This window comes from Mastacembelus armatus, chromosome 5, assembly GCF_900324485.2.
Source record: "Mastacembelus armatus chromosome 5, fMasArm1.2, whole genome shotgun sequence".
NCBI lineage: Eukaryota > Metazoa > Chordata > Actinopteri > Synbranchiformes > Mastacembelidae > Mastacembelus > Mastacembelus armatus.
In genome coordinates this window covers 21,725,504-21,868,907 of record NC_046637.1, presented here as the reverse complement: position 1 = coordinate 21,868,907, position 143,404 = coordinate 21,725,504, and the positions used below count along the sequence as shown (strand labels likewise).

The 143,404-nt window shown below is 40.7% G+C and overlaps 5 protein-coding genes and 4 non-coding genes across 13 annotated transcripts; 6 read left to right on the top strand and 3 right to left on the bottom strand.

The window, feature by feature from the left end:
- The first annotated feature begins 8,877 nt into the window (after positions 1-8,877).
- fgd5a (FYVE, RhoGEF and PH domain containing 5a) lies at positions 8,878-38,858 on the top strand. Of its 2 annotated transcripts, none has more exons than XM_026306115.2 (21): positions 8,878-9,200; positions 11,064-13,848; positions 19,330-19,447; positions 20,429-20,487; positions 20,816-20,846; positions 23,555-23,706; positions 24,265-24,421; positions 28,814-28,904; positions 29,403-29,453; positions 29,624-29,682; positions 30,359-30,430; positions 30,616-30,684; positions 33,023-33,106; positions 33,219-33,298; positions 34,009-34,105; positions 34,343-34,480; positions 34,659-34,761; positions 34,884-35,020; positions 35,565-35,666; positions 36,032-36,186; positions 37,253-38,858. In XM_026306115.2, exons 1-21 carry the CDS (start codon positions 9,191-9,193, stop codon positions 37,287-37,289), a joined length of 4,587 nt encoding a protein of 1,528 aa, XP_026161900.1. In that variant the 5' UTR covers positions 8,878-9,190; the 3' UTR covers positions 37,290-38,858. The 2 variants fall into 2 exon arrangements, with proteins under 2 accessions (XP_026161900.1, XP_026161899.1); XM_026306114.2 differs by having other exon boundaries at positions 35,565-35,693.
- Positions 38,859-43,575: 4,717 nt separating this feature from the next.
- LOC113130399 (protein kinase C delta type-like) lies at positions 43,576-61,124 on the top strand. The gene is made up of 17 exons (XM_026306993.1): positions 43,576-43,737; positions 52,001-52,124; positions 52,327-52,599; positions 54,712-54,880; positions 55,905-55,936; positions 56,048-56,133; positions 56,503-56,632; positions 56,785-56,885; positions 57,024-57,108; positions 57,311-57,426; positions 58,404-58,577; positions 58,785-58,876; positions 59,006-59,068; positions 59,199-59,337; positions 59,568-59,756; positions 59,905-60,033; positions 60,188-61,124. The coding sequence occupies exons 2-17, from the start codon at positions 52,016-52,018 to the stop codon at positions 60,344-60,346; spliced, it is 2,046 nt and encodes a 681-aa protein (XP_026162778.1). The 5' UTR covers positions 43,576-43,737; positions 52,001-52,015; the 3' UTR covers positions 60,347-61,124.
- trnae-cuc (transfer RNA glutamic acid (anticodon CUC)) lies at positions 52,990-53,061 on the bottom strand. The gene has a single exon. It is a non-coding gene; the product is annotated as a tRNA-Glu (tRNA).
- A 2,132-nt stretch (positions 61,125-63,256) lies between the features above and the next one.
- Positions 63,257-78,755, top strand: sfmbt1 (Scm like with four mbt domains 1). Of its 3 annotated transcripts, XR_003295655.2 has the most exons (22): positions 63,258-63,447; positions 67,267-67,324; positions 67,421-67,515; positions 67,913-68,156; positions 68,836-68,924; positions 69,662-69,914; positions 70,823-70,920; positions 71,116-71,217; positions 71,473-71,632; positions 71,794-71,876; positions 72,408-72,534; positions 73,101-73,214; positions 73,352-73,394; positions 73,487-73,554; positions 73,671-73,810; positions 74,174-74,283; positions 74,715-74,890; positions 75,540-75,718; positions 75,853-76,077; positions 76,537-76,665; positions 76,847-77,259; positions 77,423-78,755. XR_003295655.2 is itself a non-coding variant. In XM_026306139.2 (21 exons), exons 2-21 carry the CDS (start codon positions 67,300-67,302, stop codon positions 76,985-76,987), a joined length of 2,598 nt encoding a protein of 865 aa, XP_026161924.1. In that variant the 5' UTR covers positions 63,257-63,447; positions 67,267-67,299; the 3' UTR covers positions 76,988-77,327. The 3 variants fall into 3 exon arrangements, 2 of the variants coding, with proteins under 2 accessions (XP_026161924.1, XP_026161923.1); XM_026306139.2 differs by lacking the exon at positions 77,423-78,755 and having other exon boundaries at positions 63,257-63,447; positions 73,490-73,554; positions 76,847-77,327; XM_026306138.2 differs by lacking the exon at positions 77,423-78,755 and having other exon boundaries at positions 76,847-77,327.
- Positions 78,756-78,816: 61 nt separating this feature from the next.
- Positions 78,817-91,833, top strand: LOC113129914 (store-operated calcium entry regulator STIMATE-like). Of its 2 annotated transcripts, XM_026306142.1 has the most exons (10): positions 78,817-79,752; positions 81,671-81,719; positions 81,812-81,907; positions 82,049-82,170; positions 82,457-82,569; positions 83,985-84,062; positions 84,287-84,430; positions 86,570-86,677; positions 89,744-89,867; positions 91,341-91,833. In XM_026306142.1, the coding sequence occupies exons 1-10, from the start codon at positions 79,527-79,529 to the stop codon at positions 91,457-91,459; spliced, it is 1,179 nt and encodes a 392-aa protein (XP_026161927.1). In that variant the 5' UTR covers positions 78,817-79,526; the 3' UTR covers positions 91,460-91,833. The 2 variants fall into 2 exon arrangements, with proteins under 2 accessions (XP_026161927.1, XP_026161925.1); XM_026306140.1 differs by lacking the exons at positions 78,817-79,752; positions 81,671-81,719; positions 81,812-81,907; ... (3 more) ...; positions 84,287-84,430; positions 86,570-86,677 and adding an exon at positions 89,449-89,609 and having other exon boundaries at positions 91,341-91,827.
- Positions 86,253-86,325, top strand: trnar-acg (transfer RNA arginine (anticodon ACG)). Its single transcript has one exon. It is a non-coding gene; the product is annotated as a tRNA-Arg (tRNA).
- trnae-cuc (transfer RNA glutamic acid (anticodon CUC)) lies at positions 88,268-88,339 on the bottom strand. Its single transcript has one exon. It is a non-coding gene; the product is annotated as a tRNA-Glu (tRNA).
- On the bottom strand, positions 90,560-90,631 carry trnae-cuc (transfer RNA glutamic acid (anticodon CUC)). The gene has a single exon. It is a non-coding gene; the product is annotated as a tRNA-Glu (tRNA).
- Positions 91,834-93,048: 1,215 nt separating the features above from the next.
- On the top strand, positions 93,049-102,767 carry itih3a.1 (inter-alpha-trypsin inhibitor heavy chain 3a, tandem duplicate 1). Its single transcript, XM_026308093.2, has 22 exons — positions 93,049-93,193; positions 93,696-93,725; positions 93,830-93,853; positions 94,437-94,591; positions 94,725-94,829; positions 94,959-95,121; positions 95,539-95,649; positions 95,773-95,901; positions 96,100-96,216; positions 96,307-96,475; positions 96,572-96,697; positions 96,808-96,989; positions 97,180-97,365; positions 97,447-97,586; positions 97,758-97,918; positions 98,141-98,167; positions 98,269-98,370; positions 99,703-99,816; positions 99,955-100,156; positions 100,290-100,462; positions 101,345-101,456; positions 101,568-102,767. Exons 1-22 carry the CDS (start codon positions 93,077-93,079, stop codon positions 101,704-101,706), a joined length of 2,784 nt encoding a protein of 927 aa, XP_026163878.1. The 5' UTR covers positions 93,049-93,076; the 3' UTR covers positions 101,707-102,767.
- Positions 102,768-143,404: the final 40,637 nt, after the last annotated feature.

Sequence of the window (143,404 nt, the reverse complement as noted above, 5' to 3'; positions counted from 1 at the left end):
CACTTTCATTTAAACACATGCTCAACTGATCACACATGCAGTGTATTAGATCACTAAGCATATGTGCTGAGATGGGATGTTTCTGTGAAAGGCTGGTGACTCACAGGGCGCACTGGGATTTACACCCTGAGTGGATGACTGCTGCTCGCCTCAGTAGTGGAGGCACAGAGAAAGTTGCTGTAATACACTTGAAGACTTGACTCTGACTCTGTTTAGCCTAAAAATTAACATAAAGTTGTTGTGTGTCACACGTAATTAAAGCAATTTCTTTCTGTTGTTTGGCCAGTCAGCCCATTGGAATATTCTGCTTAATGATATTGATATCAAATTGTGTTTAATGGTAATTAGTAAATGTTAAAATGTTGAGCCAAGACATTAGATCAACATTGTCAACATGATACATAAATATAAACCATAGTAGGTTTTGTTGGTGTTGCTACTGTAAGCATCCTAGTGCGCTGATATACATCTTTTCATGCTCAGTCCTCTCATCACTCCTCTACCGAATGACTCTATTTTCAGTAGTTCTGCCACATAATCCCAGAGGAAAAGTTGGGAAAGTTTTACTTCATGCAGTAATTACAATGAGAAGGTCCTGGGTCAATTTAATCTGAAATGCAAGAACCCTCTCTATAATTTTTTGCAGATGGATGCTGTATCTGCTACAAGTCTCTAACATGTAAAATTGCAATTCAGGCTAATTACATTTGCTGACAAAGTGTAAGCTAAATGTTGACATGATGTATTGTTGCCTGCCAAATTTCCCCACCTCCAACCCCATGCATCACAGTGATTGAATCGCTTAAAAGGTATCAACAACATTCACCAATGGCTTGTCTGCCAGGAGTGAAAGTCAATGACATTATATGTCGATTTATATGCTTTGATTAATTGTTAAGAATTGCCTTTTCAATGTGCATCTCTCCGGTGCTTAGAGGAATAGCTGTTGGCAGTCATTACCATAATCAGGTTAGTGTTTGGCTCTGCCCTTGTAGTGGCTCTGTCCTATTATAATTCCACACTGTAATAGATGCACATCAGAGATGAGATTGTGACAGCTTTGTCCTCTGCCAGTCGGGACACTGGCCACTGCTGCTACACAACAAAAAATCTCTTATATAAATGTGCTTTACTCTCATCAAAATTGATACCTCATATCTGAGAACATTTTACTAATGTTTTGTTTTTTTTGTTCAGGTGCTCCCCTTTAGGAAAAAGTTACAGAAGCATCAGCTATAGTCTTATAATTTATGTCTCGCTCCGCTGACAGTCTCTGCAGGGAGCTCAGGGGCTCTGCTGCTAGCTTGCTGCTACCTATCTGACTGAGACATCTCCTGTTCCATCTCAGCAGCTATCTAAAGCTTCATTTCCTTGGCTGTCACCATTTGCTCTGCTCACTGTCCGCCACAAGGATGAACAGTTTGATAAAAGACCCTCTGCCACATATTACATCTTATTTCTGTGATACCAGTTATGCACCTACACTAGAAGACCCAAAGACACCACACACCTTGACCTCATCTCATGATTGTAATGAAACATTGCAGCTGTGAATAAATATAGGCCTCCTTACTTTGCACTCAAACACACAATCACACCTCCCAAAGGTAGGAGGGGAAAATGCTGAAAGGTAGAATTGCTAAAGGGAGCAGGGGTTTGTTTCAAACAATAAGCATGTGTCCATCCTGAGAAGAACAGGAATTCAATAGTCAGGTGTGCCCCAAGGATGATATCACCAGTTTTATGACCTGTTTATGTCTGTGTTAGCACAAACTTTGTAATGGAGCTCATAAAATGTGCATACTGCTTCAAGGTACAGATTTTCTCACAGTGGGTACCTATGGCTAAAACAATAGAAAAAGCATTGATGCCTGTATGATCTGAATGTTGTTTTTATTTCCTTCATTTTCATACATTCTGCTGCACAGTTGAGAAAATTCGGTCATAGTTGATAGTGGTGCTTTAATTGTCATTCTAAAGCATGAGATAAGTGAGATGCAATGAAATTAAGTACTGTTGTGTATGTTAAACTTTGAAAAGGTGCCACAAAGATAAACATTCTGTCTTGTAGCAGGGCTGTCCTGCACAGCCTTTGCCAAAGTTGAATCAGTCTGATGCTCTCTCTGCGTCTGAGAGAGCTGGACAAATTATAATTATGATAATGATTATTTTGCTTCATGACAGTCTGCTGGTCAACTTAGTGACATCAGTACCATTTGAATACATCTCTTTAATCCAATCAGCCACATTTTATTAGCTTAGTCTGAATTGCTCTTTCTGTTTCTCTATGTTCTTTACTACAGGCGAGCCAAACTCAATTGAATAAAAATGAATGCTCCAAATGATTTTGTCTGATGATCCCACTATATGACCTCGCCTGCACTTCACCTCCAGGTGCCACTTAAACTAATTAGAAGAAAATAAAAAAAAAACACAAAATATATACTCGTCGTTTCGTGCTCACATAAAATCTAAACAAATATTTCAACCTTTGCACACTCAACACTTAAAAAGAACACTTTCTCCGCAGCAATATATCTTTATTACCTACTTAGGCCTAAAATGACTCTATCATCGGACATTTAAATCTTGGTTATTGCACTGGTGCCAGAGTGCTGAATTCATAAACCAATATGACACAGCAGAGGAAAGACCCGGCTAAAGAAAACGAGCGTGAGCATTAAAGACAATGGCTGCTGGGTCAGTGAGGGGTGAGGAGAGAAAGTGGGTCCCAAGAGAAGGAGCAAGAGAGATTTTCTCTGTACCAAATAATGACAACTCAGGCAATATCACTCTGCCAATGTGTTACGATGACAGTAACGATCGGCTGTGGCTCATTGTATCAAAGCTGACCCTTTTGACCTCCAAGTTGCTATGGAAACCCAATTGTCTCTATAGGAGTGATAGGTGCTGATAGACATCAAACGACACAGAGGTGACATGGCACCCATCACCTGGGGGAGATATTACTTATAGATAATGTTATTTTAAGTGTTCAGTTTCCCAGTGAGAGACCAACAAACACACATGAAGGTCCCTTATAGGTCATTTTTATTTCAACCTTTAACTACACCGCCAGACTGTAGCAATACCATGAAATATGTTATGATAAATAGCATGATCAGATATACATGCTGAAACATATTCCACACTTTGGTGGTTTTGCAGCTTCAATAAATGAAAATTGACCAGGCCGTTTGTGCTGATGATGGTAGAAAACCCTCCAGATTGTACATGAAGCCTCTTGCACCCACTACCCCCTTCTTCCCCTGAGGCCCACCGTGCACGAGAATACGAAAGCAGTGGCTGAAACCACCTCAGCACAATTTCTGGCCATAGACAGGATAGCTAAACTGTTCGTGTCCCTTGAGTGTGTGCCCAAAGAAAGGAAGAAAATGAAAACCAGGACATGAAAGGAGCTGGTATTGAGAATAAAAAGGAAAAAGGAAAAAAGATATTAGCAAAGTCAAATGTATTTAAATAAGCTTCTCCATCCAGCCACAACAACCTCCTGTAGGGTCACCTTGTGTTCATACAATGCAAATCAATGTTCTCTAGGGGAACAATTGTCCTGCTAGATGACCTGAAGTTGAGCATTGGCGACACGGTATACACAGGAGGGAAACAAAAACACACATGGGATAAACTGTAGAGAACAACAGTAGATGGGATTTTTAAAATATACAATAAGGATAGTCTTATCCTTTTAGAAACATGTCTGAATGGTTTTAAAGTACATGGATTGCATGCATTGATGAAAAACAGAGGAATAATCTGCAGCTTGTAGCAGAACTGATGAGATGCACAGTGCACAGTGTAACACAGGAAAAAATGAAAATGTGCTCAACGATCCAAGAGGATGCCTACAGTTTTAAAAAATGAAATTAAAAACTGATTCCTGATTTAAATTTTGTGAGATGCTCTAAGTAATAATTTCGTTATCAGCCTGACAGCACATGCTGCATGACATAAACAGTGTGTCTCATCTGAGTGAAGACTACTCATGACCAGTGTGTTAATAGAACCGTTAGAGTATTACAAAGCCTACTAAAAAGTTAATCTTATTTTAGTGCAGATCTCTCATTTCCTCTCTGTCAGGGCACTGTCTTGATTAGAAAAGACTTAATTATTCCAAAACAAAAGCCTGGTGGAGTCACAAAAGGGAGGTTGTGGCGCAGTCTGTTGATATTGTTCTATCAGACAGCTCGAAGGGAGGAAGTTGAGAGTTCTCTGCTGCCAGGCCTGGCTGTTTGGGGGGGGGGGGGGGGGGGGGGGGGGGGGGGGGGGCGGGAATAAGAGACCGCCCTGTTATCTTTGTGTAAAAGGTCACACAGGTCTGGCGGAAGAAGCAAAAGCAACAACCATCTGTGTTTTCCACCCGCTCTGGTGCAGCTACAGTATCTAGACCAATGAGAGTCAGGCTGAGTGAACACACACATGCACACAGATATCGCACTACTCACTCATATCTATGTACAGGCAGTATGATGAAAGATGCATTGTCAGAAGAAGTTGGAAAGCCCCCAGATATGTTTTCCTATTGTGATGCATGTGTATGAGTGTCTTTTGTTGACAACACACACAATTTACGCACATGCTATTGCTGAGAATGAATAGTACTCATTTATCAGATGTTTGACTTACGATTTGTGCTCGTATTGTATAGAAAGTTGTGTTTTTTTTAATGTGACAAACCTAAAGGACAATATTTCATTTCTGCAACTCTGACATATCACAAAGTAATAAATGGTTTAGTTATAAAATCAATGGACTCTAATGAGCGTTGTGCTGTATATGGGTTTAATGGCACCATTTCTACTGTTGCCTGTTATTACATAAGTCATACAATGTGCTTACAGTTTCAGCTAGACTTGCGTGAGACTATATAAAAGCTCCGCCAAAGACGTGTGTTTCACTAGCACAGGCTCAGTCTCCTTTGGCTGAGAAATGTGAAAACACTCACAGGAAGCGTAAATTCTGGCTTGGGGCTTTTTTTTTCATAATCCTATTGTTTTCCCTCTAGAGCCTTTAGCATCATGCACACGCAGAATGGCTGTGTTGTATAGCACATACGCACACACACATGCCTGTATCAAGCCAAGTACAGCACACGTCTGCATGAAATACATAAAACACATACACACCTGACACGCACAGAGCAGATCTCATGCAGGGAATTCATGTCATATTGCAACGTGGGACCTGAATGTTGAATGTTTATTAAGGTGATAAAAAAAATCATATTGCAGAGATTCAGTAAATACATAATGCAGTAAAAGACTACAGAGAAAGAGGCCGCACCAATGGTCTCTCAAAATGAAAGGTCTGTCTATTGCTCATTAATCAGTGAAGCCAAAAGCCATCATATATTGTTTTGACTGAGTTGATGTGCTTTATTTGGAAAGGACATAAATTATTTTTTTATAGGGCTCCTTGATAATGTTATGTTGGGCCAGTAAATCATTGTTTTTACAGTGCAGCTAGGAGGATTGTCTCTGCAGCAATAGAGAAAAAGAATAACAAATTCATCTGTTATCAGAGTCTGACCTACTCTCTGGACTTGAGGCTCATTAACGACAATGTGACAGCTATTGTGCTGTAGCCATGGCCTTTTACTATAGAGCAGTAATACTCTGTTTTTGTGGTAACAGAGCAGCACTGCCAATTTATCTCTAGTAGGCTAGACTTAAAACAAACAGAACTGCTAAAATTCCAAGTTAACACGACCTAATGAACCACTTAGTCATTATTTGGATAAGTTTTATGTAGTTTTTTTTAAGTGGGAGAAATCCACATTGTGATGACTATAGAACTAATAATAACAAACCTCCAGCATTGTTTACTGTGATATAATGTGTCTTTGTTATTCAAATGACAATAATGATGCAGGCCCCATTCATTGATTTGCTGTAGAGTTCTAAAGGTCCTGTGGGGAATCAAACCTGTATTTGCCTCTTTTTGATGATTTGCTGATTTTCCACAGTCCATATGTTTATTGCAAAAACTCTGCACTGTGTGCATGTGTGTGTTCACTCAAAAGCACACACGCATATAGTTTTATATTGTTGGGCGAGTGCTGCATAGGCTGCTGACAACATGTTTTCTTATTTCACTCAGGTTAAACAAAGCAATTTTTATGCATAAGGAGCTTCTTGGGTACTAGCAGTTGATGTAGTCGTGTTTAATAATGCATTACATATCTCATCACACTTCTTTGTCAAAAACAACCAAACTCCATTAATCCTAAAATAATCTCTGCACGCTTCAGTTTTCTGACATTTTAATAAAGTCCAGTGTTCTGTTATACACCCATCCTCTGCTCCAACATCTCTTAATCAGAAACTGAAGCTCAGGGCTAAAATACAAGTCCCAGAAGATGATGGTGGTCCTCGCTGGTTATGCACAGCTGGGAATCAATAAAACATGTCAATAATTATTACAGTAGCCAAATGCTTTGCCATCTAATTACAAAGGTGTTTGGGTCACTTTAAACAGTGAAAGACCTCTGTCTGATTGTTCTTGAGTATCACATAAATCAATAGCTGAACTTAATACACTACAGCTCGTTTGCATTACGGCATGATTAAGTGCCTTTATTTTTCCTTTGTTCCTCTAGTAAATCAGCCATTGAGATACGTTAATGTACCACACAGTGCAATTATGGGGCAAAAATCAAAACGTTTCTTTTTTATCAGCTGTTTTGAATTGTGATATCACATAGGGTTGGTCTCAGAGGGGAACAGAAACACTCGGTACAGCCATTCAGTTCGGTGGACAGGCACTATCAAAGCAGGTGTTATGGATTGTCTCAGCTCTGGGAAAGGGCTGCTGACCCCTGATCCCTTTCCTGTTTGGTGTTGTGCATGCAGCCGAACGGAGGGAGATAGAGTCAGTTTGTTCCCTGTTACTGCTGCATGTTTTTCCTAATATCTCCATTCCTCTTTTTCTGGTCCAGTCAAGTCATGTTCCAGGTGGAGTGACAGAGCGCAGCACACAGCTACAGGCGGTCCAGGAAATTTGTCTCCCCCGTCCAAAAACATGTTTTGACCGTCTGTGCCACATCTGGAGGCTTATTTACTACTAAAGCCATTCTTCTGCAACCACATGACACAATGCTTTTGACAGGTTCTATTTGCACACTCTCCAACAGCAAAACATATTTTGCACAAATGAAACAAAAAAAAAAAAGGTCATATGTAACAATTGTGAGTAGAATACACTTGAGAGCGCAACACTGGCACTGCCAAAAGAAAAGCTATCTTTAGCCACCCAGTTCCAAAACAAAAGGTTATTTTATGGCAGCCATAAATGTGCTACTACTGACACATTAAGAACTCCAGCCACTCCATTATGGTTATTACAGTATCACACTGTAACAAGTGGAAGCAAAACAACTGAGTCAAAGTGATTTACTGCTGTTTTTGTGGTGTTGAAGTATATTGCAAAATACATTACTCAGCATCCTATTTACGCAAATTAACAGCTCAATTACTGCATCTTCAACCCATTTCATAATTAATACCCTTTTTAGTGGCATTCTTAATAATTCAGAAATGGTATAATTACACACACCATAATATTTATTCTTTAATGAGGTAATGCAAGTGCAGAGATAACATTAGCTATGTCTTAAAGCTTGATAGAGCTTTGCACCTGCAGCAGAGCTTAATCCTTCCTGCACCAAACCATCTGGAATGGGAATTTTACTGTGTGTATAATGTATGGGTCTGTACTCCGATGCAGGAGCCAGGACCAGAGCCCCATGGTGATACAGCGTGGTGGATTCTTTTGCTCTGTTTCTCTACTCTATCATCATCAACTAGGACTCTCCTGTAAAAATCCCTGTGGTCTGCAGTGTCGTTTGACCTTCACGTATGTTAAAAAGAAAGAAAAAAGGTAAGATACTGTCATCCCAATGTGTGGGCATTTAACCAGCGCTGGGAGCTGTCAAATCAAAGACCTCAAGTGGGCTATGATCCCAGCCTCCCCCCTGTGATGCACAAGGTGTCTCTGTCCTTGAAAACCCACCATGAGTCCCTGACAGGAGTCGGTCAAAGTTAGTCTGTTCCTCGAATCATCAGGCTCTGCAGCACACCAGTCAATCAGCTCTGTTAGAGGTTACCCAAGGGGTTAACATTACCAACCTTTCCCATTTGTTGCTAAGGAAGTGTTGCCTGTTGTGCAGGAAATAGGGAGAGCAGTTTCCTGTTATGAGGAGAGGGTTTTAGAGGGTTGCATTCATTCAATCATGCAACAGATGCCGGGCCAGGAAACCTGGCCAAAAGCAAAAGCTTTACTGTCCTAGAGAAACTGTTTTTGGAAACTGATTTTAGGAACCTTTCTATGTACTGTTCTAAGTCAGGAAATAATCCATGTGCAAAACATGTTGGAGAAAACAGAAGAATCTATGCTTCATTTCTGCAGTTTATATTCCTCTCTACACATTAAGCTTCAGTCGCGCAAAGCTTAAAAAGTGTGTCACTACACATTTGAATTGCTGATGTAGTGTATTATTGGTGCCAAATATACACCTGCCAACAGACATGTCCCTTACACTAAAATACACCAAAACACGAGGCAGAAGTGTTTTTTTCTTTGTACAAACATGGTATAGATACAGATTTAAAACTGTCAGTCATCACAGAAAATTGAAAATAAGGACTGATCCTTATATTTGTAGCTCAAAGTAGATTTGGTTTGAATTACCTCGAGTTTATCCTCCTTTATCTAGCATATTTCATCACATCTGTGGCGCAGAATGGTGAAACAAAACATGACCAGATGCAAATGTGTTAGGTCATGAATCATCTTTGATGATATTATTCTGCGCACAGAAAAGCTGAAACATAAAGAGGAACGGTTTTGGTTCGCGCTCCGCGTCCGCGCTGTAGCCCTGCCTCAGGAAACGCCAAGCTGCACCTCCCGTTTTCAGAGGAGCGCACCAGTTTACTGTAGCATCAGCACTGGAGATGCACGCCGGCTGAAGGCTCTGCTGCACAGACGTCTTCCACAACTACACTTTACCTGGAGAAATCCGAGATGACATGTTCTGCAACTTCTCCTCTACAACTTGATCTTCCCGCAATGTGCACGAATTTGGATTAAGTTTTCCGCGTCTTTTGGGGGGACACGGTCCGTGTGGTCAAACATGAGGATAACGCGCTGTTTCCGTGGATGATGATGTTCCACAATGAACGCAGGTTGGTTGTTCATTTTCAATGTTCATATCAAGAAGCCACATACCAAACTTTAAATGTTTTACAGAAAACAGTGTGTCCTCGTGTGTGTTTTTATGAGAGTGGGCATTTATAAAATAGTTTTATTCTATTTCAAAACATATTTCACCTGTTTATTTTTCTAGTATATTTTCCATGGAAATTGCTATCCAATGCAACTTGATGCAGCCTGCGTGAAATTTGTTTGTTCCCAATGTTAACTGAATTATCAACAGAACTGTAAAAATGGCTGTTCAATTATCACAAGCACTTTTTTCCCCATAACAATTGTGGTGGGATGAATTATATATACAGAAATTTGAAGTAAAAATCCAGATCTATGGATTAGTGCAGCTCAGTAAAGTTGCTTTAGTGGAAGTCTCCACTGGGGAAATGCTGTGGTCTAGGATTAGTATTAGGGTTAGAATTATGATAATAATCCATGTGTGTGAACGTGGACAGAGCCACTGTTCTATAGAGAAGATCATCTCTCTTGCAAGTGCAGTGTCCTATATGTGAATTAATTCTGAAACAGAAAAAAAAGTTTTCTTGTTCATGTTTATATATAACATTCTCCAAAGCAAAGCTTTATTCTCACAATGGAACACATTTATTCTCAGCCTTATGAGCTTTGTTTGGATTTTTTTGAAAGGTTGTTAAGGCTTTCATGGTGAGAACACAGTCTGAAATCATATGCTGTGAATTTCACACAATCGAGGTCCCAGTGTCTGTCTCTTCCGTTGTTTTTCTAACATTTGTTTAATTGAATTCATGTTGCATAATTCATATCCTGTTGTTTGCAGTTGGGTGATTCGTCAGACTGGGACTCTTATTTTTTTGCCTAGTTTTATTGTTCTTTGACACACTCAAAGGAACCCCCCCCCCCTCAAACAAATGTATGGCTGTGAGGCAGTGTGAGTATGTTTCATGAGAATTGGGGAAGAATGACGAGAAGGAAGTGCATTTTTGTTGTGAAAATGTGTACTCCAGGATAGGTTCATGGAGGAATGGTGGGGGGCCATGATCTTCTTGTCCTTCCCCCAATGGACATCCTGTGTCGTTCAATGAGGCTCTGGCATTCATAGAGACATACGTGTTTGTGTGTACGTGACATGATATGTGGTAATACAGGACCAGTTTCTCACAAAAAACATCACAATCTGACTGATGTCTCCAGAGAGAGAACGAGACAAGCAGCCACTGGCCAAAGTGAGAGGAGGGAGAGAACACAGAGATAGTCAGTGCACACAGAGCTTAATAGGATGTGCGTCAGGGCAGGTACTAAATAACAGGAAGAGACACGGGGTGTACACTTTGTTAAGTACAGGCATGTTTCATGACAGTTCTAAATTTTCAATCTTTCACAACTTCTAACACTTAATTATATTTAAAGTTCAGATACAATGGCATGACATGGTGCACACAATAGGATGTTGTAGTTACAAATTAAAGGCTTAATCATCCTTGTAATTTCATTAAAGGTAACGAATTATCTTTAAAAATTTGATCAAGATTTGCCAATCACTTGTATAAGCAAAACAATCTATAAGCAACCAGCTTGCATGTGTCATTTCCCAGACAGGGAGATGTTATTGTTCCTGCTCTAAGTACCCTGTGGCTCTGTTGTTTTTCCTGCTGATAATTTCCCCTGCAGCATTTTGCATGTCACTACAATGCAGGACCATATTTTTTCTTTGTATTCTGTACAAAAACTATGCCCACATATACATGCCCCATTTGTCCTTCAGTTCTACAGTTAAAAATAAACACTTCACATGTTTGAGAAATGAACATTTTATTTACGTAGTTTTAAGAGCTCGTTCATTATTTTTTTCTTTCTTTGCACAGACTTTCAAAACCCACTGCAAGTCCCTCAGCCAAAGATCCGCAGTCATCTGACCATCAAAGTGCAGTCCAAGCTGATGTCCAGACCTTGTCCTACAGTGCGTGGTCCGAAACCTCCTGTTGCCCCAAAACCAAAGCCCCTGTTTGAGTCTCTCCCGCAGGGGGAGCCCTGCTGCCAACAGAGTCTCAGTAACGGAGACCTGTCTTACTCTGATGGGGAAACTGAGGATCTCCATGAAATGGCAGAGGAGAATCAGGACAAAGAAGAGAAAAGTGAGGGAGAGGATGGGGTTAATGACAGTGGCACAGGCGAAAGCAACAAAGAGGATATAGCAGAGGGAGGAGCTGAGAAGGAACAAGAAGCAGACATATTAGAAAATGATGGTGGCATATCCAGCATTGGCTCTGAGGACACAATAAAAGCTGATGATGCTGTTGACACTACTGAAGATGAAAACACTGACCAGCCTGAAGGTGGCAATCACACTGATGATGAGAATACATTAACACCTTCACTTCTTCTAACGGAAACTAAGGATGCAGCAGGAGAGGAGGAAGAGGAGGAGGAGGAAGAGAGGTTTAGTGAAAAGACTGAAATACTTGGTGATGCTTTAGAACACTCAGATGAACATGTAGATGAAGAAAATCTTGATCTAACACAGCCACTCATTCAGGGTGATAAGGACACTGATATAAGACTTAATGACGCAGAGAGTGAACAAAGTGAAAACTGTTTTAACAGTGACTTAGTCACTGATGAGGCGGAGCTAGAAGCTGGGGGATTTGCATTTGGGTTCAGTGTGCTTCCAACTCTAGCTGAAGAGTATCCCTACGATGTGATTGGCCATACAGATGATGCTAGTGATACATGTGAGTCATGCGACCCAGCTGAAACAGGAGATACAGAGGTATGGCAACCAGAACGGGCCACCAAGGACCTCTCTGGCTGTTTTCGATTTAAATCAAGCACTGAGGATGTGTTTGGGCCTTATTCAGTCATAGAAGCTGTTCCGGGAGATACGACCGGCATTGCTGACCCTGAATGGAGTCAGGATGATACTGATGACAAACCATCAAATGAGCCGCAAATTCCAGGTGCTTCTAACCAGGAACCTTACTATGTATCTTCAGATGATGTGGACAAACTAGAGGATAAGCAAGCCCTCTCAGAACACGGTGAGATTGAGGAGGGCATCAAGCAGCCAAATCAGTACAACACAACAGCAAAGGACACTGAGTCAGCAGATGAGTATGCAGACATTGATGAGTCACTCTGCCCTAAAGCAAATGAACTAGAGCAATTGGAGTGCATCTCATCAGAGGATTACGTCGAGATAGGCGATGAGGATGATGAGGCCGAAACAGAAAAAAAACATATCAAAGGCAAAAGTGTAAAAGAGAGAACAGCTAAACGAGAACAGGCTTTCCGCAGCCAACGAAAAAGCTGCCAGCCTCGCCTCAGGTTATGCAACATCACAGTGCCGGCAGACCTAGACCTGGGCCGCACCCCGGAGCTCACCAACAGGGTGGTTTTTGCCCACACTACTGAGGCCTTTGAAGAAGACATTGAGGAACTGGACTGCCATATTGTGCCTTACTATGAAGACACAGACTCAGACAGTGACGAGCATATATATGAGGAGGCAGGGTTTGACTCAGAAGGGGAGAACTTTGTAACACTGGATAGAAAGACAATTGTCACACGGTCTCGCTCTTATTCTGGGAAAATTCCAGGTTATGTCCCAGAGACTGTACCAGAGGAGACAGGGACAGAGTATCAGACTCATGACTACTGCACAGTGGCCTTGGATAAAAACAATGAACCTCTCAGCCATTCACAACAGCCTGAGATCAACTGCCCAATCCCATCGATTAAGTCTCGCAGCTTCTTGCTGTACTCCCGGTCTACGGACGGGCCAGATTTGTCGTTGACTACCCCAACAGAGACTGGCCCCTTTCTGAAGGATGAGATCAGAATAAGGAGGAAAGATGATAACCTGTCACTCCCGTGTGTCATAACCTCTTCTGGAAGCTTCTCCCAGCGTAGCCATCAATCATCTAGTGGTGTTTCCACACCAACCTCTCTAGTGGACATCCCACCACCCTTTGAGCTGGCATACATTACTAAGAGACCAGTCACCAAGAGTTCTCCATCCCTCCTAATCCAGCATGAGCCCAGTGACATTCCTAAGAAGAAGACATCTTCCTTCAAGCGCTTTCTGGCACTCAAGTTCAAGAGGAAGCCAGATTCAAAAGGTTTCAGCGACGGAAGTGTCCGCTCTTCACGTTCTTCCTCCGAGTCCAGCCATCACGGCCCAGTTAGAGTCATAGAGCTTGATCGAAGAAGCACCGGCAGCTCTCCTCAGCTCCCATCCCACATCGTGACCACCCAGCAGCATTCTTCAGACTCACCATCCACATTTGTTCTGTACAAAGACTACCAGAGAAGAAAAGGTGACCTCAAAACTTATGGCCGGAACGTCTCCAGAGTGGAATCCTTCGAGGAGCGTTCGCGTCGCTCTGCCATGCCACTGCCTTTGACCAAACCCCGCTCCATCTCCTTCCCTAGTGCAGACACATCAGACTATGAAAACATCCCAGCCATGAGCTCAGATTATGAGAACATCCAGATCCCTGGCAGACCCACTAGATCTCACACGGTTACTGAGTTTTTTGAGGATCCTAACCGCACGACAGTTGCCAGCAATGAGAATGATGGTTATGTGGACATGAACAGTTTCCCTGGGATCGAAACCAAACCCCAGCCATCAAAAGCAGACACTGAAAGGTATGGTGAATATTCATTTCAGTTAAAATGGCTTTGTGTTAGCTTAAGCAAACCTAAAAGGACTGATAAAAACTCTTTCAGTGTGTTTTACCTAATCTTCTTATTCATTCCATTTGTGGTCTAGAAAATAGGTGAGCTGTTAGAGTCACTTTTAACGAAATCATCTCTTGTTAGGCCTGGGCCTATCCATTCACAAGTGCAATCTTGACCCCTCAACAGCTGACAGATATTCTTACACTGTATCTCAGATGAGCAGAGAGGACCTGGCTAAGTAGATCTTGTAGCAAAGTAAGAGATGAGCAGCCTGCTGTGTCAGGCATCACTGGCTTTCAGAAGATGGACAATGCTTGTGGGAAAGCTTACTTCTGTTTTTTATTTGGTAGATTTAAAGGTCACATCTGGTGCCGCTGCTTCCTTTGCAAGTGTGATAGAACAGTTAACAGCAATTGTGTAGCTCATTGAACGCAAGTTATTCACCTTACAGAAAGTCATTATGGGTTGCAATTAAAAGTGAAAAAATGTGGGGGAGTTCTTTTCACACAGGGAGGCTGAGAAGGATGAGGAAAAAGGTGAGAGATCAAGTGAAGGGGATGTGTTAATAAAAGGAGCAGAAGAGCAGGAAGACAGAAAGTATAGCTGTAAAGTAAGGCAAAGGGGGGAGGGGATAGGAAGAACAAGAGAAAGTGAGCCAGAGCAGTTCTGCTGTAATTGCTCTCCTGTACCTGACACTTATGGTTAAGTTTAGGAGAGCTTTTATTAAAGTAGCTCTCCCCCGAATGTTTCTCTTTCATCGCACCCTTGAGGGGCTGCAGGATTTACTGCAGTGTGTGATAGAGTGAGGAATCACTGTGGTCAGACTGTACCACATAGTCTCGGTCTGTGCCACAGCTTCAGCCACTATGGGCCACAGTTTTCACCCAGACTTAATAAAATAGTTGTGCTTGATGACCTGTGGGTATTCAAAGAGATGGGCCCTTACCAACAGCTCCCTGAGAGGCTTTAGATAATCTATGGGCAAAATGCTTCTACTGCTGTTGCTTTTAATTTCTTGTGGTGTGCTTGGTTTATAATTTAGGTATGGCTTTTAATCACCATTTTATTTTATTTTTTATTTTTATTTTGCAGATTCTGTCTCTTGTATAACAAGTTTGTGAAGACAGGATCAATTTGCAGCCTATATAAACTGTACAGTGTCTTCCAGACATAAAACTCATGGTTACCTCACGTCTAGACATTCTGCAGCAGAACATAATACCATGATTTCCCCACACTTCATTTCCAGCCCACTTTAAACTAAACATACCTCAACTTTACAAACCCTTACCTTGTCCAGTAGTCCCTCACATAGGGCTTATTTTTCTCCCAATGTTATCGATGTGGCTCATTGTCTGCTGGCAATGATGCAAAGAACTTATTTATCCTGTTACCTTGCCTTGGCCACATTTCCTCTGGAGATGCTTCTGTTGCGAGGGCCACTCTTTGGAGTGTCTCTACAGGGCTGGTTTACATTTATTTTAGTGTGAGCGTACTTATGTGTGTATGCGTCTTCTCACATATGTCTTATGTAACCAGTGTAGCTTTTTTGTCCTTGACTTTGTGTATGCATCTTATATTAAACGTCACAGCTTGACAGTGCTGCTGTCCCAGCTGCTGATTATGACAATGATATATTAAGAATGACATGAAGTCAAAACCTGAAGTTTTGTGGTGACTAAATGGCCCAAAAGCACTACCCACCAAAGAACTGTGCCAAAGTAGCTGACATGCAATTTAAAGAGAACTAAAAAACAAACAAAAAAAAAGCTTTGCCACAGTCTTGGCTTGTTTTCACTTGTTTGATTAATGCTTTGCACTGTTCAGGCACTACTTCAGCACAAGCTTTTAGGCTAAGCAAAGAGACATGTTCATTGGAAAGCTACTACAGTGTACAATGCCTGAAGAAAAGGCACACTAATGATTCATCCTGAACCTAACCAAGGTGTTGCACACTAAGTTGCAACTCTGCTGCTTTTGGACAGATGAGGTGCCTGCTAAGCATGTTGTCAGCAAAATTTGCCAAGTAGCCATATAGCAACAAATGAGTGTTGAAAAAGGCATTTCAACAAAGAAAGCACAGGATTTGTGATTGTGGTCAACTTAGAGACCATTAAGTGTTCTTTATGTCAACTTTACAGCAGTAGTGTAGATGTGTTGTCTCTGTGCACATAGTAAACAGTTTATTTAGTGGTATGTTGAGTAAGATACTGCTAATGTATGCAAAAATTGTACATCTCTGGCTGATTCTTGGCATTGTTTTCATTTGAAACAAAATGAACCTCTCTAGAGTGATGGGAAAGCCCTGCCTTGGCCTCTAAAACAACTCCCTCACCCACTGTTACGTTGGTGTTAGTAGTGATGAGGGAGCCACCTTAAGTACATTGTTGTACTGGGTGGTGGTTGTGTGGTGAGGTGGTGGACAGGGTGTGTTGCTGGTTTGCCAGGCTTGGTGCCAGGCACTCTGCGGTCATTGCCAGGTCATCCCCAGGGAGGAAGCGTCCAGCCTAGGAGCTTCCCACCAGCTTGTTTACAGGAAATGCAGGACTAGGGCAGGGCTCTTGTGGGAGGCAGAGAGGTGGACACAGCGGAGGACAGACAGGATAATAAGGGGACGAATGGGTCACCGTGATGGGGTGGAACTTCCCAGACTCTCCCTTGAATAACAAGACGAGGTGTGGTCCTGTCAGGAATGCCAGGTCTGCTGTTATTGTTGCTCCAGTTTGCAAGGGATGCCTCCAGCTCTTCACTTCAAAGTGGTGTTCTGACTATCTTGGTGCAGTTGTACGGAGACTACACAAATCAACAGAAAACACGGGTACAGAAGTTCTAATTCCGTTGGCTCTGAGTCACACCTTTTTGCAATGAACCAAGGCCATTTTCTGTCACATCACAGGTGAGGCAGCAGCAGTCAGAGCACCATCATCTTCACAAATCACTTCATCACACACTGTCACAACAGCTATAAGCTGGAGTACACGTGATCGTCATCACTAAAAGTAGCAAGTAATTTAAAACAGCCCTCATTCTCTTAATTTCCCCATCAGTATCCCAATCTTGTGCAGTTAGCAGTCTAATGAACCTATTCAGCTGCTCCTATTTCCTATAATAGTGCCATTACAAGTGAAAAAGGCCTGTCTGATTGCACCTAATATATATTTTAATACTCAATGTTTAGCTCAATTGAATTACATATTACAAGCATCATCAAATTCTCAGGAGATTGGTGGGGTATAGGTTTTTTTCCCAGACAGTCATTTTGCCCTCCTGTGGATTTGACACAGGAGATTTAACTTTGTCATGTTATAAAAGACATTGCTTTTGGATGGCATAATAGCATTGCCTTAATGGTCTTGTAAAAGGCCTTTATGCATTACCATATTACAAAAACTCATATTCATAGCTTTAAAGCTACAAATGCATGTGCTCGAAAGCAAACCAATCCACTCCCACTTCTGCCTTATCCTGCTTCATTATGCTCCAACCAGGCCTTCACCTACATCCTCATGGTATTTGCTGGCTCAGCTAATGCAAGAATCAGGAGCTTGCCAGGCTGTGAGTCAGCCTTAGTGACATCTTCCAGCTGCTAATTCTAGTTTGAAGCCTCAGTACAAAAGGAGTAGTACAACAAGAACTGCATTCATGAATCGACTGAAAGGCATGAGCTCCCACACTCGACATAGGTCTTCTATGATGGTTTGAAGTACAAGGCTCATTCAAAAACTTTAGAAAGGAATATCTCTGTACTGCTGCCCAGCTGTTCAATCCATCTTTGACAGCTCCTCTACACATTCAAATGTGTAATATGTTTCAGGTTAAAAATAGAATAGCTCTACACATATTAATGTTGTATGAATCCGGGGCTACAAAATAAAAATCACTGAGATTTTACTGCGAGAAAAATGAAGTACATCATTATAGAAATAGAACATTGAGCACAAGCACATTTAAGCAACTGTCCAAGAAAAATGGGCTGTGTTTTAAATAGGATATTATTCCACTTTACCAATTTAAAGTAATTGTTTCAGCTCTCTTGTGTATTTCTTGAAGACATTATTGGTCACAGCCCTCCACTGCAACACAGAACATAGAAACATGTGTGGGCAGATGGTGAAGAGGAGACCATGGGAATCCACAGCACAGTTTTTCTTGGACATATAAAGGAATTAGCCTCCCTTGTACAATAAACCAGAGCTTCAGAATAAGTTCAAAGAAAACCCATCTCTCCAGTTTTCTGTCTTTCCCAACCCCATATTAGGTTGACCTGTCGACTCTGAGGTCAGCCATGAGTAATGGCTCATAGATGCTTTCTTCAGTCCATCCAATAGATCTGACACATGTGTGAACATAGTGAAGTATGAGTGAGTATGTCTGAATGAACATGAAACCCTGTTAACTCTGTTAACCTTTGGTTCTTCTAATAGCTGTCTACTCGCTGCACACACAGGGGGCTCTTTATGAGCTCAGGTCGCACATTCATTATGAAGCAGTGTGCATGTGAATGTGCAACTGAGTGAGAATCTGTCTAAATATATTTGCATTTTTCATTTGCACAATGCAGAAGGTTGGAATTAATGATAATTTTCATTTTCAATTCATCTTTCAATTATTTTCTGGAATATTTTTTATGTAAATTTGTTATTATTAGCATTGTACTTCTATTTAATTGTGGTACATACAGTGCTGTCAGTACTTCCTAATGGAGTCAAACTGTAAGTGCATTTCTACACATTTTGCTGCTCTGCTTCACTCTGCATCTTATTTGTGCCTATGTATCATGTTATGTTGCATACTGCACAAAGATTCAGTCTTTATGTTAAAGCTTTATTATTAGTATAGGGTGGAGCATTTCCATTAATGGTAATACCTGCCATCAGTGCTCTTCCTGTAGGTGTCTTATAGCTGCTTTCAATATGCTCATCCTGACAATGTGGAATTTGTCAGCCATACTGAATGGATCTTAATGGGCCAGAAGACATTAATAATTACCACAGGTAAGATTTAAAGGGATTATATGTGAAATGACATAAAGCGTGGCCCCCTGAGGTAGAGCAGCAGACAAAAGGATTATCGTTGCACGTACACAACTGTGCCATCTGCGAGAGGAATGAATCATGAAAGGGATTACAGTGTGCCTCTGGTGGACACCATGTGAAGAGTGGAAATGTTCAGAGACTCACACAGGAAAAGCAAAAACATATTCACAAGTGACTTGGAATACTGAGAAGATGCTGCTGAACAGATAGTATACAGTAGCTTTTCAGTGTAAATGTACCACATGGAATTTAAATCTTCTATGCTGCCTGCATTGCCCATTAAGAAAATTCAATGTCTTTATGTTTTAAACCAATGTTTTTGAAGACTTCAGGCTGATATACCAATAAACATTCATTTTACTACCAGTGCTTTGGTTTGCTGTATTCCTACTCTGTGTTTTTCTCTTGCCAGTGCCTACACTGAACCGTTCCCAATGAATCCTGTCTCTGCTGGGCTGTCAGCGGACGAGGACCATGGTCGTACCTCAGAGGAGGAAGAGGGTGTTGCGGACCAGAGTTATGATCGACAGGTGATGCATGTGAAGCAGACACAAGTGAAACAAGGGCAGAAAGTGGTTAATTCAGTCATCTGAGCAGCAAAATGTCCCAGCAAATCAACAAAATGGGCAAACATTTCTTGAAGATTTTATTGTATTAATAGGCCTCAGGTCAGGTTTGACATCATACATTAAACTATTAGGAGAAAATCAAATGTTCTGCAGCACATGCATTTATGCACACATTTAGACACATGTGACACTAATGTATCAATATAACTTTTGATTCACCATTGTGCCAGTCATAATGCATTACATCAATCTGCCCAGTTTTCTGTACAGTAAAAGGCATTTTACAGTAGCTCATAGGTGGACCCCATCCGTCCTGCTTCTACCACAATAATATCAGGCCCCACTCCCATCATGTGACATGTGTTTCCTTGTTTTCTTTATTTTCAGAGAAAAAATACAATAAATTAAAGAAACAAAGACAAAAGAAGGCCAGACAGACTGCATCTGGCCTCAGGCACACTTTCATTTAATGGAACTGATTTTATTTTGAGGAAATGAGTCTCAGTGTGCCTTTCATGAACTATTTGTGAAATTCCCCACTTCGGAAAAAATAACACTTACAAATCACTGGTGCCTTTGTGGGTAAATCTTCTAAATGGCTTCAATGTTATGTTTTGGCTTGGATGTTTTGAGACCCTGTGATTAGCCTCTAAATCAATGGGCAGGATTGTTGCCACCACACACACAGCCTCTCATACATAATGCATCTGAGTTTACAAGTCCCGAATTTGAGAAAGGTTTCATGTCTGTGCTGTGCTGTAATGAAATAATCAGTCTTATTTTGACAGCAAAAATCCCCCCCAAAAAAGTGAATTGGGTATTTCACCAGTGTGCTACGTAGCTATTCCTATTAATGTTTGAGAGGAGTAAGTGTCCACAGAGACCCTTTAAACATTAGTTACGCTCATTCATCTTCCACTCTGCTCCCTCCTTGTCACTCAGATTGATGGCCGATCCCGAGCGTTCTACATCGCAAAAGAGCTCGTCGACTCTGAGAGACTGTGAGTGTCCGCACTCATGGATTCCCCTGTTTTCACTCTTCTCTTGTTGTCACAGACAAGCATGGCACATCCAAATCTGGTGTTTTGCTTTTCTCTGGCAATTTTCAACTGTACTTCTGAGCTAATTCATCAATCTGCATGCAGAGTAAATGAGAAAATGATCAAATACACCAACCTTTTCTTTTTCCTGCTACACGTCACGTTTCTTCTGATGTACTTTTCTCATTTTGCAAAACGAAATATTTTAGTATCTTGCAGGAACATTAGCATAATTGTGTAGAAGGCTGTGAATTCCTTTTCTTATGATGTCTCTTGGCTTGTTTTGCAGACACGTCAGCGCCCTCAAGTACCTTCAAGAGGTAGGAAAACCTTTCCTGCCGTGCCATGAATGTGTCATATTACCTTTAAATGTCTCCTGCTTTGAGGCCTATTAAACGTTCTTGAAAAGGAACTGATAACATCGTGTGTCTGTTCCCCAGTCTTTGTCTCCTTCTTTGCTCCTCCCCCTGTTGTGAGACTCTGCTCAGGTTTATCAATGTTGTTGCAGCAAGATCTACTTCCTGGTCTTGACAAATTAGACATGTACTCTGGTGTGGTTGGTTTCGATACGGTGCAGCACGTGCTCACCAGGCGCACTTGCTGATGCTGTTCTTGTATCCTTACACAACAGATACTGTATGTGTAGACATGCAAGGCCGCTGGAGTCTTTTATATTGATACTACTGGTTGAATCGTATACATATTTCCCTATGACCAGGTTGTCCATAAAATAGAGATTCCTCTCAGTAAGGTAACAAATGTCGTGAATTCAGGGCAGAGGATTTAGAGGTGAGCTCTGGTAAGCCTCTGTAGGTCAGCCATGTATCATGACCAACTGTTTGGTTTCATGATTTCTCACACAACGCCTGTCAAAGACCACATTGCTACAGACTTAGGATCAAAGACTAATACTTACTGCAGAAAACAACTTTCAAACTGTGGACATTGAAATAGTTCGAACAATAATTTCCTTTTGATCTCAAAGGAAAATTTAAAGAAAAGTGAGACAGATGATGCCTTTTTGAGAAGCAGAGTTGCTATTATGTGATGGTTCTCAGTATATAAATTTGACAGGCAGAGTCACTGAACCCAGAGAAGCCCATCATTCAGCCTGTACCTAATAACCTTGAATAGGATCATAACGTAGCTGTCTTATGTGTGCCCCCTCAGTGATTTGTGAAGGCCTGCTGTGAATACAAACCCAGTTGCTTTGTGTAATGTGCAATTTGATGCCATTAAAGAGCAGCTAATGTAAATATTATACAATGGACCCCTCTAACGACCATAAATCTGCAAGCTCATCATGATGCTCAATTATACTAATTATTGTTGCCAAAGCACAGACAGGAACATATGCTCCAAGTCGATGTGGGCATCAGTGCATCAGAAGGGACATTTTGACAGCAATTTGCAAGTGTAGCCTGTAACTAGTTTCACTGTAAATGATCTGCTTTCACAAACTCTCACTTTAAAAAGGTACAGCAAAGCCTTGGCTTCTGCGCCTCTCCAGCGTAACCAACTAATTGAATCTTCTTGCCATCTTTCAAAGTCAACACACTGAGGGTTTCTTTTAAAAATCATACTGCATAGAGGTACAGTGTTAGAGTCTTATTACTGTATTTTTCAACCAGTGATCTGTGGAGATGTTAGTTACAGTTTGATTTCGACTAATGTCACGATTAGCATGAAACTGTGTAATTCTGGAAAGTCTCCAGCGGCACATGTAGAAACACAGTTTGGGGGGAAAAAGCTAGAAGAGCCTTAAGTAAGAGGCACACATGAGCTATTGTTCCATTGTTTGATAAGGAATAGCAAGAATACAAAGAATTTCCAAACCCTGTCCCCACATGGGAAGGGAGGCCATGCTCCTCTTCTAAACAACTTTCCCTATAACAGCCTCAACAAATGAGGCTCAGGCTTTTTATTTTTTCTCTTTTGTAACCCATGACCTCTGTACAGATTCTCAGTGCTGAGTTATGACCACACATTGCTGAGGAATTGCTCAGCCAACTGCTGTTGTTGTAATGTTGTTTTTTGACCCGCTTTAGGTGAGACAACTACAGATAAGGTGTTGAAAGGACCAGTACAATGGAGAGTAAATCACCTCTCAAGTCTTGGATCTGAGTGTGTGTGTGTGTGTGTGTGTGTGTGTGTGTGTGTGTGTGTGTGCTTGTGTGCTTGTGTGGTACAGTAGCTGTTCTTCTCTTTGGCAGACATGATGAATGTTAACTTGTATGTGTATGATGAACAGCATGTTGTGAAGTGCCCAGTGCCACTATATTATGTCAGGGTCAACTGGTGTATCTGTGTTTGTGCTTTCCCCAAAACTGGATTAGATGGGTTTCAGATACTTATCCCTTACAGGCATACAGAAGGTTTATATGCAACTCTAGTTTCTTAATCCACAGAGAAAAGTGATTTTTTAAAAGCCACTTCCTAACAGCTCTCCCAATTTAATCTATTTTTTCCTTCGTTTAGTGAGTAGATAAATAAACTCTCCTTTGCTTTTTCTCTCCCTTGTCTCATAACTTCTCATATTAGCCCTCTTAGTCAGTGACACTGCAGCTTTTAATGCCTGCTGCACATGTTTTATGTTTGGTGAATGGATTACAACTGACTTAAAATCGTTGCATATCAGTGGGTTTTTAGGTCCTTGTCTACAGAGAGATAAAAGGGAACAAAACAGCTCTGTGTCATTGAGTACCAAGGTCGTTATGCAACAGCACCTGCAGTGTAACTCCTGTACAAACAGTGCCGCCTTTCCTGAATGCCTGGACAGAACCCAGAGTACTGAGGTGATATGAAAGGAGGGTGACAGGAAGGATGTTTAGGAGGATCCAACCTTCCTTCCTTCCCTTTTTCACCCCTTCTTTATTCCTCATTCCTTTATGCCTTTCATTTCTCCTGTTCTCCCTCCCTTCCTCCTTCCAGCCCCACAACGACTGCCTTCGTTCCTGTCTTTTTTTCTTCTGCAGCACAGCTTTGTCTGTCACCTTACAGTAAATCCTGTTTTCCCTGTATTGTGCAGGACTTCAGGTCAGCAGTGGTTGAGGCGATGGGTGAGGAAGGGGATCGAGTGCTGGGGGAGCAGAGGCTGGGGGAGATACTGGGCGTGCTCCCACAGGTCTGCGCCCTCCACAGCAGCATCCTCACTGAGCTGGAGGAACGCATCAGTCAGTGGTAAGAAACACCACAAACAAAACTGATAGCAGTTCTGTGTCAAATTCTTCTACACCACTGTGGATGTTCAGTTTTCATATAATTGGAAATAGTGGTGTATTTTCACACATGTAGCCACAGTGCACTCACACATTGTACATATGATAGACAGGGACTGAGATAGTAAAGAGAGTTTTACAATGGCAGTAATTAATTCTCCACTCAAGTCACAGCAATTACACTGCTTCAGGAGGATTGTGCAAATTAGAAAGGTCTTTTTTCAGCACAGCTTATAACTGAAGGTGAGTGTTCCCTTCTGTTTTCTGGAGGATGTCAAAAACTATCCTGGAAAATATAGAAAATAATCAAACACGATTTTGTGCTCGAAGCAGACGAAAGAAAATAAAATGTTCCATGTAAAAAGTAAATTACACTTTCACATTCATTCCTGGAATACACTGCACGTGAAAAGCCTAGCTCATCTGTCTGTGCAAGAAGGAACTTTCCTTTTAATGATAACTGTTAACTGTAGCTAAAGTTTTTAAGGAGAATACAATTAATTTTGTGTTTCTTGTGAAGGGAGGAGAGCCAGAGGTTTGCAGACGTGATTCTGTCTCACCGAGAGGACTTCAGTGTGTTTGACACCTACGTCTCCGATTATGATCGCAGCATGTTCTTACTGGAGGAAAGCTGCAAGAACAAACCAGTCTTTGCCAGCATCGTCAAGAAATTTGAGGTAAAACACTGGGCCCGACGGACTAGACCCAGTTTATATATTTTGAAGCTCTGCCTGTTACCCAAAGATCCTCTTCAAAGGGGGGAATAGTGTATTTTGAGAGTCAAATTTAAATTTCAGGTGCACAGTTTCCAATGTTTCTGGAGAGAAGACTTGTGGGTATTTTCATGGAGCAGAGATCAAATTCCCCTGGCACTCACTCAGCAGCTCTCACCCTATATTTCTGTCACCTAGCTTCTAGAGGGAGATAATGGCTTTTCTAAGCCCTCTCTATCCTGCTTCTCTCTAAGGTACTGACCTTTCCACTGTCATGTTCGTATATTTTATACTCACTCAGAACCAAATCCTCACTCTTTGTCCAGCATGAATCTTTTCATTCTTTAAGATCCCTGGAGAGCTGGGAAGTGGGATATGTGTGAGGGGATTAAAATTTAGTGAAGACTCTTTTTAATAGTGCCAGTGGTCCAAAAATCATGTTCAATCAATGCCTTATCCTTCTGAATGTGTATAGCTGGTACCAAGACAGTTTTTTAAGTAAAAGACAGAATATTTAGAGAGCTAGTAAGATCACAGGGATAGTAACAATATGTTTCTCATTTCCATGCAGATATTTCCCAGTCTAAAGAATTGATTCACAGTTTAGAGAGTAGAAACTGCAGCATAGCGGCACCCAGGTTACCCTAGAAAGAAAGTCCACCCATTATCTATACCTGCTTACTCCTATTTAGGGTCACAGGGATCTGCTGGAGCCTATCCCAGCTCTCTTTGGGTGAAAGGCAGGGGTACACCCTGGACAGATCACCAGTCCATCACAGGGCCACATAGAGACAAACAACCTCACTCCTATGGGCAATTTAGAGTCACCAATCAACCTGACATACATGTTTCTGGACTGTGGGAGGAAACCAGAGTACCTGGAGAAAACCCACACAAGCACAGGGAGAACATGCAAACTCCACACAGAAAGGCCCCTGGGTTTCGAACCAGGAACCTTCTTACTATGAGGCAACAGTGCTACTCCAAGCACCAAGCCACCATGTTGCCTAGAAAGAAAGTCTTCTTCTTTTCCTTTTGGCAGCTCCCTTCAGGGGTCGCCACAGCGAATCATCTGACTCCATTTAACCCTATCCTCTGTCTCCTCCACACCCACACCAACTATCCTCATGTCCTCCTTCACTACATCCAAGAACCTCCTCTTTGGTCTTCCTCTAGGCCTCCTTCCTGGCAGTGCTAACCTCAGCATCCTTTTACCAATGAAAGTAAAAATTACAATTATTGATTAATTTAAATAATTTTATGTACTGATTTTTTTTGTTTAATGGGTGTAATGCAGATCAATTAAATAATTTCCCAGTATTTCCCTGTTGTTTATGATGAAGTGTAGGTTTCACCAAGCTACCTATTGATTTCAGTTCCTCTCTACCCAAATTTCCATGTTACTGGTTCCGTGTCGTGAGTGTCTGTCACAGTGGTTTCAAGCATTTCTAGTTTGATAAGAAAAGCGTATGGACAAGGCACCAACTGTCTCAACTCATGAATATTCAGGAGCAGCTGCCCCTTCCCAGAGATACTTTGGTTCTGCCAGACTTTAGTGGAACTAATGTAAAGAGAAAGGAGTAGAGGTAAAAGATGAAGAGATGTTGCCATGCTCAGTAAATAATAACCTGTGGGATCTCACAGCATGTTTTCATATTTGGTCTATGTCAGCTACGAATTTAAAGAACTGAGCACATATTTTTTCTTGCTCAGTGTTTTGATCCGTCATATATTCAGAGGTGGACTCAATAAGATTTTCTCAGTCCACAGGTAGATTCACCAGACTGTCTATGCATATACACTGTATATTGTATTTTCATTTCCTATGTTGATTATAAACTTGTATCCTGGGAGTTTCCCCTCACCCCTCTGCACCAGGACATAGAGGGTGTGTGTGTGTGTGTGTGTGTGTGTGTGTGTGTGTGTGTGTGTGATGGATGCTATGCTTTATCAGAGCATTGTCTTGGGAGTTGCAGGGTGTGTGTGACCCCTCTGTAATGAGGAAGAAGGAGGGCTAAGGGAGAGCAAAGACGATCATACGGGTCACTTGATACACTTTACCTCCCGCTGATAGAGACAACTGTCATTTGTCTGTTGGCTCTGTGAGACCTCATATGTCACTATACTGTGTAGGACTGCAAGGGCTAATGTTTTCACTGAATCTTTTCACAAGTGTTAATTTTTCAGCATTTTCTTTTTCAGACTTAAACTCCTCACTTCCTTCAACACCTTTCTTTCCCCTCCCCCCTCCTTCTCCTCCACCTTGATTGCTGCAGTCTGAAGTCTAGCAGTATAAGTGGTAGTAATTTCATTGTGGATGTGGTGATGACAGTGATGAAGTAGCCCACGGGTTCTGATCAGATCAAAGCTACACCGTTACAGGATTAAAGCCTCCTCTCTACAGACAGTTACAACACTATCTATAAACACTAAAAAATACAATGCAGTGTGTGTGTACATGTATGTATGTGTCATATGTGTGAGTGTGTTTGCAGTGTATGATGTTTTTCAGGGGCTTGTCCATACACAACTAGTTTTATGAAATCTTTTTCCAAAGGGCTCCATTTTGGATTTATATGCATGTCGTGGCCTGAGTTTCTGTAGAAACGAGTGTTTTCTCTTGTGCAAGAAGCCCAGGAGGAGAGGAGGAGGCTGTGTAGCAGGTGGACAGAGAGCGATAGGGAGAGAGAGCAATGGAGTGAATTCCTTGTAAAGGCAGCTGGGCAATGAGGCAGACAGAAGCTAATTAGAGAAGCAGCCTCCTTTACAACTCTCCAATTAGATCAGTAGTGTGTGTGTGTACATGCAGCAAATCAGCTGGCTGTGTCTGAATAGTGTGTTTGTTTTGTCCGTGCATTTGTGTGTGTGTGTGTGTGTGTGTGTGTGCATTTATCTCCCAGCACGAGGCTTCACATGCTCCCTTTTCCCTCCTTGGCTCAGTCACCCAAACAATCCACACTCTAATTATCATCTCTGGAAAACCACTTCCTCCGAACAAATGTCAATTGGATGACAATTTACTAGTAACACTTGAGGAGAGCGGATGTTCTGAAGCCAAGATGGTTTAATAATGGAGAGCTGCTTATTGTTGTACTTGATGCATCATGCAGTGATTAGGAGAGTGAAGGAAATAGAGTCGGAGAGGGAAGTAAGGAGGCAGAAAAGTGAGAAACACAGAAGTTAAGAACCAAAGTTAAGGAGAAAAGGATGCTGAGAGATCAGAGGAAGGAGGAACAGAAACAAACAGGGAAAGTGAGTGTTTGTGAAGGAGTGGCTATTAAAAGAGGCATCAGCTCTCTAGTTATTACTTCTGCACTTCTGCACTCCATGTTGTGATAATGAAGACAAAGAACGGTGTGTTTAACACATCCAATGCCTCCCCTTTCCAGGCCCTATCTGTATTATCTCATCACCAGCCCAAGGTCTGTGTGTGTGTGCTTGTATTTGTGTAGATCTTGAATGTGTGTTTGTCTGTAAGGACTTGAATGCATCTCTGCATGGATTTCTGTGTGTGTGCGCAGTGCAATATGATGAAGATGCTGTTTCCCGCAGGGTGCTATCTGTGCCTCTCTAATGAAGGATAGGACTTCATTGCATTAGAAGGCAATGTGTGTCTCTGTGCGTGCATGTGTGTTTGTGTTTGCGTCCGTGTGTGTGTGTATGTGCCCAGTGCCCCTGCTGCTCTTCTATCGCTCTGGGCATAAATACCTGTCAGAGACAATTAGACCTTGATTGATTTTCTAAAGCGCTCTTTGATTGTGCCAATTTCTGTCCCCTTTCACCTGCAAATGACTGCTCCGAGATGAAAAATGGGAGTTGCTCACGTTTTTTTTTTTTTTTTTTGTGCCTTACAAAAATGCATGAAGGTCAGCCTGTCCGACAGTGTCCCCTTGGTCACTTGTGACCTTGACTTGCAGCATTAAATTTTAGAGCTTACCCTCGGAAGGCACAGAGCTGTGGGTTTGTGGGTTTGGTTCAGGCACACAAAGGGGTTCCCTGTCAGGGCATAATAATGAGAAAGAATTTAATTTTGCTGCAGTTTTAGTCAGCTGAAAGTATCAGATGTCCACAGTGTACACAGTGAAACAATTAAATTACTGAACACTAATCAAATTTTTTTTTTTTCATATAGGATGCCTATGGGGTTGATCTGCCATTCTACTGTGTGCAATTGGGATCAGGATATTAAAATATTTAGAAAAGTTACTCTGAATTATATTAGGGAGCATTAAGTTCAAGTACCAACTCTGTGTGAATGTGACAATTAAAACCTTTACTATATCACTATAAATGACATCCTCTCTGTAAGTCTTCAAAGTCTAAATGTCTTGTTGGTGTGTGTGTTTGTGTCCACAGACACGGGGCCCGGCCGAAGCTGAAATCCCACTGAAACACCAGCTACTGCAGGTCATAGTGCGAGTACTGCAATACCGAATGCTACTGACAGGTACCACACAAACGCATACTCTCTAAAGCGTGTACTTTCTGACGAATAGTGGACACTGGGGCCGCTAGTTGTAATTAGAGGATCAATATAGTTGCTAAAACTTAATAGTAATAGTAGCACATGTAGAGAAGAGCCAGCAGACTGACTCACTTATGTCAGATATACAGCAGGATTTGATGATGCAAACTAACATTAGTCCTTATTAGCTATTGTTCATTTGCCATACACTTCACACACCAAGCCAAGTATGGCTTTAGAAGCAAAAACCTTGAGTGTACTGAAGTCAGCAAAGGTGTGTTTTATTGCTCAATATTTTATACATAATAAAAGAACGGTTCCTTCAAACATTATTTATTCTGGCTTATTATTTTCAAAGTATTAACATAATGTTGTGGATCAGCTGCAGGCACAAACTGCACTCTGACAACTTAGATTTAAAAAACCAGTTTGAAATATTTTCAGTTTTTGATGTTTTTTTTTCTTCTTCATCTTCTCCAGATTATCTGAACAACCTCTCTCCTGACTCAAAAGAATATGAGGACACACAAGGTAGCCTGCGTGCTGGAGCTCTGTGACATTCATACACACACACACACACACATGCATGCTGCAGCTGTTCGACATGTATCAGGGCCTAGTTGTTGAGTCACTGCCACCGAGTGTTGTTGTTGAATTCAGCTGAGCGTAAATCTCTCTTTCTGCCTTTGTTTGTGCTGCAGCTGCCTTGGTGATCGTGTCTGAGGTGGCAGACCAAGCCAATGACAATCTGAAGCAGGGGGTGAGTTTAATCTGGACGCACCCCATGTGTTTACGTGTTTAGCTCCTGTTGAGTTTGACATATTCACAGCCCAGCTCTGCCGTCACTGAGACCCGTCTTTATATTCTGCTTGGCAATGAAAGAGCAATTTTCAAATGGAGATCAAGCGTGAAGAAGTTAGACAGCTGAGGCATTCCTGTGTATCAATCCCTCTTCTAAATGATTATTCTGGAGTGAAGGAGAGGTCTGTGCATCTTTGGTGCTGGCTTCAGCAACTTGTTCATGAGGGGTGAAGAAAGGTGATGTCATCAGAAAGTCCCAGGTGTATTATTACAAAGAGAGCAGTGTAAGAGTGTACATGAATTTACAACCACCCCCCACACCTCCCACTGTCTCGCTCGCCTCTCATTGTCAGGCTCCCCTGTGCCTCCCTTTGGCTTGCTCCTGTTTTTACTCACACTCACATTTTCTTCTCTTTATGTACATGCACGCAGACACACACACACATGGTTGACAGACAGTGGAAACACAGGCCCTCTTTTATCTTTGTATTGCCCACCATTCAGTTTTCAGTATCAGATCTTTCCACCTCCCTCCCTTCCATTCAAGTACAACCAGGGACGATTTCATTCTCTCTCTGCTTCTGTCCATCACTGGATAATCTGCTTCCATCTCTCTTTTCTCTCTTCTCTCTCAGGAGAACTTGCTACGCTTGGTCCACATAGAGTACAGCATGAAAGGCAAGAGGGACCTCCTGAAGCCTGGAAGGGTGAGCACCATGAAGTCGTGTCTGGCCAGCATTACTGTGTCATTATCAAAACACAGCAACACATTGTTCTGTAATGCTTCAGCCTTTGTAGGCGTTTACCGGTTTTTACCAAAGCAGAGTTCATGCCAGCAGTAAATATCCTAACATGTTCTTATGCTCTTTGTCTGTGTTGTTTCTTTTGGCAGATGTTTGTCAAAGAGGGCACACTCATGAAGGTCTCGAGGAAAAGCAGGCAGCCACGGCACCTTTTTTTGGTAAAATTTATTTCCCATGTCACTCTAGCTTTATCACAATATAAGATAATGTAAAGCTAAATATGTAAGTTTGATGTTTTGAAAAATATGCTTATTATTCTTTTAGATTCTTTGCCAGACAGCTGTCTTATTTGTCTGTTAAAAATGAAAGTACAGCCAGCAGGTGATTACTGTAGCTTCCCATAAATACTGGCAGCAGGTGGACACAGCAGCTTTGCTTTCTCTACCTAACTAATTAACGAATAGTATTTTATTTATGTAAAACAAAATGTGGTTTTATGAAGCACTTGCCACAGTCTGCGACATATTCGAGCCTAAGTCTTCATTCGAGCATTAAGGGGATTTTTTATGGTTTTCATTCAAATCAAATTCAATTCTTTTGTCATTTTTCCTCACATATTTTGTGTCTTTGGAAACATTAAGAACTCTGGGTCTCAATGTCTATTCTATTCTTCTCTATTTGAAGGGATGTATGGACATGGTATGGATGGATGGACACTGTGTGTTTGTGATATCAGCTTGTTGATTTTTATGTGACATAAACACATTAGCAATTTGATGAGCCAGCACCACAGCAGATAACACCTGTCATATTATTGAAACAATAATGAAAATAAAGTTAAACGTGATCTGCAAAAATATGGGGGAATGTTGGGTGGAGGTTGGTCTGCAAGGCAGGCGAGGTTGGGCTGGGGGCATGAGGCCAAGGCTGTAAACCCTTAACTAAGCACCACACCCATCCACCTAAGGCCTCCCTCCCCACTCTTCTCCTCTCCACTCTCCTCCTCCCCTCTCAGGACTTGTTTTCCAGGACCCAACTTCCTTACAGGATGTTTGGTGTGGGTCACTGGATGCTGGCTTCCTGTGTATTGGGAGGGGACTGACAGCAAAGTGAAGGCCAGACACCCTGTAGAATGCAGGGGGGAGGAGGGGTGTTGGTGTTAGACAAACACACAGCATGAAATAGAGAAGCCCACTCTATTGTTCGGTGTGCAGTCAGTGCTGCCTCATGTTGTGGATTATCCTTGAGCTGCATGTCCACAGGAATAAGGTTGGCATTTTGGCCTGCACTGTACTATTTGATCAAAGTAGTCTATAAAGTGAAGATAGTCTTTTTTGTTTTGCTCTATTCCATCATTCCCAAGTCCTATCGCACAGGACTGCAGTTGAAATGGACTGGTGGCTGATACTTGCAGGCTATTAGGTTTATATAGCCATTCGCTCCCTTAAAGCAGATGGCTTCAGTGGGTCAGGTGTTATTTATGGGCTTTTAAGGAAAGAGAATCCAAACAACAATGAAGATGAAAGCCATTACTCACCTAAGCCACAGAGAGAACAACCATGTCATGGTCTGAAAGAAGAAAGAAAAGTGGCTTAAATGTGTAAGGGGAGCGATTAGAAGGAAGATGAAGATACAGAAAGCTGCCAGTGGAAAGAGAGAATGAGTGAAAGAATCAGGTGGAGGATTAGATGATGAGATGGAATGCCATTGTTTAAAAAAGTGAATGTTGGATCTGCCAAGGGGTCAATTAGGTACATGTTACGTCTCATCTGGGAAAGCCGTTTGCTCAGGCTGCTAACTTGGCACTTAGTTTGGTTTCAGTGGAAGGAATCTTTCAATAAATGAGCAGAGCAGGGTGGAGCAGACGAACTGCAGTGGCTTTAACCCAGAGGTCACAGGCAGGGCTTGGTCTTGGCTATCATGCACTGTTTTGTCTCCAGCCAGCCAGCCAATGAATCCATAACTGCAGCTGTTTGTGTTGTTGTTGTGGTGAAGGTGGCCGGTCCCACCCAGTCCTGGTTTGCAGTGTAGCCTGGCTGGGTGGGCAAGGGAAGGCCTGGAGCCTGTAGCAGGGTGGAGAATTCCTGGATGCTGCCTTTACAGCCCCAGCGGATGTTTAGAGCACACATTAGGTGTGACCAATGATGTAATTTCTTTTGTCTGGGAAGAAATGAAATACTTCTCATAACACAATAGACCCTCACTATGTTCAGGGGATTACAATACTACTAGACTGATGAGCAAATAAACATTCTTTCGAGTGATGCTTGATTTTGTGGTGTGCATACATGGGAATTTTGTGTTGAGTGCTGAGAAAGGAGACATGATCTAAGTAGCCCAGAAATGGCTTTAAAATAGGAAAAAAATAAACAATGAGACGTTTGCTGCAATTTTAGGCATTTTTGTTGAGGTAACACCCCCACCTTGTGGTGTTGGAGAAAGTTCCAGTTATATTCTCATTTATATTCTCATTTATTTTCTCATACATAATGAACAAATAAGTGACCATAATATACCTGTATACGTCTTATTTCCCTTTTGTGTCTTTTTCATTAGATGAACGATATAATGCTGTACACCTACCCGCAGCAGGATGGAAAATACAGGCTTAAAAACACACTCTCTCTGTCTGGGATGAAGGTTGGCTTTTCCCTTCTCTGATCTTGTCAGCTCATGTCCTACTGTACTTCTCTGTACGCAGTGGGTTTTTTTTTCTGAACTGTCATATGTTGTTGCCCCCTTGCACATACAGGTGGGCAAACCCATCCTGGACAATGTACTCAACTGTCTTAGGATTGAGGTGTCTGACATCACCATTACACTCTCTGCCAGGTGAGCAACTCCCAGACAAACCCCTAAAATGAACAATGTAGGTTTGTTTATGGACTGGCACATAATCAAGTTACCTGTTACTTGACAAAATAGTTTTTTTTTCATTTTTCTTTATTAAAAATAAAAGTTTTAAATAAGGAGAGTTGATTTTTTTTTTTTTATGTGCCAGTTTTCATTTAAAATTTTTTTTGTCTTTTCTTCACATGAAAAGCATCAAAAAAGACATTTGACATTTTCACAGTAAACACTCTGTTGTATCCACTCTGGCTTCACACCAGGAGTGTTAACCCTTACATAGTGCCTCGCATCACACTGGGGCCCAGGTGACCCATAGACTCTTAAACTGCAATACTGAGGAAATGAATATCTGTAAGCATCAGAAAAATGCCAAGCCAGTGCAAACACAATTTACTGTGAAAATACCAAGTAGTGTCAATTTTGATGATCCTCATTCAAAACTTTGATTCTAGTCAATATAATACAGATACATTAAAGCAAAAAGGCATTTTGCTTATTTGTTTTTTGTATTTGTAGTGATTATAGTGTATTTGCAGTTTAAAGTGAAAAGTATATTTTTATACAATTTTGCATTTCAAAATGAAAATAGTCTGAATGGAAGATACACAGAGACGGTTACACTGCTGTGCTCAAAATTACTAGTCTAAAGCCTTTAAAAGGCACTAGGTGTGATTGTCTGTTTATCTCTTTAGCTCAGTTGGAGAGAGGGAGGACTGGTTCCACACACTAAGTCGAGCCATAGCGGACCATGCTGCTGGACTCTGTACATTTGGGGGACCCTGCAGTGAGGTAAGGAAAAGAAATGTAATATTACACTTTATGACAACAACAAACGCTTGTTGATGAAGAAGAAAACAATCTTCTTCTTTGTACAGTAATAATGACTGTCTGTATCTGTAAACAATGAACACTGATTACTGGAAAAATCAATAATGTTATTCAAACCAAAGAGTTGTAAAAATACAGCTTTGTTCTCAATGTCTTCGAATATTAGATTTCAGTATTGTCTCAATCTTGTCTGAACAGGCCCGTGAGAAGTTGTGGATGGCCCTCGGTGAAGCTGCTCCAGTGCATGTGCCAGTTTCTCATGTGATGATGTGTATGAACTGTAGCTCTGACTTCAGCCTCACACTAAGAAGACACCACTGCAACGCCTGTGGCAAGGTCAGATCCATCGCAAGGCCAAAAACTATGGCACTGTGTGTTTGTGACCAGCTTTTACTACAGTTATGTTTTGGTGTCAACTTTTAGGAGATTCTATATTTGAATGTCAAAACAAAAACAATTGAAACTGTCCATCTGTAGTTTGTAAGGTTTCTTTCTATTCTGTCTCTGTGACCAGGTGGTGTGCCGTGCCTGCTCCAGGAACAGATATCCACTAAAGTACCTCAAAGACAGGGTGGCCAAAGTGTGTGACCACTGCTATGCGGAACTCCGGAAAAGAGGTGAATCTTAAATTTCTGTCTGTAAAAGTGTTTGACCAGTGCAGGAAGTGCAGTAGACAAAAACATTTCTTTGATTGTCACTGCTTCTTTAACATGCCATTAACTGTGCGTGTGGTCTACAGGAGGCAGCGTGTCCGGAGCATGTGGTAACACCAGCCCGAGGACTCACCGGGCTAGCCGTCCCCTTTCTGCTGTCTTCCAGAATCTGCAGCCCCCAAGTTTGTGGAAGAGCAGGAAGAGCACTGCCTCTCTCAACCAGGTGGACTACACTTCTCATCTGTTTGTTTCAGTTCTAACATGCATTTGGCCCAGTTTGGTCATTTTGGCCAGATAAGTGTTTTTGGTTAGTTTCACATTTTCTCACAAGTCTTCATTTTCAGCACATTGTGGCACCAAACCTCTTACTGTAAGACCACATAGTATTGTCTTGTGATCAAATGGTGTGACTTACCGTGTAAGCAAAGAAATGTCGAGCCCGGGCTGAGAGTGCCGAAGCCTAACCACTAGACCACCAGGGACTGCAGTATATGCCTGTGGCGTGGTTGTGTGCTGGAATGCCAGGCAATTATGAGCTACTTGTTTGTAGTGATTAACAACTGCCAATAGGGTTCATTTCCTACCCTTATACCCTTTGCTCAGGAACTGAACAAAATACAGGAACACAATGCAGTCATAGTTTTTAATAAATACCAGATTTGTGTAGGTTTTAAGATTCTTATCATATTGTCCAACTCCTGTATCTGCACACGTGTTTCTGTCTGTTTCTGTGCGTCTAATTGTGACTATATCATGACTTTCATCAGGTGTCGCTTGGCACAGAAGGCTCCACCATGAGTGGCAGCCTGCAACGCCGGAAGAAAAGCAAGAGGAAGTGGAAGCGACTGTGGTTTCTCCTCAAAGACAAGGTGCTCTACACCTTCACAGCCCGTGAGGTGAGGGGGCACAGAGTCTCCCACACCAGCCCCAAAACGCTCACACACTGTCAAGATCACTCAAATGCAGAAACAGTTTCTCACAAACTTTGTCTATTCTTCTTCTTCACTCCTAGCCAGTATAGTAAACCAATCTTTCCTCCTGGGCAAAACACTTCATGTGACTAATGAAGGGATTCTCTGTGCTCTCTCTGTTTCTTTCGACACATCCACTTCTGAATGTTGTACTGCTTTGTTCCTCTTCAAGTTGCAAATGCTTGCTATTCCCGCATTCCTGCTGATAGCAAGATCAGGTGTTTTTTAACTTTAGTTTGATGTCTGCACTCTGGTTTCCTCAGGATAAAGTGGCTTCAGAGAGTCTACCTCTGCAGGGCTTTACTGTTAAGCTGACTGAGAGACCAGAGGGAGAGGAAAGCAGCAATGTGTTCCATCTTTACCATAAAAAGACCCTCTACTATACCTTCAGGGCTGATGATCAACATACTGCACGCAGGTTAGCACTGAAGTTGTACTTCATATTTGTGATTTTTGTTCCTCTGCTGGAAATGAAGTGCATATTGCATAGATTCAATAAAAATAAAACATGTTACTTGACCAGGAATCAAACCCAAACAAAAGAGCCCAATCCTAACCAGCCAGGGAGCTGCTAGTGCTTGGCATGTGTGGTATGTGTGACAGCAGGCAGGTATTGACTGCTCTGTGTGCAGTGTTTTGCCTCCATAGGGCACTTTCCTCACCCTCCCACATGTCCTGTATATCTTGATGAAGACAGCTGTCCTAAGTTGCAGTGAGAATGCCTCCAGTAGCTTGGACCTAAAATACTGCTCTGTTTTTATTTCCAATTCAATTCTCTAGGTCTCATATCAACTTTTTTTTTTATAATTATTTTTACTTGTGTACTTTATCTGTGTTGCTGTTCTTTCATGTTCAGATCTCTTGTAGCTGAATCAGAGCTGTACAAAAGGCACCAATTATCATATAAATAAGTCATAAATAAATCAGTTTATTTGGATTGGCTTGTTACTAACGTTCAGCTTCATTATCTCACAGGTTTTTCTTGTGAAATTTAAAAGAGTACTGAGCGAATGTCTTTAAACATACAGTATGTATGGTAGCAAATAAGCAACTCTTATTATAGTGTAGCAAAGCAAATCTTTCTGTCCATTTGCTATGCTATAAAGAGAAATAAAGTATAGATTGGATTGGATGGAAACAATGCATTTGATTTGCTGATAAATACTCTTCTTAAGAGTATTAAGCATTGGGCAAAACCACTCCAAGCAAAGTGTGTTGTACGTTTTTAATGCTGTGTAGCAGTTTTAAAAGGGCACTCCAGTAATTAAGTATTTAATTTCTATAACGTTTGTGGACAACAGCAGAGAGTGAGATATTTTCACTATAGGTTAAGCTTTCTTTTTTTTTCGGGCCATGTAAAAGCCTACATCTTTCAAAGTCCTATGATTAGCTTTCCATTTAAAATGTGTAGACCCCAAAGTGCCTCTATCAGTGCATGTACCATTGTGTTAAAAGGTTTCACATTCCTTTTCCTTGTGTTTCAGATGGGTCAATGCGATGGAGGAGGCTACTGTTTTATAGCACCTGCTCAGTTAAATGAACACGCCCTACTGTCTGGAACTGCTAGAAATCCTTTATGGAGCACAACATGGCTACCTGCAACATCTAAACACAGACCACCAATAGGAATTCATCATGTCTGGCCTGTTGTGGAATAGTACGGGACAGTATAATCACCACTGGTATCTTAAACAAGGCTGCCACCCAGTGGTAGGGTGAGTGAAAGTTGGGAGAGACAGAAGGATGCCACTCTGTGGAAAGGAGACATGGAAACCTGTTTTTCACTGATCCAGCAGAGTTCATGGGAGTAGCTAATAAATTTCTTCAACAAGAAGCCTGAGAGAGAAAAAAAAAGTTGATTCTCTCTGTTTTACCTTTTTAGACGAACCACCCCACTAAATCTGCAGATGTTTCACCTGTATTGTGGTCGTTCTTACCAGAGGTTTCCACTGGAATATTAAAACACTGTTTTTGTTCTGCAGGAGTACCTCACATCACATGAGGCTATAATACATGAGACAGTTTGTGCATCACTTTACAAAAATATGAAAAACAGTGTTCGCTCCATAGTAATATTCACAGCTGATAAAGAGGGAAAATATTTGCCACTGTTTTAAAGAGATATTTGGTATTCTAAATATATATTGTGAAGTATGCACTGCAGATACTGAAGTGAATTATGTGGTCTATTTGTATAGAAATGGTGTTACATGATGTTCTGAGTAAGAGGTCATTTTAATCATCACAGTGTGTGTACATTATTCTTGTGGCATCTTGCATAATCAGACTCTACTATTGAATCTACAAAGCTATGGAATGATCCTCGGCATGACAAACACTCAACACGATTTCTATGATGATGAATACTTTGAAAGAAACTTTGAGGTTAGGTTTTTAAAATGTGTCACACAGTTCTGAAGTGCCATTTGATTTTTTCCAGTTGAATGCAACGCAGTTTGCAATACATGATGAATGTGCCTGAAATGAAATTGTACTCCTTGTTCGTTTTAATGTTATCACAGTACTGTACTACTGTCATTTCTCCAGAAGAGACCTTGATAAATATGCTTTTTATCTACTCTTATATACCTTCTAGTCCTTTGAAGAGTCACAATCCAGGAACATAAGAATATATTATTGTGCCATTTTTAATACCTTTTAAATATAATATACTACTAGATATAATTACATGTTAACTATTTGGACTAAATAAAAACTGCTGAAAAAAAAGCTACTGTCAAACTACCAATAACCTTTCAGTGTTAGAGACTCCTGAGCCGTTCTTGTTTTTGTCAGTAGAGATGACAGTTTGAGTTTCATTCTTCACTGCTGTTCTAACATAATCCATACTTTCTCTTGAATAATCTACCTAAAGGCATTATCTGTCCCATTCAGAAGCTGTACTACATTTGATTCTTCAAATCGCATTTTTTTTTCAAAGCACATTTGTTCATCAAGTACTGTTCAGCTTTTCTACCTGTTTCTTACGGGCCACAGCTATAGTGTTATTATGGATTGTACCTCTTGCAAATAGTGCATTGTAAATTTCTATGTATATAGATATAAAAATAAACTCCTTTAAAAAGTTTACTCAGAGTGCTTTTGCTGTTTTGTAGTGCTCTCTGCACAGAAATCTGTATCTTTATTATAAGTTATAAAGCATAGAATGAGTAGACACAATAACCTAACACCTGTATAAATGAACCAAATCCATCTATGGCTTATAAAAATTACCTTTGTGAAATGCAATGTTCCTGTTTTGTTCTTCTGTTTCTACCAGTATAAGGGCTGACAGAAAGGCATGAACACCTAAAAATATCTAGAATAACACCTTTCACACACCTTTTAATCAGGTCCTGTCTGACTGGACCTCAGTAACTATAATTAGGAACATCACAAAAGCAGTACTTACTGAAAGGCTGCACCCATCCACTGTATTTGTTTAGAGAGATGTTCATGTGCTGTGTATGTCCTGTTGGTGAGTAATTCTTGTTTGACAGTGAAATAAGTGCATGCCAGAGATGTGTGTTTCCATTGTTTGTGGTACAAGTAAACACAGTTTAGTTAAATGTCTCGTCTATCCAGGAGGGGGCAGCAGCAGTATATAAATCCCCAGTTCTGTTTTTTTTTTTTTATGTGCATCATACTTAATAGGTGTTAGGGAAGTTTGGGTGTACTGTTTTGGGTGTATGAAATATCATATCATACCAGTCATATCAAAAACATCTACTGGTTTACACAGAAAACAAAAACAAAAGCAATTGTATTACAGTGAACTAACTCTTCAATTTAAATATCGGAAGTTTGAATCTAACGTTTTATTTGACATAATTTTAATTTATTTTATTAGGGGTGATCTGCAAAGAGGTGACCTAAAGAAAAAGAATGTGACTTCACAACAGAGACATACAATCAGAAAGTCCCAGTTTACATCCTGGAACAATCAGAATTTGCTGCTGATAATTTTGATTCTACGTTTAGGTCAAGTTTAGGTGACAATTCTTTATAGTCAAGAAGAAATATGCATCATTACTCTTAACTGGTGATTTAATTTAGTCAGTGAAACAGACCATAATCAGCACTTCTTTCATCCAGGCTTTTCATTTCTAAGCCTCATTCGCACTGCGTGGTAATACAAGCTTCCTTAGATACGTTAATTAGTTATACCAGAGGATTCCATGGAGCCAAAATAGCCAAGCCTGACAGCAGTGGACCATGACCAGGAACACTGTGACTAGCATTAATATTTGAAGACAAAGAAACAGCACAAAACATTTTACCAACATCTGCAATATTAATGACCACAATTTAACCAGAGCAACGTGAGAGGTTAGTAAAAACAAGAATGTGGTTTTAAAACATAGCAAACGTATTAACCAGCAAAGGTCCTTTGAAACTTCAAAAGAAGCATCTGATTTGCTGTATAACTTTAATGGAGCTTTACACTGTGAATAAGGAAGTAAGGGAATTTTAAATGTTTGTTGAGGATGCAGATAAAGAACTCAAGACCAAAAGATTATTTCCAATTAGACACGTAAAGATCAAGTGATTGCACATCAGTCAGAAAGTAGGTAAAACAGAAAATAGGAAGATCAGGGCTGCTCTAGATACATGATCCCTGGAGTGTCCATGACCTAATACTTACTTAAAATAAGAAAAGACAGAGAGAAGCAAAAAAGGCACGAAAGCAGCAAAAGTTGTTCATTTCCTCCGAGCATCTGTAAGTTAAAGGTACCTAATTACATTTGTTGTCTTGATAGAAAGGTCAGTCGCACAATTTCTCAAACACATTCACAAAACCTTTCACTTAGCAGCCAAGTAGCAGGGGATGCAGAATGTGATTAAGTAACCACCTGCATCTTTGAATCAATAGTCAGTTTCTGTAGTCTGCAAAACATAAAAAAGGACCTCCAAAAATAGCAAAAGGATAGCCTCTCCTTGTACAGACTCAAAACATTTCAATTGCATCTCCAGGAAGCCAACAGGGAAACAGATAGATTGATTCTACTGCATTGTCAAAACACCTATAAAAAGGCTCAGAATCAAACAGAGAAAATATATATTCAGCAGTCAGAGTTTGAAGAAAAAGACTCAATTGGAAAACCTGACAGACACTGTCAGGTGGCTTCAAGATCAGGCAGTGACACCTGTTGTGAGCTGGAATGTCAAAAGGACTATTCTCAGAAGTCAGACGTCAAGGGCAGGATGAAAAACTTCCCAATGCTGTAATCTCAAAATCTTGCTCTAGTCCAATGTATTGCCAAAAGTGTTCTATCTAATATTTGTCTTGTCTAAAGTTCATACTCACAAGAGCACCAGTGAAAAATATCTCATGCACCTACAAGGATACCTATGAGTCAGTATAAAACAAGCTGCTGATTACACTGAATGTACACAACCAACACCCTTTTAATATTCAGACTATGTCTTTCATCAGGCTGGCACACAACATTTTAAACCTGAAACAATACAAACCCTTGTAGATGTGCTTGTGGTGCGTTTTTTATCATAGCTTGAGCTGAAAGTCACTTCAACACTGGCAAAACAGGAAAGCAAAGCTATGCTGCTTTTAGAGATAACCCTCCTTCTAACACAGTGTCTTACTCCATGTTCTATGTATGGGCTCAGGCAACCTTATATCTCTACAAAACTGGTCTGGTTTACCTCAAGGCCATTTGAATGAAGCAACAACTGAATTTCTCTGTCTACTTACACGCAGTTCTCAGCATAAGAAAAAGTCATAATGGGAAAAAAGAGGGGGGACGATATAAGGCAAAAAAAAAAAAAAGAAAAAAAAGCAGAGAGAAGGAGACAGAAATGAGGACAGACAGGCAGCTTTAGTCTGTGGCACGTCTCTTGATGAAAGGACCATTTCTCTCCTTTTTTAGGGATTGTTTTTTTCATCCATCCCTCCCTCCCTGTCTGCCTGTTTCTCTCATTACTCCAGTGTTTGCCCTGGCACTGCTGGGATGGCAGAAATGGCCATCCAAACAGGAACTGTCTGGGTCCCCTTCCCAGACACAAGTTTAATTCACACAGCAACAATAAACCAACTACTTTCATACAGTACACGCTGCATGCCATGCTATTGGTGTTCTTACAGTGATATTACATAGCCTTCAGAGACAACAAGAATCAGGTTGAAGCGTACTTACAACACCTAAAGCCAGAAATCAATTTTGGTACCTATGTGTCATCAAGCCTTATGACCTACATTTCTTCCTTCGGAGTGTGGTGATGATAAGTAAATATTTTGCCTACTCATGTCGAAAAGATAATCTTGCTTCCCCAAAGTGATGTAGTTCCTGTTGAACCAGAATGCTGGGCAGGATAAAACACCAAGGAGGAGTCACTCAAGTGCAGTTAAGAAAGACAGAGACAGGTATTTAATGGGAGTGGCGGACAGAGGTGACTAATCAAAAGCCTCAAATGGTTTTATCAGATGGAATTTTTGTTTATGGTGACTAGTAAAGCATTAGGTCATCTGTGAAGATAGGCAGTCATCCAGCCAGGAACTGGAAGGAATGGGAAAAGTTTTCTGTCATAGCACTTTAAGTTAAAGAAGATTTCAGTGATAATACTGAATGCATAGCTAACATGAGGAATCTTAGGAATTAGTGCAGACATAATGCTATTCTTTGTCATAGGCACAAATTAGGGTGATCTTAGAATTAGAAACAGCTTGTCTGCAAATTTGTCTTCTGTTGTTAAAGTTCTCTTTGTAGGATGCATACATTTGTTTGTTTATTGATTTTTAAGTGAAATGTTTTGTCCTTAAGTTGTCCAGTGCTACAAATATTTGTGGTTACTCAGTCTTACTCAGTGAGATCAGGATTCAACCCTGACCACCTATTATATACATCGTTACCCCCTTTTCATACCTATAAATAGCTCTTCAGGAGCTGAGACAGGCTAATTTTACCCCCATTCTCATACAGTTTTGGTGGGTGCGGGGTTTATGACTCAGCACCACGTGTATCTTGGTACTTTGTGCACGAAAGGAGGAGCGGGTGTGTGAGGTGTTCTGGGCAGGGCCGATATGCAAATGAGTGGCTCTTTGGATCAGCCCATAAACTGTATGCCATTCTCTCTAAACCTTTGTGCGTGTGAACCAGAGACGAAAGGGAAGTGAGATAGTCCAGAGCAGTTATGTACCCGAGCATGCACATTGCATTGATTTCCTCTGCTGCTCCTCCTGCCAGATTCACATTCTTCATGGAGGAGATATTTGTTAGAGAATATCAACACTCAATGTGAAACTGTTAAACTTTTCATTCACTTCCTTGTTTTGCTTCTCAGCACTGATATGTTGTCTGATGCACTGTCAGACTGCCAAATGTGTTGCAAAACAAACTGAACCCTGGAAAGAAGTGACATTGCTCATTATACAGTGGCAGAGAGAGTCAGCAGTATCAGGTTTGCAATGTTAGTGCAGTCTTGGGTAAAGTTTGGGTAAAGTCAATGTCCCCTGAAATAATGGAAACACGACTGTGTGCCTGTGTGTGTGTGCGTGTTTTTCCATACATTGTGGAGACCAATGCCGGGTCCACACAATGTAAATCGTTGAATTTACGACTTGATTAAAAGTTAGAGCTGGGTCAGGTTCGGGTGAGGTTACGGTAAGGGAGGGGTTACACAAGTAGTGGTTATGGTTAGAGCAAGTCTCCAAGAAATGAATTTAAATCAATGCAATGTCCCCACAAGCAATGGAAAAAAAAAGCGCGCGTGTGTGTGCGCGCGCATGTGGGGGGGAATTCACCTGGTTGACGTCACACAGTGAGTCCTCTGCATCGCGCGCTGCCTCTGAGCCGCAGTACAGTTCGAAGCCGGGCGCACACGGTGCAGAGCAGCACTTCACCACTTCCTTAAACACCACTGAAGCTTTTTAAGTCGCGCCTGCTGTCACACCTCGAGTCAAACACCAACCAAACAACAGACAAGCAGCACAGTCTCCAGCTCAGAGAAATAGGTAAGTCACCGTTTCTTCTGACACGGTTTTAACTTTTGTTCACTACAGGGACAACTTGAGCTCGGTGTGTGACAGCTGGGACAACAGCACTGGCCTACACATCAGCCTAATGGGTGACAAAATCTGCCTTGACTCGGCTTTGGCCGGTATCTTGCGACGCAAAGATCGACTGCAAATCCCGGGTGACATCAGTAGTTGCAGTAGTAGCAACAGCGCTGTCTGGTTTGGGGAGTGAGTAGTGGGGCAGAGTGACTCTCTCTCCCGCCGTCTTCTAGTTGTATTTACGTAAATGAAGAGAATCCATGCTCAGGAGCCTGCAGGGTCCCAACTGTACCGCTCTGCGCTGACACTGAGGAAACTCAATACAGCAGAAATCTTCCAGCGCAGTGTTGTGTCCTATGGCCACAGACGTGTAGATGAATTAGTAGACAATAAGAACAGAACATACTACAACTACCAATACGAATAAAAGCCGGAAACACATTAATTTCAGCCCTTGAAGCTTTTAAAATATAGGCCACCAATTATACCATTGTACTGAGGGGAAAACGTCCCTGTTAAAAGACTTTAGTTATCTCATTTTAATTGTGTGCTTCTCTACGTTCAATTTCTCTTAGACTTGGATACAAGCTCCTTAATAATTAATGTGACCTGAGTGACAAAAGCAGCATGTTTACATATTTTTGTCTGGTTTGGCAGAAAGCTGCCATCAATAACATTTGGCTGATTGCAGTCCAACTAGTACTGGAGCCGGTTTTTATTTTTCAGCTGAAACCAAAGGCCATGACCATGAAACCCCAAGGTGCTTCCTTCTTTAGAGTCAGGGTACTTGGAAATGAATTAAGCCACCATGCTACTTTAGTTTTATATGTGCCCCATTTCTCAATTGTTGACTTTGCCGCGGTAAGGTGAAGGAAGGTATTGGAGTTATGCCATGGTGGTGTTTAGTTTAAGGGAAGTGTCTGCATGAAGATTACCCCACATTCTTATGGCTGCCGACAACCTTCTGAATCTAAAGGAGCTGACATGACTTGTCAACTTCTCCGGCACACTAAACACATAGGTAGATTTTGAAATATTTCTTCTGTGGTCAAACTTCTTGTGTCATACACTATAATGCAATTCTGCATTTGTGGCAAAACTCTGTATCCTGTTGTTATTTTCTGGGAGCAGTGCAGCGTTGTGAGCCTAGGTAACATTATCTGCCTGCAGTTACTGGTGTGTCAATATTGGCTTGTGGCAACATGGGCTGCTCAGAGGACACAAATGGGACATCTGCTCAGTGAGGAGAAGGAGGAGGAGCACTGATCTTTTGATAGTACATATGTATAAACACATCGCAGACTTATAAGGTAGACTAAGTCAAAAACCATCATCTTTCATAACAGTTACTTTTTGTTTACTTTTTTTTTGCAGTTTTGCAAAGTAAGATATTGAAAAAATATTTTGGTATTGAATTCAAACCTTGGTATCATTGTACCTACAATATTTATTATCAGTATCACCAAAACTCTGTGTGAACTTTGTTTGTTTTATGTGCCATCAAGTATGAAACAGCCCCTAAATGCTTCTAGTATCTAAATGACAACACCTATTTAGTTATTAGGTCATTGTGGTTTGAAGAATACCTGCTGTTTTCCAACTTCACACATAGGCTTTTGGCATGAATTTGCTCAATCAGCACGGGGTGATGATAGTTCCGCTCATCGCTTGTCCTTGGTCTCCTGTCCCTACCGCTGACACTTACACACAAACTCCCTCCTCATCACGCTATCCTGCCGGGCTCTCCTTGCTCAGATGCTCTTTTGTTTGACTTAACCAAGGTTCTCTGAACTGTGAGCAGAGCGGAAATGGACACCACTCTGCATGTGGAGAGAAGACACATACACACTCACACAGACATTGCCAGGTTTTCATTCCCTGCTATTCTAGCAGGTTTGACGTCTTCCTCTCCCTTCTCCTCCAGGAAGAAAGGAGAGAAAATGGAAAGGAATGATGCAGCCATTTTACACTACAGTTTGTGTTCATATTTTTACATCCAATCAGCATTTAAACCAGCTTGTATTGATTTGGTCAGAGGTCAATTCAAGGCCAAAGTGAAACCATAACAGTCAGTATCAGTTGAAAAACACAACGCCCATTAGTCTGGCTCATTTCATCCGGAACATCAGCTTTAGTCTCATTCTTTACTCTTTTAACCTGTCCTGCCTTGACCTGATCAGATGTTCGTGTATGCAGGTGTGTGTATGAGAGAAAGAGAGAGGCAACCTTACAGAAAGACTGTATTTTTATACTTTCTTATCTGTAGGTGTTGGTTTCTCCCCAGACAGCTTCTGTAATATGCTGTCTGTTGACATAACCTTTGTGTGTGTGTGTGTGTGTGTGTTTGTGTGTGTGTAGTTGGTGAAGTGGTGCTAGACATTAACCTTGGTTAGTAAAAGAAAGGGAGGCTATGGTTCTTTCAGTCCAGTCTCCACCAGCAGTCATTAAAGGCTGCTTTGTTCAACGTTATTAGTGTGTGCGCAACTACACTTATGTGCTTTTGAGATGGTGTTAATGTGGCATTAATACATGACTCCATGCCTCAGTGAAAAGCTTGTGGATTAAGGAAAGTTTTGTGAGAATTGCATTGTTTTATTTAAATATGTTTTTCAAAACTGGAAGTAGAAAAGAAAATCAAATAAATACTCTTAGCTTAAGTCAGAGTCATTGTCTCCACTATCGTTCCCACAATCACAGGTTTTCAGGTATTTTACACATGTACATGAAGCCAGAAAAGCAATATGCCAGCAGATTCCTACTGTACAATCTCAGTGATACCATAGTTAGGAACTACCCTTTTCTATGATTTCCAGTGTGGAGGGATTGTTTTCCTTTGAACTATCATTAACAGCAGTTTCATGATGCAATAGATGTTTACACATTCAGCCAAACACCATGTTATTAGCTTTAGGTATGAGTGCGTCCTGGCTGACTCCGACCGTGTTCCCTCAGGTTCAATATAATCACATACAGCATGTTTGTTCAGCTCTAATTTGTCTGGCCACCGACTGAACCTGCACCATCCATTCAGACTGTTTGGGGTCTATTTTGGACCTGTAGGTCTTTCACTCAATCTTGTCCTTGCTCTCTTTCTGTTATAGTATGTTCTCAGCACAGTTTCTTGAAGGAGAAGGAACACAAAGTGAGAGGACAGGGGTATCCAAAGTTTTTTATTCATTTTCTTTCTTTACGTTATTCCTTAATTTTGCAGTATCTGGGAAAAAGGAGAGCAAGCTGACATATTCCTAGAGGAAACTTTGAGATTGCTCAGACATGTAGTTGATGATGTTTTGTAAGACTGAATATTTCAGAATAGTTTGATGTGTTACCTGTGTCCCATTCCTTACCTTCCAGCTTTATTTAGCATCCTGTCTGGCCAGTTTCGATTACTCAGCGTCTTCTTTTGTCACTGAGGCAGACAAAATTTCCAGCTACTAGAAACCCCATTTCATTCTTTTCCAGTAGACAAATATTGTACCAGTTAAAATACCTATACTGAAAACATCTGTCTAGCAGCCAGGCCCAAGATCTCAAAGTACAGAGTCAAAGGATACTGGATGTGATGCTGCTCTGTCTTTCAACAGTAGACAGAGATTTTTATTGTCAGGAAAGCACTGCTGTTATTAATAACATTCATTTCTTTTGTCTGACAGTGAGCCACCATTCCCAGTGGTAGGACCCTGAAGTCGAAGCACTTAAATGTATTTCGTCCATTGATATTTATTTTATGTACACCTGCAACATGTTCAGATGTCTTCCAGCTGATTTGAAACCTGATCGTTTAAATCTGGGTATTCAAATTGTAAAAGTTTAAATAGATCTTTTTCCACCGAAGGCAGTCTGACATGTCACAATACAAAAATCACAGTGGCTGCATTCTGTTTAGCTGAGACTGCTTCAGGGCTTCATGGTGCTTCTTGTCTCTGAGCCATCATTAAATGCTATTATTTACACCTATGCATTTCCTGCTATGACGAGTCAAAATGATTACTGTAAAAAAAGGCTGTCCTGACTATCTTGAGGTTTAAGTGCCATTTGTTTTTTATAGTAATGTTTAGGTTATACCAAATATTACATATGCAGTGCAGTCAGAGGTCATTTAGAGGTTATTTTCTGTTGTGTTGTCCTTGTACTCCAGCAAACAATAAACAGTGGCTGTGGGGCTAAACTGCACACTTGGCTGTAATTTGAGGGTGTTTATGTTCACATCACATGAACATTGTGTAGGAGCTGAAGTCATTTTAATGCATGAACTCAATTTAAAAAATATATATATATAACTGAACAAAACTGATTGAAATCACAATGTTTAATATCTTTGCAGTCAGTGATTTTCCAGTCTACATCCCATAGACATCAGTTGACATATGATGTTCTAACAAGCCTGTATTGCAGCTGTATTTACATTTGCTTGTTTGGGCAACTTTTTGTCTCCAGTCTGAAAATGAAGCACATTTTTAATCCTCTTAAGGTCAGATATCTGACTTCACCATCCGGACAAGAACACGACTCTGTTTGGTCATAAAAAAGCAATTTGGTTGTCTTGACTGCATGTGCTGTATTGTCCTAACATTAAGAGACTATATATAGTATAAGTACTTACAATACATAGTACTATAGCACATACTATACTTATACTGCTTTATACTGTACAACAAATATGGATATGAACAGCCGCAATGCATGTATCTTTTGACATAACAAACCTTGCTGTGTAAGAAAGGCTGACCTAGTAAATTGATTATATGTTAACCATCAATTCTGTTTATGTCAAACATTCACAGTGTCGAATTAATCTGTCTTTGAACAAGACCCTGAATCCTTCCCAGCTGCTCTGTAGGAAGCTCTATGTCAGACAAATGAGAAGAATTTCCCCACAGGGACTAATAAAATATCTGGCCCACTGATTTATGGATTTCCAAGCCAGTATCACTCGTAGGGAAAATATAAGTTGCTGTCAATAATAGCACAAAAGACATAACATATCACTATGTTTCTTGTGTATTATGTGAAGGAAACTCTGCTGTTATCATATGCATGTGTACCTGTTTTGTTCAGACCTGCCGATGAAAGGTTGACACACAAAGGCTCTCTAACCTGCTAGACCTGCTTGATAACTTCTTCACTTAAGGACATTTCCACTAATTCAGGGCATACCAAACCTTTGACTTGTTTGTAGTGTATTGCTGAGCATGGCTTTTGATAATACGTTTGTACACAGTCTTGTTATTGCATTACATGCAACAAGCCTGCAGCGTAATGGAATATTTCTTCTTATGTCATTACAACTGTTAATTTCCATTTTGTTATATTAATCTACTCTACTCTTTTCTAATTTTGAAAATTTGTGAGTGAAGTGAACTAGAGCCCGACGTTCTGATATAATTGGCCATTATGAGCTATTTGCATATAAATATCAGCATTTATACTGGCTGATAATTTATAATTAAAAAGAAAAGAAGAGATGGAAGATAAATCCTTCACTGTTCAAAACTGTTCAATATCAATAAAACAAGTTTAATTTTAAACTTCATTATGTCATGTTATCTTGATGAGGACTGCACTGGATAAACTGCACAAAAGAATTCAATGGAAAATCTTTGTTTATGCTCTTTGTTTCTAGGGGGAAAAGCATATCAGCCAATATAAGCATATCAGATTTTAAAATCATCAAATGCTGGAATGAATTTCAGTCTTAAAAATCCTGTATCATTCAGACTCTATTATGCACAATTGTGCATTTTGAATGGCATATACTACTTACTGTACACATTTTTTAATTTGAATACTGCAACTTCTTCCAGCTGGTGTATAATTCATGAATTCCTTTGTGTTAACATACACTCCAAAGGCAGGCAGTCTAGCTTTATACTTAACTGCTCGTAGCCATACACACACAGTGAACACTATCCATCTCACTGGAAGTCGGGTTCGTTGTGGCTGGATCTAGTGAAGGAAAATCTGGTTCTATCTGATTTGTCCTCATGTCCATTGGCTTTTTTCTTTCTCTCTCTCTCTTGCTCTTTTGCTCTACCCACCCTGTCCCTAATTGAATGTGCTCATTTTTTCCACACTCTCTGGGGAAACAAGGCTCTCTTTTCTATGTAGCAGTGTCTGTGTATGTGTACATAAGAGTGTCTGTGTAAAGCAGAAAGAAAACTTGAAATGAGCTCTAAAAATATATTTTGTGTGGGTTTGCATGTCTCAAACTCCATTAGAATATTTTTAATATAGTTTTGTGTAGTGTCTGTGTATGCGTGGGCGGTATTGTGAGAGCTCTACTTTCTCCGACCCTCCTGACCTCACTCAGAAACAATCAGTTGTTTTTGGAGTGTTTAGATCCAAAACAGTATTGCTGAGGTCACTCAAAGCCCCCAGTAACAGCAAGAGAAATATTTCAGTCTCAGCTCAGTGGAGACATCTTACAAAATGTTCATGCAGTGGAAGCAACACCTCTCTAAAAATGACTAGAAAATAAAATGAACATAATCACCTTCATGAAGGAGGATTTATTGCAAGACTCTTGTGTTAGACTGCTTTAGTTTTATCTTGGTGTACCAAATAAACCTTCACCTAAGTTTATATCACAACACATCCTGGTTCAGTCACTAAGAAGCTGTGTGAAAAGCAACATGAGCACAAACCAAACTTTTCTCCCTAGGAATGATTGTGCATTTACGCACAAACAGACTATTATTATTATTTAGTTTTATGTACATATTTAAGCTTAGAGAGAAGGCCATGTTACTGTGCATTTGGAATTTGCCCAAAAAGGTCATTTTATAGAGCAGCTGATCATCATTGTGTAGGTGTAATACGATGCTGTTTGCCTGAATTCATAGAGGTGCCATTCTTCTGAAATGGCTATTAAATCTAGATTATGTTAATGTAATAAGAGACTAAAACTACATGAGATCAAGTTAATGAATTTAAAAACTCATTTTCATTGCTGTATGGAAATCCTTTGAAGAATTCTGTAGTATTTTGTTGCTACTTTGGCAATTATGCTGTAGTCTAATGTGCTAGTCTGTCTTGGCATCTGAGTGATTTTTTTTTTTTTTTTTGGCGTGAAACTGTGTTGGCAACATGAAAGGCTCAGTAAGTTTGTTAATTGTGTTCCTTTATACAGCACCAGACTGGACTCATGGCTTACTATATTTTCATCCTGTGTAATTTTTTATTACAAGGCTCCTTGAAGTAACATGCCGCTGGGGTATAGTTCTTATAGGAAGACAGTTTACTTTTAAAGAGTAGCAATTTCCTGAACACTTTGCTGTATCTCATAACTGAAAACATAAGACAAGTGTTTGACACCTCTAGGTTGACCCTGTGGTGACTGCACATGCTGAAAACATGTTTTCTTTCCACTGACTGAAGCTAATATGATCCTTTGGGACCAGTGTATACAGTTTCTCTCTCTCTTTCTCCACGCACACACACACACACACACACACACACATGCATACACATGCATATATGTGTGAGCAAGAATAAGAATACATAAGAATACACACATATGTATGTGTGTGTGTATGTGTGTGTGTGTGTGTAAAAATAAGAATACGAATGTGGTTCAAACCTCACAAGTGTTACTTAAAGAGGAAGTAAGTGAAATTCGCAGAAAGGAGTGCTGACCAAATCTGCCAATGGAGCAATTCATTTCAAATTAAGTAAGAGGACGATTTTTGCAAGCTGCATTTTAATAGTTAAGAGTTAATGCATTTTAGCCCAACAAATGTATGAAATGAGAGTTTCTAGAGTAAAAAAATAATTCAAAATATGTTTCTTTTTAGCATGATATAGCTTTTGTAGATGCAGATGTGACCTGCAGAAAACTGAGAGTTTAAATTGCAATAAACAAGTACGTATAATTTGCACTGGGAAAAAATGATCTTGTAATTAATTTGAAAGTTGTATAGTAGCAAAGAGGCTTAATTGCTTAACCCCAGTCCTTTGTATTTCCGGTCTTACTCTATCATCCTATTTGTATGCGCTGAGTTAAGGATTACCACTCTGTTCCTTCTTCCCTCGTTGCTAGCCGGTAGTTTCCAAAGTTGTATCTTGAGTTGGAAACTTCTACTTCCTCTGAACTTCCCATCTGAGAACACTGTTAGCCACTGACTCTCTTCCTTCTTGTTTTAAGTGCAGAACTTGAGCAATTCAAGTGCAGCAGTTATGTGAGGTGTGTGTCATAGTCTAACTATGAGTGTCTTTGTTTTAGGAGGCTTAGGTCACCATGGCACCCTTCCTCCGTATCGCCTTCAATGATTATGACATGGGAGCTCTATCTCCTGGCTCTGACCCTCCCATCTGTGCTGTCAAGATGAAGGAGTCTGTCAATACAGGTATGTACAAATGCACACACACAAACACAGTCAGAATTTCTCTAACAAAGTGTCACAGTGAGCAGGGAGGTGAGATTTTCAAGTTTCATTGCCTTAACTGCCTTTCTACCAGCTCTCTATCCATTCCTGTACGGTGAATATTCTTGATGCAGGAAAAGCATTTACACTATGTGATTCTCCCTTCTTTCTTGTTCTTTCACAGAGAGAGGAAAGACTTTGGTCCAGAGGAAGCCCACCATGTATCCATCCTGGAAGTCTACTTTTGATGCTCACATCTATGAAGGGCGTGTTCTAGAAATCATCCTCATGCAGAACCCTGAGGAGCCATTGGCCAAGGCCACAGTAGGTGTGTCTGTACTGGCAGAACGCTGTAAGAAGTCCAAAACCAATGGACGTGCTGAATTCTGGGTGGACTTGCATCCTTCAGGAAGGGTCCAGATGGCTGTACAGTTCTTCCTGGAGGACAGTGACACAGGTAACATAGCTAGTTTTTAAACATCCTGAAAATTTGGTTTAAATCTATTATATTCATCTATAGTTATTTATTTAGTTTAATACTGAAAAAAATATCAGCTTGATCATAACTGTGTGGGTGTTCTTTGAGTTCACAGACAGTAGCTTTGAGGAAGCAATATCACAACTTTTGTCATGTTCCGTTTTAAATATGCATGAAAATATGTGATCCAGTTCAGTCTATCCAGTTCAACCACGGGTTGAACTAGATAGACAGAGCCATGAAAAGAGCACACAGAAATCCCTGACATGAAAAAATCAATGTGAAGTAGAGAAATTGATCAGGTTGAGTCCATCATTTAAAGTTAGTAAGTTCTTAAGAAAATATGTGTATGCGGTGTTTAAAACAATATTCCCTGACCGGGAATCGAACCCGGGCCGCGGCGGTGAGAGCGCCGAATCCTAACCACTAGACCACCAGGGAGTGGTGTTTAGCATGAATGAAGAGCCTACTGTGACATGATCTGCTCCCCCACGCTACAGTTTTCCTCCCAATCTGCTGCAGTGCTGATATATATTGCCCTCTACTGGCAAAAACAATCCCTTATCTCATTTTCCTGAACTTTGTACACACAACCACAGCTTAAAGTTTTTGTCGCTGTTAACCTCACTCAGGAGTGTAGTGTTCATCTTTTGGCCTTGCAATATACTGTCTACCTCAAACTGTCAAGGGTTAATCTACAACTTTGAGCTTGCCAGGTGACTACAGGTGTGGCTATGTAATCAAAGCACTTTAAGAGCTTTTCAAAGCTAGGGAGAATTTGACCTTTGGACTTGGTGTACTTTGAGTAAGTAGCCAACAATAAATAAACATATTTAACAAGAAGTATGAACATATTTCTCTTAATACAACATGCCAGTGTGGTCACTAGTGGCTTGTTTGTTTTTATGTTAAACTTTGAGTGGATCTCTGTGGTCTAAAGTCTCATTTTCTACCCAGTCAAGGGAATAATGGAACATTTTTCAATGCAAAAATTCCACATAAATGTAGCAGCTCAGATTATCCAGCATTTTGCAGCTTGAGTTCAAAACCATATCTCTGTTATTGCTAGTTTCTAGAAATGTCTTTAGTTTCACTTCAGCTGATAGAAGCAGAAGTGAAGCACAGCCAGTGCTGGACCAGTTACCAGGGAAGCCAGCAGTCACTGCTAACATGGGGGGGAGCGGGTGAGATTACAGATTGCTTCTGTGTAGGGGGAGTTTCTGTGTGAAAGTAGCATAGTCTGGGCTTTTTGTTCAGGGTTGGAGAGGGTCATGAGAGGGAGGTGTGCCTACTGTAATGAAAGAGCTCCCTACTCCATCAGCTCCATCCTACACACTCCACAGTTTTCCTGAAAAGCAGTCCAGAATATTTTTAGCCATGTGTGAACAGCCCTCAGTGCTGTCTGTCTTCTCTCTATTTTGCCCTCTCCCTTACTCCCACTTTCTTGGGTTGGCTCGGTGAGGCGCTGTCCAAACACAAACATCTGTTAGTAGAGTGGTGGAGAGGAAATTAATTTATCTCCCTCACCTCATCACTCTTCCCACATTTCCCTGTCTATCAGTTGTCTGTTTAAAGCTGCCCCTTTTTAAATTGTCCCAATTTCTCACCCTCCCTCCCTTCCACCCACCTACTCTCTCTGTCTCTTCCACAGTTTCTGCCTTCTTTGTTTACCTCTCTCACGCCTCTTTTGCTTTCTCCTGTGGGTGACTTTTGACCCCTCCCTGTTGTTTTGTGTTGGCCAGAGTCACTTATCCAACAAGGCATTTTTCTGTGTGTACCCTTGATTTATCAGTAGCTAAATATTAGTGCTTTTTTAATAAATACCACTTACTTATTATGGCTGATTTATAATAATGTTTGCTGTAATGTGGTTTAAAGATCTAATTATAATCATCTAATTTTAAAAACAAAGGAGAGCTAACTATATAATTTATCTTTTAGAAACACGCCCACAAATGATTGCATTCCTGATATCTTTTTGTTTGCCTTTGAAAAGGTCCTATAAAGATGCTTAACAAACCAGATTGTCCTGTAGTCTACATTTAAATAAAAATGCAGAAGTTTGATTTGTAAATTGATCTCTTTTCCCAGCGCCATCTAAGCCAACAGTAAAGGTTTCCCCTGAGGATGGAGTCATGACCCTCAACAGGAGGAGAGGAGCATTTAAGCAACCCAAGGTTCACAACATCAAAAACCATGAGTTCACTGCCACCTTCTTTGGGCAGCCCACTTTCTGCTCTGTTTGCAGAGATTTCCTCTGGTGAGATGCCACTTTCTGCTTTTTTATGTGAAAGCAGTCACCACCATATCATTAATATGTTTGTGTACTTTTGCTAGCTAGCATATTAAATACTTCCTTCATTTTGGAAATTGAATATGGCAGTAATTTCCAATGCTACTGTCTGGGCAGCAGCTAATTAGCTGATCTGCTTGTTTTTTTTTTACGTTATTTTTGCAGCCAGTGTTGTGTTTTATTAAGATGCCACTGGCACAGCCTTAATAATGCCTGACCAGTAGTGCTGTCATCTACTGTATATTCTATAGGTGTCCAGTGGAACAAAAACATTAGTTGTCCAACAAGAAAAGTCCATGCCTGAAAGGTGTTTCTCAAAAGACCAATTAGTAGTGGTTCTAGTTTTCTAAATGTGGGAGTCTTGTGGGGTTAGTAATGGTAGAAACAACAGCCGGGCTGCTGACAGTGAGTCACTGTTGAGGGAAATCCCACAAGGATGTAATGTTGTATTCCAACAGCAGGAATAACTTGTGAGCCAAGCTCCACCCCTGTTTTTAAAAGTACAGTATTATCTATCACTCTAGAGACAGACAGGAGGAAATCTAATGTTTTATGTGGCTATTTGACATTTGAGATTTTTCCACATTCATATTTCAATCTTGTAATCCCACATCTGAGATATTATCTTCCAAATGTAAAACCTCCAAGTCATTGTTATGCAAGCTCAAAGAGCACGTCTCTCATGTTTTTTTATTCATGCACATTTTTCAGCTTATATAATACTTCGGAGAAAGTAAGCAGACAGTGAAGATGTAGTTTGGTAGCTGTTGCATCAGGGAGATGGGAAACTGTTTTTTACTTTTATTCAGCTAATAATGTACATGCCAGTTTCAGTACATCACTATCATAACTCATTACTATACTCCTACTAAAGGAAACCATCTACAATATAAATATAATAAATGTCTTAGCAATGGAACAGGAAAAAAAAGTTTTTCTATTTGCCAACAGTCAATCAATTCAAGCATGTAATTCCTTTTTTTCCATTTAGGGGGCTTAACAAGCAAGGTTACAAGTGCAGACGTGAGTGTTTGCCACATGTTTAACTGCAATTTAGTTTTATACTTTTTATACAGTTTTATACTTTAGTATTCACCACCATTCACACAATATTTGATCATTTATTTCACCTAGAATGCAATGCGGCAATCCACAAGAAATGCATCGAAAAAATCATTGGCAGATGCACCGGAACAGCAGCCAACAGTCGAGACACTATGGTGAGCAAAGTTAATATTCTCCAAAATGAATTCAAATTGTCACCTCAGATGCAGTGAGCTACATGTTGTCTTTTATTGCAGTGATGGTTCAATAATCACTTAATATTCTCTCCTGCTTTATCTGATGACTTGTGCACTGTTACAAAACATTCCATTTCAACATTTTATGAATTAAACTGTAATTCATTGATACAACTGAGTACAAGCTTAATCAAACAGGGCCAGGTCAATGTGTACAAACAGCATCAACAATAAATTCAATATTAATGGCAACAAGCTATGTGTTTAAATTGAAAATGTACTGTATATATATATTTTGCTTGCTTTTATCAGCTACTGGTGAATTTAATGGAATTTTTTTTTTTGTAGTTCCAGAAGGAGCGCTTTAAGATTGATATGCCGCATCGCTTTAAATACTATAACTACAAGAGCCCTACATTCTGTGACCACTGTGGGAGTCTGCTGTGGGGTCTCTACAGACAGGGCCTGAAATGTGAAGGTTAGTCCCATGTGTTCATTGTTTTTGTACTTTGATTGCCTCAAATATTGTATCTGCCCTTCTGCTGCCTTCTTCCATACCTCTGAAATTTTTCTCTGCTGTTGTATTCCCTTTCTCCACTTTGGCTATTCCATTTTCACACCTCTGACCAGATTGTGGCATGAACGTCCATAGTTACTGCCAGGCGAAAGTGGCAAATCTTTGTGGAATCAACCAGAAACTACTGGCCGAGGCGCTGTCTCAAGTCTCTCAGGTTTGCACAATAACAAACTGTTCGTTTTATTTTGTTTGAGCATGTTGTCGGTCAGTGTTCAAAAAAATAAAAATAAATTATTGTTTGTGAATGTACAATGTCACAGATATTTTAGCAATCTTTTTTTTTTCTCCCTAGAAATCTGTGAAGAAGTCTGATAACTCCAATACAGTAGATATTGGAATCTACCAAGACATCCCAGGTGCAACAATAGACTCTAATGGTAAGATGCATTCATTGTAGCACACACTGTAGTACAAAATTGTTTAACTCAAGTTTTATGTTTACCGGTGTTGCTGTTGCTGAATCTGTTTAACCTATATTACATTTTCAAATGTTTATTTGTTCTTGTACTTTTTGCATGAATCTTTGCATTCAGGTTTGCATGTGTGTTAACTATGTGTGTGCAAATGTGCATTTTGCAGATGGTAATGGTAAAGCACATGATGGCTTGTTGCCAACCCCAGCCACTCCCCAAGTACGTCTAACCATGAACCAGCTGACTTTCCACAAAGTGCTGGGAAAAGGCAGCTTTGGCAAGGTATGCCCCATGGTGCCTAACTTTAAATGCAGTCTTAAATTTTACAGGAAATCATGCATAGCACAAAACAGGGAAGACACTGAAAGCGTAAAACATTACACAAACTCGTAAAAAGTGCAGAAACCTGATTTTTTTAAGTTAGGGAGTGTGGACCCATAAAGGTGACATTACTAAGAAAAATAAATATGTGATGATATTTGAAATGATAAAAGTTGAATTTTAATATGCTCAATTGCTGAAGGGCACAGATCTTTAAAAGGCAGATTTTTTATTTTTATTAAAATCATTTCTTAGTGTAAATCAATCTGATACTCTCCTTCCTTGTCTTATTTTTTCCTAACCTCGACTGTAGCGCCATTTTTGTTAAACTCAGCTACAAATACCTTATAGATCAATACATCACTCCACTACCTGCTGAATTTCTTTGCCCAATCATCGCCCAGGTTGGAGTGAGACCTGGTGAGAAAAGACCTTTGTTATTCATCAGTCGCAATCAAGGCCAGGCCACTTTTAAGAAAAACATACTGCCTGTGAAGGTTGATGAGATAAACAGAGAAGCAGAGTGTAGCAGATTCATTTATTTCCATGGCTATTGTATCCTGGCAGCAGTACCATATCTATCCAGTGTTTTCCCTGGGATCATGCATGTAATACCAGCAAAAAAAAGAGGCAACATAAATAACCTCCCCTTTTTGATTTGAGTTTTGCTGGTTGCACTCAATACATGTAATTAAATTGGAGTTAAAATTTTTGTATATTTTTTTTTTATAACATTTTGATTTTTTTTGTTTTGAGTGTGACTGGTTAACGTAAGATTTTCTTTGTCCAGTTCCTTTTTGAACATGGAATATGGTTGATGGGGGATTTTGGATATTCATGCTCAAAATAAATGAAATCAATGAAAAAATGTAATGAAATGAAAATGAATAACAGCTCTGATGAGAAGTATCCATTCAAAAGTGGCTCTGACACCCCAGGTGCTGCTGGCAGAGCTGAAAGGCAAAGGTCAGTTCTTCGCTGTGAAGGTTTTGAAGAAAGATGTGGTTCTTATGGATGATGATGTGGAGTGTACCATGGTGGAGAAGAGGGTCCTGGCCCTTGCTTGGGAAAATCCCTTCCTCACACACCTCTACTCCACATTCCAGACAAAAGTAAGCATGCACACATTAAACATCTAGTAAAATCTTGAAAAGCAAAAAAAAGGGACTTTTCCTGGGCTGCAGAAGTACTAGTAGCAATTCTTGGTTGTTGATAAAGACAGAGACTCCCATCCTATCTGAATCCATTCTCACTCTCACACACAATCTTCATGTCTCCTTTGTCTGTGAAAATGAGCTGACAATGTGTTGCTTACACAGGAGCATCTCTTCTTTGTAATGGAGTACCTGAATGGAGGTGACTTAATGTTCCACATCCAAGACAAAGGCCGCTTTGACCTCAGCAGAGCTGTGTGAGTACACTAGATCACCATGAAAACACCTACAGTATGAGTGATACAGCAGTTGCCATATTTCACAACAGAACTGTTAATGACAGGAAAACTGTATTTAACGGCTATTTTGCACAATTAAAACTTCAGATTCTATGCTGCTGAGATCGTAGTGGGACTGCAGTTTCTCCACTCAAAAGGGATTATATACAGGTAAGTCCCAAGATCCACTATGTACTGCTGTTGTCAATCTAATAATAGACAGATTTTGGACTATATTACTACATACTACACTGTTGCAAAATAGTTTCTATATTATATTTCTTTTGGTGTCTGTCTGCAGAGATCTGAAGCTAGACAATGTGATGCTGGACAAGGATGGACACATAAAAATAGCAGACTTTGGCATGTGCAAAGAGAAGGTGTTTGGAGACACCAGGGCTACAACGTTTTGCGGGACACCAGACTACATTGCACCCGAGGTTAGCTTCAGGGCCTGGCTGATTGCACATACATTTCGCTTCAATTAAATCTTTAAAATGCAATCTTCCATTGTTTCACAATATATCTGCCCCCTAGTGCCTACTGGGAGTCATGGCAGTATCCAGATTTCCCTCTAAACCAGGGTCCTTCACTTGTTTCCTAACACAACTGTATGTCTTTTTTCCTTGCTTACTTCTAATGTATTTTGTTAAATCATCTCTCATCTCAGATCCTGCTAGGACAGAAGTACACCTTCTCTGTGGACTGGTGGTCTTTTGGTGTGCTGGTGTACGAGATGCTAATTGGTCAGTCCCCTTTTCAAGGCGACGATGAGGATGAGCTGTTTGAATCCATCAGATCGGACACTCCCCACTACCCTCGGTGGATCACCAAAGAGGCCAAGAACCTGCTTGAACTGGTGAATAATTAATGTTGATAGGCACACATTGGTCAACATCATACATGTGAACTAAGCATGCATTTCTCTTTATCATAATACAGTTTTACAGCAAGTTAATTTGTGTTGTTTCTGTAATGAAATCGGTTGACGCTGGTTGTTTTTTCAGCTGTTTGAGCGAGATCCCAGTCGCAGGTTGGGCGTAGTTGGAGACATCCGTACACACCCATTTTTCAAAACCATCAATTGGCCAGCGCTGGAAAGAAAAGAAGTGGATCCTCCCTTCAAGCCCAAAGTGGTATGAGCCTGTGATTGTATTGTTTGTTTGTTTTCTAACCAAACTATGCAGCACCAGTAATCTATATGAATAGATGCATATATCTAGGATCAAATTTTCTTTGCTATGCTTTGTTACATTAACCTAACTGACATCACCAACCTGTCTGACACAGAAATCCCCCAGTGACTGCAGCAACTTTGACCGGGAGTTCCTAAACGAGAAGCCACGGCTTTCACATGCCGACAAAAACCTCATCGACTCCATGGACCAGGCAGCTTTTGCTGGATTTTCCTTCATCAACCCAGCACTGGAACAAATGATAAGGAAATGAAAAGACAAAATGGCTCCCATGGTCTTAGCTCAGCACTTTAAAATAGGTTCTTATCTTTATTCTCATATGGTCTAAGTTCAACTAGATGGATAACAAAAACAAAAAGAAAATCTGAGCTTGACTGTGACTTTTTTAGTTCCTCTATCGGAGGATGAGGTACATGATACCAAGATGCTTGCTGGTGTTTAAAGCAACAAGCCTTTTATCATCTGTCACACTGTATAAGTCTGTAAAAGAATGTAAAGCCCCAGGAAGTCAAGGGAGAGTCTTAAGATACCAGTGTTACATGAATCAACATCAGTGATGCAGTGACTTTTCTTTGTCTGACATTTTTCCTTGTGATGACACTTTGAATCTGTATGAATCATTCAGTGTACTGCATCTTGAAATTTAAATTCACAGGCACAGGCATAACACTCTCATTTAGTTACACAGATATATGCACCCAGCACTGGCACCACAAGAGAGTGCAGTGGTACATACTGTATTCACTCTCTCCCTGTGTGCTTTCTTCTACTGAATGCCTCCTAGTGTATCCCATCTGTGTGTGCCTGTGAGTTACCACATGCATACAAGTGTGTGGGTGTGTGCAGGTATTTTCTTAGATGCAAATGGTGCTACTATACTCTGTAACATTGTCTGTTTTTCATTGAATCCTCGATTAACCTCAACAGAAAGAATTCAATGATAATGGTGAGGAGAATATAACTCCTGAACTGATGTAACGTTATAGTGGAACTGAGCGGTTTCTTCCCTCTTTGACCACGCTGTCTTGAGAGTCTTGAATCTTGCATATTTGAGGGATAATGTTTTAAATTTTGTGCATGGCATTTTTCTTTTGTATATCAAACCTCATGCTGTAAATTAAACTAAAGTTTATGTAAACAACTGCTCATTACATAAATATATATTTTCTGGGCTGTCATCCTATTTACAGGGAAGAATTGTGACAATGGTATGGCACTATTCACGTCCATCTATACCTGTCTGAAGAATACTGTTTTGTGTGCAGGGAAGGGCATTTCACTGTAAGCATAGGGCTTTGAAATGTGTTTATAATACTTGAATGTAGGGATTTTTAAAATGAAAAAAATTGTGCTGTATATCCAGAAATGGTTATGTTCTTAAGAATAGGCTGTCTTTGAGTTCTGGGTGTGTGTTTTTTTTTTTAACTTTCCTCGTCTTTTACATCTGATTATAAATAAATATACTATAAACTTACCATATCAGGAGTAATTACTTAATTCCTGTTGTGAGGGCATATTTCGGTCACTGTTGGTTTCTTGTGATTATTATAATTTATACTGCACTACTTCGTCTGAGTAATGTTTATGTTTATAACAGCAACGAAACATCAAAGTACAAGAGGTGTTTTGAGAGCAAGAAAGACCTGTCAGACTATACCGTCATCTAGTGGTCAGGTGATATAGCTGCGCCTCTGTGTTTAACATGTGGACGACAGGCGAGGAGGCATTCCTGCAGTGCGCACGGCTTATGACCTGTCCTCGTCCTCTGTCCCCAGCAGTAATCCACCGTCTGCTGCAGGACGTGAACCCTGAGCAAAGACCAAACATTTGGCAAAGAACAGCAACCTGTACTGTGAGATAAACTTGTTTCCTTTATGCAGACACTTAAGCCCAATGCAGCAATAAAGTTGTACAACCATTTAAAATAAATGACCATGAACAATAGTCAGATTACACAGCGTGGTCCCAATAGCGAAAGAACGCAGTTAAAAACATCTGCCTTCTAATATTATGCTTGTTTACTAAATCCAATTTCCTAGTTTTCTAGCCTTCAGTATGAAAGCTTCACAGAGACAACACCTCTACGCTTAAATAAAATGAATGAATTTGGAAGTGAATACCTGCCCCCTTTTGATTTATTCATGGCTCTCTGAGTGTTTCGACTATTGAAGCAAGATCCGATCGCTTTTCTGTATCCTACATTTACTGTGCCTTTACCACCTTAACGACCGCAAAACGCTGTTTTCTTTTTCTTTTGTTGTAATAGCATCAGAAGGGTTGGTCTATTGTGGAGGATTATCTGAGGCAGTACCCTATATATGGTCCAAGTGAGCGGCAAAACCTCTTTCAGACAACGGATTAGGCTTGAAGGCTACCATAAACGCCTTCTCAAACGAGAAATGCACTTATTCCACAAAGAAAGCGCATTTTAAATAGAGAAGAGCTGGACTTTGAGCATCGCACCCACAGTGTCAACGCATATTTCCAGCAGTTTCTCCCGCCCTCTCCCCCAAAAACCGACTTGAGCTCCTGTGCATCAGAAGTAACGTTACCGTGCCAGCAGTGACACATTGAATTCTTATGCAGACATTATGACAGGGTGGTAATGGGATTTATTTTAAAGTAATAGCTCATTCCGCTAGTTGTGGCGCATCGTGGGGTATTTAATAATTTACACTTACAAATATTAGCCACACTGAAAGGAAATTAAGCAACTCGAGGTCATCTTCAATAGCACAATATGAATTTCAATACAGAGCGAATTGTTTTTTCGTGGCAAAAAACACTTCACTTATCGAAAGTAGGTCGATTATATGTGTGATTAATTCCTGCTCAACCATTAACTAAGTGTTGATTCCACAGGGAATAAAAGCCTTAACGCCGGATCAGCTTCACCCGAACCCCCTACATAAGAATGAATGCCAACAGAAAGCATTGTGTTCTTTCTGTTCTTCTGTGGCTGTTACAGACACGAGTCTTGGTGCTGGTTGTGTGATATGTTATTGTGTGTGTGAAGATGGAAGTCGGTGTGATGTAGCCGGGCTCAGAGGCATATAGGCGGCAGAACATGCGCAGTGGCCGGTTGTGCCATATTGGAATGAGGTCGTGAACGAGAACTGCGTCAAGTTAGCGAGACGCAGCTAGCGCAACACCGGAAGTATCGCGATTTCAGCGTCAACGTGAAAAGCCCCGCCGTTGCCCGAACAACAGCTACACCGCCTGGTGAAATCGCCGTTTTATCTTGAAGCGGTCGATCGGGGCTCCCGGTTTTTACTCGCGGTAGTTAACGTTGCTGCGAGCGAGCAGGCGGAGAGGAACGGCATCTAAAAACCGACTTGGAAAAACTACTTAGCGGTAAGAGGCGAATTTTGCGACTAAATATTCACTTGCTCCGTGTTGTCTGTTACAGATTGCTAACGGTGTTTTGTATTGTGATGGCGCGTTCGTCTTTTTTCCCGTCTCTCAAAAAGACGAGTCGGGCTCGGTCGAGTGTAAGCGCCCTTATTGCTCGTCAGCCTGCTCCTATTGCTCAAGCCGTGACGTTCAGTAACTTGACTCGGACACAGGCGGTTTTACCATGTGTCCAATGAGTCCTGCGCGACCGTTATACCTTTAGGACCGCATGTTTATTGATTAGGCAGCTATTTGATCATTCTCCTAATCGCTATTTGTCCTGTTCTCCTCAGAGTGAAAGTTAGACCATCGGCGCTGTAGTCTCTCTCTGCGGAGCCATTGCGTTAATGGCCCATCTCTGTTTCTGAATGCTGCGGTTAGTCCGTACAAGCGGCGCAGTCTTAAGCCAGTTACACTTCAAGGATTGTGTGGAAATTTCCAGTGGTTCTGCCCTTGAATAACTCAGTGTATTTATCATGTCGAAGTCTTACATAATGAAGGTTGCACGACCTCAGTCGATGTGTTTCAGTGAAACACCTCTCGCCAAACAGCCTGTATAAAGTCATTGGTTCATTAAAGCTATTCCTTTTTGAATGAAACAAGCGTGTCAGCTTGTTGTCATATCCGACGCTGACTTATTGTAACCCATTCGTCTTGTGGCTCTTAACTTCCCTATTGTGCAACTTGAGTGATCCGCTGGCAGCAGTGCTCCCGTTGACGTGCCGCTATGCAAATGGACAACGAGCAGCGTTATTGCAACTAAATGGAGCAATTTGTTGGAGTAACGTTATTATTTTGTGAGAAAAATTGTGGTTTTACGTTTTAGCATCCTGCTCGGTCTGTAGTTATAGCGGCGCGGGCAGAGCTGGTGGATTACTATCCACTGAGCAGGCCAACTCTTTATTGGTTGAGCCTCAGTGCAACCCATTGTTGGCAAGCATAATGTCCATATTAATGCATGTGAGGGATTTAAAGTTGTTTAAATCGCATTGGTAAATGTGAGGTAGCCTAAAAAACTCTTGGGAACTTGTTTCTCAGTGTTTTAGTATGTAATGTTTAGAGATGAGATGGAGTTTAAACCCACTTCAAGTTCATTTACCAACATTTAAAGGATAATTTAGAGGAAAAAAAAGCTGCCATTCACCAATTCAGCCATCTGGTTGAAATATCACTCAGTGAGCTCTATGAGATTTCTGCCATCACCCGAATAGAGTAGATGGAAAAAGAAATTTAATTTGTGGCGATTACTGACTGGAAAAATTCTATATTTGAGAAATTCAAAAGCAGCATTTCTTTTCAGAAGCAATCTTCCAGTTATTTTGATAAACAACAGCCTTCAGCTGTTTTCATGGGAACAGCTTTCTGCAGAAAATATAGTTCCTATGAAGCTGATAGAACTGACTGTTTACAGGTCTGTGGACACAGTTTCGCTACATTGCTCGGCTCAGTAGCACCAAGGATGAGTGAGAAAATATGCTTTTTGTAATTTGGATGATCCAATAGAGTTTTTAGTGCTCCGATTTTATATCTCATCAGAATCATTCATGCTATCAAAACAGCTAAAATAATATCAAGAAAACCAAAGAGATGCCATTTTGGAAACCTGTTTTGTATGTTTTAGCTTGTGGACACTAACACACACATTTTCCACTACATTACAGCTTATAATATAAAGTCATCAACTAGTGATCAGCAGATGCTTTTAAATAGTGTTAGGGGAAATGTTTCAAAGGCTAATTTCATTTTATTGAAAGCTGACTTTTCTGGAGAAGACATACACTGTGTGTGAATGTGTATTTTGTCAGATTGCATTTCCAGCCCAGGGACTTCAGAGGTTCAGGAAAACTTGTTTAGAAATGCTCAACCACAAGCTAAGTGCTTATGAGAATTTGATTCAGTAAGTGCTTGTAAAGAGGCTGTAGTGTGGATCTCAGTTGTATGCAAGGACTTGTTTTATATGGTTGTGTTTTATCTGTTTGCATGAGCGTGCACATTTTGACCTTTCTCTTTCATGTTCAGTCAGAGTTTCGGGCGGTGCAGAAATTTTCAGGCAGACTATGGTCCACACAGACCACTTACTATATGAAACAGAGGAAGTTGATTTTCTTCCTGTGCTGTTGTACTAAGTGCTGCAGAAAACAGCCTTGTTGGTCGAGTAAGTTAGAGCGTATATTGAAAGCTCTCTTTTAAAAAAAAGTCGTTGTCAGCAGTGTTGCAGTCAGTATAGCACTTTTAGCTACTACTCAAGTTTTATGCAGCTGAGAAGGACTGATTTCATTTAATTAGGTTTGAATTGCATCAAAAATTTTCTCGACCATAGAGAAATCATAACATTTATTGTAGAAAAGAGTCCTAGGTAGTTACACACTAGGTAGACATATCACTAGTAGAAACGGAATCGGCTCAACAATTTACCATCACTTCATAAACAGCCTACGATGTAAAAATATCAGCTTCAGCTTTTAGAAATACAGTCTCTTAACTTTAGATCTTTATTTCTATTCCCGGCCTCTGTGCTTTTTTCCACTCTAATGTTGGGAGCGTGACCCCCCTTGGGACAATGAAGTCCTCTGGTGGGGGGGCAGAGAGAGTCTGGGGTAGGGTCGTGGGGTGAAAGCCGGCGCTGATCCTGGCGGAGCACGGGGGTCGCGGTGGCAGTCCTGTGGTCAGGAGGGGCGGTTTCTGATGGTGGCCCTGGTTTTAATAGAGACGTCAAGACATGACAAAGACAGGCCTGACAGGCCAGCTGAATGCATCTCCGTTGACAGAGCGCCTATCCCCAGCATCCCAATACTCCTCTTTCTCCACTGCTGTCACGCCCAGCTCTCCCTTCTTTCTCACTCATGTCATCTCTCTTGTTGTATTAACTTTTTTCATGTGCTTTTTACAATGCTGCAGGTCAGTTCAATGTGTCAAAGCTTGATGTGCATGTCCACATTCATGTCAAGGCGCTGATTGAAATTGGAGCAGGCAAATATATATATATATGTGATCTGAGCTTTAGAGGATGCGAAATAAGTTTCACAAGTAGAGGTGAGGCCGAAGAAGATAAGCATTTTTTAGTATTTTCTGACGATCACAAACCATCTGGTGTGTTACTTAAGCAGTAGCCTGCATTGCCTCAGTGAATGGCAAATATACAGCATGTAATTTGCGACTTTATTTGCTGTTCCTCCTGTTTTGTGTTGATTGAGCTCACAACCAGATAGAAGCACTTGAATATGTATTTATGCAGCAACCTAATCAAAAGACATTTGGTAGTTTAACAGCTCTATTATCAAACACTGAGCAGTCCTTCTCTTTAGTTTTACTGGGGAATTTGAACAAAGGTCCTCAAGCAGGATTTTTCAGTTTTGTTCTTCTTGAGTTGAGGTTGCCTTTAACTTGTGTTTCCTGCTAGTGAGTGTCATGATTGCTGGCACATTCATTCTTTGAATTTTGACTTGTAATATTTGAATTATCTGTGACCTTGTTTGCTGATAGATGTCATGTACTTACTGTAAATGGAGCACAGTAGGCATGGAAGCCAGTTAGAGTAAGTCTTATTCATAGTTTTTAGCTCTTTGTGCAACTTATTCTGCTGTATCATGCTGATACAATTCTTGAAAGCAGTAGCAAGCTCAGATTACTGAGTACTGTTGAAATCTATGGATATTAATATGTGGAAATTAGTTCAGTGGTTTTATTTCCATGTTTCCTTCTGTGTTTCCTGGGTTTTGGGCCAATGCTCATTAATTTACTCTTGCTGCATAACAATGCTCTTCCTCTTCCATTCCTCAGAGTTCCTTGTCTTGGCCTTGAGGGGGCACCAGTATGAGTCAGGAGTCACTGGAGTCTGGTAAGAACTATTTGGAATAGCTGTGTGAGAGGAGTAAGATAAAATGTTAGAAAGCAGGCTAAAAAAAGAAATCTGTTTTGTGTGTGCCTATTGCAGATGGAGACTCTGCTCAGGATGTATGTGACTTCAACTGGGATGACTACCTGGAGGAGACTGAAACCGTGTCTGTGCCCCATCATGCCTTCAAACATGTGGGTGCATACAGCCGTCACAGCTAACACATATCTCCTGATAGGCTTGCACCAGCTATTCATAATCAGTTAAACAAGCCTCTGTTTAAAGTGCTTGCTATGTTCCAAGGAACTGCTAGTTCGTTTCAAACTTTCTGTTAAATTTGAAAACATAACTCAAATGTATGGAATGTGTCAGCTAGCAGTAAAGTGTGAAGTGGTTTCTCAAAACCACAGTGAGCCACTGTAACAAAACAGTTTTAACACAATACTGAGATGCAGTCTGGCAGGTAGATTTAACTGGACTCTTCCTTCCTTAGATTGTTGTATAACAAACTGCAGAATGCAAATAAAATGTGGAATAACTGCAAGTGTGCAAATGAAGTAAGCGACCGTGTGTCTGTCATGCCTGTCTCAGGTGGACCAGGGACTGCAGACAGGACTTACTCCAGGCATGAAGCTGGAGGTGTGTGTTCGCTCAGAGGCTGAGAGTCCTTACTGGGTGGCTAATATCATCACTACATGTGGTCAGCTGCTACTGCTGCGCTACGAGGGATACCAGGATGACCGGCGCGCTGACTTCTGGTGTGACATCATGACAGCAGATCTCCACCCACTAGGGTGGAGCCGGCAGCATGGCAAGCCTATGAGAGCCCCTGAAGGTGAGGCATTGCAAGGTTGTTTTTTTTTTTTTTTTAAGGCGTGAGAGGTAGTGTTTAAGATGTAATCACTTTTGACAGTTGAAAGGTTGCAAGGTGTCTTTCCTGGACAGCTGAGTGATGACATAAAAAAATGGCTGATGTGCAGAAGATCAGCAGATGTCAACCATGAAAAGTTCCCCTGGTGCAACTGTTAGTTCCTTCTTTTTTTTAAATTTGATGGCAACTTACAGGTGTAAATATTACTGCCGCTGTTTTTGCGTAAGGTTAGTATGTCCACTTAAGGGAAGGCTGAGTGGGGACAGGCTGAGCCATGGAGTGAGCATGCAGCGTTCAGTATCATGCACATGTCAAAACACTGTGTATTGGTGGACCTAAGCAATCACACTTTTGTTCAGCACAGCAAGAAGTAATGAATATTTCTGTTCTCCTGATATGCTGCTGTCACAGTTGCCCAGGAGGGAAATGCTTGAGGTTTCCTTCTGATGTTCTAGTTCCATGAAAATTTGTTTTGACTGCAGCAATTTCACTGAAATACCAGAGCAACTCAAATACTTATTCTGTGGTTTTTTTTTTTTTCTCATCATTCAGCTGATGATCAAAGTGACTGAATGGGCTCCTGAGCCTTACTGGTTGTTCAGTTAATAAATAAAGTCAATTGTGTGTGTATGATCCACCTCAGGTGTGCGTGAGAAGCACTCGGACTGGGAAGCTCTGTTGGAAAAGGCTCTGGCTGAAGAGTCTAGCGCGCCTGCCAACCTGCTGGAATTGGTAAGACAGGGGAGGGGAGCAGCTGTCCTTAGAAACTACAGCCTGGGTGGGGCATTACCTTTTGTTTTTCTTTTTAAGCTTCTCTCTCTGCCACTGTTCTATCAATACTACTTACTCAATACTACAGTACTGGTGAGTTTGTCTATTTGTCTATGGTACTTCAAAAAAATAGTTTGCTGAACTCCATTATTGCACAAATGGCAAAGCAAATTCAGTAAATACAACTGACATTTGAAAAACAAGTGACTGCAGTCTTGAAGCATTATCAACTGTCAGTTCTTTACTGTTGTTTGCTACTTTTTGTTGTCTTAATTGTAGATTTAAATCTCTGATCATTTAGTTTGTAATGCTAGTTTTTAAATGGCAAAAACCTCAGGCTCCAAGTGTCCATTGGAGTAAATGTGAAGTTGAACTAAATAAGGTTTTTTTTTTTTTTTAATCTGTTATGAAGTTTTGCATGTATAGCTGGCATGAAGTCCCAAGTCTACAGAAGACAACTCTTGAGTTTTTGTTTACAGCACTGACACTGTGCTGCTGAAAGCAAATTTGCTGTAGGAACAGCTTGTGAAATTCTTTAGCACCATTAGTTAGCTTTCAGTGACTGTGCTTCAGTTCTGCCACTTAGTCATGCAGCACATTCTCTCTCAGTACAAATTCCTCGCCTTGCCTAGGCGTGTGTTCATTTGTGTTTGTGTAAGTGTGTGTGCTATCAGCTTCTCATTTACTACCCCCTGCAGCCCCAGCGTGGTAGAGATCCAGTGGAGCTCCTGTGCGCAGGCTGCTATGTGGAGCTCCAAGACGGTTTAGACCCGGGGCTAGCCTGGGCTGCTGAGGTGGAGGAGAATGTTGGAGGGAGGCTAAAACTGCGCCTAGTAGGCACAGAGGGCCTCCCAGACACACCCGCAACCCTCTGGCTCTTTTATCTCCACCCACGCCTCCATCCACCTGGCTGGGCCAAAGAGCACGGCTGCACTCTCAGGCCTCCCTCAGGTCAGTGGCATTGACACGGGTAATATTATATATTTAGAAACAAAAGGATAAAAAGAAAAATTATGTGTAGATCTCTATCTTTACAGATAAAGAAAAGTCACATGGCATATTAACTTATAGTATAAACCTATCATTACCTATTACACTGTAACATATATATACATCTGTGATCTTTCTAGATATAGGTATGGATTTAGATAAATATATTAGACCTAATATTCCATTACAAATTATAATTAAAAACAATTCTTGTTTATTCCTTCTTGCTCATTTTGTCATTTTTTCATTTGTCATATCACATGTTACATTAGCATTTTTCCAGTACTACAACAAGTATATAATGATGAAATACAAGAGATTAATGTTCAAAATGTGGTGGTATCCCACTTGACCTTGAAATTGATTTTCCACGCAGGATTAGATAGATTGTTGTTTTCAGGGTCATAATCTGCTAATACTCTTCAAGTGAATAAAGTTTAATAATGGAATATGTAAGTAGTATTGGAGACTGTATCTCTCTCGTGACACAGCTGATAAACCTCCTGCTACAGACTCACTAATATTAAAGACCAGACTTTTACTCTTAAAATTGTGGGTGTGTGGGGTGGAGGACTGGGAGTTTATACTTGAATACTGTGCAGTACTTTTGCAACTTAATAACTGGTTTGAAGGAAATTGCAGTAAGTCCTTATGTATTCCTTTTTATATTACTTGTATAGTTTCACAAATAATAAGGAATAAAGAGCTAGCTAACATGCAAATGTAAAGGTGGGTATACAGTGTACACAGTAAAATTCAGTTAGTACATTTTTCAAGTATCTCTTTGATAACTAAATTATACTCCAGTCATCAGGAAAGTCAGGTTTTGCTCTTCAGCAGCTGATTTGTGTGTATTTGCTTTATATCAGATCTGCTGGCGCTGCGGACTGAGGAGGAGTGGGAGGAGGTGAGACAGAAGATCACAGACCTGCCTCAGGATGAAGCTTTGACTGCAGAGTTCAGTAAGGTACTGCCAACTGTGCTCTAATTTGGCCTTCCTGACGCAAACATTTCTCTGTTTATCCTCTAGTGAAGATTTGATAATCATGTGTTAAGCAAGAGTTGTAACATTCTCCTCCAAATTGGGGGCTGAAACATTTCTAAGAACTGCACCTTTTAAAATGATTATGTGTGTATGTTATGTGTGTGTTGTGTGTTTCAGGATCAGCCTATTATTGCTGCTCATTGTTTCAAGAAAGGTATGAAACTGGAGGCTGTTGACCCTACTGCTCCTATTTCCATCAAGCCTGCCACTGTCACCAAGGTAACAGGCTTTTCTATCAAATCCATCTCTGCTACACAGCAATGTTTTTCTCCTGTTTGCTGTTATTGGCTTTAGCTGTTTATGCTTTTTTCTTATATTATCAAAGTGTCTTTACCTAATTTGGCTGAAACACTATCTGTTTGATTTCAGTATTTTGCCATTTTACCAGCCCAACAGATCGTGTTAACATTACAATCAGCTTGATATTTGACTCAAAGATAGAAAATAGTCTAAACGACCTCTGCCCCTCTTCAGGTGCTCAACGAGCAGTACTTTCTGGTGACAATGGACGACCTTTGTGGTATTGAGGAGTCAGAGGGTGCTGAGCGGTCCTTCCTGTGCCACAGAGACAGTCCAGGAATCTTTCCTGCTCAATGGAGCCTTAAAAATGGACTCCCTCTCAGCCCCCCGCCAGGTCTGCTCTGTCAGATGTTGTCCTATCATAACCACTCATTATATCAGTTACTGATTAGCTCATTCATGCTTTCTATTCCCCTCTCTCCCCATTACTGATTCCTAACATTTTGCACTTTCTGTCCTTTCTTTCTCCTTTCTTTTTTCATTCACCATGGACAGGATACCAGGGTCCAGATTTTGACTGGGCAGATTACCTGAAACAGTGTGAGGCTGAAGCAGCCCCCCAGCATTGCTTCCCAACTGTAAGTCAACCTCTGTTTTAGGTTTCAGTGTGAAATTTTGTATAATCCCGATGACGTATGTAGAAACCCACCACAAGATCCTATCTGGATTGTGTAGTCCAAAAGACACAAGCAAACAATGCTAAAATGACAATGAATTAACTAATGAATTAACATTGTACAGTACATCATCATTTGGGTTGCATTATCCTTGCATCAGTGCAGACTACTGAAGAGATTTTGTTAATGAAACCAAATTAAATTTAATATTAAACATTTATTTTTAGATTTAGCTTATGTGTGTGAAAGATAATTCACAAGACACAATAAGAATGGCCTGCCGGCCATAAAAAGCTTTTCACATTTCACAAAAATCAACTGACAGAGGAATCAAATGCCAGTGATGAGTCCCTGTCTCTACAGTGTGATGGGCTGTGAACAGCTAGTGTAATGTAACTTTTTCCCTTTTGCCACAGACCGAATATATGCCACTTGCATAATGGACAAAAATCATACAACACACAAATTGTGCTTCTTTCTTTTATCTTCCAGGATCAGTGTGAACACAGCTTCAAAGAGGCCATGAAACTGGAGGCTGTGAATCCTCTGTCACCTGAGAACATTCACGTGGCAACTGTCACTAAGGTCAAAGGGCAATACATTTGGCTCAGTCTGGAAGGTGAGATGGGACACTGAAAGAAGAGCAAATAAAATCAATTAATTAATTAACATTAATTATCATTTGAGTGTCATTGTGGTCCCACAGCACATGGCTGACCATGATATTTTGTGCTTTGACCTATGTGGATCTAATTTGAATTTCTTCACTCATAGTAGCTTCCTTTTTGTTTTTATGGAAAATGCATGGACACGAGAGGCATAGATCACAGCATACATAGTCCATACAAGATTATACAGTTCTAGAGAGATACTACATCTTATTTCTGCTATAGTTCGTGCACCTAAAAATTCTTAATTTATAGCCTTGGCAAGTCTTATAAATGAGACAAAGACTCACAGTCAAAAACATGATTAAGTGTGGCATTTTGTTGACAACAGTGTAAGAAGCTAGATGGCATTATATCAAGATGGAGTAGTGCAACTTCTGTTTGCTGTAGTTGAATTTTGCATCTATGCTGGTGTAAGAATGTGGCTTGACATACTTTACTGCTGCTCACTATGTATTGGAAGTGGTTTTCTTATGTCCCAGTTTGTGTGTTTCTCTGCTCGTGTGTGTATTGACAGGACTAAAGCAACCCATGCCAGAGGTGATAGTTCATGTGGACTCCCTTGACATCTTCCCTGTCAGCTGGTGTGAGACAAACGGTTATCCACTTGTCTACCCCATCAAACCCTCAGGTATACAACACTACTTGAACTCTCAAGGTCTTTAGATCGCTACTTTAATGGGAATGTTAGGATAAACATAACACAAGAGTGCGGATGGGTAAATATTATTATTATTATTATCATGTTATTATTTCCTTGTTTTTCAGTTGAGAAAGAGAGGAAGATTGCTGTGGTGCAGCCAGAGAAACAGTGAGTATGAGAGGAGGGGTGGAGTGTTGAATGTTTTACTGATTTAAGTGGATGGAATCTTTCTTTAAACATCCGACTCCGTCTCTTTACAGCAGAACCTCACCCAAGTCTTCGTCACCTGACACTGTTAAGCAGCAAATGACCAGCCAGTCAGAGACAGGTGAGTGGTCAGATCTCATTGTAAGATCCCAAAACTAGGCTATTTTATATCTACTAGCTGTCTGTGTAGTGTGTGGCTGTTTCATTATATGTTTCCTCTTTTGTGAACATGTGCAGGGCAGGGGAACGGGAAGTACTGCTGTCCCAAGATCTACTTCAACCACCGCTGTTTCTCAGGGCCTTACCTTAACAAGGGACGCATTGCAGAGCTTCCTCAGTTCATCGGCCCTGGAAACTGTGTCCTCGTACTCAAAGAGGTGAGAAGACTAGTTTAGCTGTTTACTGTATATATTGTAAAAAATATCACCAACCACTGGCTATTAGAAATTTGATTCAGCTTGATTTGACAAAGTTGAGCAGTGATTTAGAATCTGAAAAACTACAGTCTATGAATTAAACTACAAGCGTGGCAGGGCAGGTACTTACAGTATGTCCTTATACCATGGTATTATCTATAAAACTCATCAATGTTCTCCGGCAAAGTCATTTTCTAGTGGTTTAGCTATAATTTTGTCTGTCTAAAAGCTGTTAAAGTGCTCTGTGCTCTCTGTCCTGCTATTATTACAGACTCAACATTAGCGTGTTGACAATTGGCTTTTTTATGCATGTCTTGTATCCAGGTATTGACTCTGCTGATAAACTCAGCATACAAGCCCAGCCGTGTGCTAAGAGAGCTGCAGCTGGACCAGGAGAGTCGCTGGCAAGGCCATGGAGAGACACTCAAAGCCAAGTGAGAAACACCGTTTAATCCTCAGCTCGAAATTCTCCGCTCTTTAGGAACCTGCAGGAACAGTACAAGTGTTCACAGCTGGCCTATTTTAGCAGCACATTCTGAATTAAAAATGTACTTGAATGCAGAAGTGGAAATAGCTATCTGCACACTAGGACCAAGAACAACATGCTGATAAATCAATAAAGCAATGATTGAGTCAACAGCATATAGATTACTTTAACAAAGACCTTGACAAAGACCCTGGTTTTTGCCATCTTGTTAGTTCACACATAAATACAATAGGATCCTACATGAGTAGGAAGAGTCAGGTACCTGTAGATTTTTCTCTTTTTGAAAGCCTAGTCATCATTTTTTAACCTAGTATTTTGTGCAAATATGAAAAATATATGTTTCTCCACTGTTTGACATTGCTTTTCCTCACATATCAGGTACAAAGGAAAGAGCTACCGGGCCACTGTGGAAATTGTTCGCACTGCCGACCGTGTAGCAGATTTCTGCAGGAAAACTTGCATCAAATTAGAGTGCTGCCCAAACTTGTTTGGACCTCGAATGGTTCTGGAGCGTTGCTCAGAGAACTGTTCTGTCCTCACCAAGACCAAATACAGTAGGTGGTTTACAGAACTATAGACTTAAATATCTGGATACTTGCTTAATTCGAAACATTATTCAGACTTGCTCTCATTTGGCACAAACCTCATTCATTTCTCCAGTTTCAGAAACCTTTGGTTATTTTCATTTGGGTTGCTCATGAATAAAAGTAATCAATGAGCCTGTAAGTGCTCCCTTAATGAATGCTGGATGCCTGCAAAGAATGAGGAATAGAAATTGTAATTTAGAAATCACAATTACAAATATTCACAGGCACTGAATAAGCAGGTATGGTTTGCCGGAAGTGTGTCAGAATTGGCTTCTTTTATCTCCTGCTGAGCAATTTTGTCACCACAAAGTCACTGATTTGTTGATATGTTTACTGCAGCTGCACCACAGTGTTAGGTTAAGGAACTGATGCAATTTGGTAGCAACAGACAAATGATTCCCTTTTGTCTCTTATGTTTTCATATCAATCCAGACAACACTTATTCTCCACAGGCCTACTTTACTTTTACTTCTGTTTATTAATGAATAAAAAAATAGAAGTATTAAAATTTGTTCAATCAGTTAGTTGCAAAATTTCCATCTAGCTCAATGACATTTAAATCTTCCAGTCATGCCAGATGCAACATTACACAGTAAACTTGTTATCTTGTCACTAGCATATTACTACGGTAAGAAGAAAAGCAAACGTGTTGGCCGTCCACCCGGGGGCCACTCCAACCTGGAGGGAGGAGTGAAGAGAAGAGGGAGGAGGAGGAAGAGGAGGAAGCAGCTCTTTGTCCATAAGAAGAGACGTTCTTCAGCCTCAGTGGACAACACACCTGCTGGTTCTCCACAAGTAACACACACAGATATTCTGCCATAACCATTATCTTAAAGGATGCATAACTTGTATTTCTGTTAAATTATCATCAATAACTTTGATTCTTCCTTACATTTTATGATTCAATGCTTGGCATCTTTGTACCACAGGGCAGTGGAGAGGAAGAAGACCTGGATGAAGACGACTCTCTGAGTGAAGACTCTGGCTCTGAGCTGCAGGACGATCTCCAGGATGATTCTGAGCAATCAGTTGGGAAGTCACAGCCCACCACGCCCTCCCCCTCCCCACCAGCAACACCCAGGCCATCACGCCGACGCCGAAAACCCTGCTCACCTTCTATATCTGATGATGAGAACCACCCTCCTTCACCTAAGGTAATGAAAGTTAACTTTGGCAGTACTGTATGCTGAAGCAATAAATTCTGGGAACATTTCAAAATATGTATCTTTAACTATATTTATATTGTACTTTCCAAACTGTGAATCTCTAAGGAATATTCTAAAAGTTCCAGCTAGTAAAAATACTTGTGCTGTGCTCTGTACATCAAATACAACTAACTGCCTTCTTCTGCCTAATTTGTTTCAACATTTTAAATGATGTATGTATTAAACTGTTTTTTGTCATGTTATCCTGCGTCAATGATTTAAAATGTTTGCTCCTTCGCTGGAACCTGACCTTGCTAAGCCGCTTTCAAAGAAATTAATAATGATCAAACAGTGTTTATAAAATGGTACACTTCTTCTAAACATCAATTGCAAGGGTTAAAATGAGCTACGAGTCTTTCCACTTAGGCTGGGGGTTGGCTTTGTCTGACTCACCCTGTGTGTTTATAGACCTCAAAGACTGAGCCTCCTCAGAAGTTGTGTTTGGACACAAGCCCCCTGGAGTGGAGTGTTACTGATGTGGTTCGCTTCATCAGGACCACTGACTGTGCACCTCTTGCAAGGATTTTCTTGGATCAGGTAAGAAACACTCAAATACTTAATAGCCTCTCAGGATGACGCCTCACTCCACTTAAATGCAGTAAGAGTGTTATACGCTTCATTTGTATTAATGGTCACACATCAAAACATCTTAACAGGCAGACTTTTAAGCCAAAAATAAAGTATATATAGAAAATCATGTAAGCATATGTGTTTGTAGGAGATTGATGGACAGGCGCTGCTACTGCTGAACCTCCCAACCGTACAGGAATGCATGGACCTGAAACTGGGACCCGCCATCAAGCTATGTCACCACATCGAGAGAGTCAAGCTGGCTTTTTATCAACAGTTTGCTACGTAGCTGATGGGGAATTAACATTGGACATGGCTACATCCTGTTTTGTGTATCAATCCTGTGAAAAACACTGTATTTTCTCATTTAGACTTTTTTTAAACACTGGACATCCTTGAGAATCTTGTGTATACCATATTCTCTTGGACAAGGATGGACATAACATTTCCTTATCTTGAAAAAAGGAGCAAAGAAGAAGAGCTACATAGGGTAAAACAGTCCAGGTGCTATTTAAGAAGGGTACTGGGAAGAACTGAAAGAAGAATTCAAGGCACTTTAATGTGAGAAATAATTGATAAAACCATTATTGAATCCAGCATGTTTTGACATAAAAGAAATCTATAATACATTGGTTGATTCATTTCTAATCATATTCTAATAAGGCCTTTTTATTATTTGTGTCGTCAGATTGCCTGTAATTCTCCTATTTCCTTTTTTTATAAGGAAGTGCAGCTTCAGCACCAGTGCTATATTTCCAGTGTGACCATTCATGTGTTCCAGCCTGCCTTGCTGTTTCTGCAATGGAAAACCACAGATTCACAGCTGTTACCTGCCATTTAAGCCGTACAGCCGTAACATTTGTTTTCTGCTGGTCAACATTTAGTGTCTTCTGGCGTCAGAAATGAGGTGTACTTGATCTTAATCTGGTTATTTCACACTAACTTCAAATTACATTGAAAATAAGTACTTTTTTTGCATTTCTGGTGCAGAGGAGGGCTTTGCCAGGCCACTGCCCAGTTGGTTTTATCCCTGCCCTGTCCAGAAGCTGGAAGACATCAATTCACTTTGTCTTCTCCAACTTTACCCTGATCTGAGATGGTGGTGAGCTGATTGGCTGAACACACCTAATCCAGGTAATCCCCAGTGGGTAGAAAACAAGCAGATGAGTGGCCCTCCAGGAACACAGGTTCCCCACCCCTGGTATATGGCAGCCCACTTAAGTGAAGCACTTTCTCACAAAACCTAATTTGTAAATCTCCAGGCTGTGTCTTGAGTCTTTGTGTTATGTGTTGTAGTTTTTAAAAACTTCTCAAAGAGATCATCTCATGCATTATTTGAGCAAAAACTAATTATTTGTGCAGATAAAAAGTTGCATACAGTCAACCAGATAAACTGATGATCTGAAACAAATGGTATAGTGAGCTGTTGCAAGATGGGTTTTATTTTAGTGTGAACACCAGACATGTATACTGTATTAACACCATATCATCCAGCTGAATAACAGTACAAGGACTTTCAAGTGATCGAATCGCTTTCTTATTTAAGCTTCTGCAGTATGTAAGAGCAGTTTACAATGCAAGGATTCTGTAATGCAAGCACAAGTGACACCACATACTGTACAGTGGGATGCAAATATGAGTGCATGTTTGTATATATTGTATATAATGAAATATCTTTTAGTGCAACAGGGTGATCAGAAAGAAAATCTATACCCAAAGAAAACAGTGTATTTACAGAGAATAGGCCTAAACTCATGAAATCAGCCACACTTGATTATTTGAGTAATTTCATATTATTAAATATTCTTAACATAGAACTAGCGCTAGAAATTGGGTAATTTTAAAGAAAGACATTCCCAAAATGCATTTGTAAATCAGTTTCTTTTTAAACTTGTTCCTTCGGTGTGATGTGCTTCAGTTGAAAAACATCTGTGGGTTGTTTTTTCTTTTGCTTCTTCTTACAGCTGTACTCAAAGCAACGGAACCATTTTTATTTCATGTCTGAAGGTTATAAATGCTATTTAAAAGAGAAAACTGCAATAAAGACCATGTCATGTTTGTCCTACATTGCCCAGAATGCAGTTTGTAGCCGCGCAGGTCACATGACACTACGTCTGTCAACATGAGTGGGCACTGCTGGGCAGAGAAGCAGCTGGATGTATCCTTGTCATGAGTCGTAATTGTTCGTATATGTTTTAATACAGACGAGTTGTTTTACAGCAGTTGGAAATCACGAGCGACCACTGTGTGCGTCGTTTTTAGGACGTAAGAAATAAGCTTTACGTCTGCTAGCCCAGCGCTAGCCTCATGGAAGTAAGTAGTTAGCTCGGAGGCTAGCTAGCTAGGTAATGATAGCAACTATGATAGTTGCTGTGTCTTTATTTGTGTCGTTAGGAGCGTTTGCACGCCTCGTTTAGAATAAGCTCCAGCACTGCTTTGTTTGTGTAGCTCCATGACTGAGGGTTAAGGGGCAGAGGAGCCACAGCTGTTTGTTCCGCTGCAGGGAGCGTCTAAAGCAGCTGCCGGTGTTTAGTGTTGCAGCCGCTCAAAGTGGGTCTGAGCTACGTGGTTATTGTCGTAGCTTCTAGTGACCCATGTGACCCACGGGTTTACTTCTAATGACAACACAACTATGGCTCCGTGGATGTTTAAAGCAGGAGGATGAGAGTGAGAGGATGCCACCGTCCTTCACCGAGGACTGTCCTGCTTAACTTACCGATTAGCTGACCGACAACCGCCGCAGAGGACTGGGAAGCCCACACGGTCCCTGTGTGCGAAGCTTCTGCTCTCGGCTTTATCAAACGGGTCTCGTCCAGCTCTTCTGTCCCATGGCTGCTGTTAGCGGAGTCAACATGTTGTCCCAGGTCGGAGATGTGGCACTGGCAGGTCCAGGAGGACTGGGGATACCTGCTTTGTCCTTAACCAACACGTCGGTGTCTTCCAGCCCGACGCCAGGTACCGATAACCGGGGCTGTGAGAGCGGAGCCCTAATGGACTCGTTTGGGATTTTCCTTCAAGGACTTCTCGCCGTGATGGCCTTCAGCACGCTGATGTGTGAGTATGGATAGGGGACTGATGTGGGTCAGGCATCCACCAGCTGCTGATGCATGAGAGCAATTATCCAGAAGCATCATTCCGTCAATCAAATGCAATATTGATCTCTGCTGAGAGGATCACGTCAAACCCAGGACAGAACCAGACAAGCATAGAAAGGCTTTTTGTCACAAACTAAATGCAGGGCTTTCAGTTAATACAGCATCACACACAATACAAGCTTATATGAAGTCAAGATAACAATGACAGAGGAAAGGAGCGTTGTTTATTTATCTTGGTTATTGTTTTAAACATTCAACATTTGTCCTTAGTCTAATTTACTTTGCACCCTGAGGTTTCTGAACTGTTGTCCATCAAGTTCAGAAATGTTTAGTTTCTCCCAAGGAATTATTTTCAGAGTTCCTTTTTCATTCCTGACTGAGGTAGCCCAACTTATATTTATATTTAGATCATCAGGGAAACACTGGCATAGTTACATTCAGCCAGGGTCTGGCTCTGCACTGACAGCTGTGTGACCTAATGAGAGCAGCCTCGCAGCAGTGAGGAATGTTCAGTGTTTTCTAACTTTTTTTTTTTTTTTTTTTCCCCTCCATGCGGCCCTTTGAGTTCATGGAGTAGGCCTCCACCTCAGACTGTGCGCGCATCCCACCCAGCTGCAGCTGCACACAGGGCGTGTTTAGTCTGAAGTCTCACTCATGGTCAGAGCTGAAGCTGAGGTCATAGCTCGCAATAGAACCTGTCCACATGAAAACACAGAAAACCTTCAGTAAATGTTTGGGCGACACTACAGCATTTAGTGTGAGGTTAGAGAGGTGAGATTGTTTGATGATGTAACACTGAAGCTCCCCTGCCATCATGCAGTTCTGTATCATAAGAGTTTAAAGAGTTAAAAGAAGAGGGTAGTCGGGGTGTCATGGAAAACAAGTCGCTATTGTGAAGAACAGCAAGAGCTTTATTTACATTGGACATTTCACTGCCTTTACTGAAGAGCTGTCTTGCATAAAACCTCTCATAGTCCCTTACACACAGGGATTAAATAAAGCGAGGACTTCGAAAAAGCCCATAACTTAGACACCTCAGAAGTGCATACAGATATACGCAGTAGCTGCAGAGTTTGTTTCCTGGGGAACAATGTTTTGCGCACACTAGCATACTGTAGTCCACCTCCATGCAATGTAACGCAGCCAGCTCAGAATGATATTTTTCAGTTTGATCCTGGACAAAGAGCCTAATGTACGTCACCTTTTTTCTACGGTGCACTCTTAACATGGCAGGTTTGATTACTAATCACTGAAGAACTAAACCCTGACCCACGTCTCCCTTTTGGCCATTTTGAAAGAAACATTGTCAGCTTATCAGTAAGCTCATAGTAATGGTGTCAGACTAATCATTTAACAGTAGCGACACATAATATTAGGTCATTTTTAAGTTCTGCTCTGTGCCACTAGTTCTGCTTTCTCTGGGAGCAAAGTGTTTCCTTTTCTCCATGGTCATGGTCATGCAACAATACGCCACCTCCACATAGATTTACTCTGTGTCATTCACTGTCTCACTTTAACACAAATATCTGTTACACAGTTTCCTGTAGTCTCAGTGAGAAGCTTTTTGATGTCTCACTTGTGAGCCTGCTTGTGTGATAGTTTAACTGCTCAAAAGGCACGTGTCAACTCTTCTTTCCAAGTCATGAATATGTCAAGACATGGTTACATTTTCAGTTGAATTAAACAAATAATCTACCATATGATTGCATAATATAAATATAATACTTATAGTATAATCATAATACTTTGACAGCTCACAAAAGGGTTTTAACTAAAACAAAAAAGATTTGGTTTGATTGATTGTCTCTATCTCAGTGTCAGTGATCTGTAATAAAACCCAAACTGTCTGTCTGTGCGGCACATGCTTTCCACCACAGTGAAACGTTTCAGAGAGCCCAAACATGAGAGGAGACCCTGGAGGATCTGGTAAGACAACTGAGCAAGCTTAAATTCATTTCTCTGCAAAATAATCCTGCTAGAGTTCCTCAGAAGCCAATCAACTGGCTGTGTCTCTGTAGGTTCCTGGACACCTCAAAACAGGCCATTGGGATGTTGTTCATCCACTTTGCTAACGTCTACTTGTCAGACCTCACAGAAGAGGATCCCTGTTCACTGTGAGTGAGTCCATATATTGTCATTAAACTGTGACAATTATCAGCCTTTCATACTTGAGGTGTTTAATCCTCATCATTGGATTGTCCAGCAGGAAAGATCTAATTGCAGAATCAAATGACATTGGTGCCTTTCTCTCCCAGATACCTCATTAACTTCCTGTTAGATGCTTCTCTGGGCATGTTGCTGATCTATGCTGGTGTGAGAGCCGTCAGTGCTATTGTAGAGTGGAGGCAGTGGGACTCTCTACGCTTTGGAGAATATGGTGAGGACCATGTGTGCAATTGGTCAAGTGGGAGCTCCATTGTACAACTAAACTATGTCTAATGCCGAATGGAGGGCACTACCTGCTGTCGGCCATGTTTCAGTTATACTTTTTAACATTCCCCATGCTTTCTTTAGCTCCACAAAGAGTTTGTCTATTGCCAAAGCAGTGAAATCCAATGATGACCTATGTTACATATTTGAATACGTAGGCAGTAATCTGATTTGCCCCCCCCCCCCCCCCCCTCTCCCCCCATTTCTGTATGTGTTTGTGTGTATGTGTGTAGGAGAGCCAGTGCAGTGCACAGCGTGGTTGGGCCAGTGTATCCTCTACATCCTCATCATGATGTTTGAGAAAGTCCTCATCATGTTGGTCCTGCTCATCCCCCAGTGGAAAAAGGTCAGAAAAAAAAGAGTAAAGGTTTAAAATAATAGATATATGTGACATTAGTGCCCCCCTTATTTATCTTGCGCATGCACACAAGGACAAACGTGCAATACCAATACTGTCACCCTACCAAGAACAAATTAAGACTTACATCGGTGAGCAGCCTTTTTCTTGTTGATGCAATCTCTAAATCCACCTTTGTCACCTACGCAGGCTGAGTCACAACAGTCTCGTAAAGTCCACTGGGTCTGTATATAATGTCAGTATTCATGTCACAGTTTATGGGACAATCACTCAGGATGGCCAATGTACCCAGATCTACGTTACATTTACATTAAAGTCACCTTTTCTTACATCTCTGTTTCCACTGAATAGACATACTACATATTATTCAGTCCTAACTGAACCGCTTATAAGTAACCACAGTGGAGTTGATATATTTACTGCAAAGATTGACCTTGGGATTTTTTTTTTTAATTTTTGGTTTTTTTTTGGGGGGGGGGTTATTGGTTTATTAAAATTTAAAAAGAACAATTAATCTGAAAATGGTTATATTTTATCTGGTTCTATCAACATGTTTGTTAGACTGCAAGGATACATTTGTATTATGGTAAGTAATGCTAAATGTAACTGTAACTTTTGTTTATTTATAAAAGAAAACTGCACAGAGCCCATTTAGAGTAAAAAAAAAAAAGGGAATTCCCTGACCAGGAATCATACTGGTTTATGGCGGCAAGAACACTGGATCCTACTCACTAGACCACCAGGAATAGCTGTTTTTATTTGTTTGTGAATGTAGTAGTTTTATCAGTATTTCACTCCTGCAGTAATGGTAAATACAAATTTCTGGTGTGACCAGCTTAAACAAAAATTGCATATTAGACAGTTGGTATACAAGGTTAGTTCAATGGTTGAGGACTCTTTTAAATCAGACAGTCTTTGAGAGACCAGAAATCCTGAGTGGAAACTGTCCAATAATTCTTCATGAGACAGACCCCTGATTTCTCACGATAATCTAATTTGTGTATGTAACTATGGATCCCCTATAATATGAGTTACTACTGTATTTGCTATATATTGGAAGAGACATAATGAGCTTTTCCCTGACTGGGAGTTGGGTTCAGGCTGCGGCAGTGAGAGAACTAAATGCTAACCACCAGTGACATATGTTAGTGCTTCTTAAGGCTTGTTCTGTGGAATCTGGCCCTTGACAGCGTGGACAGTTGCTAAAGCGCCTCAGCCTTCCTCTAGTAGTGGTCTTTACCTCATAATAGATGTTAATGGTTAGGTACAGCATCTACAAGTTGGGAAAGGCTTATGTATGTAGCCTGCAGTGCAGATTGAAAGACTAGGTGTGCTGTCTGTGCTGCTGCGTATGCTTATGTCTGTCCCTGTATGTTTGTTTTGTGTGTTTATGGATGTTGTAGCTGGCTCTCCACAACCCCATTAAGAATCCTGACCTGGAACTGGCCATCGTCATGCTCATCGTTCCATTCTTCGTCAACGTAAGTCCGCTATTCCTATGTTTGTTTGTTTTTTGTTTTGTTTTGTTGTGCACTCTGATTTTGTAATATCACACATGTCCTTGTTACTTAAATCATGCCTGTTTGTTCATACCATGGCCATTCCCTTGTGTGTGTAGGAGTGTATAGAAATGTTGCCAGTTTCTGTGAATCGCATTTGTGAACACCATGTGAGGAAACATCACTCACTACAAAATTCTCTTCAGGCCCTCATGTTCTGGGTGGTAGATAATTTTCTAATGAAGAAACACAGGACAAAAGCAAAGTTGGAGGAGAGAGAGGAAGACTCTCGTGGGAACAGCAAGGTGCGCTACAGACGGGCTCTGTCTCATGATGACTCTGAGTCAGAGGTAAGTCTCACTGTGATAATAGGCATGAGACAAGATCACTACCTAACCAGTAAAGCATACCTTGTTGAAGTTGCACACAACCTGTCCTTTCTCTGGCTACCCTGAAGCCCTCTTCTGAGCTTTAGAAATGCTAATTATGACAGACTCACAGCTGTTCCTGGTCTCCAATACTAATGGGATTGACAAATGTATTTGGTACTAATTCATCACACCCTCAGTCTGAAGAGCAGTATGTCCATTAGCTGTTATTATTGTTTAACTAATGGCTCCCAGTTACTTTATTAGCTTGTAAAGAAAATGAGGCCAATGTAGGCCCTCACACTCAAACTGCATGAAGTCACACCAGTCTGGTATTAGAGCATTTTCAAGACCGTTAACCACACTCAGACCAGTCTAATGTTTCACTGCAGTCTACTTTTCTGTGCACATATAGAAACTACTGTTCATGATCCATCATTATTGACCCATAACAAACTGTTGCCTGACCAGGAATAAAACCCAGGCCTGGGTAGTTAGAGGCCGGATCCTAACCTCTAGACCACAGAGACATCTGCCTGTAGTATAGGGATGTCTGGAATCTGCTGCAGTCACAGTGGTTGCAGTACCAGAGTTTGCCTGTAGTGGTGGTAGTGGTGCATATAAACACCAGTAGTGAGCCTGTGAAACTATGGATATCATATCACAGTTAATCTAATTGTTGATCATTTGAAGAAATCACTTTACTGTGCTATTCTGTTGTATGGAAATACACTCCATGTTGCTTGGATCACATTGTGGCATTAATATTCCTGTAGTTCTACACTGTGATATGTTATTTTTATTTCCTTATTTTCTTGGTGGATGTTAAACACAACAAACAAGCCTCTAATGTCCATAAAAACCTCTAAATTGTTTGCAATCCAAGCTGCATGAAGTTATTTGGCCAAGCAGCACTGAATCTTAACCACCATAACTCCAGGATGTCTGGTACTAACAGCAAGGCATGTGCTCCGGTTTTTCACTAAGGTCAGTGGTTTAATTATCACAACCTATCTGGAGTAGTGGTAGTACACTCCGTAACCATCACACTGATTTAAATTAAATGCTTCATCATACAAATGTCAGTCACAGTTTTGGCTTCATCATACTCTTGGGTTCTGGTCCATACTGATATCCTGCAAAAATGGAAAATAAATTTTTCTCACACAGTATTATGCTTTGTTGTGTTTCATATAATCAAACTGATAATAGTAAAACGAAATTCAATGAAGAATACTAAAAGAAAAGTTATTAAAACATGAGAAAACTGTGATACAAAAAGAAGCAGTTATTGAAGTTGGTAATAAATTGTCTCCTCATAATTCAAACATGCTTCACTTGCCTTTTGCCTGCTATTAAACAGGCTGTTAAACATGTGATATTAAGTTTCCTGTGGTTGGTTAATGAGCTGGAAATGAGAAGTATAGGTCAGGCAGAAGTCAAAAGGAAGTAATCCGGTATGCAGGTTTGGGTTTATGACTGCTGTTTTTGTTTTTGACTCTTGGCTGGCTTGGCAGTCTGTTTTGATGTTTGATGCGTCCACTAGTCATCCATGTAGTTGACGTGACTGGGTGATACAGTGACAGTGACAGTTATCCTTTTCTGACAGATGACTTGGGTTTAAGAATCTAATTGCTTGTATTAGTTGTTGTGTAACAGCTTTAAAAAGGTCAAACCAGTGCAGACAAAGATCAGCTTTGTGGTTTGTTTCACTTCCTGCTAGCAGCAGCCCACAGGGAGCATGCTTCCAGTAAAGGATCACACTGTGGGGGATGGGTAGTGCACAAGTAGACTAGTTTTGTGTGGGCCAGTGGCGCAATGGATAACGCGTCTGACTACGGATCAGAAGATTCTAGGTTCGACTCCTGGCTGGCTCGTACTTTTTCCTTTTTTAGTTTATTTTTCTGTTCTCACCTTTTTCAATAAGTATTAATTGTGATTTGTTTTTGTCTAAAATGCTGTAGAAGTTGGTGATCAAATGAATAGTAATGACTGGAATCTATTCACTAAAAACCACGCAGTTTTTTCTTCATTTGTGTGAATCTGTAGTTTACCATGAACTTGTCTCCTGTATATGATTTTTTTCCTAATACTTCTATGTCTCTCTTTCCTGTTTCTTAGATCCTTTTCTCAGCAGATGATGAAATGGATGAATCCGAAGAGGATGATGTTCGTCGGCTCACTGGTCTCAAGACAGTGAAGAAGAAGAAACTTCGCATGGGGATCCCTGTTTGACCTGTGTGCTTACCTCTGCACCACACAGGCTCACATACATTCCCTGTAACTCCACACATTCTGATATCAGCTTTAGGAGTTAACGTGATCTTTTCAAACAGAGGTATACGGTTACAGAATTCCTCTTACTATTGACTTCTGGAGGGCTTCTAGATAAGCTGTCTAACCTGGGATTTGATTTAACACACTGGGAGACTTTTTTGCAGGTACTTGGGATCACTGTTGCATCTTGATGTGTTGTGTTGAAGACACTGGGAAAATTAATTCTATCATGAACAAATATTATACTGCTAATATGAGTGTAATAGGAAACATGTAACACTGGTTTAAACTGGACTTCAGTGTTTACTGTGATACAGTGGCCCAGGATCAGGTTGGCTGGACAAATCTGAAAAGCTAAAGAGAACCAAACATCATGTAAACATTTGATACTCTAATATGTCCTCGAAAGTGATTGTATTCCTGATGTAGATTCCATGTGAACATTGTCCTTTAATTTTCTTGTCAATATACCACCATTGCCTGTGGTGTGTGTGCGTGCGCGTGTGTGCATGTGTGCGTGTGTGTGTGAGAGAGAGAGAGAGTGAGTTACAATGACGTGTCTGAATGAAATGAGTTAGACGTATCTCAGATTTGTTTGAATGACCAGCTCTAACACTTTGCAGCACAGTTACACAATTTACTACTGTATATCTTGTATGTGATGTTACTTGTGTCAGGAGAAGCACATAAATGCTTGCAGTAACCTTCGATTTTCATTTTCAGGTAGCACTGCAATCACCACACTGCACCATCTTTGTATTGTCAGTTCAGCTAGTGTATCTGTAGAGACAAGACCATAGTTTGACTGGGACCTGTTTACTGATGTGTTCTGGCTGTGTGTTCTTTGTCTTTGAATGTCTTTTGTCTCCGTTTAAGTTGTTGGGTTTTTTTTTAATATCATATGCTTTTTTATTTGAGTGTTTTCTAGGCCATGGGTCTTTGTTCCATGGGAACCATTTCTTGCACAATTTTTGCATTTATCACAGCTTCCATCTTTCATTTTGTTTGTGTGTTTGTGTCTGAGTGACTGTTGGGTGTTTTGTTTGTTTTGATTTTGTTTGCATGAAGCAGCATTCAGCAGGTCCTGATGTTAAGAATGTGACATGCATAGACCTCTAAACTGTTAAGTGACTGTGCACCAAACAGTCAAAAGAAAGGGTGTGTGTGTTTCATGTGTGTGCATGCCACTTTATATATACAGTATACCTGTATTAATGAGCTTGTGCTGGGTGCAGAATTTGAGTGGCAGTAAATGGAGGTTATATAAGATACGGTGATCAGGGCCCCGGTGAGGATTTCATTAAAAATGTTTTTGGCATGTTTGCAAGAAGAAGTGACTATACAGTTTAAAAGAGGAAAGTACAAAATAATGCAGCAGTTATGGTGACCTAATATTTTGCAAAATGAGTCAACTTCATAGGTAAGAAGGCAAGTGGTGGAGGTAAGGTGTCATAATTGCTTTTTCAATAAAGGATGTGATATACTACATATAGTCAGTGTTTAATTTTGGAGTGAAATTTTCGATTTTATATTCGGAAAATGTTCCCTGACCGGGAATCGAACCCGGGCCGCGGCGGTGAGAGCGCCGAATCCTAACCACTAGACCACCAGGGAGGGTGCAACAGAGCCTGATTGCTCCAAGTAAGAATAATTCTATAATTCCAAAAGGTCTTGAGTATCGTTACGTTATCACCAGATGCCGCGTTTCACACATAGAAAACGGATTTCGAAGCTGTGCTGTGGTAATAAGAGTCAAGTCTGTGTGGCCAGAAATAGCGTCAGCAATCGTTGTCTTTCGTCAGACGCTCCTAAAAAGACATTGCGTCCAATTTTCCATTTTCAATGTGGATGCTGTGACTTCATCTCCTGACTGACTTTTTCTGTTGCTCTGTCATCCATCCACTAACACGAAGGATGATGTTAAACGCTCAAGTCCAGGTCGTAATATCACACAGTTAAATTAGGAAACACACAAGCACTTGGAAAGGCCCAGTAAGCTTCCACGCATACATTTAGCAGATTCAGCTGGAACAGAAACAGGCATGCTTTGTTTGTTTTGTGTGTGTATGGGTGTCGTAGCTGGCTTTCCACAGTCCGTAAGATTATCTCAGTCCTGCCATATTCAGTGCCAGATGACTGTTTGTATATGAGTGACCAGCTTCCCGATTTGGGCTTTGGTCACTTTAACATGGTGAGTCAGTTTGTCGCACATCATACAATTAACACCTCAAACTCAGATTATGATGTCTAGTTTAATGACTACTTTAGCCCTATTACCTGTTTGTTTGCTTGACTAGAATATGTTATCATCCACCCTATCAAATGTAAACAACATCAACATTTAAGTGTCTTTCTTTCTATGTTTCTTGTGTTGTTGCTTCATACACTGTTTGGAAATGCTGTGTATAGGACATTCTCTTGGGCTTTTAATCATGATGTAGCAATGAACAGGCAAAGTCCCTGCCCCTGGAATTGGGGAGGTGTTGCCAGGTAGTGGACATTTTCAATACCCCTTTGCCACACCAGCTTAAAAAAAAAAAAAGCTGAATCTCTGCTGTGGTTGGCAGGGGGAGAGGAGGCAGAGACACATTTGTGTTGTGCCCTGAATTATCAGCTGTTGGCCTTTGAGCTTATCATAAAAGATGGGAGACCCATTCCAGCTGTACTATCCCTCACGTCACACCTAATAATACACACTGACAACAGGCGGTGTGGGACACGGTGTGGTGGTGGGGGGGCCAGACCAGACTTACTTGGTCTGGACCAGAGCTATATATAACGTCAGGCTCTCTTCAAGACAAAGACACAAACAAACCAGTGAATCTGTCACGCTGGAAAGAGTGTCTGTGGAGCCAACACTCGAACTTTAATCACCATGTCACAGGTGAGTTATGTTATGCCAAATAGGTGGGTTTGATTATGGACCTTCTGACAACCGTCTGACAACGGTGTCAATTTCCCTCTTCACTCTTTAACATTCATGTTTTTCCCTTGCCGTCCTTCATTACTTCTCTCCAGCCAGGCGAGGTGAAAAAGAAGAAGCGTCCCCCAATGAAGGAGGAGGACCTGAAAGGAGCCCGCAGTAAACTGGGACTAAAGGGCGAGGTCAAGAGCAAGACCTATGAGGTCATGGTAGAGTGTGGTGAGTAAAGCCTTTTATTAATGTTGTTAATGCTGTAAAAACATTTCCCCTTTCTATTCGAAATATAATCTTGCTCAGTAGACTTTGCTTCTTAATGAACTACAGTCTTTAAACAGAAGAACTGAACAAAACATTGAATAATATAAAATGGTGTAAAATACTACATTGTTTGGTCTCTTATATAAAATAAATAAATACATAAATGAATGCTGAAACTAACATAAAAATTAATAATTTTTTTTATTATGCAATAAATTGACATTAAATAAATAAGCATTGATGTGATTTATTTTTTTATTATATATGTTTATATTATATTTGGATTGGTAAATTTGGATCATCAGCGCCTATATTGGTACTGAGCTGGGCTCATCTATTAATCATTTTCTTTCCACAGTGCATGATTCTCTTATCCATTTTCTAGTCATCTTAAATAACTTGCAAGGGCCTGAGTAGTGCAACATAAAATAGAAATTCAGCTGTTCAATGAAAGAAAAGAAGAAACAGTGGAACCAAATCAATCAGCATCCCACTTCAAGTCCTGCTATGTTTTCCTTCTATATACATTTATTTATTGTTACTTTCATCATTTGTATCTATATAGATGTCAGAGTACCGTTAGACAGTTCCTGCAGCTTTGAATTGCGTGCGCAATGTATACAGAAAATAATTTGTACAAAAGAATATAAGTGTTCCCTGACCGGGAATCGAACCCGGGCCGCGGCGGTGAGAGCGCCGAATCCTAACCACTAGACCACCAGGGAAGTTGTGTGACTTGTGCGATATCTCGGAACTGTTACATAAGAGCACGTACATCCCAGCTCTCTTTGGGTGAAGGGCAGGGGTACATCCTGTACAGGTCACCAGTCCATCATAGTGACCTATTTATCTATTTATTTTTCACAGTCTTGTTTAGTCTTGTTTGGACTGACCTAGTGCCACAGTATTGCCTTTTAAGTCAACGTTGGTCTAAGTCTAACATTTATCCACTGGCTGAAAACTGAAATGATTAACTGAGACAGGAGGCGTGATGTTCCTGGTAGTGATGCTTCAAAGGTGACATTAAATACGTGATAGCTAACCCTAACCCTGACCCTAACCCTATATGGTCATTGCTAGAATAGCATGTACTCTAGTAAAAAAGATGTGGCCCATTGTTTAATTAAAGAAGTGATATTAATTCCACTTTGACCAGATGATGGTGATAATAAATATAAATATGTAACATATTAAACATGGTCTATAAGTATGTTTTTTAGGCTTATAACACCAACAGAGGACAGTCTGGCTGACTTAAACACTATGCTTCCTGCACAGAAATGAAAATACACTAAATGAAAGAGAAGACCTTGATACAGACATGTTTTGTTCTCACACACTTCTTTCAAAGACACCAGGTGGAAATGTTGTTGTTAGTGCTCTGCTGATTGGAGCATCTGTTTTTCCTAATGATACATCTCTTTTTGTGCATAGAGCGTATGGGCAAAGTGGCTCCATCCGTGTTCAGCGGTGTGAGGACAGGGACAGAGACAGCCATCGAGAAGTCTGCTGCTGCTACAGCTCCCGGAGCTGGTAGTGTGTTCAGCAAGTGACACACTGAAAGACAAAATAAAAACCAAAGGATCACACTGGAGTCTTTAAGCTTCTGACTCAGCAGTCCTACTGCACAGGATTGATTACCAAGTATTGTTTTATCTTCTTTTTTTTTTTAACTCAGACGTTACTGGGATTTAAGAGAGATAAATGGGATGGTTTTGTGGTACTACTGTGTGTTGACATTAGTGCTACATTAACAGCCACTGCACTTTGCAATTTGCACAGTGCATCACATTTGGAGAATGGCTTAAGTATTGATTATGGTATCTGGTGGGCTGTAATTCAGTGTTGACAAAAAATTTCAGCTGTATTTGTTCTTTTTTTTTACCTGAACATTTTTCCTAAATAAAATTTTTTTCCCATACTCAAATGTAATACCTTTTTATTTGTTGGTACAAAAAAAAATTAGAAGAAAATGTTTGATTGTCTGATTTAATAGTAGCTGAACATCAATTTCTGACTTTATAGCATGGTTAGCATTATAATTTTAAATCTATATTCATTGCTCAGTGCTCAGTAAATAAATTAAAAAAACTCCAGGTTCGCTAATAATGTTTCATTGTAATTTAAGGCTACTATAACCTTTATTTTTATATTAACAATGGAAAAAATTACTACACATATGTTAAAGGAGTCACTGGAAGTGACAAACCTAAACAATTTATCACCCAAAAGTTTAGTGTCTCACCTTTCATTGCTTTGGTTATCATGTCATTTCCGTCATATTGTGGTGGAGATCAAAAACATATAATAATATAACAATAATAGGCAAATTTACTTTGGAAGACATTTTATAGTCTAGTTTATTTGTGCAGCCCAGTATGTAGCCAGTGCTCTGATTCATGCCTGCTGGCCTGATCTAGTGCTCACTAGCTTTATTTGCTGAAAACATACAAGAGAGCCTTTCTGATTTCTTACAGTGATTCACTGTTTGCTCCAAATGTGCACTGATGTAAATAAACATCAAGTAAAGCGGCATGAACTGCTGGGTGAAAGAATGCAGCAAAATAGGAAGAACAGTGAAACAGTGAAATGAGGCAAACTGATCTATCAACCAACAGATGAATGATTCATAAACTAATAAACTAATAGTTTGACGTCTTTTATCTGGTCTTTATTCAAAAGCCTTATACAGCAGCAAAATACATTCTGACGCATAGATCCATAAACATCTTGTAGTAACAGATGACAGAATAATTGCTACATACAGTGTGGCAGTTTGTAAATACATGAATTAATTTATGGATATTATATACTTACTTTTTATCACAGATTGTGTGGAACAACACAGATGTTGTAATAATAGGGATTATCTCTGACACTTACAATTTAGATGTTACTAATTGGTGCTTCTGTGATATTTTTCGTCAGAGCACTTGGTGCCAAGCTTCTTTTGTTGCCAACATCTAATTACAGTAGATATAAGTTTGGGTGATATTTTGTCTCAGCTTTGCAGGCACCAATGTTTCTGCCTTGTGACCTCCTTTATATTGAAAGAGGGACCTGTTGCTCAATACTCCAGGACAACATGTGTATACTTTGGATCCCTCCCTCTGGTCAGAGAGCTTTTTTCTCAGCACTGAAATCAGCCAGTGTTCAGTGGAAACTTGGTCATGTCTGGACTGCTGGGTGTTCGCCTGCTGCTCCTGCTGTGGGGCTCTGCCTGCTTCTGGCTGTCCGGTCCTGCCCAGGCAGCTCTGGTCATCTCTGGGGACCATGAAGCTTCACAGGTAACCACACACACACATCTTATATTCAGATTTTAATTCAAAATCATATTGTAGATGGACTTGCATTTTACCAGTATTCATTTTGACAGGCAGTTCTTGATTCAACTTTTTGTCTGCTTTTAATGAGTGACACAAGCTCTAATTTATTTTACAGCCTCTACCTGTGTTTATGTGACAATGACTATAAACTGTTTCTTCCAAGCTATTTAATGTTAAGGTAGTGTTTTTTATTTTTGAATAGCCTACTGAGATCTGTGTTCGTTATGTCCTCTGTAGTAGACATTTGTTTTTGGTCTATATCTAATTTGAGCTACCCTACTTAGTCTTAATGTGCTCAATAGAGTACCTCCTGGCCTTTTTCAATGATGTTTGGGTGGGATGAGGGGAACTTTGTTTTCATGCTGAGACACAATAGAGACTGCAGAGGACATAAATGAATAGGCTGGGTCTCAGGAGAATATCTGCCACCATGTTGCTTCATCCTGCTGTATTTGGATTTCAGGAGTCAACAGGAGCTGCCAGATCACTGCAGGTATTTGCAGAAACTATTCACAGTCTCTTCATGTTGCAGTGAAAATGTCAGATTTCCAAATCAATAACTTATCATCTCCATTTTCTTTTTCTTTGATGCGACAGAAAAGAAGCCCAAATGTGGCCCAGGTAAGAAGGTAGCTCTATTTGTAACTCTGTTTACGATAGTAGTAATTACAGGTAGAGTGACAACAGTATCTTAAAATAAACAATCAGAATTTACATACAATGTGTTTGGTGTGCTCATTTATTTCCTCATGATTTGTTCACTACAAAAAAAAAAAAAAACTCAAATCCCTCTGTCTGACTTGACACCTAAAAACAATATAACGGTTGTGACCTTCACTTGCTGATTGTGTAAAAATGATTGTGAAAGTCAGCAAACAAAGGTAAAGTCCAATAAAAACTGTATAAAAAAAAGAGAACAGCCTTGTCTTACTGACTTGTTTTAAATATCCACACTATCCCTACTTCAGGGCACCAAGCACACAGACTGACTCATCATGACACTCCCAAAGTTGAATCAGTGACATAATGTCTTCATACACATTTTTTTGGCATCCAACAGGATGGCCCTCTGGACTCAGCGGAAAAAACAAAATTCAATTAAAAAAATGTTGATTTTCTGCAAGTCCTTGTTTAAAAATAAGCTGTGTCTTATATAAATGATGGCTATACCATCTTCATTAGCTCTTCTATACTTCACTCTCAGGTGGAGGTGTACAGTGTGATGGTGGACTGCAAGGTGACAGCTCGTTTCGCCCACACCGTCATGACTTCCCAGGCACTGAACCACGCAAACTATTCGCAAGAAATCTTCTTTGAAGTGGAGCTGCCAAAGACTGGCTTCATCACCAACTTCAGCATGTCCGTTTGTCTCCACTATTTCATATTACACTTTGCACGTTCTTATAGTCATGTTTGCCATTTGTGTGTGACAGTATTTAGCCCTGCTTTCTTTCACAGCTGAACCTGATGCATCATGTCATTCTCTTCACAGGGAAATTGACGGTCAGGTGTATGCTGGGGAGGTGAAGGAGAAAGAGAAAGCTAAGAAACAGTATGAAAAGGCAGTTTCTTCTGGACAGACTGCTGGACTGGTCAAGTGAGTCCGTCAAAACACCTAAACCCAGTATTGCACAAAAATACACATTCAAAGCAACACACACCATCTACATTTTATGGACTTATTCCAAAGATTTTGAATTGAAGCAGTTTCTATGTTTTCCTTCAGGGTCTCTGGGAGAAAGATGGAGAAGTTTTCAGTGTCTGTCAACATTGCAGCCAAAAGTAACGTGACTTTTGTTCTGACGTATGAGGAGCTCCTTCAGAGGAAACTGGGCCAATATGAGATTTTGATTCGAGTTAAACCAAAATCAACTGTCCAGAAGTTTCAGGTCAGCCCAGTTTCATGATTAAATCCTGTCTTATGGCAAAAAACCCCCATACTGACAGAGACACAACACATTGTTTTTGTAATTTGTTTATTGAGTATCTCTCTTTGCAGTTATTTTGTGTCTGTCTTAGTAATTTTACTCAGTTACTGCAGTTATGTAATGTTTCTTTGCGGTTATTTTGTTTGTGGTTTTGTCTTTTTGTGTGTTTTCTTTGTGATGGTTAGATCGACTTTGCAGTAAGAAATGTTAACATTTACCTGAAAGTGATGCTGAGGCCCGTTGGGCAGCCCCTGGGCTTGTAGGCTCCTTAAGTTACAGTGATTTGAGTAATTCTAAAAGGATTGTGTGTGTGTGTCTGTCTGTGTGTGTCTCTCTCTCTCTCTTTCTCTGTGTGTGCCTGTGTGTGTGTGAACACAGATTGTAGCAAACATTTATGAGCCTCAGGGCATTTCTTTTGTGGATACTCATGCAACATTCCTCTCCAATGAGCTGCTCCCCCTGGTGGAGAAAACTGTCACAGACAAAAAGGTACGTGGTACAATAGGCCTTAAAAATATTTAATGGTTTTGGTTTCATTTCACCACAGTCAATACAACAACTGGACCAAGAATTAAGAGTAAGCCAAACTAACTATATTTATCCATTTGTCAGGCACACATCTCTTTCTCACCAACTACGGAGCAACAGAGGAAGTGTCCAGATTGTGATGAAACACTCATTGATGGAGATTTTATTATCACGTATGATGTGAAACGAGTGCAGACCCTAGGCGACATTCAGGTCAGCTGTCCTCCATATCTGCTGAATGTACACTGAAATTAGGCTTCATCTATAAAGCCATAATGAGTCACTTTGACATTTTTTATCTGAATATTCTGTAAGAAAAAAAGCTAAATCTGGGATACAATGTCCCAACATGAAAAGAGTTGAACAGTGTTTGCTTCTTATGACTTGTATTCTTAACTTTCTTGGCTTTAGATTGTGAATGGATACTTTGTGCACTTCTTTGCTCCTCCTGACCTGCCCAGAGTCCCAGTGAATGTGGTGTTTGTGATTGATAGGAGCGGATCAATGAGTGGACGAAAAATGATCCAGGTGAGAGACTGTTCAGACTGTGGATGTGGTTCTGATTTGTTGATTCCTGCTTGCATACATTTTCCCATCTGTCCTTGCAACTCTTTGCAGACACGAGAGGCATTACTGGCCATCCTCAATGACCTCCACGAGGATGACTACTTTGCCCTTATCCAGTTTGATAGTACAATCGATTCCTGGAAGGAATCACTTACAAAAGCAACCAAAGAAAACATTGCTGATGCCATGGTCTACGTCAAACAGATTCAGGATAGGGGAGGTAAAGAGAAAACCAAACATCACTATGTCAAATGTGCTCATAAAAATACATTCTTGTACTATATATTTTAGGGTGTGATTTGATTTCACCTTCTAGCAACCAACATCAACGATGCAGTCCTGAGAGGTGTCAACATGATTCTCAATGACAAGCAGGCGAAGAGGATCCCTGAGCAGAGCATCGATATGGTCATTTTACTGACGGATGGAATGCCAAATAGTGGTGAGCACCTAGAATATGAAAATACTTGGATAATTGTGTGACTGCACATATGATCAATGTATTTCATATTTAGCCTTAAAGTTGTGAATGTTGTATCTGTGTGTCTGAAGGCGAACCAAGACCCCAGAGGATCCAGGAAAATGTGCGCTCTGCTATTGAAGGAAGCATGTCTTTGTTCTGTCTTGGCTTTGGTAATGATGTGGACTATTCCTTCCTGGATGTTATGAGTAAAGAAAACAAGGGAATGGCCCGCAGAATATATGAAGCTTCAGATGCAACACTTCAGCTCCAGGTAGGCAGATTAAGACATGAATACATTCCTGAGCCAATAATTAGATTTCTGTACGTTTAAATGGGGCCACATCCATCTCCAATTTCCAATCACTATTGTTTGATAAAACTGATAATAAAAACTATTTATATAGCACTATATAACTTTGTACAAATACATGTAATGCAGTGTGCATATGAATTTATTCCAGGGTTTCTATGAGGAGGTGTCAAGCCCTTTGCTTTCAGAGGTGGACCTACGTTATCCTGACAATGCAGTGGACTTTCTGACCACCAACCACTTCGACCGTTTTTTTAATGGGTCAGAGATTGTGGTGGCTGGGAGGCTTACAGACAACCAGCTGGACAACTTCATGGTGGAAGTGTTCGGCCAAGGGGTGAGATGAAGGAAATGGCAGACGTGAAGAGAAGTAGTAGTTAGTATTCTGCTTATTTCTTCTTTTTTTTTCCCCTTGTAGTTTGAGGAGGAATTCAAAGCACAGGGCCAGGCCACAACTGTGGACTGGGGTGTGATATATCCAGATGAAGAGTACATCTTTGGGGATTTCACAGAACGTCTGTGGGCCTATCTTACCATCCAGCAGCTCCTGGAGAAGAGGTCAGTTTGAGTCATTCCATTCAACGCTGTCTTGCTTTCACTTTAAAATGTTTATATTTCTCATGATTAACTTTGTTAATGACACTCTTTGGCTGTTACCTGAGATGCCCATGACAAACTAATGGTCTGAATGCCAGTGTCACATGTGGCAACTTCTTTTCCCTCTCACAGCAAGACTGGAACTTCAGACGAGAAGGCTAATGCCACAAAGGAGGCCCTGGACATGTCTCTGCGTTACAACTTTGTCACCCCTCTCACCTCCATGGTGGTCACCAAGCCTGAAACTGAGGATGGAACAGAAAGCCCTCTCATTGCGGACAAGCTTACTGAGGGTAAGGAAGGGTTTCAAAAAGCCCTTTCTAAAAATGGCTGTGGTCAGTCTTTTTTGGTGCAAAGTAAAATTTCAATATAATAGCACTATGAGCAGCAGCTGTCTTTTGAATTCATGTTTTCAACATATTACTTCTCTTTACTCAACTATACCAGCAGATGCTGGTTCTACAGTTTGAACTGTGGAATGTGTCACATTGTTTTTGTCCATCTGTTTTTGACAGAGCAAAGACAGCAGGCAGAAAGAGGAAGTAAGACAATCATTTCTCTTAAGTCAAACAAAAAGATCTTTGTATGGGATTATGGCAATTCATTGTATTGGTTTTAACTTGGACTCTATTGTTCTGTCTAGATATGGCGCATCATTTTTTTGCAGCCCCTGTGGCTGTTCCTCTTGTTCCACATTTTCAATATGTTCAACATGCTCCACATGTTCCACTTCCCACATATTTTGGTAAGCATCTTCAGCAATGTTATGCAGAGCCCTATGAATGGCAGTGTCACTCTGTCGGCGAGTTGATCTTGTAATTTTATGCAGACATTTATGGCGCTCAGGCTTAAATGACATTGGTGATGCCTTGTTTCTTTCATTTAGCCTCACTAGCAGGTCAAAATCGTTTCCTATACGTCGAAATATCTTGATACAATTGTTTGTGCTGATCTTAAAGATATGCTGACAATGAATCCCGCTGCCTATCCTCTGACTTTTCCTCTAGCATCATCATGACGTTCGTATTTTTGGTTTGGACCAGTAATTTCGTTGACGAAAAGTATTTTCGTTATAATTTTCGTCAACGACAAGTTTTCACTGACGAAAACGAGACGATAACTAAATAAAAATTAAGTGATGACGACGAAAACTAAATAAAAATATATTGACATTTTCGTTGACTAATAAAAACGAGACGAAAATGTGAGTGAGGGACGTTTTTAGAAAAGATCCAATCAGAATCAATCTTCTTAGACTCACATTTGAAAAGTAACTGATCCACCTAGTGACGCGCGATGCGCGAGTACACGACGTCATCATAGCCTGCACTGGGTTTGTGTCTGACTTAAACTATAATGAAATGGAAACAGCTGGAGAAAACAAAGAGAATATATATGGGTCAGTTTCACGTTTGATGCAATGTCATTACTGCTAAATACAGTTTTTCTTTTAAATATTTTGGAGTTGCTCTTTTGCTTTAAAGAATGAAGAATGTCAGGTTATAAACAATGCATATCTGATTTTTGGTCTTTTATGGAAAGGCCATATTCCATATATATTTAATGAAACTTGTTTTTATTTAGTTTTAATTTAGAATATTTTGTATATTACAATAGTTTTACTAAATTACACTTAAATTAAACCCCCTCTATTTTAGTCGACTAAATCTAGATTTAGTCGACTAAAACTAGACTAAAACTAAAACAAAGCAGATGACTAAAATATGACTAAAACTAAAATTGCATTTTAGTGAAAAGACTATGACTAAAACTAAATTAAAATCTGCTGTCAAAATTAACACTGGTTTTGACTGAAATCTCTTGACATCTTACCATGCCTAAGCTATTATCAATAATCAGATATTATCAATTTAAAATTTTCATTTGTTCAATACAACTCCAGGCGTACTTTGAGTTTACAGCCTCACAGAGCTGCTGGTGTAGCTGTAAGCCATTTTTTGATTCTGTAGTCTTATTGCCATGTTGTCCTCATCATGTTGAGTCAATATCAATATCAAAATCAATATCAAAAACAAAATCATAATCATGTTTATCTCTGCCATTGTGTCACCTGTAGTGGATGGAGATCCACATTTTATTATAGAGCTCCCTGACAGAGATGACGCTCTGTGCTTCAACATAAATAGCATTCCAGGAACCATTTTCAACCTGGTCAGAGACCCAGAATCAGGTCAGCTCAGTGTTTTGGTTAATATCATGACTTTCATACCTTGTGACAAGTACACAATGAAGCCATTAGTGTCCATTTTACCTCCTTTTCTGTGTGCTTTAGGCCAAAGTCTGAAATCATGCTTCATTGTGTTCTCAGGTATTTTGGTGAATGGCCAGACAATTGGAGACAAGAAAATTTCCCCCAGTGGTGTAATTAACACCTACTTTTCACGTTTTGGCATCATCCACCGTACTCTGGGGGTGAGGATGGAGGTGAGCACTCAGGACATTTCAGTGCTTCAGGATGGCAAGTGGGTCAAGCTGCTGTGGTCTGATCAAGCTTCTCTCAAAGGACCCAAGTGAGTGGCTACAACATAAGAATTTCCTTTGCCTAAAGAGAAGTGCCGCTATACATGAGTAATATAAAATAAGAAGGTCAGCTTAAGATAATTCATCAACATCTTCCCCAATCCCCCCTTCTGCCTCCTTCAGTATGGATCTACTTGTGACCAAGGACCACAGCATAACGGTAACTCTGAAAGATTCAGTCAAGTTTGTGATCCTGCTGCACAAAGTGTGGAAGAATCACCCATACCATCGGGACTACTTGGGTTTCTACACTCTGGACAGCCACCTTTTCTCCTCCTCTGTTCATGGTCTGCTAGGTACGGTACAGGTGTATTGCATGGGTCAAGGTTTATAGCAGGTGAAGCCAAGGGAAGTGATATGGATTTCCTTTCATTATTTATAGCGGTTTCTGAGAAATAAAATAAATGAGAAATAAAATTTAAAAAATGAAGTATTACATAAGTAGGTTAAGTTAATTGACAACAACAAAATCAGTCCACAGATAAGCTGCCAGAATATTTTACCACAGTGTTTTCAAAAATGTAAGTTGGTCCAAGTTGGTATCCACACCAAGTAGAGTACTCTTGATAGGATGTCTGGCAAATAAGACTCATGAATATTTAAAAGCTGCATTTTGCAGTGCCAACTCAGGTGGAATTTCACCTCATGCTGCACTCAGGAAAAATATCATAAAATGAAATAACATCTCTCAGTCAAACATTGGATGGCTATAATAACCTTGAATGAATGTTTTATAGTTAAAATGTATCACAGTGAAAGCAGTTGCTCACAGTGATGAACCTACATAGAATTATAACCCGAATGTGCAGCTCCTCTCAGCTTTACACTGAGTTTCAGCTCATTGATTTGCTGTCCAGCTGCAGCTTTACTGTTTTAGTTCCATCTCACTGCTCTATTAACATCCTCTTAAGCCACAGCACACACCTGTTTTCAAAGAAAATGGTCTAAAAACCACTATGCACTTCCTTTACAGCACCAAAAAAAAGTCAACCACATTTAGTGACTAACTAGTACCATATAACAGTTTAAACATCAGACATTTCCCTCAGCTGTTGGTGAAATCTAAAAACAGAGATAAAGCTGATGTGCAGACTCTAATGTAACCCTCAATGTAATGTAACTCAAATGAAGAACAAATGTCACAGAATATTTACTTTAAATACTGGATCATCTCTCAGGTCAGTTCTACCATGGCATTAATTATGAGGTGACAGACCTGCGCCCAGGAGAAGTCCCAGAGAAACCAGATGCCACCATGTATGTGAAAGGACATGAACTCAATGTGACCAGGTACATATGCCTCTCAAATAAGTGTCTCCTATCTCAAGTTAGAAGAACATATGATATGTGCCCTAAATGATTATTGTTTGGACTAGAGGACATGTTTGTCTTGCTCCACAGGGGCTGGCAGAGAGACTTCAGGAGGGATGTGAAGAACGGACAAAATGTTCCCTGCTGGTTCATTCACCGAAATGGAACCGGTCTCATCGATGGAGATGTAACAGACTATATTGTGTCAGGACTGTTTAAAACTGTTTAGAAACAGGGTATACATAAATGTTTACTGCTGAAATAATCCATCCATCTATCCATTATCTGTACCTGCTTATTTCTAATCAGGGTCACAAGGATCTGCTGGAGCCTCTGGCTGAAATAATCACAAGCATAAAATAAATACTCAGATCTGCCTGTACTTGTAGCATGAATACTCTAATGTCATATACCCTCAGGCAGTAACACAATGTTTTAAAAAGCCGCCACAGCAATCATCTGTGTTGAAATAAATGGGACAAATTTTTGAAGATGGTCTCATTTGATTTCAGGCTTGTATTTTTTCTGACATTGTTTAGTGTGACCAAAAAAAGATGACTTAGTTACTGTTGATCGTGTTTTTGCTTTGGTTTCACCCCTGCTCTCCCTAGAGATAGATTTGTTTTTTCATTCTCAGCCCCTGTGTGATGCCACTGGATTCAGTGTTTGCTAATGTCAGAAACTGACAGGATGTAAAGTTTCCAGAACTGCATCTCTGATGAAAAGTAAAAAAAATTATGTAGGATTCCTGAACCACATCACTTAAAATATTTTTGGAAGTGAATTGGTCAAACAGTGCAAGAAAAGCTTGTTATATCAAAATGACTCTGACCATGATATTACTACAAGAAATATCAACATTTAACAGTATTTATGTTGGTTCAATTAGTGTTTGATATAATGAACTGTCTCAGCAGATATGCAACCTTAAAATGTGTTTCCAGCATGAAGGAAACACACACGTACACACCTAAAATCAGGCACTAGAAATGAGTAAATGGGCATAATTTTAACCTTTAATACATGTTAAAATCTTAAATATATTGGTAATCCCCTCAGCCTGTATGGGAAATCGTGCATGCTGACACACACAAATTTTGAAGGCAGATGGTTCCTCTTCCTGCAGCACACAGTGTGAATGTACTACAGCTCTTATGCGAAGACTTGACCCCCACAACGCTCAAATTCCCTCTACACTTGTTTTCAGAAGATATGTGTAAATGGACATGTTTGCCAAGGCTGTGCAGAAAACCACAAGGTTGAAAATCAAGTAAGAAAGGTGCCAGTGCAGTGATGACCTGATGAGCTCTGGAAAATCAAATCACTGACAGAATACATAATTAAATTATGTTTAAAATTAACTGCATATGTTTCTCATTTTTTCAACTGCAGATGTAATAAACAAATTTTGATAGTAGTTAGTAGTATACTTATGTATAAATTCGTTATAATTAACACTAATGTACTAATAGTGAAACCTGAAGATGATAATTCATTACACATGGGACCATGGCTGTTGGTTTGTGTCTAACAGTAGTGGTATTGTTAGTTTTTGCATAATGAAGTCCACATTTCCCAAAAATGTCATTGCTTTCAGATGCCACTTGCTCAGCTCATTTTTCTTTTTTGTTTTGTTGTGTGTTATTGTCTTTTTAATGCCATACTGGGCAGAAGGAGCTGCAAACCTTCAGATGAAGAGTATGATAGAAATTTGTGTTAATATTAACGCTTTATGTCACGTTTCCACACTGCTGCAGGGATTATCTGTATATGAGTGACTTATATGAGCATGTGTGTGTGTGTGTTGAGACATCTGAGCTTCAGGACCTTTCTCTTGTAGAGACCCCTGCAATCTGTCAACACAAAAGTGGTGTCCTTCTAATTTTTAATACTGAACCTGTGCAGACCTGGGAAGCATTGGCTGCTAGTCTGAAAGACCTCATTGTGGAGGACCACTTTTTTCTCAAGGTGCTTGAGAACAACATTATCAACTGGATAGTGAAAATGGAAACTAAGAAACATCTTATGTACAAGAAAAAAAGTGGCACCAACCATCTGCACAGATTAAACAAATGAGATATATTGTGTTAATAGTGGGCTGGAGAGCTGCAGATGTATGCTTTTTGTTTATTTCTGACAAAGCTGGTGTTTTCTGACTGCTTCCATTCTTTATGTTTAACTAATGCTAACCACCTGCTGTCTCTAACTTCATAATTAAGGGACAGAAATAAGAATGGCATTGATCTTCTTGCTTTACATTTTCCCAATTTTTTTTGTAGATTGTAATACTAATATTAGTAAGCTTTCATTTGTGATAAACTGACTTTGGGTAAAGGTCACGTTTAATCAGTAAAAAAAGTATTTCTTCTTGATTTATAAGTATAAAAAAGGATATAGCATATCCTTTTATGTCACAAAGACCAGTAGAGCTGACAGTTTTAAAACTGACAAGCCACAGCCATAATATTCCAGGATGCAGCTGGTAGCTTGTGGTAAAATCTTTCTTTCTTTGCAAATATACAGTAGGTATTGTTACTAGTAACCTGTTTGATCGAATGGTGTTTTCCAGCTATAGCCAACTAACTGTTTTTTTAAATGTTGTCCTGTCTTACAGATGATCGACAGGAAGCCAAGAGATACCACGGTGGACCGTCTCTTTAATCATGAATGTTTTACTTTGTTGTAGAAAACGTGTGACTGACTTCTCTGGGCTGCCTGGGTGTGGAGGTGAATGTGCAGGTGTGTCGTATGGCCACAGGTGGCAGCAGTGAGCTCATTACGGCCTGATGCGCCGCCAAACCGCAGGAGAAGAAGATGTTGTGCTCGAAAACAAAATAAATGCCCAGGCCAGACAAAAGTGAGATTTGTGGCACATTGGGTGTGTTTTCAAACAACGTGGGTCTTTTACACAAAGCAGAAGTTTACAAAGACACTTAGCTGATGAGTGTGTGGCATATAAACCATGTTAAACCCGCACAAGCTGGATAACCTTTAAAACAAGGTAAGGCCTGGTAAACCTGTGGACGAAGGTATGTCACTATTCTAAACATGCTCACCCTGACCGCACTAACCTGTCAATGAAAAGTACTGTGAACTCCACGTTACACACTCTGTACTTCTGTACTACTGTAATTCCAGCTTTGTTAATAATTTGTCATGCGGGCTGAATATTTATAAAACTTTTACTATGCAGTATAATTGTCTTTATTTATTCTCTTTAACGTGCTGCTTTACTCTTCCATATTTTAATTTTGTCTTTAACATTTTGAACTGTTGAAAGATTACAATAGCTCTCAGCATTCACAGTCATTTGCTGTGCCCTCATTTGAATCTCAGTGTTTTTGCATGCATGGGTAATTATGTGCTGTATTTGTCTGTCTGGCCCAGCAAAAAAAAAAAAAATGTGTGTGTGTGTGTGAAACCTCCTTGTACTGTAACAGCTTACTAGCTCATATTACATGGCTGTGGTGTGTGTACTAATAGATCGAGGGCAAGTGTGTTGACCCCAGTCATGTCGGAAGTTCAGGAGTTGAGAGAGAATTTCTTAGAGGGATCTTTGCAGAAGTGTTTGCCTGTGTGTGTCTCTTTGTATGTGTGTGTTTTTGTAAGCTTTGCTGATCAACACCAGATGTGCGAGGCCAAGGGTGTCAGCAATAATCTAGAGAGGGCCTCACTGTACTCTGTTCGGCCCTGGTTGCAGAAAATGCTCAACCAACTTATTCACACATGGCTGACATTAATATCTTTGCTGTTCTTCCCCCAGACCGTCACATTGTGCCAGTCTGAGCTAAGGAAGGTTTAATAAAGAAGTGGTGAAGCAGAAGCAGAGAGTTAATGTAGATCATCTTCTTCTCCACAAGATGGTGGGAGAGAGCCATAAACGCTTGCACTGTGTGTAAAACCAGCTCAGAGCATGAGCCTTGGCTGCTGTAGGGTAATAGTTTTTCAGTTTATTTAAGCCAGAGGAACATTGTGGTTTTGTATTGTAGTGTGCTAAAATTGTATTTTAAAAATAAAGTTTATCTAAAAGTTATTGTGTAGAAAATACAGTAGTGTTTTGTGGAAGTCACTGTTGGCCCATCAACTAAGGCTTACTGTCAATATTAATTAACCAAATGATTATGTTTTTTGAATAATCTATTGCTTGTTTAGTCTAAGAAGTTTATGAAATTAGTAGAAATCGCCCATCACATAAATGCCTGTATCTGAGTGCATTTATTTTAAATAAAATTATTTTTTAAAGACAAAGGAAGAGCAGTGCGTCCTTACTTTTAAGAAACAAATTTTTTTGTATATGATATAAACAATTGCTTATTTATTTAAATTGGTCATGATTAATTTTACTGTCTTTATTTCTTTTAGCTCTCAGCTCTTGTTACTCTTGAAATAGATTTGATAAAGCTAGTAAATTCCTCTGTGGGACAGCTGCCATGACATACAGTATACAAGTTGTTTTATGGTATTTTATCCACGTAAATTCAAGTGGAATTTTAAAACAGCGTTCCTGGGTTTATTGTATGCAAAAGTAGAAAATGCAAAATTTCCTCCTCTCAGACAACTGAGCAGTGAAACCATTGTTTGAACACTCAAGTTTAGTTATATATATATAAGTTATAATTTCATGTTTGCCTTCAATTTCACCACCACTTTTATGAAACCTTCGTCCTCACCTTCCAGGTCTCCTCCCCTCCCCCACTCATCTCTCTACCTTTTGTCCCAGTGTGAATATTTCACATTACTCCTGCCACTGGTGCGTGATGCGAGGGTCTGAGCGCTCATTGTGTGTATGCAGCGTGGGTGCTGTGGTATGCTACTTCAACATGTGGTGTGCCGTGACAGGCGTGTGGCCACTGACGCCAGCCAGGCCGCCTGCCTGTCTGTCTTTCTGTTCAGTTACACCTGACTGGCACTGACATTGCCATGCCCGCATACACACACACACACACACACACACACACACACACACACACACACGCAGAAACATGCATGCTCACAGATACATCACACCAAAAAGTACCCAAAAGTCAAATTAAGTGCCACTGACTCCCCACCACTGTAACCCTCATCCCTTCAGTATAGGAGGCAGACGTAAAATGAAATAATCTGACTATGAAAATGTGACATGCATACTTTAAAGGTAAATTTAATTACAGCTGTTGTGCATCTTCCACAATTATAAGTAAGAATATGAGAGCAAATTTATAATACTGTTTTTCTAGCACAGGCCGTCATTTTTTTTCTTGGGTATAAGTGTGTCTAACCCTATTGAAACAGACAGTTTGTTGTGGCATTTATATTATATTGAAAGTGCATTATTGAATTTTGTGGGTTTGAAATGTGCTGTGTAGGTCTGTTGTGAAATGCAGGGGAAGGCCAGGCAATATTGTAGCGCTCTGTGGTGTAATCTTTGGTATTTAGTGTGTGCTGCCGAGGTGAAAAGTTGAACCTGGTGTTGACCTTCTCTTGAGAGAGGGCTTAGCTCTGAAGTCAGGCGCAGGCCAGCGGTAGAGGGAGGATATTCTCAAGTTCCTCTTTCCCTTCCTCATGTGCACCATTCCTCTCCACGGCAACTCTCCCCTCCCACACGGAAACAATTAGCATCTGTGATAAGATGTTGTACATATTTCCATCATTTTATCGCATCAATTTTGTTTGTTTGCTTTTCCATCATGACGAAAATCTTGTGTCCTCTTGTCACGCCGCTGTTAATCACAATTACATCTCATCTAGGTACAAGGAGTTGAAGAGAGAGAGAAGGAAAAAGACTGAGAGGGGCCGAATGTTTACCACTTCAGGGAGTTGAATTCCAGATGGAGAGATAATAAGGAAAACAAGCAAACAATGCAAAAATAGACGAAGCAGGAAAAAAAAAAAGCAGGAGCAGACTGACAGACGACACAAATGATGTTTAGGGCAAACTATACAAGTTTTTCTTTGTTTCCCCAAGAGGCCATTTTGAGATGGCTCTGTAGTGAAGAGCGTGGAGGTTTTTATATAGTTGATGCATAAAACAGTGGATATCTGTGATCATCCCGAAACCTCACAACCATAACAAATGCTTTAGAAAAAGCTTTTATTTTGATAAGACTTTGTGCTGGTGTGTGTACAGTGTTTTATATTTAGGTAGGACATTTTGTTCCTTGTTACTCACATGTTAACAGTTGAACAAGGTGTATATGTGGACTTTGTTTTGCATCATTTGTTGTTTCTGTGTTGCATTCATCCTGTTAAAGGACAGACCTGTGTAAGGTTTACACATCTTATCATGGGTTGTATCATACGCCTCCCACTCGCTGATCCACATTATTTGTTAAAGCAACATGACTCAGAATTCAAAACCAAAACTAAGTCTGACATTCTTCCAGTCCAGTGGAGCAGGAGAATACATGGCCTAAAGATATGAGCCTGACACTAGATGTTGAGTCGTGCTGCACTCTGTTCTCCATCTGTTTTAGTTTTAGAGTGGTTGTGATAACCTCAGCCTGACCCCTGATTGGTCTAATCTCACTCTCATCTTCTCTCGCTGGTCAGCTGACAGAAGGCCGTGCTGCAATTGGTGGGTGCATCGCTGAGGAAGAGGAATTTGTTTAGCATTGTGTTGGGGTAACAGTTAGCCAGTGAGAAGTTTAGTCTGCTGTCTAAGCCACAGCAAAGCTTCAAAACCCACCAACAGAAGGAATGTTTACGGTGAGCATTCAAAAAGCCGAGCATCTTGGGTTTCCCAGGGAGTAGTCTAGGCAATAATCCTAAGACTGTTCCCTCTCTGTGTGTACAAATATGACTGGATATCAGTAAATATAAACTCAAGCATTTACCCCAGTGCTTTCAGTAATAGCCATAACGTCTGTAAAAGAGTCATATGTTACATACCTCTTCATCTAGTCGGTGATTAACTCCAGGGCAAAGAACTAATATTGCAACAAACCCCTTATATGTCCAGCATATCAATGCAAATGAGTTGTCATTACGTTTTGGCCTGTGACTCCTAATGGAAAAATGCTTTGAAAGGAAACTATCAGAATCAGCATTTCTAAATTTCTCTAAAGAAGCTGCTGTCCAGTGTAGTAGCTGCTTTGGGCACTCTGTTTGGAGGGCTTTAGTCTGGTTAGATTAGATCAGAGGACCACTCTTGTTTGTTTGTTTTGATTCGGGAGGGGCCAGGCTCCTGAGGGATATCCCCCTCCTCTCTCTCTTTTTCTCTCCTTCTCTCTCAACTACCACTTTGCTATCCCTCCTCAGGATTCCCCCTCAGGGCACAGTCAACTGGAACCCCCTGACCCCGCAATCACCCCTTCCTAACCCATGTTAGCCAAGACATCCTGGGAACAGAAAATGAAGGAAGATTCTGCTTGTGTCTTAGTGTCCACTGAACCAAATCATTACCAGGCATGTTTGTCCGGGGCTGTAGACAGTGCCACACAGGCAGGCAGCCCTTCCAAGCCTTGGCCAGCCTTAGAAGAGGTTCACCCCAGCAGGTTGACCTCGCTTTCATCTGCCTGTGGGCTTAAGGTGTTGTCTCACACCCAGTGCTGCTGGGATTGTAGTAGCTAGGTGCAGGATGAGGGTGACTGAAAGCTGTTACAACTTCAGTATTAGTTTTTTCTGTTACATATATAATGATCATCATAACTAGTTTTTAAGTTGATGTAAATATGGAATAGCTTTAATCTTTTTGGAGTTACCACTATAGTTGGAATCTAAATTTCATTGACATTATCTTTACTACTGTGAATTGTCCTTGACTTGAGTTATAGATCCATATAGATCCAAATATATCCTGTAAACATAATCAATTTGGATTGTTTTTGCATGATTTGAATGATTTGGCTACTGTTGTGTAGCCATTTGGGTCCTGTGACTGCAATACAGTCATCACTTTCCACCTAATTCCATGTCTTTTCACTTGACACACTTTCCCCCTTTATTTGTCTTTCACTCTGTCTGTGTGTTTAGGTTCAATGAACAGAATCAAACAAGGGCATATACCTTCACATGTAAAAATACACACACACACACACACATACACACACACACACAAACACACCTCTGCTGACCTCTTCTTCATCTTCCCCAAAGCCTTGGGGTGAAGCAGCCTGGCACCAGACAGTTATTCAAACCCTCAGGCAGCTTCACAACAGGTCAGAGACACAAACGGATAAAGCTGAAGAGAGAAGTAGCGAGAAAGTGAGACAGAGAGCAGCTGATTATTTATTGGTGTCTTAACTTCAGATGAGTGAATGCGGACTACTGCCTTTGAATCAAAAGAACTAAGACTTTTGGATAATATTCATCTCCATTTGCATAAGGCCCATTCCCCACAGATTGCTGGACATTGTTTCCTGAATTTGCATCAAAAATTCTTTTAAATATTCAAAAAAAAAAATGTTAAAGTCTAAGAAACTCATTTGCTTCTTTGTCTTTAATTATTTCCTTTGTAGATTCCCTCACAGTCTTTAGACCCATCCCTTTAAAACAGAACAATATGTTATTCAGCCATAAATTAATTTTGTTTTTATTATGTTTCATTTCATTTTAATCCCATGAAACAGGAAATAAAAGTAGGGGGATGCTGTGATTGGATTAAAAGTCGTCTTTGTAAACATTGTGACCCATGTCTTTGACACGCCTCCTTTCTCTTCTTGAAGAAAGTCTTCATAACAGGAACACCAAGAGATGAAGGTCTCTTTTAAAAAGAGGACATGGGATGGGGAAACAGACTTTGGAGTCTTTGTTAGGCACGTGGGCCTGTTTTTTGTGTTGGTTTTGTTCTTCTAAATCCTTCTTGGTTTGTGTTTGTCTCCAAGCTCTGCTTTGAGTGATTAGGGACCAGGGTTTGAACAGCTTGGTTAAATGAAGACATAATTTCAGCCCTTTATTGTAGCGTTGAATAGTCTTCCCCTATATCAATTAATGACACTGGTTTGAATATTAGCTATATTGAAGGTTTGTTTGAGAAACAGCCTAAAGTGTTGGCACAATTTTTTATGTTATGTTGGACTTGAGGCTGTTTATGGGACATAAGCATTTTCTACTGGACAAGCGGTGTCAGTAAACCTTGCCACCAGAGATGAGCCATATCACAAGAGGCATCACTAGAAATCTGAGTTAGGCCATTAGACATAGAGAAAGGCAGTATCTTGAGAGAGAGGGAGAGAGAAAAAAGGGAGAGACACAGAACGGATTGTTCCACAACAGACTAACGGACCTTTTAGCCTTATCTTCCTGAGCTACTCTTACAGAAAACCAAAGAGAGAAGGGAAAAGAATGCCCTGCTCTTTCTCTCTCTCCTATTTCCCATTCTCTCATTTCTCCTGTCTGCATGTCCTTTCCTACTTCATTTCTTTTTCTTCTTTTGTCCATCAGTCCTTACCAGGCATTTGTTAAAAATCCTCTTAACCCTTGCGCTCCTTCCATTCTCCCCTGTCCTCAATATCGTACCTTGATGTTTTAATATCTTGTTTCTCTCCTCAGTTGTTACTATCTTATCAGTCTTGTGCTCTTAGAGCTCATTGCTCCTCCACATTGTTAGAAGTTAGATTTGTAAAAGCCTCTGACTCTCAGCTGTAGTTGGCTGTTAGCATTACACTCCGTAAAATAGATCCCTCTTTCCATCTCAGCCTTACACTGTATGCTTGACAGCTTTTCAGGAGGGGTGCCATACAAACACGGGCCTAGCTGCCTTTGCAGGAACATCTTATTTGCATTTGTTTACATGCACATTTGGATTTGCTGCATGTCATGTTGTTTTGGTGCAGCCCCTTGCCCAGATCCTGATACGCACAGACACACACGCAACAGTATTTGGTTATGATGACACCGTGAGTCGTCCCTCTCTTCCTTCTGTGACAGAATGAAATGGATGGATAATTAGATATCAAAGGGAGGCAGGCAGGGTGTGGTGAGGCGCGCAGTCCCCTGTGATGGTAAAGCACTTATTAATGAGATAGGCCTTATCTGCTCTCCTCCCAGGAATTCTGCCTTTGATCGGTCCCGACTCTGGACTTAATACATTTTTGATTGATAGGCCAAGATGACAGAGAGAGGCGGTGTGGATGGGGTACATTGGTGCAGGTGTGTGTATGTGTGTGTATAGAAGGAGAGGGGCAATGTTTACAAGATGCAACTGCAATGATGCCCTTCACAAGATTAAGTAACTTTTGACACTTGTGTTTTACCTATGGGATAGGATACATTAACATCAGCATGCACAACTTGGAATTGTTTGCATGGTAAATAAATCTCGGTTACACAGACATACACATACAGTATAAATGCACACACGTGCACCCTCACATTCCTGTGCCCACACAGATATAAATTTACAAAGACAACCCAAACAGACAGCCCTATTCAGTCACCTTAACCCCAACTATAACTCACACACCAGGGCACCAGAAAATCTTTTCCATAGGACAGAACAGGCGAGGGGCAGGCCTGTGGAGGGGGACCAAGATAAGGTCCTATCCCTGTCCTGAGATGAGTTATAGCCCACCCAGGAGGATGTGGCTAGCACCGACCCACCCGGACACGCTGCTCATCTCACTGGGATTGGTAGGGTTGGTGTACCCGCGTTAGTCAGGCAGCAGGCGACCTCATGGACAGAGATAACAGCCCTGCTCTCAATAACACCTTGACCAGTGGGAGGAGAGGCAACATCGAATCAGTGAGCCTGTACACACACACACACACACACACACACACACACACACACACACAAAAACAAAAAATCCACACACATTATGCACTTCCACTCCTGCACCCTCTTTCTGCCCGACAAGAGGTGAGTGAGTGTAACCATTACAGCACCGTGTCACCTTGTTATGAGTCTTTGTCAGTGTGAGGTGTCAGGGAAATTAAAGAAGCCATAACTGCTGCTCCATCAGCCCCGTCAGCCCACATTTATTACCATGCCAACAAGCCGAGGGATAACCCGCCCCCCCAATCAACAAGACAGATCGATCAATGTGACAGGCACATTTCACGTCTCCAAATCAATCACAGTAACAAAGGCAGGTGAAAGAAGAGGTGTGTGTTTGTTTTTTCCATGAAGGCTACTGTTTTTGGATGAGTCAGGAAAAATGGCCTGAGCATACTGTCTGTTGTCCTAAAAACTCCAACTTTCTCTAACTTCTAGTACTGTGGTTAAAATGCATCAATCTCTCACTTTTATGTCACTTGCCAAGTCCAGTAGAAACATTTAAATGAAATGAGCAATAAATAATATCATTTAATAATAATATAAAATAAAAACAACTTTATCATAACATCTTAGAAAATATTGAAATTATAATAAAATTACAATAAAAAATATGAAAATACACTAAATTTGGATGGAAAACAGCACAGATTTGAGGCAGTCAAAGCCTAGCAAACATCTTTTGACATTCATGTACAAGTCCTGCTCAAAGCTTTAAATCTACACATAGAAATCAGTTACTGTAAATATCACTCATTTTGCAGAAGGCTCCAAATATTAAAGTTCTTGTGCCAAGCTCGGGTTAAACCTTGGGTACAGTCAACAAAAATCTTGGTAATAGCCCAAGAATGGCTTTATTAAAAAAGTGCCAATCTTGGAAAGATCAAAGAGGGCAGAGCAAGCCAAGCATACGGTGTGCAGTGACGATGAGTGAAGACTTCATGTCATAATGTGGAAGGTGCTGTGTTAGTGGTTGGAGAACAACAAGACGGAGATTTTAGACTCACATCAAAGTTCTTATTTAACATACGGATCGGGCACGAATGGTGGACACAGTGTGAGAGTAAGAAACATTGAACTGAACAGAGATGGGTTGAGAAGCAAGACAGCACAAGGGGGGTTAGATGATAAGAGTGGGAGGAACTGATAGAGAGTAAAGAACCGTGTAGAGAAAGAAAATGATTAAAAACAGCAATCACCCGTCGGAGACTGATAAACCAACCAGTCATTAATTGGAAGTGTGCAACTCGTGGGGATATGGTTGGATTTGGTTCAGTTCTTTACTTTGCTCTCTGCCTCTTTTTGCTCTCTGTGCTCCTCTGTGGACCAGAATGTCTGGAAGACACATTCCATTATCAACGCTTAAAATGAACACAATTAATGTAATATTCATTTTGTGAGTGAGAAATCGAAAGGACACTTTTAGAGCTTTGCCTTTGCTACTGTACATCTGAACCTAGACTTGGGACAACAAAGTACCATTTGTTAGAGCGGAAAATGAAAAAGGAAGAGAGTCAGAGATGGAGAGACAAAAAGCAGCGAGGTAGATGCTATTTTTGAGTGATGTAGGCTTTTGGGGCATATAAGAGATGTGAGATGGGTGGTGGTCCATAAACAAAGGGCTGACAGCCCACCCATCACCCTGGCAGGTCTGGCTTGTGGTGCCTAGATAAAGCAGGGCTGCTGCCTCCTGTATCAACACCATCCATCATCCATCTTTGCCTGCCTGCCCACCCGCCCGCACATCAGCCCTCTCACTCCCTACACCTGCCCCTCTGCCACTCGTGTGTGCACTTTTGCCATCAGCCCTTTAACAGAACTTTGAGTCTAACTACCACAACTAACTGTATTTTTTTTAATTTTCCATTGTGTTTTGGCCTAGTTTGTTAATTTCCCAGTAAATCAATCTGTTGGTGAAGATATGTGCTTTTGATGCATGTTCATCCAAGCTATTGTTTCTTTGACTGGAGGCTGTTTTCTTACTCTCTTCTGATGTGACATTGGTGGTTGTGCTCTTTACTGAATTATGCATCTCACAGTCAATTTAGGGAGAATGAGCATTAATCATTGATATGTCCACCATCCTTATCTATTGCTACTCTTGGCTTACTGCAAAGTCAACAGAAACTGACAAGTCAAATGAAAAGCATTGTGTTTTTTTTTTAGTTTTTTTTTTTAGTTTTTGATACTGTGAGAACTATTCATGTTCAATATATTTTGCTCGTCAAATCAGACAAAGCACGAGTCTGACTGAGTTTTGGCAAAATAACATTTCCAGAACTAGCCTGACAAAATATTAAACCATGATTTAGGAAATTTTAGCCCCTTCAAAATGACCCTTCAGACCACCATTGTTCCCATGTCAATTTGGGTTTTGTATGAGCATCTCTCTCCTTTCTTTGTTGCTGGTGGGGAATTGAAATTATGCAAATGGAGATGGGCATGCTGAAGAAAAATGTTGACATCTCCCATCCTTGCTGCCCCCTAAATACACACACTGTGCACACACTATTCAGTGAACTCTTTTTTGGCCCAGTTTGGTAGGCCTGTCTCTTTTGGCTGTCTCTCAAGCATACTTCAACAATTGCAGCCATATTGCCTCTGCCCCATCCTTTCTTTTATCCAGCCTGGTTTGTTTGAGTCGGACTGGACAGGTGCTGAGACAGGAAGACAGAATGCTGTCAGCCATTGTAACAAACAATACTAGGTTATCTAACTTTAGAAGAAAGAACAGAGGAAGTAAAAGTTGTCTTGTGTTTGAAGAAAAATGTACTTTGATGAGCTGCCTTCATCAATGCCTGTACATATGCTCATATTTTAAACACAGTGGGATATTACTGGATGAATGACATTTTTTTGGCTTCAAAGACACTATGTGTCTTAGACAATTTAGTTTGGTACAGAGGAAACTTTGTAGATGTAGTTTTTTTTTTGTTTTTTTTTTTTTTATTTAGCACCTCATTCAGTTCCACCAATCGGTGGGGAATTAAGAGATAGTGTAGAGACCTGGAGACTGGGTAGAGCAGGATGGCCAGGGAAATGGCTGAACTAGAGGATAAATTAAAATGAATAAAAGCCAAGAAATGGGAAAATGGACTATCACTTCTGCAACATAATGAACAAAGAGCAGATATCACTGTCTTTCTGTGACAGGGGGCTAGAAGGTCTATTTTCTCACACTAGTCGAACAAATAAGAGTGAACAGAGCCAGAAAGTATAATGATTGTCCATTAGTGTGTCCTTAAACTCTGCTTCCTGTTGTAGCTTTAGGGAAGCAGAATTTCTGAGCTGTGGGAACCCATCACGTGACCTCAGTCCACCCTTTGAATACCCCCATCCTGTCTTAATGGACCCAGACACAATTCCCTGTGTATCCGCTGAGAGTTGAGCACTGAGTCGGGGTTCACCCAGCGGTCTAAAGTCCCTGTAAGTCATGAGCCAGACTAAACTACAAAATGGATGAAATAATAAGGAATCTGGCACATTGGTCAAAGACACATTTCCTGAAATAGTCATTAGGATGGAATGCTTACAGTATAATGTAACATGCATTTTATATATTTGCAATAAGAAAACACAGGAAGGTATCAAAAGTTGCATACATATTTTGTTTTTATTGAATGACACAGCACATCTTTAAGCTGTAGTGATAAAAGGTTGGAGGTTAATATGCAACTTGATAATTAAGTTTTGTGTATTGGCTTTTTTAAATGCTCTATATTACTGCGGCTATCATATATGTAATATTAACATAGAAATTTGTTAAGAGCCCACAAAGATTTTTCTATATTGTTTCTACAGAGAAAGTGTCTATATTCTGTAGTCCATATTCTTTATGTTTATTGATTTTTCTTTTTTTTTTTAAAAAGAGTTAGTTTTTTTTAGAGTTAGTTTAAAAATTTATTTCATTTTATCCATATTGTTTAATTTAGTCATGTTTCTCTAGTAATTTTCTTGGTTGTATTTAGGTCTTTCTGTGAAGCAGTTGGTAACATCTTTCTAAAAAAGGCTGGAAGTAAAAATAGTTTTAATTATCTATTAAGATGAAGATTATTTTCTAAACTAACTAAACAAATTTAGCAATTTGCTCCTAAAATGTGACTTATTAGAAATGCCCTGCTGTATATATAAAATTAAAATACAATGGAGTTTATCCATATCATCCATAACCTAGAATGTAAGAGTAACCAAATTTTTACTCAGCATGTATCTGCAAGGGGAAAAAAGGAAACTCTGGGGTTCAGTTTAGCAACTTCACACTTTTCTTGAATGAATTAGTTATTTCTCTCCTTAGACATGACAAATGAGTATCATCATCTGTTCATGATGAGCTCATAGCTGCATACCCTAAGCCTTGATGATGATGATGATGCTTTGTCATGTGCGGCCAAAGAACAAGTGAACTGGGTTTAAGACCCTTTTCTCCGTTAACCCTCATGACTCAGCTGACACCAACTCCACCCAAGTCTAATGTTCATAGATCAAACACTCATGATCGACACCCTCAGTCTATGTGGCTCGACTGACGTGATCGGATGTGACATAAACAGACTGTGAGTAGGCGAGTGTGTGTGTGTGTGTGTGTGTGTGTGTGAGCGAAAAAAAAAAAAAAGAGGGAGAGAAAGGAAAAAGGGTTCATGATTTTAGTGCTGAGGAATGTGATGTGTTGGAGGTCATGTGAAACACCGCTGGCATTCTGAATAACCTTTAGGAAGGCTATCACGACATAACCCGGAAGTAGTCAGGTCATGTGTCGGGGCAAAAGACTCGTCTCTGTTGACAGCACCCTTTCCAATCTATACACAACTCTCACTCCTCAATCTCCTGGGAACCGTACTCCCTGGCTGCTCAGTTTAAAGTGCTCTGTCCACACAGGAAGAGACATGTTGACATGACTGACCAAACCACAGAGAGCTGTTGTTGGCGTTTAGGATATCAAGGAGCCTTTCTCTAGAGGTGTGAGCTGAGAGGAAAACCTCTCCCAAGAAGTTCTGCGGTGGACTAATCAAAACCACATCTTGCTGATCAAACCACCTCTGGGTTACACTTTTAACCCCAGACAAGGAAAAGTGTCCCTTGCTTGAACCACACGGACCACATTGATCAGTGTTTGAGAGTCTAAGAATAGAGAGGGATGGAGAGGCGATGTGTGAAGGAAGAGTTGACGTAAAAGTCATAGAGTTCAAGTTGCATGTTAAACAAACAACCTTTTGAATGGCTGAAGTCTGAGGTTTGCATAAGTTAAGTAAATTAGTGTAAATTTGCAGAAGTAACCTAATTTTCAGAGAAAACAAATGGTGGAATTTAAATTGAGAACAATAGTGGTCAGCTCACCATGCGGAATGGGGAAAATGAAGTGAGACTGATGGATAGACTAATGGTTTGTGTAGGCTGCTGCCACAGCAATTATCATTGGCCTTTACTTTGTTAGAGAGGGGAGAGGAAACTCAATAAAATGGTCTTGTTAAGTGTAGATCATAAGGAAGAGTGCAGCATCCCAGTGTCTTTTCATTTCCGATAAGTGAATCATTTGTTGTTGTTCAAATAAAAGCACTGATAATGCTGCAGGATTGCCCTGTGCCTTGGTTAGAGTACTGACTCTCCTAAATGCCATGCATTATTTAATCTGAGTGATGAACTATGTGGCAATCTGTTTAAAGGATATGGCTGTGATGTACAACACGTATCTGTTATTTTCCACAAATCCCATACAGTACTATTTGTGTACTCTTGTAGTGTTTAGTTTATCCATTTGCACCACAGACCATCATTGTTGTGCAAAAAACTATTAAAAACACACTGGTGAGCCACATTGCTGCACTGAATGACATGTTTCTCACAAAAAATGTGAGTTTTTGCCGTCACCTTTTACAGTCTAACAAAGACTCAACCTGTTTAAATGAATCTACAATTAACAGTGCTGTAATTTCATCTTGGTATTTATAGAGCCATTCTTAAATTTACATGGGTGTCTTTAATAGACAGCAGTTGCACCATGGCATGTGTGTAAACTGTGGCTGACCACTGAACAACCATGTATCTTTTTTGCAGATTTGCAGAAGTGATGTGATGGATGGAATATATTCATGATTCATGAGACTTATTCCCTTTGCTGCTGAAACACTCCATCCATTAACTGATTGGTAAATCAGCAGACTATTCATTGACAACTGTTTTATTTTCTCAGTTTGGGGAGTTTTAGAAAATTGGTCTGTTGATCAGCCAAAACAAAACTTTATTGTTTCTCTTGTCATTCTACATAACATCACACCTACATCAATAGCAGCATTTTCATTTAAGAGAAAGCTTAATATCATGTTGTGTATTAGGTTGAAATCTTAATAAATAAATAAATAAATCCCGTTATTAATGTCTATGTCAGGTTATTAATCTATTGTTGACTTAAATGTTGCATATGTGTGTTTAGCGTTGTTTTTTTTTTCTTTGATAGTATGAAAGGAGACGCCTTATTTATATAAATCCACTGCATGTCAGTTGTAAAGCTTTTTAGTAAGGTCTGCACAGCTCATCTTGGTAGTGTGTGTATATATCGCTGTACAGCATGAGTGTGTGTGGGTGCATGCACTCTAACGTGTGTTTTAATGTTTTAACATATGCAACCCCTTACAAACAGTGTTTTATGCAAACAGTGGCAGAGCTCCCATCAGATAAGGCTCCAGAGCAGGAGAAGGAGACTGGCTCGTGATGCAGAGACGGGTGGGGGAGACACAGAATGAGTGAGGGGTTAAAGCAGAGGCAAGTGAGAAATGAGCAAGAAATGCTGTCGCCAAGAAAATGTCTTTTTTTTTTTTTTTACATTTTGAAACAGCTAAATAAAAAGCAGCATTTTTTTAATTTAACTTTTTATTTTGACCTTCCAGCATTTTAAAATAATATTTCTTTCACCTTGTTTCAGTATTCTTGCTACAACTGATGCATGTTCAGCACCAACTTTACAAAACACAGATTTTCCACAATCACAAACCATGTCAGCACAATGAACTCAATGTGGCTGCTGTCCAGAATGAGAACTGGAGCTGCAGTCTTTTTAACCTTGTTTCCTCCACGAGGAGCCTAAGACATAGTATGAGCTGTCCATTGCAGTCCAGAGTGTATCTGGCTTCTAGGTGATTTTTCTTATTATTTTCTTATTTCTTTATTTATTTTGCTGTGTTCTGTGTATCTGATGGTAAGACATGACATGTCACTTTGCTAATGTAATCGTTGGCTCCCTTCTACTTCCTCTACCAACCCAACACAAAAGACTGCTGTCTGATGAAAAAATATAATGCAACATCCTGGCCTAGTTGTTTGAGCCATGTATCGTCTATCTCTCTATCTTTAGCTCATTCCCTTTTACTTCTCAGGAGAGAAGAGAAAAATGTCTCCATTCTCCTCTGAGTTTTGATGTGCATCTCATCTTCCATTTTAACTTTCTCAGCATTTCTCCCCATATTATGATTTTCTTCTTGTTTTTGAAGATTGAGGAAGCACTGTGGTGTTGACTGAACCAGTACTCTGCCCTAGATCAGCTAAATCTCTCATTTTGAACACCCCCCGCCAATTTCTGTCACTCTGGGAGACAAATGTGCATCGCTGAGTTCATTCCCCCCTCTCCCTGTGCCCACTGGCTCCCTGAAACTCTGTTCCTTTTGCCTTTGAAGTGCTGCGTGCAGAATGGAGATTCTTTGCATGGTAAATTCGCCCAGTTGCCCGCAGCGTATCCATTACACAAGTTTAAAGAATGCTTCGGAGTCGTTTTGGAAGGGCCCTTTTTTCTTACTTCATAACCAATTTCTCTGTGTTTTGAACTTTGCTAGTCATGAGCCATGTAATCTTTAAATTGGGCCTTTTCTTCCAAGCTTGCACTCCACCATCGAGCAGCGTTTGATGTGCAATTATTTTGCTCATTACAAGTTAATTTTATTGTTATAGTTTGCAAATGTTTCTCGGGGTCATGATGTTAAAAGTTTCTGAAGAAGTAAGAAAGAGAGAATTAGCGCGTCGAGCGTACATCACGGCGGTGCAGAGAGCTCATTTGAGATGCCAGAGCTGGCTATCTCTCTGCTCACTTTCAAGCCTTTTAGAAACAACCTGCTGGGTGGTTTGAATAGCTAAGGAGAAGCTGATCTGGGATTTAGTGTGGAAAAGGGATCCATGGCCCTTTATCTCCTGTAAAAGGTTAGGAAAATGAAGATTTGTCGTGTTTGTTAGCACAGAACCATAATCTCTTCCACAGAGAAATCTTTGTGGTATGGGAATCATACGTCCCATTTATTTAGCCTTTTGTCCCTATTCTCTCTCCACACACGTCTTGGCAACCATGTGTGATTATATATGTTTGCTGACACACTGTTGATATGAGAGGGGAGGCATAGTGAAGAAGAAAATCTGTCCTTTTCTCAGAATTACCGGATTTGAGTGGCTTGCTAATTTCATATAGAAAAGGATCAACACATTAATTACATCTGGCTCATGAACAAAACAATTTCTTGGAGCTGCTAAATGTCATTGTTGGAGCTTGGCACTACGAGTCTGAACATCACATAACCATGCTGCTAAGAATTAAATTCATGTCACTGAATTATGCTGTCATGCTTTTTTTTTTTTTCATTTTATTTCATTGCCACTAAACCCTTTGATAGAAATAAGATTGAATTTTACAGTGACATTTTACTTTTGTATGATTTCATTTCATGATAATTTATTAAATCATTTGGTAAAATGCTGGGGTTTTTTTTTTTTTTTTTTTTTTTTTTTGCCCTCCTCGTTTGGACGGCTGGTTTAGTTTTAATGCTATTTTCCTGTTTGATCCAGTCACCCTAACTCAAATAAATGTACAGTATAATTAGCCTTTAGCTTGTTTGTAGACTCTCCTTTTCATCTGCTCTTTCATTTCTCTCCGTCTCATGGCAAAGGGAAATGCTGGTGGATTGTGTTCTTTAATACCATCAACACTAAATATACTTTTGTTGACAACAATAGCTACTGGCAAAGCGCCTCTACAAACAAAGGAGAGCCAACAGGTTCAAAGGCAATGCATCACTCTGCTTCTGACTCTTCATTATTCATCCTTCTGTCTTTACCTCTCATCCCCTATTCTCCTCTGTGCATTTGTGTGTATGTGTGTATGTGTTTCTTTGTGGCTCTTTGTCTGTTAAACTGCTACACGGTCTGGATACTGACGCTTATTAGCTGTTGAGTTTAATTAAAAAAGGCCATTCATATGAAAATGGGAGTCAGATAGCGATTGCTGTCCCTAGCAGCTTCCTCTTGTTACTTTTAATTAGACACCCACTTGATTGACATCAAGCCTACTGGCTGGCTGAAGTCTTGTCTGTGTGTATGAGGTGTGTATAATTGTGAGAGAGAGGTATGCTCATTTACGAGTGTTAACGTATGTGTGTTGAGTCTGTGCAGGCATTTTCTCCACAAACATATATACACACACACACACACACACACACAGCACACACACACACACAGCACACATCTAAGGTCACTGAAGCATTACAGAGGGAGACTGTACATCAAAGTTCACTTTGTCGTCATGAGGTAATTATCTGCACAGTAGCGCAGAGCCTGGCTGCCCACCTTGTCACTCAGGTCTGCCGGGTCAAGCTGAACAATGAACAGTAACCTTGTGATTATGAACAGGGTCCGCAGTGTTACTGTGTTCAGTCACACCAGCATCGCCCGCCATGCTGATGGAAAAGGTGATGAGCTACTTTTCTCTTTCTATTAGTCCCCTTTCCTCACTTGCCCTCTCTCTCTCTCCCTATTTCTCCTGAAAGAAGTGGTTCTCTTCATCTGTTTGCAGTGCACGTTCCAGCTTTCGCTACCTTATTATTATACTGTCAGCGGCACGTGCCTGGCTGATAGATGTTCCTCTCAGCTGTTTACTACAAGCAGATGATTTAACTAAAGCTCTGTGTTCAACTTGACCTCTTCGCTTTTCTTCTTCTAAAACAAGATGACTTCATCTGTTGTTTACGACGACTCCATTTTATGGGAGCAGGCAGAGGAGTGGGCTAGCTGAGCTGTATGGTTGATAGGCTAGGTTGTGTGTGTTTTCTGATGAAGGTGTCTGCGTGTGTGCTAAAGAGGAAATGGAGGAGCCTTGTGTATGTGTGCATTTTTTTTTTTTTTTCCTACAGGTCTCTATTATCACGGGGCAGATTGCGTGCAGTGCAGACTCCTGTGCAGCTTATATTTCCAAACACAACAGCTCATGTGTGTTGGAGTAACAGTGCACCAATAACTTCAATGGCTCCAGCTCAGTGTTGCCCAGAGTAGCAGCCTGTTTCATGTTAAGGGCAGAGTAAGACCCACCTCCACATAGACTGGAGTCTCCAGTAGAAATGGTCCATCAGAAGTCACTGCTCTGTAAAGTTGTGTTCCTTTCTCCGTGTTTTGTTTTGATTTGCCGGACGTTTGGAAATGATTTGGGTGAAGGGCCTGATGGCGGCATGGATACCAGAGCGAGACGTGCACGGTGGACCTAAAATGTTGTTCCAATTACCGCCTTCATTATGGGTTTGTCATCCGCTGTTTAGACGCACAGCGGCCCCCGTTTCATGCTGTGGCAGTAGAGGTTGCTTGTTGTTTTTTTTTTTTTTTTTCATGTAGTCTGATATCTGCTGGAGGCTATAGCAGCTCCCTGTTGAGTTAGTCACCAAAAGAGGGCACTCAAAGTAAAAATGTGAATGAATTGAAACTAGAGGAACAAAATTAAATGGTTTTCATAGTCATGCCATGCATGTTTTGGTGTTATTTTTGGTAGGGCTACAGTATTTGAACTCTTGGGCCTCCATTGTCATCATGTTTTAAATCAAAATGAAATATAAATTATGTTAGGCTTTTATTTCACCCATACTTAAAGTTGTCTCATTTTGCCTCGCAAGCGCTCCATTTAAAGGTCCACAGGCTCCTGTGTTTTGTTACTCTGTTACAGTGTTCTCTCCTTCCTCTCAGGCAGATTAAATCACTTGTGTTACTCGGAAATGCTCCAAGCAATAAGGCAGGATGGAGCATGTACAAAAGCCCCTAACATCATTTAAAAGAGCAAGACACAGAGTGAGACAGGGGGGAGTGTGTTGATGTAACATATTATTGTGGTGACTCTTCTGAGTTAACACCATTAGCCGACCAGCGCAACAGTCCAGCTGTCTCCCTGAGCCACCGAGGTGAGTTACCTGGGCTGACTTACCTGGCCTCCCAGTGCCCCCCAGGATACAGAGTTTCAGCCAGGCCCCGTGTCCTCCCCTCTCCACAGCACTTAGCAGTGATTAACCCCGGATTCGGCCGGCCCACCTGCCATCTGACTACCATTACAGCCCGGCTTATCTGTCTCTCCATCTCCCTACAATAGGACCGGGGCCTGGGCTAGGCTGAAGGATTGGGCTGGGGAGGGCTGCCTGCTCTGTTTAATAATAAATCATTAGCTAAATACTTTTGTCCATTTGTGTCATGTTACATGTAGTTCAATTTTCTGCTCTGTCTCTGTCTATCACCCCCTCCCACTCTCTTTCTTCCCCTCTTGTCACCAGCACCGTCTGTTGCCACCGTCCATCCATAGTTGCTGCCGGTGTCTGTCCACCAGACTCTGTTTTTCACTTTTCTCTGAGTTTTTAAAAGTTTTGATTGACTGTACATCTAACTGACTCATATCAAAACAAAAGTTGCTAATCTTTACATAAGAAGCCACATAATTGTGTATATCCTATACCCTACCCTAGCGAAAAAGTTTGACGCTTTTGAAATTGCAGGAAAAAACCAAAATTGATTTTCCACCTTAGGTTGCTCATTAAGTTGACTGTTAATCCAAACAGACCACTTCATGTTTGTGCCTGTTTGTCAAAATAGCTACGTTCTAATTGGCACCATCTGAACTGGCCTGTTTTGGCTGCCTCTGTGTCAGAAACATCCACTCAGACATATCACTAATATTTATTCTGCACTGTACACTTTTTTTGTTTGGTTTACCGTAAAGACCCCAGAGTGCATTGATGACTGCAGAGGATTTGTGTCGAAAGAGTTTGCACACCAGTAGAGCCAATCTGGACAGCAAAGATTGGATAAGTCTTTTTTGTTCATCTAACTCGTATAAAGTGATCATGGACATACTGAGCCCTCCATATTTAGACTTCTTGACGCCCCCTCTTCAGTCACCCCCTGGTCTGACTGTTGTAATCTAATTTTCCGCTGACAGAGGCCGTGGAGATCCTTGGGTCATGGTGCATGTCCCTCCAGCCCACCCCACCCCCTCCCAACCTACCCTGCGCCCTCATGCTCTAACTAAGAAGTCGCCATGCAGCAGACAGTACGCATTAGATCTGTCTACCACTACACTGGCTAACCCAGCTGATTCATAACCCCGTGCTGCCTCCATAATCAGAGAGATTAGAGAAAAAGACGGCAGAAAGGAATTGCATTTATCCTGATAGCCGTCTTTTTGTTGTTTCTGTCATTGCTCAGCACCTTGGGATACCTGTCAGAGTCCCTGTCAGAGTGAAAGATGAATTGTGTAATGCATATTATTTTAAACCTGGCTGAGATTATTCAGTAGGATAAAAAAGTATGGAAGTGTGTGTGCTTCTCATGCTGAAAGAGGAGGCCACCATAGAGGGGTCACACACCTTGTTGACCTTTTGTGTGTCACTAACTTGGTTCTCCCTTAGTTTCACTATATATCCTTGTGCCTGTCAACACTTGCATATGAACTCCACTGCTATCATTATCTGCAGCATGTCACATGATAAAGGAATAGTTTAGTTAGCAGTTGGGCTCTTTAACTTGATGCCCCTGTTGAGGGATTTATCCCAGTGATTTAACCATCACAGTAAAACACTGTTGTCCATATCTGACAAACAGAACTAGCATGAAATGTTTGTTTCCTGTGAATTTTCATAACCAGATACATTCTTCAGAATTCAGTGTGAATTTTGTTTCTCCTTTTTGTCTGTAGTGAGCAATTCTGTTTTTTGTTTTTTTTCTTCTAAGTTAATGCTATTTTTCCATTCAGCATCTTGTATCTTGTATTCCTTTCTCTCCCTCTCCCTTTTTTATATCACTCTCTCCAACTCCCTCTCTACTCCAGGCCATTGCATTGCCAGTAGCTGATAGGCATCTCCTCTGGAGTCTTCTATAGTCTGCCCCAGCTTCAGACAAAGTGCCTCCATCTGACCAGGGAAGTTGCCTGGGAACATAGCAGCAGACCCCCTGGACCCAAGGGTGTGTGTGTGTGTGTTGGAGTGTATTTTGTAAACTGGGAGATATGTAGTATCTATGAAATGTAGGCCATAGCAATTTGTGGTTTATTTTGAACATTTATTTGGAAATGGCACACCATTCTTGTACTAGTTACTAGTCAATATATATGTTTGTCATTATATATGTTTTTCTTTGTGCGTTTGTGTTGTTGTACATGTGAAAGAGCCCTATCAAGATTGAGTGTTTCTACTAGCCCTAAGACAGTGAAGCATACTGGTATGCTCATGCAGAAGTGCACACACATACATACTGCACACACACTTCATAAGTCATGCTCCCACTGCAAATCAGCTTTTGCCATCAAGGGACACTTGGGAATACTTGGCTTTTTGACTTTCATCATAACTAGAAAGAGAGGGACCAAATGGACAAAAACAAAAACCAAAGGAGAAAATCAGAAGAAGTTCTTTTATCAGGGGCCCAGCGTTCAGGGTCTGAAACACACATGTACAGTCAGAGACGTGCACACACATACTCCTCCTGTACCTAACCCCCATGTGACCCCCATAACTTTCCAACATTTAAAAATGCAGTCAAAAAGGCTATTCTCTCATTGGGATTTATTCGTGTACGTGTGTGTGTGTGTGTGTGTGTGTGCGTGTGTGTGTGCGTGTGTGTGAGGGTGTGTGTGTGTGTGTGGGTGTGTGTGTGTGTGTGTGTGTGTGTGTGTGTGTGTGTGTGTGCGTGTGTGTGAGGGTGTGTGTGTGTGTGTGGGTGCGTGTGAGTAAGTGAGTGCATGAGTGCATTCCTCTTAGGCTATCGCCACCATCACTTGACAAGAATTATATAATTGCAGCCTGTGATCTCATTTTCCTCAAAGAGCATTTTGAAGTTTCTTTTCCTCTTTAGCTCTTTTTTGTTTCCTCTGTCTCCCACTTGTCTTAATGTTAAAATGACTCACATTAAATCACCCGGGTCTCCCCCAGTCCGTTATGCCATTCTGCAACGCATTAGCTCTCTACTCACTGTTTGTGGAAACTTTTATAAGTTTTTAGAATATGCATATGAGTGTTTTTAATGTGTAGATGCACTTGTGTTAGTATAAAGAAAAATAAGATGTGATGGAGAGAAACCTTTTATTCACCTTTTATTTGTCAGCTGAGTAGAAATAAAAGGCTAGAAACTGGCACCGACATTTAAATTCATTTCTTATCACAAGGAACACAATTGCTGTAGATTATAGGTCAGCTAAAGTTTTCTTACTGGATGTAATTTTTATTTCATGTGGTAATGAAAAATGTCAAAAACAACCCACTTTAAGCTTTTATTGTAATACTTGGTAGTTTTTTTAAATTACAATACAAAATTTATGATAAATTAGCAGTTTTGAGAGAACTTAAGTTATTTTTACATTATTTATTTTATTTCTATCCTGAAAGTTTAAAGTCATAAAATAAAATATTGCTAGTTAATTTTTTTTTTTAATTCCCTATTAATAGAATTAGGTGCTGTTAGATAAACCTGAAAAGTTTCACATTTTTCTCCTTCTGTTGCTGTTTTACAATACTCAGTCTACCAGTTGCCCATTACTAATTAATCTGCTAATGATTCTGTACTCTGACTCTCTGGGTACCATATTTACAGCCACACTAAATGGAAACTTGACATCTTGTTTAATTCCAGCCTGTAACTCCATATCTCTGCAGCTGCAGTCCCATGCACAGTCAATAGAGGGCAAAAGTGATCTGCAGAGGCTTGTCTATATATGAAGGGAGACAGAGATGTATGCTGTTAGTATGTATACAAATGTGTGAGTAGGTGTGCATGCACGCAGCCATGTGTGCTCATCTGCTTGCATGTTATGCTTTTCAGTGTATGCCTTTGATAAATGTCTCATTCAGTTGTTTGCACTGGAAAGTTGAACATCCTTTAACAGAAACAATATTAACCCTCGATATAAAAATGCAACGGTCGGGACATTTTAAAATAGGTGTGAAGCCTGGATATGAAAACATTTTAAATTACTGTGGTGCCAGATTTAAACAGTACGGCTCATATAAACTAATTATTGAATACTTTTAAAGACCAACTGTATGTCTTTTTTATGTCTCTTTACAGTTATTTTAATTGAAGGCCTTACTTTTATTAGCCCCGATTTCTTGCGCAGTGTGTTACTCCTCTAACATCTTGCATCAGATCCTACACAACTGTAAGTTGTTAAATGTAACAGCACACTGGCAGTCTTTGGTCTTAGTCTTTTCTTTAACTGGTTGATAGAAAAGAAAGTGTCAGTCATCTTTCTGCTCCCATAAATCAAATAACTTTGAATGTATGGGAGAGTTAAAAAGGAGCACTCCCCCTCTGGTTTGGTGGCTTTATTGTCACATAGGCTTTATCTCCGATTGACACCTCTGGAAACGTCCCAGGAGAGGGACAGATTTGCTGCAGGATTAAACTAATTTACCAGATGATTGAATGTGAGTCCAAAGCCACTCTTTTGGAAAAAATGCAAAAAGGGGCTCATGCCCACCCCTCCAGTAGCCATGATACATGAATGACTTGGCAATCATGCGTACTGTGTGTGTACATGAGTGTTGTATGTAAATCTGCAGTATTTCCTCTTCCCTCGTAAGTGGAGTGATGTGGAGGTGATTTTTATATCAGCAAAATTTCTGGTGTATTCCAGCATAGTGTAGTTCTGAAGTCGATGTCATGTGTTCTTAATAGTACTTCAAAATTCTGTTGCACTGTTTTGGAGATGTTCATTTAAAAGCAGGCGGCCTGACACCCAACCCAGCCGCCGTCTCTGGATTTGCAGCATTAGCAGCAGACGTGAATCATCACCGGGATATAGAGCAGATGGAGACAGGGAGAATTGGCTTTGGGACTGACAGTTGGTGAGAAGGGGGCTACTCTGTAAGACTTTACAGAAACCAAACATCTTTTCAACACTTGTACGGCATGTAAACTTTAAATTTTATTCACGTTCTTTAGTCTCCCAAATATGTAAAAATATGGGAACATTTTCAGTGTGTCCAAACCAATTTGTGCCTGAGGGATGTTTCTTAATTGGAACACATTCAAGAGAACACTTACGCACTCCCGAGTGGTGTACAAAATATCACATTAATTAACATGCAAAACAGTCCCGCTCGGCTCATACACACACACACACACGCACACACACACTCACAATGCAGACACGCAAAAAGATTGCAGCGACAGCACAAAACAAACGTAGCCCGATAGGAAATAAGGGCAGAGAATAGGAAGGAAATTTGCTCGAAAATTTAGCTGTAAGCCTGCTGAAGATCTTATTACATAGGCTATAGATAGAGATCTCAGCTGGAATAATACTTAGCACATGCTGCCCTTTTAATTAAGCAGTAATATCTGCAGAGAGGGGTGGAGAGTAAAATCTCTCTGTTTCTTTCTTCATCTTCGTTGCTGAAGCTCTTCCATATCACAGTTCCCCATCTTTACCCTCTGCTCCTCTCTCACTCTCTCCCAATAATCTCCTATGAAAGGGTTGGGCAGAGGTGTGGGATGGGGGAGGAACAGGGGACACACTCCTCTGTGAAAAAGAGTGTCTTCTTTAAGGCCTTACACATGTTTCTGTGTTTCTACCTCACCGGGGCTTTCAGAGCTCCCTGCCGATGGCCCTGAGGCTTTCACTTTGAGGTGCCTTCAGTGTGTGCATGTGTGGAAGCGTGAGCTAACATGCATGTATCGACTGTTTAAACACAAGAATTTTTCTTTCGTGTGTAGGTAAAGACCACCTCTGAAGCCAGTGGGTGGTACATGGGCACCTTTCTGGCCCGGCCCTGGTGTGCCCTTAGGCTGTGAGGCTGTCCTCCTGTGGCCACAGTGCCTCATGTGAGTGCGGGATAGGAACCAGTTGTCCAAACAGGGTTGTCCAGTCTGGTGGGGTCTGAGTATCAGGATCTCTCACCATGGGGCAGCTGTCGGGGACAGACCCTCGGCGTCAGGGCTCCGGACCTCATTAAGTTTAGTCGCTAAAATGTTTTGATGTCAAACTCAACGATATTAAAGTGTTCTTTGTTTAACCTACTGTGGTCACAATAACTGTCACCCGATATAAGTTGTATGAAATTGTGTAAAGAAAATTTAAAGTCACTGCATTATTGACTTGGCTGTGATGGAAGTGATTTAGTCATGATTGTAAATTGACTGTGATAGTAAATACAGTAGGTGAGCTGAATGCCCGCTTGTTATACTGCATTACTGTTCATAGATATAAAGCCTATAATCCTCTGAGTATGCTGTTTAATCTAGTGGCTGAGTGACGCCTCTGTGCACTTTCAATTGTACGTCATGTAGCACATAAAGCCTTTATTCAGATGTGTTAACTATTCCTCTGTGCTCTATACAAGTGCAAATCGAGTTAACACTCTCTGTTAGCCTGTGTCTACACACCCTGTGTCTGTGTCATTACACTGCTCACGCTGGCAGCAGAGCTCATTCTGTAATTCTGCACACACACTCTGCACACACAGGAGCGCCAAAAGGCCAAAATGTTAATCAGCTGTGAGTTAAACTTGCAGCAGAGAAAAGACAACAGATCAGCGCAAGTGACAAAAAAAAGAAAGTGCACTCCGCACACACACTCACAGACACGCACAGTCTTAGCCATAGCACCTGCAGCTGAGGGGCATTGTTCCAGCAGTCCCCTCCTCTCTCTCTCTCTCTCTCTCCCCCTTTGCCTCTCTCCCTCTGTGTGTGTGTCTCTCAGGAGGAAAGCTGTTATGTGGCTGCTCTTTTCTCTCCTCTCTGGGCCTTGGCCTTTCCACAGAACACCCCTCCTTTCTCCCATTTCCCTGGGTCGCTACTCTCTTTCAAAGGTGCAGGGCGCCCCTCGCCTGTTTCACTGCAAACACAGCTGACAGAGGGCCGCTCACGTGCCGCTTCACAGGGCCCCAAAATCCTTTTGAGTGTGTGTATGAGTGTGTGAGTGTTGAAGAGAAAGTAGGGGTTTGTATGTTTGAGGAGGATCCATGCTATTCATCCTGTTTCTCTTGATGCATCGAATGTCCATCCATTTTCAATTGTCTGATTGGATTGTTTGCTAAAAAAACCAAACATACCATGTGATCTAATCTTATCTTGGTTAGATCAGGTATAATAAGGTAGTTAAAGTAGATCTTCTTGTTGCCGCAGGTGTTTTTTTCTTATATTTTTCTTTAAATTTGAGAACTTTATTACATTTTGAGCTATTGAAATCTATAGTATTATCGTACAATCCTTGCAGCAAAATATCAGCACCTATGCTGCGAGTGTATTTGTGTTTCAGTGGTGCACCTAATACTGTAGATGGCTAAAAAATGTGAAGTAGAATAAATGACTAAATGACTTATATCAGGAGGTTATTACTGACCCGTAAGAAAGTAGGTTTCGTCTCCACTCCTCTTGGAAAATCACTCTGTCCTTGACTCTAATGCCGTTTTGCATTGCTCTCCTCTTTGGCTCCCTGTCCCATTTGTCACTGCAGCCCGTATTGCTCATTCTCACTGATCATCCTATCACAGTGCTATTTTTCATATTTCTCATATCCGCTCCCCTTATCTCTCTTCCAGCGCCTGGGCCAGACACGCAAAGCTAATACAGGCTCCCAATACGTGCGCAGAATTCGGTGACCAAAGATCACAGCAGTGTGAAATACATATAGATTTCATATGTTATTCTGTGTTTGCTTGTAATAGGATTGGGCTTATCCTGTTTCCAATAACTCAAAAGATAACGTGAAAGTACACATTGTTGATCAATGAGGAAGTGAATTTCTAACAGGTCCTGAGACCAGAATTTACTCAGCCCACACAAATTAGGTGAATGGTGGAAATGGCAACTGTTGTAATTATTTGCAATATCAGTAATTTACCAAGTAGCATACTTGACAATGAATTTGTGCAGTTACTGACTTAACGCATGAAAACACACACACACACACACACACACGTGCAAAGATTATTAGGTTGAGTTTTTGTGTGTGTCTGAGCACATGCATAAATGTAAGTGTGTGTGTATTTGTCAGGGCTGTGATGGATGAGCTGATGTAACTGTTTGTTGAGTGGTGTTGCAGGTTTTCTAACCATGGTGGTGGCTGTGTCTTTTATTGCCATGCTATTCTTTCATAAAGACCCTGCCTGGCTGCATCTATCTCCCCAGGTTAAAGCAAACACTAATGCCACCATTACCATTCAGCCTCCCACCCCAACCTCCTTGGTCTGCCCTTCTCCTTCTCTGGCTCCAACAGCCCCGTCCAGGGGGCAATAAACTCGTTATCTCCCCCTCTCAGATCCTAATCTGACGGCTCGCCGCCCTGCACGCTGCCAGGTGACCTGGGGTGGGGTGGGGGCAGGAGGAGGAGGGAGGAGAAGCTCCATCCCCAGCTTTTACAGCTACAACTCCAGCTCCCCTCTGCTCGCCTTTAAATCCCTTCAGCTTTCCCTGCCTGTCAGCACCATCTTAACCCCCACCTTCTGAAACCCTCCCCTGCCTGAGGCTCTGACGACCTCCTCTCTCTTCTCCTCCTCCCCCCGCCCTTTCAGCAATTAATCCAGCTATTGATCACAGTGAAACTCTAAAGGTTGGGAGGCAGCAGGCGGACTGGTTAAGGTCTATTCAGGCCAGTGCATGCACAAGGCCGTGCTGCTGATGAAGGCAGAGGACTGCAGCCTTCTTGTTGTTTGGTGTAGTGGTCCTTTGTCTTTTAAATTTTTGAGTGAAATATCTTTCTTAAAATTTCAAACAAAAACCTCTAAGGGTCTTTAAAAAGAAATCCTAAATTGAAAACCTGCCTTTTCTAATATGTAACACAGAAAAAAATGTTGTTTTTAACTTCCAGGCAATACAGGGCTGAGTTTGCTCTATTGTAGTACATTCGGTTTATGTATTAGTGAGGGTGCAGGGCTGTGGAAGATTTTGGCAGAATTCCAGTCATTCCTCTAATTTTTTTGAGGAATGTTTTAAGATGTTGTCCCACACTTGCTTATTGTTCTTTTCATGCAGGGTCAGGAGGGACCCTTGAAAATGTTACAGTAAAGCAAAACCAGACAGATACATGCAGGCGTGCTGTAGATATGCTGTCAAATTCCCTTGGTGAACTCCACTTCAAAATACATTCATAATATTGACATAACCTGACTACAGTTAGTGTAGCTCAGATAGTGTCCAGGGACTAGTTCATAAGCCAGACCACCACCTGTGATAGCTGCTCAGGAACAATGCTAATGTATGTGGAGTCTGAGACTGCCCAAGGTCTAGCTAATGGAAAATTACCCAAGATTCACACACTTACTTAATGACTGGTTGTGCAAGTCTCCAGCTGCTCAGACCATATTTATTAACTGCCTGTTTTAATGACAGCATGGATGTGGGTCTGCATTTGACTTTCATTGTTCTTAAATGTGGTTCTGCGAGTTAGATTCTTTGACTCTCAGCTGTTGTCTCCACTGTAAAACCATGAAATAAAAACTCTCACAGCGGTTTCCACAGGGATCCCAAATACACTAGTGCACTACGGTGCTTTTCCCCATCCTGTGACACAGTCCCCTCTGTGCAGCATAGGGCTAAAAGCTGAGGCTGCAGTCTGGGTCCAGGCCTTTGATGTAAGGAGTGAGGCGAGCTGTTTGGGTGTTTGGGCAGGAGCTGGGACAGACGGGGGCAGAATGTGATGGAGTGATTACTCTCCTCGTTGCTCTCCTGTCTGCCCTGGCATGAATGCCCCTCTTCATCCACCCTAAAAGGCACATTATTGGCCCAAGGAGAGTGGGATATCCTGGCCACTGACCCCAGAGTAGGGGTCAAGGGGAACAGTGGGGGCAGATGAAAGGGAACGTAATTATGGGCGAAAGACAAAAAGAAACCTTGTCTCCAAACAACTATTTTGGTGGGAAGGGGGGAAGAGGGTCGGGTTGAAGGGGGTACAATTGAGATCAAGATGTTTTCCCTGGCAAGTTATGTCCTTATCGCATCCCCTGTCCCACCATGTGAAGCTGAGGACCAGCTCTGATTGGCAGAACCGTGGTTCTTATCTGATGACGATTGGCTGAGGCCCGCGGGCACAGGAAGTGACAGTATGGTTCCCACAGTCCCACCCCTGTGAGAAAGAAACTCTGATCAACCAAGGGAGTGCTGACATCTGGACGTGTATGTGTGTGTATTACATATCAGTGTCAGCACATATTTTTTAAGAACCCATGTTGCCAAACTGGTCTGTTGTTTCACTATATGTGGGAGGGTTTTCCTGCACACCACCAAGACTCTCAGGCTTTAGCCTCTGACATTGTGGCAGCCCCAGGGTCTGTGTTTGTCTGACCTAACATGATCTAACTGGCTAAATGACCATCTAACTCTGTTTTTCAAATCTATACTCCAGGGAACCATTTTTTTACTGAAAGAATCCTGCGGGCCCTGGATTTGTTGGGTTTTAATGAACAGTGGTCAGGGCCTCAAAAATGAAGTAAAATAGAAATCTTACCATCAAAAACGTTGTCATCTAAAAGAACCGAGTAAAAAAATACAAGAAAGATCTGCCTGAGAGTTGATCCCAGAATTAAAAAGGGTTTTCTAGAGATGAGCCATGGTGGGATATGGCAGTAGAGAGCATTAACTCTGGTGGTTTAACTGAGATTACAGTACAGTTGGCATCACAGCTAATGTGAGGGCTTCTTTTAGACCTCGTGAGTCAGGGAAGTCCCCAGTTTTTGAAGAGTGACCAAGCATGTTGTAGCGGAAGATCAGGTGCCATTAGTTCAGATTTTATCTGGCTTCATGGTACTTTCTTTTACAGTCGTTTGTGTGTTTTTGTTTAATCGTTTTTTCTTGTATGAGTGTTTTATGAAGGTCTATTTAGAGACCAACAATCTTTTCAATCTTGTGGTTTGTGGCACTGGTCGATGCTGTGTATGCTCTATAAATATAAATCGTAAATGAGAAAATGAATTGAAATTTACAAGATTTGCAGATTCCAGTTAAAGCTATTGTACTGTGGTAAGGTTTGAATCAAAAATGCAGCCACTATTTATTTAGGAAATATACCAACTCTAACTGTTCCCTGAGTAATTTTGATATGGCATCATCTTTAGGAAAAGGACAGCATATTTATAGAAACACGCACAATTCTTGGGTGATTCTTGGAGCCTGCCAGGTTCTTCTGACAGTGACTCCAACTTCTGCATCAGTTTCTTTATTTAAGCTTGTTAGAAAATACTGACAGTAGAGTCTTCATTTGAACACTTTTTCCTGTAATTTAAGTGTTTTGCTGGATATTCATTTATTTGTCCACATAGTTGCTGTTAGTGACTGTTGGTCAGATTATTACTGTGTTGTTTTTTTTTTTTTCAACTTGTTTTCCCCAATCACACAGTGAGGGGAAAACTTGTTTTTACAGACTGATCTGATATGAGAAGAATTTCCCTAACAATTAAAAGGGGTTATTTCACAGTGTTCTGTAGTTTATTAAGCTGATTTTACTTTCTTTGTGCATAAAAGATGATGACTGAGATAATACATTTATAACAATGATTTTAGAAGAAGATAACATTACATGTCACACATTTAATTGTGCTCTCGCTCTCTCTCTCCAAATTTAAGTATGTGCTGCTGCTGTCTTCATATTAGTATGGTGTCATGCCACTGAGACTTGTGCCGTGTTGTAGCGGTGCTAGGTTTACTGTTCTAACCTTGTAAGAGTGGTGTTATGACTTATGTAAAGAGACCAGACATTAGACTGACATGGTAAATTGCCATCAGATTAATGTAAAGCAGTGCCTGTCTGAACAGTGCGCTGCAGACTCTCAGACTGCTTCTGGATGCAATCTGACAGTCCATCCATCCATCCATCCATCCATCCATCATCATCTATACCTGCTTATTCCTATTTAGGGTCACAGGGATCTGCTGGAGCCTGTCCCAGCTCTCTTTGGGTGAACAGCAGGGGTACACCCTGGACAGGTCACCAGTCCACCACAGGGCCACATAGAGACAAACAACCTCACACACTCACACTCACTCCTATGGGCAATGTAGAGTCACCAATCACCAATCACCAATCCACCAATCCACCATGCTGCCTCCCAGTCGATCTGTAAATTCACAGTTACACTTACACGTGAAACCGTCATGCATCAACACTGAGGTTTCAGACGTCTGTCAACAGTCTCTGTGATCACTTATAATGTGTTTTAATTCTCAACAATACAGCTCTTGTCATCCACATGTTTTTCTTTTGGCAGGTAATTTTAATAGCAATCAAATGCTGCTCATTACACAGGAGCTTGGTTACTCTTGCTCACACAATCAGACAGTTGTTAAGAGGGGACAGAAAGTTCTTAATGAAACTGACCCATGGCCCTTGAATTATGCGATTGTGTCCAAAAGCTAATACTCACTTTTTTGCACTTTTTTCAGTTTCACCAAATTAAAAATGTTACAAGGCACATAAAGTGTGTATCATTTAAGATTTTTATCAAGATACTGTAGTACTGTTTCTGGAAAGCTTTAAGATGAAGCTTCTGGAAATAAGTCAGTGAAAATCAGTGAAATCAAATCTGTCTACATTTTCCTCTGAAATGCCAGAGCAATGCAGGGACCCATTTCAGTTCTCTAAGACCCACCTGTGGGCACTCGACCAGATAATCTAACTGTTGACCAAAAGAAACTGCTTCTGGATGCCTGGGTGTTTTAGACCAAGAGTGAGCCGTTTTTGCATAATGTGTGTATTGGCATCATCTTTATATTGATATGCTAAAAATGAGGAGTGGAAAGGTGATTTTTAAGTGATAAGTTAAGATGTTAAATAGCTGACCACTTGACAGCATTATTCAACAGATGACTGATTATGGATGTGTGTTTGGGGCTGTTACTGCATGTTTTGACACCTGTGGGCCTTGGACAGGTTAGATGCTGCTCCGGGGTGCTTGTGTGTGTGGCAGATGGATTTAGCCTCTAGTGAGTGAACAGAGGCGCGCACTCCCCCCTGGCTGATGGATGGAGGTCAGGGAGATGTGGAGCTCTCCTGCCCACCCAGGGATGACTTTACTGGGGATAGGAGGAGGGCTGCCACAGACAGCTTTACCACCACAGAACTTAGACTCCTGGCTAAGATTCATGATTGCCCTTTACAGGAATGTGGTCAAGCAGAGGGAAGGGTGTGTGCGAAAAGTTGCTGGAGGTGTGCTTATGTATCAGGCCATGTGAGCACACTCTGAATTTATGTGTGTGTTTATAATGTGTGCTATATTGGTGGATGTATTTCTACTAGAGTGTGGATCTCCCAATACGCTTAACCTGGATTGAGAGCTGACACTTGAGGATGAGTTAGTGAGAGCAATGGAAGGCAGTCGGGGCTTGTCTTGTAAAAAGTACAAATTTGTGATGAGGGAGAGACGAACCAGCATTGGCCTGAGCAGCTTTATTACTGCCAAAGATTTACGCTCTACTTTATTCCCAACTGTCACTCGTAAAACTAAAGGAGAGCAGAGCAGAAGAGAAGGAGGGGATGATATACTGGAGCGGTGCTATATGATAATCAAACCCAAACAGGAAATCAGTCTGAGACTTGGCAGGGAAGAGACTGTCATCATGCAGCTGGATGCTCCGATGGGGAACAATATTTCTGTTATTTCTCATTTCACCTTCACTCAGTCTGCCCCAGAGCCCTCTCCCAACTTTTCAGGCTTACACAGAAGGAAATGCAATAAAAGTCCAAATAATAATGCCATGTATTATGCAATACCATAATTGCTGTATCATCAATTGCCTTCAGACATTAACATCCTCTTTCTTTCTCACACACACACAAACACACACTCTAGTGTCATCTTCAGGGGGTTTACCCTCAGGTGATCTTGCTAAGGACAAAAAAAATGCTTTGACAACTTGTGGAGGAATTTGAAGAACTGTCCTGAGGAGTGTTTCTGAGAAAATAGATAAGATAAACCGATGGAGGGGTTCAATGAGGCGTTCACAGAGATCAACTCCACTGATAAACTAAATGATAGAGGAAAAGAGAGAGATAGTGGAGGTATGTGTGAGGTAGTCAGATTCAGAAGATGCATTTGGCAGGTTTTGTGTACAAGATTGTTGTTAGATTATGGTATCTTATTTGACCAAGCTAGATAGATGGAGGTGGTAAGAGTCACTTCTAAGCAGTGCTTGAGTGTGTGGAGGGAGCTATGTGCTGTTGTTTAGCCACACTTGGCTATACGGGCCCCTCTCTCGGACTGCATTGTAAAATCACATTGATCTGGCCTGACAAGGCGTTGAGTCTTATCCCCACAGCGCGAGCTTAGGGGTTGACGCCACCGGCTGAGGAGGATAGCAGCAGCGGATAAGATGAGGGAGAGGCGAAGATCCTCTGCCTCATCGGCTGCATTAAGAGATGGGAGGAATCTAAAGTGTAAAATCGGCCTCTTTTGCGATCAGTTGGGATTTAGCGCTGGTTTGTGGCAGTCGGCGCCGGCGCTGAGTTCTCCTTCCTGACAGGGTAATCGCCCAGGGGCTTAGCACCACAGGAAGAACAATACCTCCCACTTCCTCTCATCTCATCTCACGGATGATCTGGACAAAGTACACGTCCACATCGACCATATCTGCCACAGCGAAGCAGCCGGGGAGAGACAGGAGGATGACAGGCCGAGGCCTGAGAGAATGCTTAGAAGTCCAACATGCTGTCAGTGAGGGGCAGGCATGAAGCAATGTTTGTTTGAGTGTGTGTGTTGTTATGTGTCAGCAATCCTGCATCTCTAAACATATCATGTGTGTTTGTGCTTCACGCTGTGAGTTTGTGTTCTTTTCTGTATGTTGTTCGTGCACAGTTATTGGATTATATGTGTGTGTGTGTACACCTTACTCATGTATGTGTTAGTATTATAGGATGTGAGTCTGTGCCTGCAAACTGAAATGTTCATAAATGTATGTGAAGAAACACCATGCAGGATCCAGGGGGGTCAGTGCTAATCTGTCTCAGGTTTTAGTATCTAGAATCCCTCCTGTTCCCATTAATAAGCGCCCTAAATAAAGCTGTATCTCTGACACATGCAAATGAACCGACGCAGCAGTAAAAAAGATCAAAAGATGAGAAAGGCTGCTATTACAGTAATCTACCTCAACGGAGATTAGAAGCTTTTATCTGGCCTAAATTAACTGGCTGATCCGCAGTCCATCATCAGCCACGAGATCAGAAGGCGTCAGGTAGCACTGTGCTGCACAAATGTGTTTCCAACATAAAACACTAAAAAACAGCCGGTGGTCTGCTTTTATCAGCTCACAGAGTTGTGCAGGAGTAAACTCATTTAAATCTTTTCATCTGCATTTACCTTTTATAACTATGTGGCACATGTTCCAAGAAGCTGCAAGGGCTTTCATTTGGTGTAACTGTGGAACTGCACATGTTGTTGAATGCAAAAGGATCACTTAGGTCGATCTGCCTTCTTGCTAAAAGTTTTACCATTCTTGACCTGTCCTGGTTTTCTCTGAGTCTCTGATTTAGTTTAGGCTGTCTGCATTGTAACCTGAGATATAACTCTCCTCCTCTCTTTCTCTCTGGCCAGGTGCTGGGCTTCACTGACCGTCTAAATCTGTTAAGTACAGTCTCACTCCTCTCTGTCTAGCCCAGTGATAAGGAGCAGAGTTTCCAGTCCCTACCTCACACATGCATTCTCATATAACTCAGCCATTACTTTGCATCACTGAGGTTTATTTTACCTGATAAGCACACTGAGGGGCCATTCTCTCTGCTGCAAGTCCTGAGGAGGAGCAGCTACCCTGAAAGAGGTTTTAGCTATCTGAGGTATGGCAACCATTTTTATGGCACTGCCTGTTGCACTTAGCAGCTTGTTGCCAGGTTCCCATGTCAGGCACGTGCACAGCAGAAAAGTACCCCATTGTTTACATAAAAACAATCAACGGTAATTATATGACCATAAAAGGTCTGTTCTCAAAGCAGGAGAGCCACTAGTGAGAGAGTGAGAGAGTGAGAGAGTGAGAGAGTGAGAGAGTGAGAGAGTGAGAGAGTGAGAGAGAGAGAGAGAGAGAGAGAGAGAGAGAGAGAGAGAGAGAGAGAGAGAGAGAGAGAGACCTTTTTACATGCATAAATAACCAACCCACACAAACAACCACACACACAGACATGCAACATAGCCTTGGGCCATGACCTCTGCCCCGAAGGAGCTGCTAATATGCACAGATGACTGTCCAACAACTTGGAAACATTGTGTGGCTGAACGCTCAACAATAATGACATCTGCCTCTGACCATCCAATTAGCACCACAATTGGCCACAAGAGGTCCTGCCTGTATATTTGTGTGTGATCCACATTCATTTTCATACCTTATTTTTATGCAAACCTTAGACCATATCCATATGTGTTTGTGAGGTACTGTATATTCTAATGTCAGTAAATATAGTCTGTGTTTCTATGTCTTACCTGCCTCGTTTGGCTGGAAACTGTCACTGTCTCTGTCTAATCGGATTGGGAGAACACCAGCGGCTAATGCAGCCTGCTGCCATCAAGTTGTCCATTTAAAGCAGCGCTGATCTGATTGCTGGAGTTTATTGGAAAATGGAGCGGGCAGAGACAGGGATGTGCTCCCCCGCGTTCCCTTCGCTGTAGCTCTTTTTACCGGCCGAGCACTGGGAAGTGCTTCAGCCTTTACCTAGTTAGCACCCTTATCAGTCACAGTGAGTTTGGGGTCACTTTGGACAAGGACCTAGAGGGAGATGTTTAATGTAATTTCATTGACAGGAAATGGGACTTTGGATGTGATTAGGCACTTGTGGGACAGGTAGGGAAGAAGAGAAGTGTTTGTGTTCGGAGTTTGTTTGAAAGCCATTTGAATGCTCAGCCTGTGGCTCTCCTATCACATGTGGAATTGGAGCATAAGCCGAGTTTTCATTGCACATTCAACTATACAGTTGTGCTCACAAATTTATATACCTCTGAGAAATGTTGGGCATTTTTGGAAAATATAACTGGACATGCAGAACGTGTGTGTGCCTTTTTTAAAAATCACATTAACAACTGCAAATACTTAAGATACTGACAGCTTTCTACATAAAGAAACATGTTTTGCATGATCATTTACATGTTTCAAGAATAGCCAATATTTCTAAAATTGTGCCAGGGTATGTAAATGTATGAGCACAACTGTGTGTCACTCAAGCTTGGTGGAATTCCCAGACTGCTCCACTATTACTGTTTGTTTCTATTTTGACCCTCCGAGGAGAAAAGGGAAGAGTCCAAGGTGCTCTGTTGTCACATGTGTTCATGACTCTTCCTCCTTCAGAAAACAAACAGTAAGCATGATTGTTTGGTTTTGATTGAGTGAAAATTGGTACAGTTTTTACATGCTGCAACAGGAAGACAAAGATTACACAGACTGAAAATCGAAATGTTCGGGTGGAAAAAATAGCACTCCCCAGTGAATTGCATTGCAAGTGTGTGAATGTGTGTGCACAGCCCTTAATAATACCCCCCCCCCCCAACCCCCCAACCACCTCCACCACTCTCCCATTCTCTGTCGCCCTCCGATCTTATCACACCTCTTCTGATTTCATTTGACCGTCGCCAGCTAATCACAGGCCAACATCTGGATGGTTCCCATGGCAACCGGCAGGACCAAATATTCTCGGCCTTTAAGGTGGGTCGAGGTCTGTGTGGGAGGAAGCAATGAGAAATGCCCTAAGATTGACAGCTTTGATGGACAGAGCAGAACAGAAGCCCAAATGGCACTGCACCTCCACGGTGTTTTCCATGCGTATGTGTTACCTCATTTCCCCTGAGTCCACTGCCCATCCCATGGACCCAGTGGGAAAGGGTGGAGTGGAGGGCTGTTTGTTTGTGAGCCTGCGTATGTGTGAGGGAGAAAGAGTGCAGGAATATAGATTGAGCTATTTTCTAACTGTACCAAGGGGCTCCAAGAGGCCACAACAGTGGCAGTGGCTACAGCTTATAAATACATTCATACAAACAATTGTTTTTTTTTACAGTTGGGACAGAGGAAGGGCACTGAGTGGTGTGTAGACCTTTGCTGCCTCCATGTTGAGTTGCTAAGAGCTTTACAGCATCACCACAGCCTTATTTAACTAATTCAATGGCGCAACTGCCAGTAGACATTAATAAATTAGTTTAGTTCTTTGTCCTTTAGCTGCAGTTGTGTCATTGACTATCTAAGGGACAGATATATTCACTTTTGATTGAACAGAGGATTGACTGATTACTTCACCTGTTAATTACTGTCATTGTCCTTCCGTCTCCTCTGATCCAGTAACCTTTCCCGGTTTGGTCTGCCTTTCTTCTTCATGTATTCATTTGAAAGGGTCCATTAAAGTTATGCTCCTCAGGGCAAGTAAAAACCTCATTTAGTACACGCTGCTCAGCCAAGACGGGAAACACCAGACCCCCTCAGCCCTAACTGGATTATGAACCAGCCAACGGATGGGCCGCGGGACAGAACTCCCTGGTCCACCCACTTAAGACCACACCACACCAAAACAGAGCCGGGTGGGATTTTAAAAATCCAGTAGGCATTATGGAGGTGGAGCGGGAACTAATTTCTATAAAAGAACGATAGACAGTGTTGTAGCATAAGTTACTGCCAACACATACACCACCCTGGAGGTCATGAAAATGCTTTTAGAACCTTTGATCAAATTCTCCTGGCACAGTCAAAAATGCCATATTATTTTTTTATTCTTTATTTCAGTTTTTTCTTTTGTTACTTCTTTATTATAAATTTCTGAATCATTATAAATCTTTTGCATCTTAAATAAATGATGACAAATGCAAGAGAGAACTCAAACCACCTAAAAACTTTGTCTCATATCTGAAGTATTTTTTTTTTATTAATAGTCATGACTAATTAAAACAATCAGCATATTGTTTATTAAGAGGTTCACACTCAGTAACTCCCTCTGCTTCCTGTGTTGGTGTGGTTTGATCTAATTTCATTGACAGTCCTGGTGAAATGAACGGCAGACACCGGGTTGCAATTCAAATGATAATCCTAAATCCTGATTGGCAGAAAGAAATGTGCCAATGTGATGTCATTCACACTAAGCCCACCCACTCCAAATCAGTGAGAAGAGCACAGAAATCAAACAGAAATAACCGAAACAGTTTCAAATCTGGCAGAACATTGTACATTCACGTAGGACCCCCACTGCTTATATTTAGAGTCCGAAACTGTGTAATTCTGCGATGTACTTACCTACACAGATAGAGAAAGTACTGCCAGCTCCACAGCAGATTTCTTGGAAGTGCAGTGCACCACAGACATGAACACCTGGCCTCAAAGATGTCACGCCAAAACCCCAAACCTTTACAAGACACTGTTATTTATGGTTCACATTTTATTTGTCAAATAAAGCAATAAGACAACTACACCAACATTTGTAGATTTAAAAATAAGGTATTTCTCTTTTAGCTGATAACATTTTTAGACAAAACACGCAAACTTGTTTTGAAATACAGTAAAAAAGCCTGTGCTTTACAATCTGTGATCATTCTTTCAGTTTATTAAACTTGAAAATTGCAAAAGTGACTTTTAGTTATTACAGGGACTTTATTATGTAGTACCAGCAAAATCATTCATTTTACTTACAATACCAGATGGTTGTTACACAAAGATAAAGCTGTTTAAGTGTCGGGTTAAGTGTTTGAATGATCACTGTCATAAACAGAGTGGTATGTAAGCACTCCTCTCATTGTCCCAACCCTCCCTCTCTGCTTCTCTTATCTGTCTTTCTCTTGTGTCACATTTTAAGACTACTCTCTGATGATTTACACTGCTTTTCTAAACAGGCAGACAAAGATCACAGATCTCCCCAGCACAACCCCTACCACTATTATCTCCCTGTTAGATATTAGTCACATGGGACATTAATGTGTTTTATTACATGGAAAGAAATTTGGTTTGTTTTTAATCACAGTGATTCATTTGCTGTTGCTGTTAGTCATCTGAACATGTGCTGGTGGTTTCATAAGAAGAACAAATTTAA

What these genes read in the sequence shown, in the direction of transcription:
- fgd5a (XM_026306114.2), top strand. An exon ending in CCCTCAAGTACCTTCAAGAG is followed by an intron (nt 20,847 to 23,554) that starts GTAGGAAAACCT and finishes TGTATTGTGCAG; the next exon opens with GACTTCAGGTCAGCAGTGGT. An exon ending in ACTGCAACGCCTGTGGCAAG is followed by an intron (nt 34,481 to 34,658) that starts GTCAGATCCATC and finishes CTCTGTGACCAG; the next exon opens with GTGGTGTGCCGTGCCTGCTC.
- sfmbt1 (XM_026306138.2), top strand. Translation starts at nt 67,300, where the DNA reads ATGAGTCAGGAGTCACTGGAGTCTG. An exon ending in CACTCTCAGGCCTCCCTCAG is followed by an intron (nt 69,915 to 70,822) that starts GTCAGTGGCATT and finishes GCTTTATATCAG; the next exon opens with ATCTGCTGGCGCTGCGGACT. An exon ending in CCCTCTCAGCCCCCCGCCAG is followed by an intron (nt 71,633 to 71,793) that starts GTCTGCTCTGTC and finishes CACCATGGACAG; the next exon opens with GATACCAGGGTCCAGATTTT.
- itih3a.1 (XM_026308093.2), top strand. Translation starts at nt 93,077, where the DNA reads ATGTCTGGACTGCTGGGTGTTCGCCTGCTGCTCCTGCTGTGGGGCTCT. An exon ending in GGTCAGAGACCCAGAATCAG is followed by an intron (nt 99,817 to 99,954) that starts GTCAGCTCAGTG and finishes TTGTGTTCTCAG; the next exon opens with GTATTTTGGTGAATGGCCAG. An exon ending in CATGAACTCAATGTGACCAG is followed by an intron (nt 101,457 to 101,567) that starts GTACATATGCCT and finishes CTTGCTCCACAG; the next exon opens with GGGCTGGCAGAGAGACTTCA.
- LOC113130399 (XM_026306993.1), top strand. Translation starts at nt 52,016, where the DNA reads ATGGCACCCTTCCTCCGTATCGCCTTCAATGATTATGACATGGGAGCT. An exon ending in CCTGGAGGACAGTGACACAG is followed by an intron (nt 52,600 to 54,711) that starts GTAACATAGCTA and finishes CTCTTTTCCCAG; the next exon opens with CGCCATCTAAGCCAACAGTA. An exon ending in TTTGACCTCAGCAGAGCTGT is followed by an intron (nt 58,877 to 59,005) that starts GTGAGTACACTA and finishes TTAAAACTTCAG; the next exon opens with ATTCTATGCTGCTGAGATCG.
- LOC113129914 (XM_026306142.1), top strand. Translation starts at nt 79,527, where the DNA reads ATGGCTGCTGTTAGCGGAGTCAACATGTTGTCCCAGGTCGGAGATGTG. An exon ending in ATGATGACTCTGAGTCAGAG is followed by an intron (nt 84,431 to 86,569) that starts GTAAGTCTCACT and finishes CCTGTTTCTTAG; the next exon opens with ATCCTTTTCTCAGCAGATGA. An exon ending in TGAGGTCATGGTAGAGTGTG is followed by an intron (nt 89,868 to 91,340) that starts GTGAGTAAAGCC and finishes TTTTGTGCATAG; the next exon opens with AGCGTATGGGCAAAGTGGCT.